Raw genomic sequence first — 143,539 nt, 5'->3', positions numbered from 1 at the left:
GAGAATGAGAAAATGACACCTCCCATAATAGTGACACGTGGCACGGTCACTGCCACGTGGCACGATGTCAGCTTAACATGTGGCAAAATTTTAATTTTTAAAAAAAATTTAAAAAAATAATTCAAAAATCAAAAAAAAATCAAAACAAAAATCAAAAAAAAAAATCCAGAAGCTGACATGTGGCACCCTATTTAACACCGTTACTACACCACTAACGGAAAGGATTTGATTGGATCAAATTTCCCAACATAGGGACCAGATTGAGATAAAAAACAATTGAGTAACCAAATTCAAATTTTGCTACGAAAATGAGGACTAAAAGTATAATTTAACCTTCATAATATGTTTGGATGAGGTAATTTATAAGAGTAATTCATTTATTTGAAGAATTTGAAATTAAAAAAAATGGATGAGGAGATAAAATTTTTTGAAAAGATAAAAAAATTTTGAAATTGAGAAATTTTATGAGGATATTTCAAATAAATAGAAAAAGTAGAATTTAAAAGTCACTCAAACAAAAAAGGAAATTGAAATTCCTCAAGTTGTAGAATTGTTTGTTGTTTAAGACAAAAAAGTCTACATGTCCAAAAACACCAGTCGAGTCGGGAAGAAGCTCAAGCCGAGTTGACTTAGGTCAAAGGTTGAGTCAAGTTGTCCCGTGTCGAGCCGAAAGTTGATTTGGGTTATGTCGGATCAAAGGTCAAGTTAGGCTGGATCGTAGGTCAAGTCGGGTCTATCCGGACCGAAGGTTGAGTCGGGTCAACCCGAATCGATAATTGAGTTGGACTGACTCGAGTTAAAGGTCGATCCTGACCGAAGGTCAATTCAAACCAAAAGTTAAGACAACGTAACGAATTGAAGGTGAAGGTAAATTAAGTTAGACTCAAAAATAGAGTTGAATTAAGTTAGACTAAAAAAATTAAAATTTAAAATATTTCAATTACTTCATTAAATTATTTATTTAAAAAATAATAATTACAAAATATTTCAATTTTTTTAAATGATCGAAATCCGTCCAAACACAATGTGAAGCTTTTGGTGTTTTGTTAGTGTATTTATTTGAGTTTGGCTGGTATATGAAGTCCTTGAATGTAGGAATCACAAATGGTTGAATTCATGCTTTAAATATTTTTAAATTAATGGCATGAAATAAATAAATAATTTAAAAATTTCTTTACGTGTTGTAAATCCACGCTTAGGCGGATATCTCATAGTGTCAGTCCATTCTTAATTGACAGTGATTAATAAAGCTTAATTATTATCCTCCTTTAAGTTAACATTGGTATTTTATTTAAACCTTTTTTAAGAAAAAAAATTCTTAAATAAAATAATCACTCAATACCCAGTTTTATTTGTTTAGGTAAATTTACTTTAAAAAGTAAAATAAAAGCTACTTTTTAAATTTAGACTGATGCTCGTTTCGGATGACTTATAATTTATCATATTTAAAGAATTGTGGGCATAAATTATGAATATTCTGAATGTGGAAAATCTTGGCCACTTACCTAATTTTGTTGTGGTTTTATTATTTCTGATTTCGTGCAGTGATTTCGGTAGCTTCGAATTTCACTATCTTCTAAAACCTTGTTTTTTCAGATATACTTTAGTTGGTGGTTGAATTTTACTTTGACTAATGTTTGGTTGTTTGTGTGTGTACAATATGCTTTGTTCCAGCATGTTGCCGTCCACGTTATCATAATTTAACACATACTACTGTTAGGGTTGTTAAAATTTAAAATAGACTTTATTCAAACAAGTTATTCAAAAAATTTCGGATTAGATTCAATAAAAAATCATGTCTTAAATTAAATCAAACTAGTTTTGGCTGATATGTTTATCATGTGACTTAAATGAATTTAGATTTAATTGATTAGTTAATTTCAAAAAGATATTTTTATAAAATAATAATTATATTTTTTTTTAAATAGTATTGTTGTTTTTAAATATATATTATGATTTATATTTGTTTATATATAAAATAATTTTTCTTAAAATTAAAATTAAAATACTGAAATTTTAAATATATATATATATATATATATATATATACACACACACATTTTTTTTTGTTTAATCTTTTTAATGTGAACTAAAATAACCTATTGGTGGAATAAGTCAAGAAATTACAGCACAATTAAAAAAAAAAAAGTGGAGCTGATGTTATATAAAATTTTTGAATGTTAGGTTAGACTGAACTGTTTGAAAACTACAACTACCGGTTTCTCCATAAAGAAAAAAATTAATGTATCAGTCATGATTTAAGGATAATAACTTGTTTTAAATCATCTATCAAGCAACACCATTATCATTTTCAAGTACCAATTTATATTTTCTTTTTTCAATTTTATATAATATTTGAGATATCATTCTCTTAAAATAGTGACAACAAATCACACTATCAATTAATATGAGCTTTTGCAATTTGTTGGCATAACTGAAAATTTAAGCTAAATTAGTTTTGGATCAAATGCCGAACCAAACCTTTGTGTTTTATATATATATATATATATATATATATATATATATATATATATATATATATATATATATATATATATATATATTTGCGTTTGTCTTTTGTAGTTTCATATTTGACTTTTATTTATCTAGAACGACGTATTATAATATTTTGTTCTCATCAGTCTAGATTTTTTATTGTTTTCTTTGTATTATTTGTTGCTGAGCATTAAAAATACACTGTATTAATATTTTTAAATATTTTTTTAATATATTTTAAAATGTTAAAATTAATGATAATTAATGTATTATAGAGACACAATATAAAGAATATAAAGAAGTAATACAGAAAAAAACTAGCAGAAAATCCAGAATCTGTTATCATACATGGACCTAATAATAAGTTATAAGGTTTTTAGAATAAAATTTAATGCAATTGTTGAAAATTAATTTACATTAATGTTCTCACCACATTGTGATTTTAGACGACATAGGCACAGACAAATATACCATGAAAACATTTTGACATATCATGAATAACTATCACGCTAAGTTAAGAGACAAGCGATTTGAATTAATCTCTTCGATCAATATTTAAATGTTTTTATTTATTTATTTTATTTAATGAAAATGAGGTGTGTATTTATTTAATAGCATGCATCATTTAAATAAAATTACGCAAAGAAAAAAAAATACATAATTAAAACTATAATAAATGAAAATTATCTTAGAGATTTTATTAAACTTTATAAATGTTGAACAAGTCGAACAACAATAGTTAAGAGAGAAAAAAAAAATGTATGACAAAAATAAATAAAGGTTTTCCAAATGAAATCAAATAAAATTAAGAAAAATATAGAATTATATAAGTTTGTTAGGTTGCTTAAAAAATGATGAGTGTTTTAATAATTTTAAAGAATAATGGATAGACGAGGACAATATATTATAGAGGTACGAGGTTTAAATTTATGGAAAGTATGGTGTTATTTCTTCATTTTCGTGTATATTTATGTGTCACTCGATTTTTTTTTTCTATTATCATTACTAGTGTTTTTTTCTCTCTACATTATTAAACTAGTTTGCAAAAATTAAATAAATTAAAATAAATAAGATGATTCAAACTTAGACAAGGTTAATATATAATAAATTAAATAAAATTGTTATTTTTACTTATTGCTTGAGGGATGAGAGTTTCATAGAGAGATTAGAACAATGATCCCTATCATGAGAAATCAATTAAATACAATAATGTTTGTTCTACGATAAATGCAATACTTTAAACATCACTAGAGCAACCAAGAAAAAACAACAAATAATTATGCATACTTATTACTTATTCAAAATATGCACCTTCAACACTTAAAAACATGCAAAATAACACAGTTTCTTAACTAAGATCGAACAAATCATAATGAGACCACATTCTCAATAGGAAAATTGTCCAAATTCAATAAACTAAGATTAAGATATTGTAATTTTGAAAATTAAAAGAATAGGAATTAGCTTCACTTACATGTTACTTGCTCAATTAGCAATATAATCCAAGATATAAAAATAGATGAAATAACACCAAAACATTTAGAGAGACCTAGAAAACCCCACCAAACAAACCAAAACCCTAATAAGAACTTTGACTAATTGATATAACAACTTTCTTTGTTGATTAAACCTACAAACTCTAAAACACATGCAAACAATGATAATCGAAAACACAGACTAAAAGTATAAGGCTTTTGAAAAGTTTTGTAAAAGTAGCTTACTCCAAATTAAATATGAGTTGAAAATGATATAGACTTAATAATTTCATAAGAAGGAATAAAATCTCCTTCAAATATTTAGAAAAAAGAAATTAAAAAAATATATTTTGGATGAATAGTAACTTTTAAAAGTAAGTGATTAATTAGTTAAAATTCTAATTTACATAACTAAAATTTTAATAATTTATTATTCAAATTTATCTCTTCTAAAACTGGTAATAAAAACGCATGTACTTTCACATGTTTTATTGTTTTATTCTTATGTGAAGAAATCAGTTAATTTACACCTTTATTAAGTGAGAATATTTGCAAAGAGGAGTGTGAAAAAATAAACCCACGTTAAAAAAAATCTTATTCATCATTTTCATTACTAAATTATTAATTACATTATATAAATTATTATATATAAATTCGAGTTCAAATTCTTTATTAACTTTTTGATGTTATTTTTTGTTAAACAGTAAAAAACAGTAAAAAAATTGATGAAAGAATCCAAATTCATAGAAATCTATAAGAGATGATATAAATCAAAATCAACCACATTACTATTTTTTGGAAGACATAATGAATTCATAATCCATTATATTTTTTTACACCAAATAACAATTTCAATATCCCATATATTTTTCTCTTTTATATTCAATCTTTTTTAACTTTTGAAACAAAGGTACTTTGATAATCAAGATTACCGTTTATGTTTTAATTTTTTAAATTAATCACGGCAAACACAATTTTTTTACTTTTATTTTATTTTTTCCTAAATTCAAAGAACATCGACTTTTTTAATTCTTCCACTTTTCACTTCCACTTTATGAAATAATAGTTTTCGAAAAGCATGAAGAAATATTAGTCATATATATATATATATATATTTTTTTTTTCTTCTAATGACATCATATATTTTATAAATTTAATATTTTTATTTTTAGTGAAAAGAGACATAAAGGTAGGTTAGATAAATGTAGTGGGACTTGGTATGGATGACCAAACAGTAAGTACGGAGTTCAAGAAAACAAACAACATCAAGCAACTGTCATTATTCTAACAATAATAATTGAAGGCCCCAAAACCTGCATAAATATTCTCCACTTGTCACGCTTTCAATTTTTTAAAAATTATTTTATTTTACTGCATTTTTAAAACAAATTTATATTGCTTTTTTAATTATTTAAATTCACTCCCAATTTTCAGCTTTCTAATTTTGTTCTAGTTGTTAATGCTTTATTAGATATTTTATTTCGTAAAAGTACATCTTAACTAGTTTTACGCGTTTCTATTTATCTAGAAAAGAAACTCACAAAAAATGGTAACTTTCGATTAATTATAATCAATAAAAGATTAAAAAATACCAAAAATATGAAGCTAGCATTCGTATAATATATCTGTAATTATTCCACTAAATAAGTTATTTTGAACTAGGCTGAAGAAAGAAAGAGAAAAAGAATAAAAAATTAAATCATTTAAATTAAAGAAAAATGAAAAGATTTCAATAAAAAATTTATACTAAATGTGATTGAAAAAAAAAATGTTTTTCACTTCTATCTTAGTAAGATTGTATGTTGAAGACATAATGTAATTAACAAAAAAATATTTATATTAAGAACATTATATACAAAGGCATATTATGTTATATGCAAATCTTGGTTATTATGCAAGGATGCTTTTTCTCTCTCTCTCTCTCGATTTATGGTTTTTGAATAGTTATAGGTGTTGATTTTTATTTTTTCTTTCTCTTTTTATGTGTTTATTCGAATCTATTAAATTAAAATTATCATATGCCTAACATAATTATAAAATGAAATTAGAAGATAGGAACATAAAACAAATCAATGAGCAGAAGGGTCCATCAATAATTGGTGCAAAAGAATCAGATTTAAAATGCAAAATCGAAGAGTACGCGGGATTGTCACTTGTAATAATGCATTGCCCCATTCAAATTTGATTCCATTTTCACAATCAATAAAAAAATCTATTTCTTTATTTATTTTGTAGAGAGTGTTGCACACGATGGATGCAATCTTTTTCCTTCTCCTATATTCTTCACCTTTCTTGGTTAAAAAAGGAAAAGAATTTTCTCTCCTTACACAAAACACAAAATGTTATGTTCTTCAAGGTAACCAAAAATTTGTATTATTTTAGTCAAACATGATTTTAATTTTTATACTTTTTAAATGTATAAAGTTAATCCTACAGGTTTTAAAAGTAAGTGAATTTGGATTCGTCACGGTTGAAAACTGTAACTAAATATGAAATTTTACCATGAAAAAGACACATTCGCATATTGTGACAGACTCAGAAAAAAAAAAACTACAATTTAATACCATTGATTTGAGACGGATGAGTCATAATTCCACGGATTTTCTAAATACCAAAACAAATACTAATATGAATTAAAAAAACAAAATTACATCCATATTGATATACTTGAAAAAGTAAATAATTATGTTGAATAAAGGAAATTAATAGTTTTTTTTTTCGCAAATTTTCCCAGTTTATTAGATTATAAAGTAATATGATAAAATTATATAGAATATTTAATTTTATATTTAAAGTAACATGATCAAAATTAGAATTATGGGATTGGTTATATTATCTATATATATTAAACTCTAAAAAAAGCATGATATTTATATGAGAGATTTGTAAGATGAAGTAAAAAAGATTGAATGTTTTGTACTAAGTTAAATTGTTCGTAATACATTTAATTAGGCAGGTGTTGGAGGCAACCATGGCTGACATGTTCATTCTTTGTTCCTTGAATTTGCCGTCCTTTCTCTCTCTACAATGCCTTTGACCTTTTGCCATATCGCACCCTTTCTCTCACCAACACGCTTCTTCCTCTGCAGCCACCACCACCGTCTCAAAAATTGCACCTTCGCCACCTTACCCTTTTCTCCTGACACCCTTTTCCACCCAACTCAAAAAAAACACCGCCACTCACCTATCAATTGCCACCACCTTCACTTATCTCTTCACATTTCCCACCATCTCTAGACACTTCTCGTCATTCCCATCTTTCTGGGCACCTTTTTTTCACAACGCTTTATATTCTGTTCCAAACTCGTGCGGTCCTTTTTCGTTGGGGTTCTTGGGGTTCTTGTTCTCTGACAATTCTGTTCTGGGAAATCTCAGACATACGTAAAATGTGATCAGGAGATTTCAACCGTGTTTTCGTCACGTTGTAAGGACTAAGGACTAATCTCTTATGCGTGAGTCAACAACTACACGAGGTCTTGGGAATTGTGTTGTTGGGTCTCATGTTTTCTTCTTCTCGGTGGTTTTTGGATCATGGGTTTTTGAGGTTTGTCACCTTCTGATCCCTTTTTCAATACCAACCCTTTACACTAGAGTTTCTGGAAGTTTGGAATTTCCCAAGATCTAAATGAGTTGAAAGTGTTATCTTTCAAGAAGCACTGTGATGGAACCGGGAACCCCATTAGAGAGTTCTTCCAATTTTGACTCTTTAATGTACAATTCATCATCACATAGAAGTACCGTGTCCATTCAGTCCAGGAGTTCTGGTGTTAACAACTCCACCAGGGAAGTGAGTTTTGGCCACTCGGGATCCAAGCCATCGAGATATGGGTCAAAGGGTGCTGATTCCGAGTCTCTCAGTATGTCTCAGAAGGAAATAAGTGATGAGGATGCAAGGGTGGTTTATGTTGATGATCCTGAGAAGACAAATGAAAAGCTTGAATTTGCAGGGAATTCGATTCTTACCGGAAAGTACTCCATCCTCACCTTTCTTCCAAGGAATTTGTTTGAACAGTTTCATAGAGTGGCTTATATTTACTTCCTTGCAATTGCCGTTCTTAATCAGCTCCCTCAATTAGCTGTTTTTGGGAGGGGTGTTTCCATTATGCCATTGGCCATTGTGCTTCTGGTTACTGCTGTGAAGGATGCATTTGAGGACTGGAGGAGGCACAAGTCAGACAAAATTGAGAACAACAGGTTTGGATTGGTTTTGGTTAAAGATCAGTTTGTGAAGAAGAAGTGGAAGCATATTAGGGTTGGGGAAGTTATTAAAATCAGAGCAAATGAAACCCTTCCTTGTGATGTTGTGCTGCTCTCGACTAGTGACCCCACTGGGGTTGCTTATGTGCAGACTCTTAATCTGGATGGAGAGTCTAATTTGAAGACTAGGTATGCAAAGCAAGAGACTCAATCTAAGTTACCAGAAAAGGAGAAGTTAAATCTGTTGATTAAGTGTGAGAAACCCAATAGGAATATATATGGGTTTCAGGGTAATATAGAAGTTGATGGAAAGAGGTTGTCTCTTGGATCCTCTAACATTGTCCTTAGAGGCTGTGAGCTCAAGAATACCAAATGGGCACTGGGAGTTGCCGTGTATTGCGGCCCTGAGACCAAAGCCATGCTCAACAGCTCAGGAGCTCCATCTAAAAGGAGTCTTCTTGAGACTCGCATGAACTCTGAGATCATTATGCTTTCTTTCTTTCTTATAGCTTTGTGTACGGTGACCTCAGTTTGTGCTGGTGTTTGGTTAAACCGCCACAAGGATGAGTTGAATCTCTCACCCTATTATAGGAAGCTGGATTTTTCAAAGGGGGGAGAGGACAACTATAAATATTATGGATGGGGATTGGAAATTGTTTTCACTTTCCTCATGTCAGTCATAGTGTACCAGGTTATGATCCCCATTTCCTTGTACATTTCGATGGAGCTTGTCCGTGTTGGTCAGGCCTACTTCATGATCGGGGATTCGAAAATGTATGATAAGGCAACAGAGTCAGGATTTCAGTGCAGAGCTTTGAATATTAACGAAGATTTAGGCCAAATAAAATATGTCTTTTCTGATAAAACTGGCACACTGACTGAGAACAAGATGGAGTTTCAATGCGCAAGCATCTTGGGGTTTGATTACAGTTCAACGGCCGCCAGTCTTGAGAATGAGCAAGTTGAATTCTCTGTTCAAGGTGCATTTCCATCTTCAAATGTTTGTCTGTTCAAGTACAATAATACATTAGTGCATTTATTTTTCTTTAAATAATTTAAAGGATATTTTATGTCATTTTTACTCCAGCGGATGGGACCGTCTTTAAGCCAAAGATGATGGTGAAAGTTAATCAAGAGCTTTTGCAATTATCAAAGAGTGGATTTACAAATGAAGAGGGGAAACAGATTTATGATTTCTTTCTAGCATTGGCAGCCTGCAATACCATTGTGCCTCTTGTTGTTGACACATCTGATCCTATGGTCAAGCTGGTAGATTACCAAGGGGAATCACCAGATGAGCAGGCATTGACTTATGCTGCCGCTGCGTATGGTTTTATGCTAATTGAACGAACCTCAGGTCACATAGTCCTTGATATTCGTGGGGAAAGGAAAAGGTAGATTTAATTGCTTTTTCTTTTATAATAATTACTATCTGATTCTTTTTCTTCTGCAGGCAAACATGTTTTACATTGACAATCTGAAATAATTTGGAGTTAATGGTTTAGTATTAATGTTGTTGTTTCTGCTTACAGAAAGATATTCTGAAACATTTATATTATTGGAGTCTCTTATGTCTGTCACTATGTCATCATCTATATAGTTGTCTTCTTTCATGTCTTCTTAGTGTTCCTTCCTCCCTGGATATGTAGTGATTTAGTGTACGATGTTTTCCTTAATTAGGTTCCATAGCTATCTACTTTTAGTGAATATTTCTATTATTGGTCATGCAGGTTCAATGTCTTAGGTTTGCATGAATTTGATAGTGATCGAAAAAGGATGTCAGTTATACTGGGGTACAGTGACAATTCTGTGAAACTTTTTGTTAAAGGGGCAGATACATCCATGCTTAGATTGATTGACAAATCAATGAACACAGACATCCTAGAAGCAACTGAAAACCATCTTCGTTCTTATTCCTCTGTGGGTTTGAGGACACTTGTTATTGGGATGCGGGACTTAGATGCTTCAGAATTTGAGCAATGGCACACTGCCTTTGAGGTTGCAAGTACTGCTTTGATGGGTAGGGCAGCTTTGCTTCGCAGGGTTGCTATCAATATAGAGAAGAATCTCTGCATATTGGGTGCAACTGCCATTGAAGATAAACTGCAGCAAGGTGTGCCGGAATCTATTGAGTCTCTAAGAACTGCAGGTATTAAAGTATGGGTTTTGACTGGGGACAAACAGGAAACTGCCATATCTATTGGATACTCCTCTAAGCTTCTAACGAGCAACATGATTCAAATTATAATTAATAGCAACAGTAAGGAGTCATGTAGAAGACGTTTACAAGATGCCCTTGTCATGTCTAGACAACACATGACTGTGCCTGGGGTTACTCACAATTCAGGAGGAAGTGCAGGATCTGTTTTAACTCTTGCCTTGATTATTGATGGTACCAGCCTTGTTTATATTCTTGACAGTGAGCTTGAAGAAGAGGTAAGTGCCATTAAGTTTGTAATGTGTTTAGAATGTATTCCTTGCTTATAGGTGCTGACTTAGCTCAATGCTCTTGACTCCAGTTCTTTCAACTTGCAATTAGATGTTCTGTTGTTCTCTGTTGTCGAGTGGCTCCTCTACAGAAAGCTGGGATTGTTGCCCTTGTGAAAAAGAGGACAGATGACATGACGCTAGCCATTGGAGATGGTATGAAATCTACCATATACTTGTTTCAAATTGTCATTTCCCTTCAAAAGAAAGAAAAAGAAAAGACACACTTTGGAAATGGAGATTAATTTTGCTTGGGGTGTTTTTCATGTTTATGTAAAATGATGTGAATTTGTTGTAGGTGCCAATGATGTATCGATGATCCAAATGGCTGATATTGGAGTTGGAATCAGTGGACAGGAAGGTCGGCAAGCTGTAATGGCTTCAGATTTTGCAATGGGGCAGTTTAGGTTTTTAGTTCCTCTCTTGTTGGTACATGGACATTGGAATTACCAGCGACTGGGTTACATGATAATATACAACTTTTACAGAAACGCTATCTTTGTTCTTGTCCTATTTTGGTAAGTTAAAATACAGAAAATGAATATAATTAATTACTTGATTTCATCAAATAACTTTATATTTGTGTATGCCACCAGTCACTTCCATTTTTTTTCTCTCTATAAAATGATTTCTTAGTATTTTGGCATCTTAATTTTGCTGTGTCCGTTTTCCAGGTATGTGCTCTTTACTGCCTTCACATTGACAACTGCTATAAATGAATGGAGCAGCATGCTGTACTCAATAATCTACACTGCATTGCCAACTATTGTTGTTGGTGTTCTCGACAAGGATCTTGGTAAAGGGACTCTCCTAAAGAATCCTCAGCTTTATGGCGCCGGGCTGAGAAATGAGGCCTACAACAAAAAGCTGTTTTGGTTGACAATGGTCGATACTTTGTGGCAAAGCATTGCTGTCTTCTTTGCTCCCCTTGTCGCATATTGGGGAACCACTGTAGATGTAGCAAGCATAGGTGATCTTTGGACTCTCGCAGTAGTTATTTTGGTTAATCTGCATCTGGCCATGGATGTCATCAGGTGGAATTGGATTATTCATGCAGCCATTTGGGGCTCTATTGTTGCAACTTTCATAAGTGTCATGGTTATTGATGCTATACCAGCCTTTCCTGGTTTCTGGTATGTGCTATCTTTTCCTGATCTCTCTCCCTTTGAATTTTTATACAAATAAACCTTTTAAGTAGCATCATATTTTCACAACATGCATGGAAAGGATAGACAGATTTACTAATGTCAGATGTTCAATAAAATGTGTTTATTCTTTTGTATACATTATTAGTTTTTTTTTTTTTTTCATTTGGGGTGTCACTTGCTTTTCTTTGGTGTTTCTGTACTGTATCTCCATTTTTCATGACTTACGGTCCATCTTAGAACCAAACCATTGTATGACTGCAGAGTGGAATGAAAAATGGAAACAAAAACATGTTTGACTCTAGACAAGTAGTAGTTTTTTGTAACTTTTAAGTCACAGGTAACTTAATCCACAGGTTATACCTTAACGTAATTTCACTTTTACCTTGGTAAGAACATATTTAAGTAGTGCTTGGGAATTGGGGTGGGTTATATTTCTGGCTATATCTATATGTAAGGGTATTGTGGAAAATAGCTTAAAAAACTAAAATGACAACTATTTTGGAACTTAAACAGAAAGACTATTATTTCATAATTAAGGGAGTTTGTTTTAAGAGGCAACACAGATTGTCATTAATTGAACTTATTAGAAACCTCAAAATTTTGTGGGTCTGTCTTCTTATTTAATGAGTGTCTACATATAGAATCTGATATTTAGGTGTGTTGAAAAACTTGTGCAGGGCTATCTTTGATGTTGGAGGCACTGCATTGTTCTGGTTATGTTTGGTTGGAATTATAATAGCCGCATTACTTCCGAGATTAGTTGTAAAATATGTTTACCAGTATTATTTTCCCAGTGATATTCAGATTTCAAGAGAAACTGAGAAGTTTGGGAATCCAAGAGACAATGGAGGAAGACAAATAGAAATGCTTCCTGTTTCAGATGTTTCAGTAAGATAGCACATGGTAGCTTGTTCCCTTTACACAATATCTTTTTCTTTTGTAAAGTTACATATTCTTTAGGCTAAGTCACAGTGTTTCAGTTGGTTGCCAGATTTCTTGTTTCTATCCGAAGGATGGAGTTTTTGTTGCTATTCCTTTGTGTTGATATATTAGCTTGTTGTAAATTAAAAATATTATAGCAGATAAAGTACAAAGGTTAATTAAATGTTACAGTTTGAATTTATACATCAAGAGTTTTATTCATTTCCTGCTTCATGATGTTTGTTTTCCCCCTTAAGCTTTTGCTTGGTTCAATTTTGTTTTTATGCAAGGCTTCATGTTCTCTTAAATTATTATACAGATATTATGACACTTATCTTGTTTTTATGTGTGTTGAGAAGGACTAGTTTGACATTTGGTCCTCCACCTAAAAGATAAAAAAGAAAAAAACAAGAAACACCACCAAAGTCACAAGTAGGTCCAAATCTATGGTTATACCAATAAATGGGGCAAAGAGTTCTCTTATAGAGACATAAAGAAGCATTGTCTTTTTTCTACTTTTTGTGGGGACCTTATCAGTTATTTAGATGACCTTTTGAAACAGACTTTTTCCAGTTTTCTTATGAGTTAAACAATCTTCATTGTCCAGATATAATAACTGGATAACCAATTGTTAGAAAGTGGGGAATTGGATCAAACTTTCATTCATTTCTAATTAATATTTATCACACCCATATATTTTTAACATACATATTTATCTGTTTTATATTTTTAATAAAATAATATTTATACTTTTTGAATAAATGACTCTTTTACTCCGCTTGTATTGTAATTAATAAGAGGAAAGATGTATTGACACCACTGTATAATAAGAGAAAAAGATGTATTGATATCATACTTGTTTTACATTCATATAACAACTCTAAATAATGATAATAATATATTATACTAAATTATTTAATTAAAATATAAATTAAATTATTGGATATAAAATTTAATAGAATGGGTTGTAGGTGAGAGTGAAAAATTCATAAGGTTCTTTTAATAAAATGAATTTTATTTTTTTCTATTTTTAAAATTACAAAATTTTTTAATAGCAATTTAATGATTTAGTTATTTTATATTGAAAGCATGGGTTCAATTATAATGTCACTAAACTATAGATTATCTCAAAAAATATTTTAATATAAGAATAAAAAAATAACTATAAAAATTAAATTTATTAACTTATTATTATATTATTTTAATATATATATATATATATATATATATATATATTTATAATATAATATAATATAATATAAAGTATGATTGTTATTCTATTAATAATATAAGGAGGGTAAATATTTATTTTAAAAATTAGAGAGTAATATCACTTTTTTTACTGGAACTCGTTTTCTGGTTACTAGGTTATGAAACAATCTCACTTGTCATAGCATAATTATTGTTGGTCAAAGAAGGTTTTGCACTTGATGAGTGTTGAACACGATTTTTTTTTGTTACAGGAATTATAGCCACAACAATGTCTAAAGTTCATTTAAAAAGATCTCAACAACGAAATAATTTCCAAATAATTAAATAATTTGACTTTTTATTAATAAAAAATGTTACTATTTATAAATTTAAATTTAAATTTTTAATTCTCATAAATTTCCATTTAAATTTTAGTGAATATATTATTTTTAAATAAAACAAAAGAGGTGTACTGTCCTATATTAAAATATACAGAAAATAAACGTTCTTTATTAAAAATAAAGCGTGATTGATTTTGTTTTACTAAAACCATATGGAAGATGTTCATTATTTTTAAAATAGAAAAGATTAAAAGAACCAGTGCACTAATAATATAAGATTACTGTGTAGTAAATCATATAAATTTATCTATTTTATTATGTTAAATAGTGTCTGCTACAAGAAGGAATTCGCTTGAATCATGTTTGAGTTATTTTGTGTGAAAACTTTTAGTTGATTTTGATTTTCAAATCAAAATAAAAGTTAATTTACTTTAGAATAAAAACTTTTTTATTGAAAATATTTTAAAATAAGTATTTCTTTCAACTTTTTTTAAACTTGAATATAAAAGAAATAATTAATTAATAACGAGGTTCATTAAAAATCTTAAATATTAACTAATTTTAGAAATCAAAATAAAAAATAATTAGTTACTATAACTAATTTACATATCAATTTATAAATTTAAAATTATTGATATTTAAAATAATTTTTATTATAAATAAAAATTTATAATTAATTTATAAATTAGATTTTAAATTAGTCACTGACATTAATTATCAAAATTTGATTATCAAATAATTTAATGTTTAAATTGGTCAATAAATAGATAAAGCATAAATTGTATAAAATGCTACCAGCTTCTCCTACCTATAGCAGACAACCTTGGATTAAAAATGGACTCCTAAAGCTCTACTCTTCCCAGATGCTCTAACTATACAAACGAAACTATCATTACGATCATAAATAAATAGTTACTCACTATTTTGAGACATATGATAGAACATAAAGCTACGTACACCATAAAACACTAAAATGACTCTAAAATAGAGAAAAAGTGAGCTATCCTATTTTCAACTTTGATAAGATAAACAATTAAAGTTCTTAGTTGTAACGTCCCATTTAATTATTGAACGAAATTAAAGGAAACGTCACGCGATAATAGTACTGCAGAGTAGTCTTGGGGTCCCTAACACAACCCCTACTAAACTAGGCACACCACGATGCCAACAAAAACAGGATAGCTGAATACGAATACAACGTAGAATGTAGCGTAGAAATACGGAAAGAAATACATGGGCCTTGGCCCTAAATAAACACAAGGAAGACTCCAGCCCGGATGGCTAAGCAGCGGAATCACCATTCGCTTGTTGACCCTGAGAACCTCGCCCAACTGCTCCCATCAACCAAGTTGATGATCATCGCAAGGAAAAACGGCCACATACAACACAAGCATACAACAAAACGGGTAAGCTAGAGCCAACAACATATATCATGCAATCAAGCATATTTCCATCATCTCATCCACATAGCAACCAAACATGTTATGACTCTTCATTCAATACACTACGACTCGACTCGACTCATCCGGATACGTATAACTTGGTCGGATTCAGCGGATGCTTGCACTTGTGTGGGTACCTCTGCTCGAACCTGAGCTGCTCGATCCCTGAGCTTTGTAATACCAGTGTTATAATGAATCAAATCTCTCCCACCACAAGGTTAGCCCTTAGTGAGTTTCAGGCCTCCTGCTACTCCCACCACAAGAGTCAGTCCGCTCTAAGTGAGACTAACTGACTCCTCGGAGCGTCAGGATGCAACCTTACCTTGAATCCTTACCTAGTTATACAGATGGGGCACCACCATGAACACCCACTAACAGGGGCCATGGAATTACGTCCCGACCACTGAAGCGCAACCCCGGAGGTCTCACCTAGAGACCCCAAGGAAATTACACGCTGACACGGACCAACATTCGTAAAATCAGCAATAAAAGAATATTAAATAATATTATCAATTCCTTATCAACCCTTGAAGTTTAATCCTCATATCAATCACATCCCAAATCCATACCTCTGATCATCACCACCCCAATGAGTCTGGGGTCTCATCTCATATTAATCATGTGTTCCTTTGGTTCCAACCCATTCATTCATTTCACATGCCAATATCATACTCGACCCGTCATACTCAACTCATGCATCATGCCAAACATACCTCATGCTCCATTATATACATATCACCCATCATACAATCATACTCAACCAAAATAGATCACTCGGGAAACATCAAACATCCAATACATAGCACAGTCTCGCCCAGCACCTCGCTCAGGCTGAGGGGTCTCGCTCAGGCGAGACGTGCTCGCTCAGGCGAGCCTCCCCCTCACCTAGGCGAGAGCGCCAAAAACTAGGGCATGGGCAACACGGGATCTCGCTTAAGCGAGATCCCTCTCGCTTGGGCGAGTTGCCTGCTCGCTCAAAAATTGAGCGAGCCGCCCGGGCGACTTTTCGCGCAAAAACCTTAGGCGAGCTCCCTGTTTCATCTCGCCTAGGCGAGATGGACTCGCTTGGGCGAGATTAACAGGTCTCGCCACTGTTCTTCGCTGTACCGCCATGTTTTCCGGCCAAAAAAACACATGCAAGCTGTTTTCACACATCACAACAACAGATCCAACCATGAAATCAACAACCAATGCAGAAACAGTTCTAAAAAGACTCGAAACTAGAACCCTAGCTTTCCGTACCTGGAAAAGGTTAACAGAACCTCGACACGGGACCTCGGAGCACAACAACTTGAAAGGCGTACTTGCAAAACTGGCGAAAACAGCGGAGGACACGATTATTTTCGTACTTTAATCGGTGGAAAACGAATGTAAACCTCATAAGGTAAGTACAGTAGGTTAGAGTTACTTACGTGGAGCAGAAATCACAAGTCGAGCTCTTGTGATGGACTGGTTCGAGAGGAAGAAACGAAACCCTAGCAGAGGGGTGGCGGCTGCTGGGTTCAAGGCAAGGGCAAAGTGTCTCTGAAATGTAGGGTACCCTAGGTTTAGGGCAGACCTAAGGGCATTTATGTTGGGCCGGCCTTAGGCCCAACTACAAGGGCGGCCCACTGACATTAGAGCTGAAACAAAAACAAATAATTGGGCCTCACATTAGTCATGGTTCTACCTGTAATTCATGATTGTTGAACAAATGAATGATTAAGTCATAAAACTTAAAAAGAAGGTAAAAAAAATTTAGAACATATTTTAGAATAATAATGATTTTTGTAAAATAAAATTTGATTAATAAAAGTTCTATTTATAATTTTACTTATTTTAATAAAATAATCAAATATTACCTTTAAACTCTCCAACTATTTTTTAAATCCTTACGATTTTTGCCTAATAAATTAAATTGTCTTTTATGATACCAGATAAAATTGTTAGATATAGAACTCAATCTGATAAAAGAAACATATAAAAATTGATAATTAATCCAAATTACGGTTTTTTTATTCACATGTCTAAAATTAAAAATCACTTATAAGAAATTAAAATAATTACAATTTAACGTAATATCATTATTTATGATGCAGCTGTAGTGTTTTTTTAAATAAAACTCACCTTAAATTATTACAAATAATTGTATGTTCAAATTAATTCTCAATGAATTATACTAATAACTCAAAAAGTTTCATAAAATTTCACAAACTCTTTATTTTATATTTTTTCAACAGCTTTTTTATAGAGAGTGGAAGATCCTAGAGAATGGTATTTTAGAAGTGATAGTGATTTAAAAATAGTGATACTCGATTATTTTAATATTAAAAAGGTTTTAGTATAAATAGAATTGATATAAACGAGTTTCATTATTTTAAAACACATCATCTCTCTAGAAATCACTTTTCTAGAGTTCTCTGACTTCTCTCTAAAAGTTTTGTTTTTTCGATCGTCTGATTGAAGAACCGAGATCGTAGGATTGATCCTCTCGTGAGCTCTTCTATTTGGACCGATTGGTTTCTCCGTTCGTGTAAGTTAAGTTTTTCGATGTCTTTTTTATTTTTTTTGTATTCTGTTTAGGGTTTTCCGCTGGGCGAGCCTATTTGCTGGACGAATAAGTTGATCTGCAGAATTATGCAGAACTCTGATATGTAGAATTATGCAGATTCGCATACTCGTTGGACTAGCATGGGCCAGTGGCTGGGCTAGTGCTACTCGCTGGGCTAATTTTCAAGTCAGGAACTTCCAGACCTGGACCAGTGACTGGGCGAGTGGTACTAGCTGGGCGAGCATGGGCCATTGGCTGGACGAGTGCTACTAGCTGGGCGAGTGAGTCAGAACTTGAAACTTGTATCTTTGAGTTAAATTGGGTGGTACTTTAGTTATCATAGAAGCTTTGTAATTTGTATGAATGATGAGTATATGATATGAGATTGTTTATATGAGACTGAGTTGAGATTGATTAATGTTAACCTAAGGAGGATTAGCAGTGATTGTGGTAGTGTATGCATTGAGGTAGGGATTGTCTTGGTAGTTATCCTGACGCTCTAATAACTATTCAAATTCTCAAGTAGAGATGAATGAGGTATGTGGTGAGAGGAGCATGAGGTCCTAGCCTAGGGGTTTTTCCTTGACCATAGGTGTTAACGGACTGACCTTCTATGTGGTAGAGTTTTGACTCTTAATCTGTCGCTCTGCAGAGCATGAGATGCCACTACAAGTGCATAACTGACTGGATCCGACCTCAATGCATGTATCCAGATTAGTTGAGTCGTAGTTTATAAATTTATGTATGTGAATATCTGCTTGTCTGTAGTTGTTAGATATATCAATATTATATGATTTACGAAAATTCTTTAAAAGTCATTAGCTTAGCCTTTTTCTGTGTTTTTTGTCTTGTGTTGTATGTTTTTCTTTTGCGATGATCACCTATTCGGTGGGAGCAGTGGTGGATGTTGTTTCAGAGGCACCTCTGGAGGTTGAGGAGCCATCTTTTAGGTCTGAAGGAGGTCTCAATGAGAAGCTGTTGTAAGTGGTTAGCTTGTGTTTATGGTTAGAAAGGTTTGGTATGTATAATTGATATATTTATATAGTCTGATAATTTGTAAGACTGTATTAATATACTTTATAAATTTTTTTAATTGTTTTGAATACTAAGGTGGAATATCTTATTTTATTAGTTTTAAGCTACTAAAATTGAAATGTTACGTAGAGACACCGTATACATTTTTAAAATAATTAAGAAAGGTTATTCTACCTGATAACAGTCAACTTATCATATTTTTTAAACACCGAAAAAGAATAAGAATGTATAAGTAGAATAAAAAAAATTTGGAGAGTTTCCCGATCACACGAGACGTTCTCTTCTTGTAATATAGGGAGAGTTGAATGAAGAAACATTTACTTTTCTTGATGACTTTTTGAAATTGAATTTGGATGATAAAGTCTCATAATTAGAGAAAGTTTAACCAGTAAAAATATCATATAATAACATCTACAACAAAATTTCAACATAAGCTCTTTGTACTCCAAAAGAGACCTTTACCAGATTGTCAACAAATTTATTTAAGTGTTGTGGATAAATTTATCCAAGAGACTTAATAGGTTGTCGCGAGAACTCTCAAATTTTTATATTACTTTCATACTTATATCTAAGATTTTGGTAAATATTCTTTGAGAACAAACATGTTGAGAAATGTGTATATTTCACACCTTCCCATTGCCTACACTTTTTAGTTTTGGTTTGAGCCAACTCCCCATGATGGTCCAATGCCATTCTTTCTCATGTGTTTCCTCATTTTGATGATTTTCTCTATGAAGATGTGCTTGGACCTGAAGCTTAAGCTTGTGCCATTGTCACGTGTAAGGTTAGGCAACAAACTATTGAAGAAAAAGTCTTATTAGCTTGAATTTCATTTCGTGTACGATTATAACTAAGTTATGATTTAATATCACAAGCTATACGACTGCGAAACTTTTGATGAATTTATGTAGAGACTATTTTTTCTTGTTTTACTTATTTTTTTTATTGACAACATATTTAGACAGTTAAATTTTGATAATTTTTTTTATAATTTAAAGTGTTTATCTTATAAATAGTGTTAAAATATAAAAAAAAATAAAAAATTTAATCAAAAAATATAATTTTAAATTATAAGAAAAAGTTGTCAAAATTTAGTTGTTAATGTGACATCCCATTTAAATAGATTAAATTTACTAAACAAGCATCACATAATTATGATAATAAGAAACAATCAGAGGAAACAGAACACGTACGAATTTACTATTAGAGTTATCCATAAGAATACTTAAAAGGAATTTAGGCATACCACCATGCCAAAAACAAAACAAAGACTAAACGTTAACTGTCTTGCAAAAGGGGTCACTTTCAGAGCAGGAAATCATAAAAGAGGGGCATTAAAGCTATAAAAACTACTAATAGGGCTATTAATGGCTGGTCCAAACTACACAACACCGCTACCACCAGCAGATCCACCTCCTGAGCTCTTTCCATCTGCTCCCACCGTAAGGTGATCATTGCAAAAGGAAAAGAATCACGGCAAAACATACACAATAAAGAAAGGGTAAGCTAGAGTAATTTAAAATTTACATGGCATAGCAGACTAGTACTTAAATAGTTCAAGCATGTCAACACAGTGAGCACATAGAATCATGTTATCACAGGCGGGCAGAACACTATGACTCAATTATCCGGATAAGTATACTAAGATCGGATTCATCGGACGCTTGCACTTGTGGTGGCCTCTGCAGAGCCATTGCCAATAGGTTTCACCCTACCACGCACAAGGTTAACCTTCAAGCATCTAAGGCCATTATCCTACCAAAGACTAAGGCCTCCCGCTACTCTCACCACTTGGGTCAGTTTGCTCTACCTGAGACTCACTGACCCTTTAGAGTTTCGGGATGCGATCCTTACTTGAATCCATATCTTAGTATATACACTACACACCACCATGAGGTCTCCCCACGAGACTCATGGAATTACGCCTATCACATACAAATTTCATTTCTCTCATACCACAACCAGCACATTCATCTCATACATCCAACTCTCCTTTCACCCAATCATCATGTACAATTCCATGCCATCACTCATACCAAACATACCGATTTCGTTCATAAAACCCAAATACTCAAGCATATTCACGTACATCATATTTAGAAAGAATAATCCAGACGATACATACAACAAATCATCCAAACATTAAATAAAACAGTGCACGCACTCACGAACTCGCTCAGGCGAGGGGCTGGCCTCACTCAAACAGCGGGCTCTCGCCCAGGCGAGACATGCAACAGTGGGGATTTCACGAACTCTCGCTCAGGCGAGGCCTTCTCGCCTGAGCGAGACAGGGCGTTGCTCAAAACACGAACTGGCCGCCTAGGCGAGTGCTCGAGGCAGAACCTTAGGCGAGCCTCTGATATTCTCGCCTAGGCGAGACGAGCTCGCTTGGGCGAGAATACCAGATCTCCCCCACTGTTCCACGCATGCAACCCCAGAAACAAATCACATCAATCATTTTAACTCCATCTCACACAAATACACGCATCCTCTAGTCATTTCATGCATAACAGTAGTGGAAACAAGCACATGCAGCAAAAAGAGACAAAAAACCTAGCTCCCCTTACCTCTGTTTTGGAGTACCAAAAGCAACTAACCCCAACTATGAGGTATCGCAGCTACAAGGACTAGAGTAGAGCTGAAACATGAAGATCCAGACCAAAACGGGGTTAGGAGATCGAACCCTAATATACCCAATGCGCTCAACAGCGAAGAAAAGGGGAAGAAATAAACTAAAGCTCTAGAGTTCGACTTACCAGGAGTACAAGATGGGTTATGCTAGCTTGGAGGTGGGAGATGATGCGTGTCCTAGCAGAGCTTTGTTTCGTAGAGGGAGACAGGAGGGAGCTCTCTTTCTGAAAAACCAGGCAAATGAGGAATGAGGAAGCAGAAAAGGTATGGGGTCCTACAGTTGGGCTGGCCTTGGGCCTACGAAAAGGCCATGCCCAATGAATTATAACTGTAAAAAGGGGTTTACAGTTAAAAAATAAATTTTTGTTATTTAAATATAGAGTTAATCGCACATAATCGATAAAAAGTAAATCATGCTCTCAAATTTATGAAAAACATGTGAAAGTAGTTAATTTTTTTGAGGCAGTCGCAAAGTTGTTCCTTTGTTGAGGAAATTTTTTCAGTAAACATTATAATTGAAAAAAGAAGTTTATATGCGTCTTGTAAAGCTCTGCCAATGTAAAACAGCGAAGGAATGATAGTTATTAGTGCCTTTAGGTGTAAAAGCAATTTATAAAAATAGTCAAACTTCAATGAATGATGTGCTATTTACTAAAAGACTTGATATAAAATATGAAAATTATGAAGTTTATATCACAAGAAAACAGGGCACACTAACTCTAATCAAGAAATAAAAAAAGAAAATTTTTTTCTTAAAAGAATTATATGAAAATATGTTAGGATGTGTCTTTTGAGCATGAATAAGAAAAAATCACTTTTTGTTCTTTAGGCAGGTTAGGATGTGTCTTTAAAAACTACCCTATGGCATAAAGGCATAACCATAGGCTAGAATCTTAAAAGGGTTAAATTCCAATATCCATTTAGTTCTTATTTTCTTGTTTTGGCAAGTAAAAGGGATTGGTTCCTATGGTTGTGGATTATATTGTCGGCTTGTTGCGCCATCTTAAGACACTTTTTGGGTCCTAAGGGAATGGGTTCCATACGAGGGAGGCATGTCCCAAGTTAGAGATTCTGCAATAAAGCTTTTTGGAGCAGATATTCATACTACACATTCTCCCATTAAGCCAACCACACCCTTCTCAGATTTACACTCATTGACTCAGATTCAGCCTCTGCCTCAACCCATCATCGTCATGGTCATGCCATTCAACCCTTCTTCTATACTCTTTCATTTTCCATCTCCTGATTCTTCTCACGTGCTGCTCTTTTCTTGTGAAAATTTTCAGTAAGGTTCATGCTAAAGTTTGCATTTTTAAACTCACAAAAAGGCTGGAGCTTTATTTGCCTTACTGAAATGGGTATACGAAAGCTGTACATGACTTGTTTTTGTTTGTTTAAGTGGTAGAAAACTCTTTTTCTTGCACCTAGATGTATTCTGCATAATGCAAGCTTAGATTTGTATAATGAATATTTGGATGTGGTGAGCATGCCCATTACCCCCCAAAATATTGTGAGACAGATTTTTGCTTTCTTTCTTTTTAAAAAAGAAGTTATTTAGTGAGATTAATGGATTGCATTGTTTTTAGCCATGTGAAAAAGGGTAGAGTGAAACCAAGAGAGACACTTAAGGAGATTTCTGAAAGGGATGGATGGTGAATAATATTCCTGAGACTTTGGTTTTTTTAGAGTCTACTAATACTGTGGGATCTGTGAATCTGACTCCACCTAATGGAATAAGACATTTGATGTTTATATAAAAGTGGTGAATGAGGCTGAAATTTCGTTAAAGGGAGCAACAAGGTAAATTAAAGAAAATCAGGTTGTGGTTTTCTGGTGCTACAGTAAATGTAATCGGTGGAATTTGATTTGAATTTTGTATTGGATTCAATTTTAATTTGGACTGTAATTAACATGATACTGTTTAAATGAGGCCAACTTTGTAGGTTGTGTTATAACAACTGTAGCAAAGGAAACTCTCATTCTTGTGTTGTTTAAGAAGTTGAAGGTTGCTGGCATTTTCATAGACCAATGTCCCATTTTTCATCTACTGTTTATCGCATTGCAGGAGCTTAACCATGAAATAAATACTGAGATGTTATTAATGTGTGGCAGTTTGTTGTATTATTTTCTGTATTGGAATGCATATTTTGTGCCAGCCCTTACATTCTGTAACAGAGTTAGTAGCAGCAACTTTGGTCTTAACTCTTAATGCAAGTTGCCTGTTTCATGCATTCCTAATTGACACAAAATGTTCCTAATTGCAGAATGGACTTGAAGAATCAACTAATGATGAAGTGGATGTTCCTTTGAATGAAGAAGTTTCTAGCAAACAGAAACTGGTGGGCAAAGTAGTTCATAGGACTAATGAGCACAAAAATGGTAAAAGAAATATTGATCAAGAAAAAGTTTTCAAGAAGCCAGACAAGGTCCTGCAATGTCCTCGCTGCAATAGTTTGGAAACAAAGTTTTGCTACTTCAACAATTACAATGTTAACCAACCTAGACATTTCTGTAAAAATTGCCAAAGGTATTGGACAGCTGGAGGGGCCATTAGAAATGTTCCTGTTGGGGCTGGTAAGCGTAAGAATAAGCACACACCTCTGCAGTATTATCAGAAACCTGTGACTCCTGATGGTGCATCTACGATGCAAACACATTCCAGTGCTTCTAGTGATGATATGATTCTCTCATCTAATGAACTTTCTGTAACTTCAAGATCTATCAGAGAAAGGGAGGAAAATCCTCTTAGTGAATCCTTAGAAACTGTGCTGAGTCTCAATGGCCAAAGAAAATTTGATGTGGACCTTTCCACTGTCAAAGATGATGGTGAGGACCCTTCAAGCTCCTCTATGAGATCTAATGAAATGGAGGCACAACACTTTGATGGTTTAATTCCCTTGCATTCATTTCATTATCATCATGTCCCTTCATGGTCTTATCAATGGAATCCATGTTGGAATGTCAAGGAGTTTAGGTCCAGTAACACTAGTTACACAGGTTCTCCAACCATGATACCAGTTTCTGGCTTCTCAATACCAACAGTAATGTCACCTGCAGCACCTTATTCTTATTCAGGTTTCATCTCAAACTTAGGTGGCCAAGAGGCAGAGTCTTCAATGATTGGATCTGCATTTAGTGGTATCTCATTGTCTTCATCTTCTGTCAGTAACAGTACTAGTTCTGGTAATAGATCTCCAACTTTGGGAAAACATTCTAGAGACGGAAGCACACAGAAGGAAGCTGCAATGAAACAGAACCTTTGGGTGCCTAAGACTGTTAGAATTAACTGTCCAGAAGAGGCTGCAAACAGTTCTATATGGACAACTTTAGGAACAAAATCTGAACAGAACAAAATCATTATAAAAGGAAGTGTTTTTAAATCATTTGAGTCCAAGACAAGTGCTGATGATAATCAAATTCGAAGGACAAACCCTGCAGCTTTCTCACGCTCTGAATCTTTTCAGGAAAGCATGTTCTAGTTGTATGTGGTGATCAGCTCAACCATGCCATAGAAGGTTTCTAAAATTCCTTTTCTCTACATGGGATGGTTCCATTTATTGATGTTCAAGAAGACAGCCATGGCAATAACCTTAAAGTTTAAGCTATGTGTTCAGCAGCAGTAATTAGTCAATAAGAGTCTGTCTCAAGCTTGTGTCACCATTTACTTCATGGCAAAATACGAGTCATGAACATGAAACCTGACTGAGGTATGATATTTAGGCTTCAAAATAGATGCAATCCAGACATTAGTTCTGTGAATTGATTCACAATCTTTTTTATCATTGTCTAGTCAATGTTCGGTTAGAAAATTTTGGTGTTATTGATATCTGTGTACTGTTTTTCAGACTTTTGAGGAATTTATTTTACTGTTTCTTTCCTATTTCTAACAGATTGGCCCTGTATTCTATCTTCAGAGTTGATTTTACCAAAAAGAAAAATGTTCAGGCTTATCTATATCTATATGTTATAAATATAAATATAGATATAGATAAAGTCAAAATCATGCAATTCATGAAATCGATTACACATGGTAAAACTCTGACAGTGGCTTCAAGACACAATGCATATTTTATAGCACAGTACTTTTTATTTTTTACTTTACTTCTGATTCTTGGTCTTTGTACAGAAGTTTATTTATTTGTATGTTTTTATTCATCATGTTTGCGTTGATAAATAATGTAGCTATTGTCATCTTTATTGTTTGTGATGATGACTATGTTCAAAAACATTTTGGTTTTCTTTCGACATTTACTGTAATAACTTAATGGTTTAATATAAAAGAATGTTTGGTTCAAGACAAGTTTTCATGTGGGGATTGTGTTTTCTGGAAATTACGAATCTTCTTAACGTCGCATTCTGAAAATGATTATTCCTGTTTAGTAATATATATGTTTGGCCGATGAAAATAATATATTTTTAAAAGTTTCACATCAGATAAATTACGAAGTGTATGTTAGTGGTTATATAATGAACTCTAAGTTTATGTCCTTATATTAAGTCAAAGACAATTTGAGTCTCAAGTCAAAGACACCGAGTAGTGTTTGACTTTTACGCTCAAAGACACTTTGAGGTGGTGTTTAGTAGGGTGTTGTAAGTGTAATTAAATTTTTGTTCTCGAGAGTGTGAGTGTAATTAAATTTTTGTTCTCGAGAGTGTGAGTGTACTTGGGATCAAAGATTAAGAGTATGTGTTATACAAATTTATACATAGTGATTATTTTCCTGCAGTCTATACATAATAATTATTCTTTGCGGTTGTAACATTCTTAATTGATAATGTGTTTTTTCTAACACATATATTCATGACGAAATATATGTAAGTTTCTCATAAATCAAATACTTTATAATTTTACTTAAAATTTTAATTAATAGTTGCATTTAGCAAAACCTTTTATATAATATGAGTTTGAAATGTAAATTAAAACTAACAACCTTCCATAAATAACTTATTTGAACCTTAATCTTTCCTTCAATCCAACATATCAAAACTTCAACATCATGTTGTAGTCATAATATTAGTTTGCTGATAAAAATGGAATGTAGGATAAAACAAGTGAGTTCAGATTTTCTATTAACATAATTCTAACTATTAACGTTTGTCAATAAAAAAAATCAAAATGTAAAAAATAATTGTCATATTCAATATCATATAAATAAACAACAAAATGAATTAGGATAATGATTTATCCTAAAGTAAGAAGAAATCTAGGAAGTGCACTAAGATTAATCTACCTTAATCTCAATATCTTTCAAAAGTTTATTCATGAATCAATTTGTATCCACAATATTTTTAGTTTATTGAATGTTGGAAGTTTTTTTGGGTATAATTCTGTATGACTTTGTTGACAAATAGATAATATGATCCTTATTTTTATTTATCCGTCTCTAACTTGGTTTAGGAGCAGATTAACCCGTGAATTTGAAAAGATAAAAATGAATATACAACTAATTTTCATATTATCCCAAACCATAAAATCAAGCAACACATTACTCAAATATATATATATATATATATATATAATATATATAACCAAACAATTTTTAATATAATGAATTAGGTAAAACTTAATTAAGTAATAAGTTAATATTATTTAATATCTTGAAATTGATTTTTTTTTTCAAAACTCATTATAAATTTCAAATTATTTTTATTCATATCATATACTTTTATATTAATCTAAAATTATTTTATCTCTCATTTAAACGATGTAATATATATTCTATAAAATATACTAAATATGAATTGTTTGATAATCTTATATCAATATTTAATTTCAACAAAATTTAACAAAAATTATTATATTGAAGTGAAATTATCATCTAAGCTTAAATTTACGAAATCCACATTTTATGGATAATACAATATTCAGTAAAAGTTACAAAATATAATTTAATTTTTCTTCTCTTCTGTTTTTCAAAAATCTATCTATTTACCTATATGGTCTATATAAAAAAGGTGGTGTTTCACGAGGAGTTATAAAAGATAATATATAAGCCACGCTTAAATAATACATATAAAACTGAAATTATTTAAGTTTGGTGAAAAGGTTCAGTATTAAAACCACGTAATAGGAAAAAAAAAAAACATTGATGCTAACGTCTCAGAGAAGCGGAGGTTATTTTTTTCCTAATCGTCTTCTTCGTATCAATTAATTCAACTATTACAACTATAAAAAATCGAAAATTATTATTTTTTTCTGTAATTATTGATTAATACAGTTATTTAAAGATGAATTTATATATTTACGATGTTGTGTAATTTATAATGGGCGAAAAGATTAAAAAGGAAATTTGTTGAATGTACTTGTGACCTTTATTATTTGATATTATATGCAAAACTCTTACATCTGTTCAAATGAACATCAAATTAAACCACTCCTCTGCACATCAAAATGTAGAGCAACCCAGAAAGAAGCAAAGGGAAAGAAACATGAGCAGCTCTGCATAATGAAATAGATTCTTGCATTTCCTCTTCCAAAATAGTTTCTAATTTCATAAACCTTGATGAACGTCTTCGATAATGAGAGTGTAGAATGATTGGTGCAACTTCACCAAAATAGGGCAACGATTTCGGTTTTCTCATTATCATTACAAAACAATGGTTGCAGAAGAAGCTAGTCAAATGATATTCAAGAGAGAACCGAGTCGGTTGAATATGCTTTTCAATTACCAAAATTCAAATATTTATAGGTTACACCGTTAATTCCACACAATCTAAATATAGTTTTTACACTGAAAAAAAGGAACATTGTTAAGGTCCAACCACAAAAAAAGTAACTTCCAGACAATCTTACTTTTTTTTCCACGACAACTAGATATTTGGGGGGTATTTGTTATTTTTAAGTGATATAATTTAGTTATTTTTAAAAACTAAACTTACATATTCTATAATTAAATGCACAATCGTTTATTATAGCTAACTGAACTTAAACATTTAAAGTCTAATATTCAGATTCAAAACTATTGTACATACAACATTCACTAATTTAATTCAAAAATATCGAAGTAAAATTTCAACGATCCATTATTAATCGTAATCCATTATCATAATCAAATTACACATCATTCAAAATAGTAATTAAGAAAGACAAAGGATTTATAAAACTCTTAAAAATATAGTAAAAGTCACCAATATAACAAAATTTAAGTCAAAGAATGAATTAGTTTGATCTTTTTTTTTTCTCAACTAATAAGAAACAAGAGAAAAACAATAAAAAAATAATATATATATATATATATATATATATATATATTTATATAAATATTACAAATATTTTTTTCCACAAATAAAAAGATGTTTGTTTTTAGACGGACGGATAGAAGATAGCAGTACGGTACCCGACCCGACCGTTGCCAGTGTTACCTCTTTCGTCTTTCGCGATTCTTGCTCTGTTGCTTCTGTTTCCCCTCCCTCAGTTAACTTCATCCTCTATCTCTCTCTGAGTCTGCACTGGAAGCTTCTCGCAACGATGAACGCACAAATAATAGGTTTTTTCTTCTTCCAATTTCTTTCTCTTACGCCCCTTTCCTTTCTTTCAGCAACCCAACATAATCATTTTAAACCTTTGTTTTTTGTTTATGTCCGTAACACTCAATTAGTTAACCTTTGACGAGTTTAAAAGTCATACTCACTAAAATAACGAAAAAGAAGTTACTTTTTTTACTTCCATTAATTGTTACCAACTAACATTGTGCTTATTTTTTGCAATATTGAAGACCCCTTGCAGGGAGATTTTCCTGAAGTGATAGAGGAGTATTTGGAACATGGGTGTATGAAATGTATTGCCTTCAATCGTCGTGGTACACTTCTTGCTGGTAATTCTCTCACTCTCCCTTTTAACAATTTTTTTTTCAGTTGTTTTAATAATTTTAATTTCAATTTTGTGGTATCATTCTTTGCCCTAAGACATATTCTTCACCCACCATACGTGGTATGATATGGATGGTGTGGTCTGGTTTGTTTATTGTTTTTAGAATGTCTTGATCATTGTATATATATGTATGTGTTAAGTTGTTATGTGCTTTAAGCAGTGTGTGATTTGGTTGAGTGGGGGGAATAGTCGTTTTTTTTTTTTTTTTTATTGAAAACCAGTATCTTGAATCATATATTCACATGAGTTGGATTAGTCCTTGTGAATGTACTAAAATGGCTTGCAAATTTGTTATTGAAACTTGTCCTGTGTAAAGCCAAATGTTTGGCCTTGTTGGTTAATGGAAAACATGTATAATGCAAAGTTACTTTGTGCAAACAGTCAATCCTTTGACAACAAGGCAGAATAGGTTCAGGATGGTGTTGTTGTAAACTTAAAGATATGCCTTGTGTGAGTTGATGATTTATGGATTATGGTGGCAGTTATCATATGTCTCCGGCCATTATGGTCTAGAAAGGAAGACATATTGTTTTTGGTAGTGCTAATTATCTGAAGAATTTTAGTCAGTGGGCATGCAGAATGTTGTTGGTTGGGACTAGACTGTACATATATGCTGAGTGTGTGGGGAGATCGTCTCATAAGTATTGGTACCCAATGGTGTCTGGTGGAACCATGGAAGGTTGCACAATAAGATCATCACCACATTCATACTGAGTATCTCTTTCGGATCTATGCAGTAGTTTCTTGTTTTGATGCATAAACTCATAGCATGTGCCAATTTTTATTTTGAATGTTTTGTATATAAATTTAATTAAAAAGATTAGTTTTATGAATTATTAATTGAAGCTATTATACATTATCAACTTTCTCACTCTTGCTTTGACTAATTAAATCAGTTGGGTGCAATGATGGAAGTTGTGTTATCTGGGATTTTGAAACGCGGGGCATTGCTAAAGAGCTCCGAGATAATGATTGTTCATCTCCAATAACCAGTGTCTGTTGGTCAAAGTGTGGTAACCGGATTCTTATATCTGCTGCTGACAAGTCACTTTTACTGTGGGATGTTATGAGTGGTAAGAGAATAACAAGAATAGTTTTACAACAAACGCCTCTGCATGCTCGTCTTCATCCGGGTTCTTCTAAACCATCTCTTTGCCTGGCATGCCCTCTCTCATGTGCTCCTATGATTGTTGACTTGAACACAGGAAATACAACTTCTCTTAAGGTTTCTGTCTTGGAAGTATCTAATAATGGAACAACCCCTGCCTCACGTAATAAGTGTGCTGATGGAATTACCTCCTTCTCACCAACTGCTGCATGTTTTAGTAAGAACGGAAACCTGGTTTATGTGGGAAACTCAAAGGGAGAAATTCTTATAATTAACTATAAAGATAACGAGGTGCGTGCCATGGTTCCTATTCCTGGTGGTTCTGTAGTGAAGAACATTGTGTTCAGCAGGAATGGAAAATATCTTTTAACAAACTCAAATGATCGAATAATCAGGATCTATGAAAATCTTCTACCTCTGAAAGATGAAGTTAGAGCACTTGATGATCTGAATGAGAACCTCAATGATCTAGATGGTGTTGAGAAGTTGAAGGGTGTAGGGTCAAAATGCTTAACTTTGTTCCGCGAGCTTCAAGATTTAATCACGAAGGTTCACTGGAAAGCACCTTGCTTCAGTGGCGATGGTGAGTGGGTTGTTGGTGGTTCTGCCAGTAAAGGAGAGCACAAGATTTACATATGGGATAGAGTTGGGCGTCTTGTCAAAATCCTTGAAGGACCTAAGGAGGCCATTATTGATTTAGCATGGCATCCTGTACGTCCTATTGTTGTATCTGTTTCTTTGAATGGCATAGTTTATATCTGGGCTAAAGATTATACAGAGAACTGGAGTGCCTTTGCTCCCGATTTTAAAGAGCTTGAGGAAAATGAGGAGTATGTGGAGCGAGAAGATGAATTTGATTTGATTCCTGAAACTGGGAAGGTAAGTTATGTTAGATAGTCATGCTGGTCTTCTTTTTACTTCCCTGTAAAATTTTAGTCTTAATTTCACATTCTTTCAGGTAAAAGAATCAGATGTTAATGAAGATGACGAAGTTGACATTGTAACCGTGGAGAAAGATCCTGGTTTCAGTGACTCTGATATGTCTGAAGAAGAGTTATGTTTCCTGCCAGCAACTCCCACTTGTGATGTTCCTGAACAAATGGACAAGTTCATAGAAAGTTCTTCCAAGTTGGTGGACAGCAACAACTCAGGATCCCCACTTTCGGAAGAGGCTGGACCAAATGAACATACCACGAATCATAACTCAAGTCCACTTGAAGGTAATGTCAAGCCTTACCCTATACTCTAGAAGTTAAGTATTTGGTTGGGTTCTTAAAAAATCTGGTTTTTCAAGTGAAGAAAATAAACTATTGAACCCCGAGTTTGTAACTCATGAAGCAAAATTATATCAAGGAACCTTTCAGTTTTGGTTTCTTCCTTGTGTTTCAGGCAAATTTACTGAGTTTCTCACCTGTCAACTAATACGTAGGGCATAATTGGTTTTCAATGTACATTATAAAATTGTTTGGTTTTCAATTGCATTTTATTGTAAACTGAGTTGTCTCAAATTTGCATTGAAAGTTAGTTTGAAATGGACTAAAATTAGAGTTACTTTTGCAAAATGAAGATAATTCAACCTTAATTGTGTGCAAACTTTTAGTTCAAAACATTCACATAGACTCTGATTGTCTGTTACTAAAGAAGGTTATGTTGTGTGTGCAATTGTTACATAGTCTTTAAAATTGCTTTGCAGATGATGCTTGGGGAACACGAGCTAAAAGAAAGCGGAAACCTTCAGAGAAGGTGTTGGAGTTGCAGGCTGAAAAATTAAAGAAACCCTCAAAATCTAGCAAAGCGTCAAAATTCAAAACTAAACCTGTGGTTGATGAGGATGGTAGTAATGGTTTTTATGGTGATGAGTTTTCTGATGAATAGTGGCCTATTGCAAATTCATGCATGTAAAAGCATATTTTACTGTAATTTCTTGTATTTTACTTTTGATATGAAAAATGATGCCTGGACACCTGTTACTGCTGAACATCTAGAAAAGAAGTGTAGATAGGATATGGAGAGAACTGAAACTTTATATGTTCCGTTAGATTAGATGTATCTGAAGGTTAAAATTAAAACCTTATAAAAGCAGCATTTTGAATCCAACTGAACTGAACCTTTCTCAAGTTCTGCATGGATTTATTCCTTGGCAAATGGAAGAGTAGATATAAAACTTTTCCTTTTCTTTTTTAGATTTTTTAAAAGAATGGTAAGTTAGAGAATTGATGAGTTTATTTAAGAAATAAAAACTAAAATGATCATGTGTAAATTGGTATTTTTCTTTATTTCATATAATTTGTCAAGACTGATTTTTTTAATTAAAATTCATAATAAATATTTTTAAATATATTGTATTGTAATTAAAATTAACTAGTAAAAGCTCGTGTATATGATGCATGTATATCCATTTTTTTATTATAATGAAAAAAAATCATTTTTATCATAATTATCTTAAAAAGTAAGATATAAAATATATAATTTTTACAATTTTATTATTAGAAGATAATTAGATTTCAAAAAATAATTATAAATTTTTAAGACTAAAATAATAAAATGATTTATGAGTAAAGGTAAAATAGATAAAAAAAAATGTGTATATTAAAAATATAATTATAACACGGTTACAAAATCTAATCCTTCTTATTAATAAATTAATATAATTAAATATATAATTATGTTTTTTAATTATGATAAATAATTTTTATTGTGTTCTAAAATTGTTTTTTAATAATAATAATAATAATTTCAACTATAAATGAATAAAATTTAATTTAGAAATAAAGATGAAAATGTAGGTTAAAAAAACACAAGTTACTACAAAGAGCAATGATATTGACACTCCAACAAATGTGAAAGTTCCGAGAGAAGTTATAAGGTGATTGTTTGAAGATCTCAAAAGATTATTTTCTCTAAAGGTACTAAAATTAGGATAAAGACAAATGAAGAGTATGAGTTCCGTTGATTGAGAAATAAATGAGAAAAAATATTTTTATAAAATATAAAAGTATGGCCACTTTTAAATGTTTGTTCTTTTTATATGATTAATTTATTATGTAGTATATTAATGAAATATTTATATCTTTTAGGCTTAAGCGTTTAAATCACTTATAAATTTAAGTATTTTTATTTATGTCTGTACTATTGTTTTATTTATTGAATACATACAAGTTTTATATTTTTTAATTGAGTGTCTATTATCTAATTGTATTATTTATGGGTGATACAATATTTTTTAATTAATATAAAATAATAAATTTTTATTATTTTTCATTAAAGAAATGTCAAAGATCATCATTTCCATCTAAATGGTAATGGTGAGATGAGATCATTGCGAACATGCCATGAAAATCACACTAATCTTGTTATTTAACAGGTTAAATTATGATTTTGATCATTATTTTCGTACAAAAATATTGATTTGATTCCTCTATTCTTTTTTATCTCAATTTGGTTTCTATTTTGAAAAATTTGATGCAATCAAGCCCTCTCTGTTAGTAGTGTAGTAAGTAACACACGTGTCAGTTTTCGAATTTTATGAATTTTTATTTTTGAATTTTTATTTTAATTTTTTTTTAAAAATTTTGAAAAATTACCATATGTTAAGTTAACGTCGTGCCACGTGGGACAGTGCCACATGTTACTATTATGTTAGGTGTCATTTCCTCATTCTAAATTTGTTCCCTATATTTTTATTTTGTTGGTATCGCGCAGCGGAATGTTTTGCGTGCGGACAAAAACCAAGAGGAGGGTGAATTGAGTTCTTAATAAAAATTGTGCTTTTAATTTTTTTCCCTTTTAATATCAAAGATCAATTAAAATTCTTTCCTTTGTTTTCTAATAAACACAATAAATTAAAGAGAGTAGAGAAGAAAAAATTGCACAAAGTATTTATACTGGTTCGGATCAAAAGACCTTACGTTCAGTTGTTAATCTTTCAAAACAGAGATTAACTAAATCACTAAAATAAACCAAACTTACAATCAATGATAAGAAAGATTAGGGTTTAGAAAACACCTCTCTTGAATCACACAAGAGATGAAGACACCTCCCTTGAAATCCACAAGGGATGAAAACACCTTCCTTTAATCACACAAGGAATGAACACCTCCTTTGAATCACACAAAGGATGATCGACTTCTCCTAGCAACAGCAGCAGCACTCAATCCCTCAAGATCCCACTTGATGAAAGTTATCGCTCTACCCACACTAGGTTTTTCAAAGCCTTCCCACAGAGAGTTCTCAAGTACTCAGACTTCTCTAACTTCTGTATGTTTATTGTGTTTATTAGAAAACAAAGGAAAGAATTTTAATTGATCTTTGATATTAAAAGGAAAAAAAAAGCACAATTTTTATTAAGAACCCAATTCACTCTCCTCTTGGTTTTTGTCCGCACGCTCAAACATTCCGCTGCGCGATACCAACAATTGGTATCAGAGCTTGCTTTGATAGTTATTCAAATTTTTCGAAAATGGTTGGACAAAATCAAACTTTTGCTGAGGGTGCATCTATTGACAAACCTCCACTTTTTACTGGTGAAAATTATCCTTTCTGGAAAATCAGGATGCAAATCTTTTTGGAGTCTATTGATAGAGGTATTTGGGATGCTATTTTAAATGGTCCTTTTTTTCCTACTATTACTGTTAATAATTTGCAGGAACCTAAGCCTTTTTCCCAGTGGACTACGGAAGAAAATATAAGGGCTCAATATGATGTTAGGGCCAGAAATATAATAACATCTGCACTAACTCTTAATGAATTTTATAGAATTTCAGTTTGTACAAGTGCCCAGGAAATGTGGGAGATTTTACGAGTAACCCATGAAGGAACAGATGATGTTAAACGTGCAAGGAAGAACTCATTAATTCAAGAATATGAGATGTTTCGAATGCAACAAGGAGAAACCATTTATGATGTGCAGAAGAGATTCACCCACATCGTTAATCATCTCTCTGGGTTAGGTAAATTTTTTGATATAGATGAATTAAATATTAAAATTTTGAAATCTTTGAACAGGACATGGCAGCCAAAGGTTACGGCAATCACTGAATCTCAAAATCTTACAACAATGTCCATGGCGGCTCTTTTTGGTAAATTGAGAGAGCATGAACTTGAGCTTGGGCGTTTAAATGAAGAAGAGGACCAAAGAAGGAAAAAGGACATAGCTTTCAAATATGAGATTGTAAAAAGCAAAAGCCTCAAAAAAGATGATGACTCTGATGATAAGAATATGAGTCTAATGATAAAGAAGTTCACAAGTTTATGAAGAGCAATGGCAAAGGTCATCACAAAAGGTATAAAAACGAAAACCAAAACTTTGTTTCAAATTTCAATTGCTATGGATGTGGTGAAACAGGTCACATAAAAGCGGACTGCCCAAATGCTAAAAAGGGTAAAGAAAAGAAGGGCAAAAAGGTTTTCAAGGAAAAGAAATGGGAGGATAACGATTCAAGTTCTTCTTCAAGTTCTTCTTCAAGCTCATCCAGCTTTAGTGAATCTGATGAGGAAGCAAATCTATGTTTGATTGTTGAACATGATTCTTCTGACAGTGAGGTAAGCTCTTGTAGTAATGACAATGATTATGATTTTTTGTATGATGCATTTCAACAACTACTTCATAAATCTAGTAAGTTAGATGCTGCTCACAAAAAATTAAAATATGATTTTAAGGAGTTACAAAGTAAGTTTGAAAAATCTCTTGAAGAAGAAGAAATTTTAAAAAATAAAATTTCAATTTTAGAAAATAAAGAGACTGAAATTATTGAATGTTCATCTTGTAAAAGCTATATGTTTGATTTAAATATTCTAGAAAAACAACTTGAAGATGCATTAGAAATTAAAAGTGTTAAAAAGCCTAATTTTAAGAAAAATGATTTAAGTAACAACAAGCAAGCTCCTGAGACTAAGAATAAAAGAGCCCATAGGGTATGGGTAGAAAAAGGTAAACCTTATTCTAGGAATATAAATTGTGTAACATGTTTTTATTGTATGCTAAAGGGGCACACTTCAAATAAATGTAGAATCAAACATTTTGATGTCCCTAATGGAAGATGTGCTTGGATTCCTATTATAAAGTAACATGTCTCTAACCTCAAAGGACCCAAAGAAGTTTATTGGGGACCAAAATTTTATTGTTCTCTATCTCACAGGTTATTTAAAAAAAAAAATCAAGAAAGTCCCTTTGGATGTTCAAAGATCTAGTATATTTATCAAACTTTTGGTATCCTGGTGAGTTATATGATTTTATAATGGGTTTGAGAATATTAGATATGTGAAAAAGTGGTAAAAATCATTAATTTCAGTGTTTTCCGAAAAACTCCGCTGTGATAATCGATTATCTCAGGTGATAATCGATTATTAGTAATCGATTATCAGTAAATCTGGAAATTTTTGTTCATGGGTATGAACCAATAATCGATTATCTTAAGCTGATAATAGATTATCTTGCATAGTAGGACATATATTTTCAAAATTTTTTACCGTTTGAGTGAGCTTTTCAAAAATTTAGACCATGAGCAACCACTAGGTACTTCATAAATGCAAATTAAACGTTGGAGTTCATTTTGTTAATATAACATTTCCTTCTTTAAACCCATATTTTTTAATCTTTAGAGTCTCTCTTTCATTTAGGGGGAGTCTTTGATTAAGGGGGAGTATTTGTTCTTGAAATGTTTGTATCAAAAAGGAGAAATATTACATGTAGGAAGAGTTTTTATATCTTAAACAATTTTTTAAGGGAACTTAAGTTATCTGATTTAGGGGGAGTTGTCTAAAGAATTCATTTTTGATTATGATAAAAAAGGGGGAGATATTTTTGTGTTATTATCTTGTGATAAGTGGTACCTATTTAAGGGGAAGATATGTGTTTATTGATATCTTGTAATACCTTATGTTTTAAAAGGAGAGAAAAATTAATTATCTTTTATTTTGATTAACTACTCTTTTCTCTTAAGTTGTTTATTAAGAACAGGACATATCACAAGTCTTCAGTAATTTTTGATCATCATCAAAAAGGGGGAGATTGTTGACAAAAAGAAGAAGATGAACATCTTCTTCCAATAAGGAATTTTGATGATGATGATGACTTATGAAGAAGTATGGAAGACTTGATGATGATGCATGGAAAAATGTTGAAGACTTAAAAGAATGCTTTGATTCAAGAGATGCATTGAAGACTTAAGGGTTTAGTTGTTTAAGTCTTGTAATTTGTGTTTATTATTTAAAATATTTAAATTAGCATGTCAAGAGTCAAAAGGCAAAATCCAAGTAGTAGAGCACCAAGAGAATTTTTTTTATCTGCAAAACTTACTGGAATAATCGATTATTCTTAGTGATAATCGATTATCTAAGTTAAAATTGTTTTTTGATGAAAGCCTCTGGAATAATCGATTATCACCTGCTGATAATAGATTATCCTGACTGATAATAGATTATCACAGCAAGAAAAATATTTTTAGAAAAGTTTTTGTGATAATCGATTATCACTTATGATAATCGATTATTTATGGCAGTTATGACTTAACTTTTCATATTCTTAACCTAATTCCTAAATAGGCTTCTATAAATAGAGTGATAGGCTTTCACTATCAAAAACATACAGAAGTTAGAGAAGTCTGAGTATTTGAGAACTCTCTGTGGGAAGGCTTTGAAAAACCTAGTGTGGGTAGAGCGATAACTTTCATCAAGTGGGATCTTGAGGGATTGAGTGCTGCTGCTGTTGCTAGGAGAAGTCGATCATCCTTTGTGTGATTCAAAGGAGGTGTTCATTCCTTGTGTGATTAAAGGAAGGTGTTTTCATCCCTTGTGGATTTCAAGGGAGGTGTCTTCATCTCTTGTGTGATTCAAGAGAGGTGTTTTCTAAACCCTAATCTTTCTTATCATTGATTGTAAGTTTGGTTTATTTTAGTGATTTAGTTAATCTCTGTTTTGAAAGATTAACAACTGAACGTAAGGTCTTTTGATCCGAACCAGTATAAATACTTTGTGCAATTTTTTCTTCTCTACTCTCTTTAATTTATTGTGTTTATTAGAAAACAAAGGAAAGAATTTTAATTGATCTTTGATATTAAAAGGGAAAAAAAATTGTGCAATTTCGTCACTCACCAAATTAAAACAAAAATTAATTCTTATATAAATTTTATACAAATATTTTTATTATATATTTTTAACAAAACTATGTTTATTTAAATTTGTGTTTCACATTCAACTTTACTTAAAATTGTTTTCAAATTTTAAATTTTAAATTTAAATTTATTTGTTTTGGATTGTTACTTAAACTAGTTAAAATTATTTTTAAAATTTATATAATTATTATTTTTACACCAACTCAAACATTTGTATAGCAATGATTGAACCTTACACTATTTAAAAATATACAATTATTTGAAATATATATTCAAATAAAAAAAATAATGTTAAAATATGATGTAATAAAATACCAATATAATTTATGAATATTTTTTCTATTAGCATTATTTTGTATTAACAACTTTAAAACATTTTAAAATAAAGTTCAATGTAAAATATAAATTTAAATAAACTTAATATTGTTAAAAATATTTACTAGAAATATCAATTTTGATAGAAATATTTATGTTCATCTATATAAAAATTAAATTTGATTTTAATATGGAGAGGGACAAATTTGCATACTTTTTACAAAAATTGGGACTAAATTGAGACAAAAATAAAAAATACCATAACCAAATTGAGAATAGAGAGTGACAGATGACATAATAGTGACACGTGGCATGGTCACTGCCACATCACACTGATACTGCCACGTGATACGCAATTTGACATGTGACAAATTTTTTAAATTTTTTTAAAATTAATATTAAAAAATAAATAAATTCAAAAATTCAGAAATTATCAGTTACATCTCCTATGACAATGTTATCGTATCACTAACGAAAATGATTTGATTACGACCAATTTCAAATTGTCCAAAATAAAAACTAAATTGAGAGAAAAAGAATAGAAGAGTAAAATCGATATTTTAGTGCGAAATGGGTGATAAAAAGATAATTTAACATAATTAATATAGGAAAGGAAGGAAAATAACTTCTGCATGTACAATGAGTGTAATATCATCTTATATTTTTTACATTTCTTTTAACGTATACAAACAATTGTGACAACAACATAATAAATTATTCACTTAACGAACTATTAATCGATAAATTTAGTTGAAAAGATATAAAAAAATTTAATACTCAAAAATAATTTAATAAGAACTCAATTAAAAATATTTAATTTTACGTGATATTTCAAATTTAAACAAATCTATTTTTTTTATAAAAATTAATATGTTTAGTAGACTATTAAAACATGATCAATTCAGAAATTATACTTTAAATTATGAACGTTGTTATTTAATATAACTATTATTTAAAATATTTGATTTGTAAATATTTTAACAATATTTACATTTTACATGTAACACAGTAAATTAACCGTGTTCTTGAGAGACCCTCATAACCCAAGGTTAAACCAAGAAGACTTTGAACTACGTTCTTGAGACAGTATTCTGTGGCGGTAACTCATTTTCTTTCATTCATTTGTATTCAGTGGCAGTAAGTGATGATGGAGTTTTGCTCTGAATATCTGATTTAACCATTCCGATGATACTGTGACATTAAGCGTGTTGTCATGATTATCTAGTGCGCTTTCTCACGCTTGCTCACCATTCGTTTGATAAAAATTGTTGCTGATTTTCCTAGTGTTGCTTTGCTATTATGCATGAAAGCCGTGATTTTTTTTCTTTCACAGGTTTTGCCTCACGTAAGTGAGTAAGAGACTGATGCGGTTATCTTTTTTCTTTTGTGTGTATTATGCATGGGCAATGTTAACTTCTTGGTTGAATTTTATGGAGTGTTGTTGGGAAGAAAAGAGTCTCATTTAACCTGAGATTTGTTGACCCTTTGCTTGCAATTCAAATTGTATGAGTAGATTGAGTGTGAAATTATGAATGGTGTAAGATGTCCGTCATTGTGAATCAAGACTTTAGTCTGATTTGGGTGCTAGTTTAATTAAATGCACTCAATATGTTTGAGAAAATGCAAACTCGGCTCTTTATATGTCATGATTAGTTTTCAAGTCTTGTAGCTTATAGGTGTATGAGCTGCTGTTATTTCCATGTGATTTTAAAGTGTCTGCCACCCCTAACGAATGTATCTATATATGTGTGGTTTAGTTTTATTTTGATGTTGAGCTTTGCTGGGTGTGATTGTTGTCTTTTTCTCTCTTATGCTGTCTCCTGCTCTTATTTCAGGTAACATGCCTGTGAATCCACTCTTGGCCCTGTTTCAAAACTTTGAGCAAGTCTCAAATTTTGTTCAGCATCATATCTCTAATTTCATAGGTCCTCATCTTCAGTCATCAGGGCTCCCTGGTAGTGGCTTTCTCTTGTCTGTATCCTCCTCCACTAAAGCTCCACTTGCGAAAACTACATCTTCTGTACAGCTTGGTGATACCGCTGTCAAGGTATCGATATCATGAATGTTAATCTTTATTGCGACTATTTTACCAGTGAGTGTAGTTTTGTTATTGGCTCTTTGTGGTTTTTTGAACTGGATCTGCTGTTCTCTTCTAGTTGAATTTGAATACTTTTTACTTTATTTTCTTAAAATGTTTTTTTTTTCTTTAATTCATGCTTTGATTTACTGTGTTAAAGTTTACACTTTGCTTTTTTGTTATTATCGTCGTATACTTTTTTAATTAGAATAATCGTCATATGATGACCGTACAATATGCAATAGATATGGTCATCTCCTTTCGCAAACTGGGAAAGACTGATCTAACAGCAATGTGAATGGTAAAATCGTCATCTTGGAATGTGTGTATATATATTGTTAGTGTGTATAAATATAATTTATTCTGTCTTTAATAGATTATTCTATACACGTAATACCTAGCTGTCAGGGATTCTCAATTACTTCATGTAAATAGTAAATCTCCTATAATCCCTCCCCTTTTATTGAATATTAATGTAAAAATATTCTACAGTGCCTATTTAAGAAAAGGGTGCTGCAAAATAAAAGCAAGTCATTCTAAAATACACTCTTCTTGAGTATTGGATTGAAGTATGTTTTCATATACTGTGATATTGTGACATGGTATCAGAGCTACAACTCTGAACCGTGGGTCACTCTTGTTCTCCATCCCGCTTCTTCTTCGATACGCTATTATCGAGCTCCGCTGCCTCCATCTTCGTCACGTTGTTCGGAATCCATTTTCCGCACGCTGTTCGCAGTCGCTGGTTTCGAACTTGTGATTGACGTTCGCAATCGGTGGGAGTTCTTCAACCTGTTCGCTTCTTGGTTGTTTGGGTTCGCGAGAAGTGGTGGTTCGTGAATCTATTCTTGTTCGTGATTTTGAGCTTCTTGGTCGTTTCGGTTCGCGGGCGGTGGTGGTTCGTGAATCTCGTTCTCGTTCGTATCACTGTGATTATCGTGTTCGCTTCGATTCACAGTTTGTTCTTGCTATTGCTCGCTTACGCTCTTCGATTCATTCTGGTTTGACGTTCGTCACACCCCTGTCTTTTCTGGTTTTGATTTCGAAAACCCATTCTCTGCATCCTTGTTCATCATGGCCTCAGATAAAGTCGACACTTTTCTGGTTAGATTTAATGGAAAGAATTATGCTGCTTGGGAGTTCCAATTTAAGCTCTTTGTCAAAGGCAAAGAATTATGGAGTCATATTGATGGCAAAATTCCTGCACCAACGGCTGAAGCAGATTTGGCGAAGTGGAAACGAAAGATGCCCAAATCATGACCTGGATTCTTAGCTCTGTTGAGCCTCATTTTATCCTGAATCTTCGGCCTTACAACACTGCTAAAGATATGTGGGATTATTTGAAAAAGGTTTATCATCAAGCCAATGCAGCTTGAAGGTTTCAATTGGAGTATGAGATGACTAATTTCACACAAGGAAGTCTATCGATTGAGGAATATTATTTTGGTTTTCAAAATCTTTGGGCTGAATACTCAAATATTATTTACGCGGGTATTTCTAGTGAAGCCCTATCAGCTGTCCAAACGGTGCACAAGACTAGTAAGCGAGATCAATTTTTGATGAAGCTACGATCTGATTTTGATGCTACTCGATCCAATCTGATGAATCGTGACCCTGTGCCTACGTTGGATGCTTGCTTGAGTGAGCTTCTCCGAGAAGAACAATGAATCAAAACGCACATAGTTATGGAACAAAATATGAATTCTTCTGCTCCAGTTAGTGTGGCCTATGCTGCCCAAGGAAAGAATAAGCCTAGAGATATGCCTTCTGTCCAATGCTATAGTTGTAAGGGATTTGGTCATCTTGCAAAGGATTGTTCACAAAAATTTTGTAAATATTGCAAGAAAAGGGGGCATATTATCTTCGCTTGTCCTATTCGCCCTGCAAAGAAACAAGACACTGCTTATCATGTCTCTGTTGGTGCTTTGAGTTCTACTGCTTTGCCTGCTCCAGCTTCTGTTCCTACACCTCCTGCCAACACTCTTACTCTAGAAATGGTACAACAAATGATTGTGTCAGCCTTTTCTGCCCTTGGTCTTTCAGGTAATACTCCTATTTGTTCTCAACCTTGGTATCTTGATTCTGGAGCGTCTAACCATATGACAAATTCTGTTGTGTCCCTATCCAATGTGAAACCTTATGATGGCAATCAACAAATTTACACAGCTAATGGAACTTCCTTACCTATTAGTGCTATTGGTGATATTTCTCCTTCTTTGCCTAATGTCTTTGTGTCTCCTAATCTTTCCACAAATCTCATATCCGTTGGCCAATTAGTTGATCATGATTATAATGTCCAATTTTCTCGTTCTGGTTGTGTTGTGCAGGATCAAGTGTCAGGGAAGATCATTTTGAAGGGACCTAAAGTAGGACGATTCTTTCCGCTATGCATCTCACCTTCCACATATTGTCCTGTTCTTTCTCTAGTTTGTGTTGATGATAGACAACTAAATAAAATGTGGCATAGTCGTTTAGGCTATCCAAATTCTCATGTACTTAGTACCTTGTTTAAATATGGTTCTTTGGGCAATAAAAACTCCCCTGCTTCATTTGATTGTACTACCTACAAACTTGGTAAAAGTAAAACTTTACCATTTCCTCATAATGCATCTCGGGCAAATCATTGTTTTGACATTATTCATAGTGATGTTTGGGGGATTTCTCCTATTGTATCTCATGCAGGTTATAAGTATTTTGTCACGTTCATAGATGACTACAGCCGATTTACTTGGGTATATTTTCTTCGGTCTAAAGCAGAAGTTTTCTCTGTTTTTCAACGTTTTGTTTCGTTCCTTAAGACTCAATTCTCTGCTCACCTAAAAATTTTAAGATCAGATTCTGGAGGTGAATATATGTCTAACGCATTTCAAAATTTTTTTCAAAATGAGGGAATTCTATCTCAGCGTTCTTGAATTGGATCTGCTGTTCTCTCTATGTTCTAGTTGAATTTGAATACTTTTTACTTTATTTTCTTAAAATGTTTTTTTTTTTCTTTAATTCATGCTTTGATTTATTGCGTTAAAGTTTACACTTTGCTTTTTTGTTATTATTGTCGTATACTTTTTTAATTAGAATAATCGTCATATGATGACTGTACAATATGCAATAGATCTGGTCATCTCCTTTCGCAAATTGGGAAAGACCGATCTAACAGCAATGTGAATGGTAAAATCGTCATCTTGGAATGTGTGTATATATATTGTTAGTGTGTATAAATATAATTTATTCTGTCTTTAATAGATTACTCTATACACGTAATACCTAGCTGTTAGGGATTCTCAATTACTCCATGTAAATAGAAAATCTCCTATAATCCCTCCCCTTTTATTGAATATTAATGTAAAGATATTCTACAATGCCTATTTAAGAAAAGGGTGCTGCAGAATAAAAGCAAGTTAATCTAAAATACATTCTTGAGTATTGGATTGAAGTATGTTTTCATATACCGTGATATTGTGACATATATATATATATATATATATATATATATATATGTGTGTATATGTATATATATACATATATATATATATATATGTATGTATGTACATATACATATATATATATATATATATGTGTATATGTATGTATGTATTTAAACATCGTAATTATTTGTAACCTTGTTAGATCGTTGATTGAGTTGAATACTATATTCATCAAGGATTCATATGTTCAGCGGGTATCTTTATGTATATGAAATTTTGTGAATTGCTTTACTTTTAATCATCATTTTGTTTCTATAGGTAAAATCTACAACCCCAGCGCCTAAGGAAGAGCTTGGAAGGGCTACTTGGACTTTACTTCACACTCTAGCAGCTCAGGTTTTGTCACTGCAATTTGTACTGATACTATTAATATTATCTAGTTATCTCGTGTATTATGCATTGAATTGTTGTTCCCTGTTCCATTTCTATCATTATCATGGTGTTCTACCTGCCACACTAAAATTTCAATTTGGTTATCTTCAACCTTTTGTTTCTTTGCATTCTGAAAGTCTGTTTCATGTGTTGCTACTTTTGAACTTCTCAACACTTCTTCAAATGCTGTTATTTTCATCTACAAACAAATTTATTGTTTTCTGTTAACGTTTTCATAACTAAGTTGAATCACACAGCACAACATTAGTTTTATAGTTTCACATTTTTTGTATCCGAGGATGTTAAAAAAGAAAAAGATAATGAATATTTTCTTATACATGCGGTAAACAGATTTAGTTTTGTTGTCTTATCAACCCAACTGAAAAAACAAAATGCATAACTTTAATCTTTTCCAATGAATGACTTTGTTCTCTTTTCAGTATCCAGATAAGCCTACAAGACAGCAAAAGAAGGATGTAAAAGAATTGGTATTTTCCTTGCTTCCTTTGTTTGTAGATATAAATGATAGACTTTCATCCCGAAGTCAGTAGTTAGAACATGATGTGGTTCTATTTGAGCCTTTGCTGTAATTGTTAGAAGGAATTCTTGCAGCCAAATTTATCGTGTGGTCTTAAGAAGTAGATTTTAAGTTTGACATAACCTTACATATCTTTAATATGTAAGCTGAAGTTTCCACAAATTATATAATGTAAATTTGCATCGTCTCTAGTCAATGTGGGATCTCCAAGATACTTTCTCACGTCGAGTTCATATACAATTTGAGTATGTGTCTAACATTAATAGGTGGTTTGATAGCAATGGCATGATAGACCAAACAAACAATAAATCTCGTTAGGATATACTTCGGATAACTCTGATATCATCTTAAAAAGTGAACTTTAAACCTAACTCAACCTTATAAAACAGACTTGTAAGGTGAAATTTGCATCTATTTATATACTATAAATTCATTTTATCTCTCTAGTTGATGTAGGATCTTTAACAATATTGTGTTACATAAACCATAGCGTTTGATTTATCATGTGAATATGACAATATATTATACTGAGAATAAGTGTGTGGGAGGAATGTTTGTGTGTTTTCTCCCTATCCTTAAAGTAAGTTGGAGTCTTGTTCTAACCTTATGATCCAACACATATTCTAACCAGGGATTAACCTTAAGGCAAACAATGTACTTCATCAAAATTTCCTTTTGTATGTTAGTAGGAAAATTTAGTTATGCTATTAAACTATAAAATTTTGTAAACGGATGTAATTATTGCACAGGTACATATCTTATCTCGAATGTATCCATGCAGAGAATGTGCAGATCATTTTAAAGAAATTCTTAGGTACATCAATCCTCACTCTTTATCCTACAATTGATCACATGTGATTATAATTGTTTATTTTAATTTTTCTCTCTCCCCCTTTTATTCATTTAAATTTTATTTTCTATTCAGATAGTTGTACTTTTTATAACTTCCTTTTATTATGGATATGGATCGACAAAGTAATGAATTTAGTTAAAATTGTAAATTCATGATGGATACCAAATAATCTACCAGAGTTTGACCATAGGCATTAATCAAAGGGTTTTCTTAAGTATAATGCCATTTTTGCCTCTCAATGATGAATGCAGACTTCAAGTCTGTGTTTTACCTTTTAAATTGAACTACATAGGCCATAAAGTTATTCTTATTTCATCCTTACTTTTCCATATTTTTTTCCAAAACAGCTATTTAGTCATTACATTTTGTGTTTTCTAACAAGGTTCTTTTGCAGCAAAACTAAGTATATAAGGTTACTTTCATTTAGTATACGCAAACTCATGCCGTATTTGCTGCAAAAGTACAGCCCATAATACCCATTCATCTGAAATTCGCAAATGTTGTCTCTATCTGCATCCTTATAGAGTAATTTTTTTTTTAACTATCCTACTATGATTTGACCTGACAACATAAAGGTCAAACTTTTCTACTACTATGCTTTGATCTTAATCATCTTCAACACTCCAACGTTGCTCTTATGGATGTTCATATCCTGTATCAAAGATTCATGTTGATGAATTATTTGATTTGCTCGAATTTTCACATGTTGCTTAATTGCATCAGCATGTCATTCTTCTAAAAGTTCTATTTTAGTTAACCTTTTACTTAAGTGCTTATTCACATGTTTGGCAGAGCAAATCCTGTACAGACTGGGTCACATGCTGAATTTTCTCAGTGGTTGTGTCATGTTCACAATGTTGTTAATAGAAGGTGAGTTCTGTTCGTTATGGTTATAAGATGTAATTATTGCCACTATATCATTTAACAAATGGCTCAAACCATCTTTTGTCTCATAGATTTTGTCAGTGTACGCCTCTATTGGTATGTTAATGGGTATGTCCTGTTAAAACTTTCGGCCTGATTTTCTGCTGTGTTGACAAATATGCTTTAAAAGTGGGAAGTCTAGAGTTAAGAAATTATCTAAATTTTTATTCCTTTAAAATTTATGTAGTACAGTTTGCTATTTAGTTAAGAAGACCTTGCTATGTTCATACCTGGAAAGAAAGAATCCCTTTTAAGTATAGCTAAAAAAACTGATAGGCTTAGTCAAAATTTTGACTTCATTTTCTGTTCTGCTTAAGTTGTTTGATCCTTGCCGCACCTTGTATATAGAGTTCAATATTGACATGGTAAAAATAGATTTGTTCATTGTCCATGCATTAAGCCCAAAAGGGCTGTGCTTAACCTTAGCAAAGCTAAGGTCATGATTGGATAAACTTTTCTGTAGACATTTGTAGTAAAGAAAATAAATTGAAGTAAATTGTGTACAAGTTAAAATTGGTTTATGTAAATTAGCTTTTGAAGAAGTTGAATGAAATACGTTTCTCATCTAAATTAATTTATACATAAATTAAGTGTCTTATGATGAAATTTATGCAAAGAGGACTTTCATGTGTAAGTGTCATAACTTCTGATTAGCATGACACTTTATGTTCTTTTTAACAGCCTTGGCAAACCAGTATTCCCCTGTGAACGAGTTGATGCAAGGTGGGGCAAACTAGAATGCGAACAGAAAGCCTGTGAAATTATTGGAAGTACATCATTTTTTGGGAAGATATAATAGGAATCTATTTGAAAATTATAACTTATATATACGAGGTATGTACTAAATTTGGCCTTTTGGGAGCATGTTTGTCAATGAATATTTTTTTATACGGCATTTATAGGTTGATTTTTCGTTATCCAAGAGTCTGATTTGTTCATATTTAAAGAGTCTTGTTCATAACTCAGTTCAATTTAATTTAATAACTGAAATTTTAAGCCTGAATATTGATTTTTTTTTAGTGTGCAATGTATGTGACTTCACTTGACTTACCAATTAAGAGTTTAATTGAACTACACCGACAATTTAAATACATTGCTGTTATTTTTTCTTATTGTTCTTCAATCATCTATTATCGTATAACAAACGAAATAGTTGTGGGCACAATATAGCATCTACACCTTTTAACTTTGACCAATGAGCCTCCTACGTAGCTTTTACAATTTATTTTTAAGCTCCATTTGTTCTTACTGAAGAGCTATGAACTTCCTTCATATCAATGGGGATGTCTCCTTCAATTCAGATTCGTAAAGTCCTAATTCATGCGTACGTAATGAAATATGAAACCGAAATTTTTCTTGCTTTCCATAACGCCTCTAACAGTTCCCTACCATGTCCCTGTATAGCTATAGCATATCCAACTTGCATTAAGCCTAAGATCTCAGTTACAGTTTGTTTGGATAAAAAAATTTAGAGGATAAATTATTTTTATAGAAAATAAAATATTTTATGGTAAAATACGATATTTAAGTAAGACATTCTGAAAATTTAAATTCTAGAAATTTATGAGAAAGAATTTAAAATTTCATCTAAAAACTAAAAATTTTATAACCAACATGTTATTAACTGATGTGATTAGATGATATCATTACGTCAACATTAAAACTTCTAAAATCTTTGATTAACTCTAATCCGTTAATCATCAAAGTTAACATTTGAATCTTTTTCTATTAAAGCATATGTTACAACAATATTATCGAGGATTGTACATCAAATACAAGTCATACTAATATGAGTTGACATTGCCAAACACGGATTAGGACATACTTGTATTTTAGAATTTATTTTTGATTATTGGTGCATTCGATGTAGTGGTGGAACTCGATGAAGTTTGTCACAGGACACAAGTTTTACCCGTGGAGGGTTATATAAGCGTGAAAGTGTTCTTCAAAGAGTGAAAGTGCAATAAATAAGAAATTATTATTTTGTCTCGCATTATTATCACGTTGGCTGTGGTCCCACCCTTTCTTCTTCGATATTATATATATATATATATATATATATATATATATATATATATATATATATATATATATATATATATATATAGTTTAAATTCATTTATATAAAATTTGATACGATTACAGTTAACACTTGGTTTTGCGTTCGTATAGAACATGAAATACGAAGAATCATAGATTGCATTCGCTCTTTATTCAAATGAATTTTGTTACAGTCCATCCATCATTCATGTACAAGTGTGAGAAAGCATACATTGATTAGAACATGTTTTAAGTTCAACTCAAGAGGTAAACCTGTAAGATAAATAATATCCCAATGCAGCAATGACCAGAACTGCAGCACCAATATTTGTTGCTATTTTTTTCTCTTCCTCATTCAATATCCCTTCAGCTACTTTTGAAAAAACATGGGAGACACCGCCAACCCTTTCCACTGCATTCTCTTCACTCTTCCCTTTTTTCTCCTTTTTCTTCTGAACTTTTGGAGCACAAGTTTCTGCTTCCTTTGCTACAAATTTTTCTTTCTCTTTAAAATCAGCTTCATCCTCATCTTTCGCGTGTCTTGACTCATAAGCTTCCTCTTTAACTTCATTCTTTGAGTCACTTTCCTTCTTAGCAGCATCAGAACTTGTTTCTTCTATCCTCTTTTCCTCCAATTGCTCTTTAACTGTTGACTTTCTGGAAATATTTGTTATTGCAGATCTTGGCTCACCTTCCTCTTGAACCTCTGGAAGTTGCTCATCTGTTTTGATTTTCTGTTCCATTGTTGGTGTTGATTTAGGTTCAATTTCCTCCTGACCCTTTTGACTTTTTTCAGCTGTTTTTACTTTGGTTAGCATTGGTGGTGTTGCTCTTGGTTCAAATTCCTCTTGACCCTGCTGGTACCTTTCAGCTGTTTTGACTTTGGTTAACGTTGTTGTTGTTGGTCTTGGTCCAAATTCCTCTTGACCCTTTTGTGGCTTTTCATCTCTTTGCATTGTGGCTGACCTTGGTGGTGCTGGTTTTTGTTCCAACTCCTTTTCACTCATTGGAGGCTCACCAATAGAACCAACTCTTTCTACAGCTTCCACTTGACCCTTTTGGTCCCTAATTGGTTCTGAAGGGGATTGAGATGGTGTGTCTTCCCTTTTTTGTGCCTCAAAGTCAGGGCTTGGTGGTGAAACACTTTTCTTGTCTTCTAGTGGTTCTTCTTCCACTTTAGTTGTTGTAGTCGTAGGTTGTGGCGGAGTAGCATCCTGAACCTTTTCATCAGGCTTTGATTCAGACACTGCACCTTTGTCTTGGGATGTTCCCACTTCTTGTTGTTTAGGAGCAGGTTGTGATTCGGTGGTCGTGGACTTCTTTGGTATTGTAAGGGTGAGAACTGGAGCTTCATACTTACCCTGAAGTGCCTCTGCATCACAGTGATCAGGAATGGGATATGATTGGTCAATTCGGTGCCATATTGTCCCTCGAACTTGTCTTTCTCCAGATATCCTCACCGTTCGTGAAGAGGCTACATAGGTTATCTTTACACTTTCCCTCGGAAAACCTGTAAAATTAGGTGAAAAAAATAGTTACACTCAAGAGTCAAGACAGAAGAGAACAAATTGAAAGACTAAACTAAACTCGATTTCTCTGTTTAAGATAAAGCTTCTTTTGGCTTAGACTCAGGTAAAGTTGATTTAAACGTGAACTGTATTCGTATTAATTGAATATTTCTGATTATTAAAGTTACAAATTTAAAATAGAGATGTGCATATAGTGTGTTTGGATAAGATGAAGATATGAAAATTCAGAAGCGATTAAACAATTATAACGAAAAATATAAACTAGGAAATTGCGTTATCAATTATGGTATATCACTTTAAAACATTCTTCGTTATTAAGTAAATCTACATGAAACTCAATCTGTATCATAGAAGTATCGAAAGAAAAGCATGGATTAAGAGAAAGTAAATGAACAAACCAGGAAGATAAACACGAAGAAGATAAGCTTCTGGGAGTTCTTTAGTCTCTGATTGAGGCTGCAAAGTCTCGTAGACGCGTCGAACAGAAAGTTGTGGACGGAAAGATGTTGTTCTCTGCCTGGAAGCCATAGCTGCACAGTGTTAGTCAAATTCTGTCACAAAATGCTTTGAATTGTATATGTTTTTTGTTTAAACTTTCGTTGTATATCCATGTTTATATACAAGGTGTTTGTGGATAGTGTTTTCTTGTCAAAGAAACAATTCCTTGTTTGTATGTGGGCATGTGTTTGGTTTGTTGACGTAAATGGGTTGGGTATTGCCTTTGGCTCTGCTGAACTTGAATAATATAAAAGGTATAACTTCTTTATGTAATTGTTCTTTGTTTTGCCCTCACACTTTACCTTACCATGCTACGTACTAGCCATGCAATATTATTCACGGGTCATTGTAATGTGAAATAGAGGCATAGGCAAATCACAATTTTGTTTCTCTACTTATCCTATATTTTCATTTCAATAGGTTTTGATGGCGATGGATTGACTTTAGTTTTGGTGTCAATCACATACACACCTAGATAAATAATCATTTAATATTAAGTGAATTTTTTAATTAAATTATATAATAACAACATTACATAAAACATTAATTATTTTAAACATGCAGCACAAGAGAATATGTAATTATTGATGGATAAAATTTATCCGTATCGAAATTTTGACGAATCACTGACAATCCTAAATTTTTTAATAAAATGATCGTAATTAGATTGGTAAATTTGTCAATAATTATTTATGTCTCAAATCCGTTAGAAATATCCATATGTACTAATAGATTTGGGTAGTTAGTAAATATTCGGATTGTGTTTTATTCTTTCTTTTCTTTTTCTTTTTCTTTTTCTTCTTTCTCCTCTCCTCTTCTTTTTCTTCTTTGACTTCCTCTTCCAACTTCGGTCATCATTGTTGTTGTCATCACACCTCTACACTAGTGCAGGTAAGAGTTTTGACACCGATTATATTAGGATTCTAATTTGATTCTTTAATCAAAGTATAGGATATTATTCACTTTATGCTTCTGCTCTTTTTGAACCGAAGTCTATTCCTATTTATTTATTTATTTTTAAATCTTGTTTCAACACCACTCCACTTCCCAGCACCACTACAAAACCACCAACATTGAATAAAAGACAATAAAAAAAATACTTGCATTAGTAAGAAATAATTATGAAATAGAAAAAAAAAACACAAGAGAAGAGACAAACCTCTCACCATTTTTGAAGTAGGAAGGAAAAGGAAGATTCACAATGGCAACACGACAAAATAGTTCACTTTAGTGAGGAGGAAGGGGGAGAAGGAAGGAGAGTGGAGAAGTGGCATCGACGAGGAAGGAGGGAAGGTGGAAAAGTGTAGTTACAATGAAGGAGGGAAGGTGGAAAAGTGTAGTTACAATGAAGCGACACAAATGAAAAAGCTTTGGTAGAAATATAAAATTTTAACAATAATAAACTAATAATCAAGATTTATAATTATAAAAAAAATACCAAAAACGGTGACATTTTTAAAATATTTTATACAATTATAAGTCTCGATTCTTTAAATAATCAAAGAATATATATATATATATATATATATATATATATATATATATATATATATATATATATATATATGCCTCGATTCATTTAAAATCGAGACATATAGTTATATGGAAAATTTTATATATGTCACCACGTTCTAAAACACTTCGTTTTTTTATGAAACGAGGTATATGAGGCGATTTTAAATTTTTTTTTTTTTTACAGTAGTGTTGTTGTCCTGAGTTTCTTCTCATCTTCCTTCTCTTTTTTTGTTCTTTATAAACTTATTGTTTATTTGACTGATGAATTTATCAATCGAAGAATACATCCATAATAAAAATTATAAACTTTCAATGAAAATGATCGATGAAATTAACTGTCATATCCTATCAATGAATTCTATCAATGGATTTTATCAATGGATTTACTATTAAGTAATTATGAAATTTTTTATTGTGATGAAATAGTTGATAGTACTTTATTTTATATTAAATTATTTTATTGCCTGTGTAGTCAATTTATTTTTTTAAGTAGTTTTTAATTTTCACTACCGAAATAAAAAAAATGTTACTTAAACAAGTAAATAATACAATTAAGTAAATTTTTCATTTTTTTAAATTTTTCATTTTTTTCTTAGCTTTTAATTCGCAATTACAACATTTCATTATTGAATTTTTAGATATTTTATTTTTGTTGTAATTATTTCTTATTTAGTTAATGCTATATATAATAAAATATTTCTGAATAATTTTTATTTTAATAAAAATGTTTAATTAACTTTGACATCCTCAAAACTAAAATATTTAGATGTGTATATTTTAATATTTTTATAACTTTTCATCATTATTAAAATAACTTTATGTTACTTAAATTATTTTTGAACAAAACAAGTTTAATTATATCAATATAATATTTCCCAAGCAATTATTCTAAAATAAATAATAACTTTTACCAAACAACTTTTAGTTTAAAAAAAAAAAACTTTAAAGCTAAAAGTTTAAAATAAAATCATCAAACAACTTCTAGTTTATTTTTAAAATTCTTATTTTAAACTTTAATCTTAAAGGTGTAAATGGACAAAAGTACCTTTGTGTACTTAAACATAAGCTCCAATGCAAAGTCTTATATTGATGTAAGCAAGAACCAGAAAAGTCTTGGAACATGAACAGGACAGAACAGCTTCTATTCAAAACACTGCATGATATTATTAAGGAAAATAGATACACGGAAGGCAAATAAATATTCTTCATAGAACATTCTAAGACTAATGAGTAATGACTAAAATATATCCTATTTATCACCAAACTCACAAACTGATAAACATCTTAGGATGTAGCCATACAAAAAGCATTTCAAGTTCAGATTCTGTTCATCAAGTGTAATTTTCTTTTCTCAACTCTCTTTAAACAGAACAACTCTAACCTACAAAGGAGGGAATGCTGTCTTGGTTGTGAAGATCCTGGAGTTCATACCTAACTGAGAATTTAAGCCATTCCCTTTCCTCCAGAATCTTGAGACAAGGTTGCATAACAAGGCCAATCACTACTGCAATGAGGCTTATAACAAGAACTTTGTTGGTGGATAAAGCCAGCACAACACAAATCAAAATTGTGGGAGGAATGCAGATAGCAACTGCTACACCAATTCCCCCAGGAATTTTGTAAGGTCTAGATGCATTGGGGTGCTTCATCCTCAACAATATGAATGCCACAAACTCCAAAATCATCCCAAAACAGTACAAGAAATTTTCAGCAGCCACAATCTCTTGAAAACTCAGCCATGAGAGTAAAATCACACCAGACGCAGAAAACAGTATTCCTACTATAGGAGTTCCGTAACGAGACCTCTTGCCAAAGAACTCAGGTAACATGCCCCTCTCAGCCATTCCTAGAAGCTGGAAAGAGTCACTACTCATTTCAGCAACAAACATTCCCATGTTTGACATTGCAGCAGCAGCCTGAAGCCACCACCTCAACCACACTCCTCCAACAATCTCAGCAATTTCTGAGAAGTACCCATCACTCCACAACTCCCTGTTGAGGGGAACAGCACCAGTGCCAATCAAAAGAGGGAAGAAATAGCCCACAACTACAAGGATCAAAGCATAAAATAGAGCCCTCGGAAGAGTTCTCCTTGGATTTTCCACTTCTCCAGCAAGAGTACTGATAGAGTCCCAATAATTGAGATTCCAAAACAAAGTATTCAAATACAGATTCCAATCAGTATCAGCAAGATTTGCCACACACCATCTTGAAGGTTTCAAGTCTGGAATTGACAAGAATCCCATGACCACAAAAGGAAGGAGTGAGAAAACACCTAAAAAAACAGCAACATTTCCCACAATGGTTAAACCCCTATAGTTCAAGCAAGTGAGAACCACAGTTAACGCCCAAGTTGAAATAGTTCTGGGAACCCCACCACCCAATGCAGGGATTCCAGATTTCAAATAGTCAAGAAATAGAACTGGGTACAGAGCATTATCAATCACCCCACTAAGCCATTTCATCCAACCTTGTTGAAAACCCCAAAAGGGACCCAGCGCAGAAGAGACCCAAACCACATATCCACTGTTCTCAGGGAACATTGTACCCATCTCTGCAGTGATTAGAGCCTCGGGAACACTCCATATGACTGCAAAAACCAAGAACCCCAAAAGGGCTAATAGAGGACCTGCTGCATGCACAGTGTCCTCAACCCCAAAGGGTCCCCCAGAAACCTCATAGAAGATGAGAAATACTAGAGGAAGAACAGAGACTTTCCTTGTGTGATTTTCCCTTGGGGAAGATAACTCCTCAATACGCGAATACTCAACACCATTGAACCACCCCATTAAACTCGAAGGTGACATAAACTTTGAAGGCAATCAAATAAAAAACCAGAAAAGACAATAGCTTGGAGAAATTTACCAGCAAAGTTTCCATTCACAAAATCGGAAAGTGAAGGGAAAACTTGAATCAGTTAGTCATTTTGTATTGCTACGCATAGGTGTCAAAGAAAATCAGCAGTTAAAGTAAGAGAGAGCAAAAGAGATAATACCAAGCAATAAATGAGAAGATGAGAATGAAAGAGGAAAAGACGAAAGAATCTAAATCCTTAGACGGTGCAAACTGTGATGATGACGTAGTTGTCGTTGGGGAATTTGGAATCCAACGATGAAGCTAGATAAACTTACCAAGTAAAACAACGTAGAATATAAAGGTTGTGTTCATGATAATGCATGCGGAAACGGACGAAATCAAAGTTTTCTTTCATTCTTTGTGTTGTACCATCACGTCACGGTTCATTTTTTATTTTAGCTTTTTTTTTATATTTATTTATTTATTTCCGTCTGCCCCTTCATCTTCCTTAATTAAACAAAGAAAGTATTATTTTTATATCTATCTTATTTTCTGTTGAAGTTCATTCAAAAAATTAATCTTACTTTTCTAATAAGTTTGTTTGAAATTTTACTAATTAAAAATTAAAATGTTACATAGCATGAGACCCATCACATGACATTTCCCTTTTATTATAAAAATAAGAGATTTGCAAGAGAAATAAAGATTACATAAATGATATGAAAAATAGGTAAGAGAGAATTTCAATTCATGAAATTAGTATTATCCTTGATTGCTCCTTGTCAACTCTCATCCTTATCCTTTAGGGAACTTTTCAAAAGACTTTTTCTTAGAGAAACCTAATAAAATATTTTTATGTTCTTGAAAATGCTCAAATTTCAAAAACTCATTTTGTTTTACTGGTCCTTATAATATCTTTCAAAGGAAGATATTTACTTTTACATCAATCACCATTCTTATTTTCAAACATGAGCATGATTACATCACTAACAAAAACTTCATTCACCTTGAAGAAGAAGACTCATGAACTTTTGAGCTTGGTTAGATAGCAGACTAATGAAAGACATTGATTTGTATAAAGTGATTGAAGAATTTTGTTGACGAATGAGTGGCACTTTAAAAGAATGAGTTTTGCAAATGAAGAAATTGTTTTTTCCTTAAAAGTATTTTCAGATGAAGAAGAATTTGAATCAATTCCTATCTTCTCAAATGAAGAATTGAACAACATCAACCTTGAGTTGAGGTCCAACCACTCCCTTCAAAATTTGAGAAATCCAAAAAGTCAATTGCTTATATTACACTGAAACAAAAAAAACCTTAATGAATCCCCATATTCTTTCAAAAAAATGTTGTAATTTAATGATTTTTTTTAGTGATGCAACTTAATATTTGTCCTGCATCATGCACAAGACAATGTTTATTTGTTTCTAACTTTGTGTTTATTCTATATTATCTATCCATCTACATTAGCTCTTTTTCCCAATTCGCTTTGTACAATTCTCTGTTCTGGATTTTAATCTGACTTTTGGTGGTAACAATAATTCTTGAATTACGTCTGATTCTCCTTTAAAAAAATTATTGTAATTAACATTAATTACAAAGTGAGTATTAAACTTTAAATGTACTAGATTATGTTAATTCACTTTGGAAACTCTTGTAAAATTTAACTTTAATTGTTTTTTCTCTTTATCAAGCGTAATTACAATCAAAATCACATGCAAGTTCCTTTAACATTTAATCTAGATACTATGCTTTTAAAATTTCATACTTTTTTCTTTTATTTCTTTTTTTGGGTTTGAAAGATGCGAGTAAATGATATTCATAATTGTGTGTTAGAGGAAACATAAACGTTATTATGTTTATATGTCCATATTTCTTTGATGATAATGAAAAATAGTGAATATAGTAAATTTTTTATATAATTATTATTGTTATGAAAATTAATTATCAAAATATAATAAGTAATTTTATATTAAAATGTGTATAACAAATACTTATACATTTGTTTAATTTGTATATATTCAATTTTTCATCACATCTCTTCTTTATTATGTTTTTTTTTTATCGTGAAAACAAAAAAAATTAATTAACAAATTTAAGTCGAAGGGTAAAAGAGATAAAATATACACAGAAACAATTATGACAACCAGTCTCTATTTTATTTTATTTTTAGGCTTAACTTTTTCGTCCTCATTTTCATAATGTATGTTGTGAATGGTCTTCATTTTGACAAAATGTTTAGAATGATCCTCATTTTTACCAAATGTTTAAAATGATTCTCATTTTCGTAATTCGTATTTTATTTGGTCCTTATCTGTGACGCCGTTTAAATCAGTAACAGAGTACTGTACAAGTGACACTGTTTGTATTACGTCGCATCGGGGTGTGTTATTGTACTATACAAATGACTAATTAACGTTAACTTTTCAATTTGGGGGAAATCTCGCAATTAGAGCTTGAGTTGGATTGCAGTTGCGCTCTTCATCGTTGGAGGCAATTTCTTCATCTTCGTCTTTCTTGAACTCGGATTTGCAAAGGAAGCAGCTAATATTTGTCATTTCATCGTTGGATTGCAGTCGCGCTCTTCATTTCAATTTTCCAATTAATCATCATCAACGAGGTAAGTGAGTTTAGGGTTTTCTGGATTGTGTTTACTAATGGGTTAGGGTTTTCATAATTCTATTTTGGGTTTGTTTGTGCTTGGATTGTTGTGATGTTCTGCATGGTTTCTAAATTACCACACATGTACAGTACACGTAACACACCCAAACGTAACATAATACAAACAGTGACACTTGTACAATGCTCTGTTACTAATTTAAACGGTGTCACAGAAAAGGATCAAATAAAACATGAATTGCGAAAATGAGAACCATTTTAAACATTCTGTCAAAATGATGACCATTTTAAACATTTTGTCAAAATGAGGACCATCTGCAACAAACACTACGAAAATGAGGACGAAAAAGGTATTTAAGCCTTATTTTTATTATCAGCAATACCAATCTCTATAATTAATTATTAGCAAAAAGGCATGTGTATTTACATTTTTATTACATTAAAATGAAGTTACAAAAGGGTATATTCTCTTTGGATAGATTATATGAGATAACATTTTACAAGGATGTGTAGTATTGAAATGTCAATTTTATAATCCATTAGTATTTGCTGTGATGCATAAATACGATACGTGTATCAGATACGATACATATTCAACACGTCGATACGTTTATTTTGAAAATAATAAGATACGATACGTGATAGATACACGATATATGAATATTGAGAAGTGTACAATAATTCTTAAAAATATAATAAATATATAATATATGTACTAAAGTTATCAACATAAAAAAATATAAATTATTATTATAGTAAAATTTTATTATAAGAAAACTCCCAAATAATGACCAATTTTAGTAACTAATGTTAGTGACCAATTTAGAAACCAATTAATAAAAAAAATTATTTTAATTATCAATTTAGAGACTAATTATAATGTTTTGTAATTGTTTTAGTTGCCAATAAATTTTAATTTTTAAATTGGTCTTTAATTGGTCACTATATAATGACTGATTATTTTTTGTCTCTAAAATTAATCATTATTCAAATATTTTGTTTACTATACTACGACCTTATAAATCATATACTTCATTGATAAGTATTGATAAAGTATCCTAAAGTATCGAACACGGATACGTGTCAGACACAGATACATAATCTAAGTTGAAGTATCGGTACATGTAATTGTTAATCTTTATGTCAATGAATTAAAGTGGTGTATTTTATATGAAAATTTGGTTCAACTAGTATAATGAATGATGAGGTCAGTCTCGCCATTTTGCATATTTTATGTTGGAAATCCCATTATATAGAAAATAATACGTAAAAGTATAAGTTTGCTTGTGTGGGTTAACCCTTTGAATTATAGGCCCATATAACAAGTTTAAGAATATGATTCGTTTATATTTAACAGAACTATTCCCTTGTTATCAATATAATAGATGTGAAATTATTTTTATAATAAATTTGACAGATCAGATGTGTAACCAGGGATGGCAACGGGGTGGGGCGGGGACGAGTTTCGCTATCCCATACTCATTCCCGCATAAAAAATTCATCATCATCCCCATACTCAAACCCAACGGGTATCAAACTTTTGTCTCATCCCCATCCCCACCGGGTAACGGGTATAATCTCGTACCCATACCCGTACCCGTGTTCTAACTACTTCAATATTAATTTTTATAAAATAAAAAAAATTACGGTAAAGAAAACATAATATTATCAAATATTCAATATTAGGAGGATGATGGTTTCTTTCATATCAAATACTTTGAAATAAATTATAATTGTCTACATTTTAGATTAGAATACTAAATAAAATTTCATTAGAACCAAAACATTTATTAAATTTGCAAACTACAACATTGATGAACTTAGTTGATAAAATTAAAAAATATTTCAAAAAAATATAAAAGGAAAACAAATATTCAAATTAAAATATATTTTAAATGTTTGTTTACTTCAATTTTTTAAATTCTAATGAATCTCTTTTTTATACACTAATAAAAGTTATAATACATCACTTGGTCAAAATGACACAAAGAACAAATAATAAACATAATAATAAAATTTTGATATAGATTTTGTATCTTTTGAACTTCAATATATGTTGGATAGTAACAAAAAAACATTCATAGCAATTACATTAAATTTTTATATTGAAGTAAATAAAAGTTATTTATACAATTAAAGTAAAAAAAAATTACAGTATGATTAATAATGAGTTATAAAATAACAAATAATTAGATAGAATATATCGAAATATTATTCTACATGATGAAAATAAACAATAAATAAAAATATTAAAAAATTAAATGTGTGTTTTAGAAATAATTTGAGAGACTATTGGAAGAAATCGCACAAAGAAAATCAAATGTATAATTAATGTATGATAGGATGAGAAATACCTTAGAGAACTGATTATTAAATTATGTTTGAAGTGGTTAAAATTAAATAGAAATATCATTAGTGACCACAAAATTTGTCATTAAATTACCAATAAATTAGTAATTAAATTGGTTACTAAATCAAGTACCGATTCGATCATTTAATCGATCACTAATTTAATCATTGATTCAGACAATAAATCAACTATTACCACCAATGACGAAAAATAGTGACTGATATGAGTTATTGACTAAATGAGTCACTATTTCATGTTTTTCTTGTAGTGAATTATCATATACTATTCCTAAATATCATTATATATATATATATATATATATATATATATATATATATATATATATAAAATTTTAACCACTTCAAACATAATTTAAAGTGAAAAAATTACAGTATGATTAATAATGAGTTATAAAATAAAAAATAATTAGATGAAATATATCGAAATATTATTCTACATGATGAAAATAAAAATAATAAATAAAAATATTAAAAAACTAACAAATGTGTGTTTTAGAAATAATTTGAGAGACTATCGAAAGAAATCACACAAAGGAAATCAAATGTCTAATTAAGGTATGATAAGATGAAAAATAGAGAACTAAGAAAACTTTTCAAATATCAACATATATACTCAATGGTTGAAAAATAGCGAAACTTATTTTAATGAAACAAAAGAGTTCTTCAAATTAAACAAAATTTAATAATAATAATAATAATAATAAGTAAAGAATTTTTTTATATTACCTTAAATTGAGAGTATAAACATTCTCATGTGAAAGGAAAATATATAATAAATAAAAATATTAAAAAATAATAAAAATATTCAAATGTGAGACATAATTTTTTTTTAATTAACATACATCATTTTAACATAATTACATAAAGGTTATGATAAGATAAAAAATATATTGGAGATGCGAATGAGTTTCATGACAAACCAATAATTAAAAGAAATAAAAAATAGAAAAAAAATTTATATATATATATATATATAGGGTTACTTAATTAATTGTGAATATTTTAATAATTTAAAGAGATATGGCGGGGACGAGTATTATGGCGGGGATATGTACATCCCCATACTCATCCCCATACCCAACTGAAAAAGTCGGAGATTCCCATACCCATATCCATACCCACCCAGTCAATGCGGGGATTCCTCGTCAAAATAGGGACGGGTTCAGACAATACTCATGGGGACGAGTTTATTTGTCATCTCTATATGTAACCTAATTTATTTGTTCAATGAGTTTGACATAAACATTGTCACATTCTAAATAATTTTATTGTATTCTATTATTATAATATAATTATTATTATTAATGATCGGATTATGCATTATTCTTTTAAATAGTTTGCTAATATTTTTATAATGTTATTATGCGTTTTGTCATTTACTCTTGTAATTGAATTATATAAATATATATTATATATTAGGTTTAATTATTCGATAGTTCCCATTTTGGCATAAGTCTGTCAATTTGGTTTTCATCTTTGAAAAAGTTTCACATTTAAATTTGTGAAAAAATATCTTAATTAGGTCATTTAAAATAAAAATATTAACGTGGTTAACAAAGTGTTAATATGTGGTCCTTAATATCATATGTGATACCGTCACTATCATATGATAAAACAATGTCATGTGATATATATATATATATATATATATATATATATATATATATATATATATATATTTATTTAATGTAATCTCTTCTTATTCTCTTTGATTTAATTTTGTTCCATTTTTTTTAATAATTGAAATATATATTTTTTACTCTGTTTTTTATAAGATTAAAACTAATTAAGTATAGTGATAAAAAAAATGCTATACTAATAAAATAATATAGTCACCCAAAATTTCTTTTTTAAAAGATTAATATTGTCTTTATTTAATTTTAGACCAAATTTATTATTTATATAAATGTTATACTAATATTTTTTTTTATTAAAAATGACTTTTTAACATATTACATTATTGTATATTATTAACTCATGTTTTGTTAATTATTACTGTTTCTTTCAAAATAGAACAATATCATCTCTCTGGTTTTTTACCAAATTCATTATTTGTATGAATGTTATACAAATATTTTTTTTTATTAAAAATGATTTAATAAAATGAGTATTACATTTGAGTATGGGGATGTTGATATATTTTTTCTCAAAATTAAGTAATGAAACCTGTCTCGTGCTCTTTGCCATCCCTAATTGATAGAATGTCTAGATTTTGAAACCAATGGAGATTTAAGTATTTTCTTTTAGTACCATTATAACATGTTTTGTCACGACAACTGTTAAATGTGAATCACATTAGTCGTAAGGCATAAAATATTTGTATAGAATAAATAAGCGTGGTAGAAGTGAGTCAAAACCGACTCACAGGTTGGCTCATCACAAATTAAGCTAAAAAATTATCAGTTTAATTTGTGGACAAAAAATTTTGTAACCCGATCGAGTTGGTGGGTTAGTAGAGGAATCAAAGTGTTCACCTAATTATCGAAATATTATTATAAAGATAACAATTAAAGAATAAAGTATCAACTTATATAACTTTGACAAACAAATTAACTAAACATATAAACTATTCAAATATTATTGAATCAAAGTGTTCACCTAATTCTCAAAATATTATTATAAAGATAACAGTTAAAGAATAAAGTATCAACTTATATTACTTGACAAACAAATTAATTAAACATAAAAACTATTCAAATAGTATTGAGCAATATGAAATTAGGTGAACCTATATAGTAGAAAATAATCAAAACAAAAAAATAAAATAAAAAAAATTGTAAAAAAATTTGGGTGGGTTAAGTGGGTCAACCCACCTTCAATCCGACTCAAACTCGTTTAATCTTTGAGGTAAGTGAATTAGGTTCAGTTCAACTTACTTTAAAAAAAAAAACTGATTTTTTTCAACCCAACCCGACTTGAATCTGTGATGTGAGCCGAATTAGTTCACGAATTTTAATCCATTTTGACATCTTTAAATAAAAGTATCACTTTAATTGTACACCAATCAGTTTAATATTTCTCAACCAATAAAATATTAAAACGTATATATATATATATATATATATATATATATATATATATATATATATATATATATATATATATATATATATATATATATATATATATATATATATATATTTACTTCTGTATAAGGAATTGTGAAAAGTTAAAAGTTAAAGAAAAAGGAGGGATACATTTTTTAATTTGATTAAAAGCTTCACATTTTGAAAAATATAAAATAAAAATTTATGTAAAATATGCTTAAAATTAAAACGAAGCTTTCCCTTTAATAATCACATGATACACACTAGTGTTAAAAATCGGTATTCATCACATAAGACAAAAATTTAAATCTGATTAAAATATACAATTAAGAATTCTCAGAAGATAATTCTTAAATTTTATCTCAAAATAAGTGGATACTTTTTTTACTTTATCATTTATAAAATAGTACACAATGATCAGTTACTGCATGATTTATGATGTCTCTATTTGAATGCGAAGCAAATTGATCGGGTCCGTTATTAAATGGATTGGGCTGGGCTGGCCCATCTGAGAAACCCTTCTAAAACATAACACTAATCCTTCTACTCTTTGCCTAGCGTCTCTCCACAGGTGCAGCCGCAGCTACACACAACAATCTCCTTCGGCGTTTCAACGGAAGACCAGGTTTTTACATGTTCATATCTGTGTTCCACTCTCTCTTTTCAATTTCTTTTGGTTTCGAAATATGTGAGTGTCGGAGATTCGTAGTTGTGTATACCACCTACACGAGTTTATGAGATTACATTTTTCAGGGAAATAGAGAATTAGGTATTTTTATTTGGTATCACTGTAGCATGGTATGCATATGAAGAATATCAAATGTGAATCATTTTAGTTGTAATGGCATAGTATGTTGATTGCAGTTTGGAGCTGATTTTCCATGTTTATATGATCTTTTTTGTTGACCCTGTTGTTTTCGTTGTTCTTTTATTTCTTTGTTGTTTGAAGGTAAGCAATGGTTAAGCATAACAACGTCATCCCAAGTGGACACTTTCGGAAACATTGGCAAAACTATGTGAAGACTTGGTTTAATCAACCAGCGAGGAAGACCAGAAGACGATTAGGTAATTTTTACCTAATTTCTTACTTGCTCTTTCGAACACTGTTGTCCTAATTAATCAGTTTGGCTTAATACTTATTATTCAATAAACAAGAATTAGTTTGAGTATGATGATTGCCGTGTTTGTCTTTTAATTTTGACATGTGTGTGACGCAATTTTTCAGCTCGTCAGAAGAAGGCTGTCAAAATTTTCCCCAGGCCAACTGCTGGACCTCTCAGGCCTGTTGTTCATGGTCAGACTTTGAAGTACAACATGAAAGTCAGAGCTGGGAGAGGATTTTCTCTTGAGGAATTGAAGGTAAAATGAATTATTCTTCCTCCATCCTCCCAAAAGCACCTTTTTATGAGTAATTTATGACTTGCAATAGATCCTTGATTGGTGGGGTGGTATTAATGTTATCAAATACTGATGGCTGTTTGAGCTGTCTGTATCCAAAGGTAACAGAGAGGGAGCCCTATGCATTATTTCTTTTGTCCCTTCTTTTAATGGAGAAGGTCTACCTATCCCACTGAACATGCTAATTGATAGTCAGCAAGTATGAAATTTTAATTCCTTGGAAAATTTTTAATTATCCCTGTTTCCATTCAAGTTTATATGATTAGTGTTGAAAGGACGAAAAGAAAATGGAAGCATGTAATTACGTAAAAACTGTGTGGAGCATTAGAAATTCTGCCTCTTTTCTTTCTTTCTAACAGAGCAATATTCATTTATATATCTTAGAGTGCTGGAATTCCCAAAAAACTTGCTCCAACTATTGGGATTGCTGTTGATCATCGGCGCAAGAACCGTTCTTTGGAGGGTCTGCAGGCTAATGTGCAGAGACTCAAAACATACAAGGCCAAGTTGGTTGTGTTCCCAAGACGGGCACGAAAGGTCAAGGTAATACTAAATATTCTTTGATAAATTTGGTAATTATGTGAACTCTTTATTTGTTTTTATGGTCATCATCATTCCCATGGAAGTAGGAAACTTACCAGAAGTTTGGGATTCTTACGACCCTTATATTTTGCAGACCGGTGATTCTAGTGCCGAGGAACTAGCTAATGCTACCCAAGTTCAGGGTCCATTCTTGCCCATTGTAAGGGAGAAGCCTACTGTTGAACTTGTTAAGGTAACAGATGAAATGAAGTCATTCAAAGCTTACTATAAGCTTCGTCTTGAACGCACCAACCAACGTCACCATGGTGCCCGTTTAAAGAAAGCTGCTGAAGCAGAAAAGGAAGACAAAAAATAGGGTCCTTGAGAAGCCAGTTTGTTATCCGTATTATAGTTTTGAGAAATTTTTGTTTGAGATTCTGCACGCTTGGTTTTGGAAGATCGTTAGTTTTAAAAACGTCAGTCAGTTTTTTCTGGTAAACTCAAGTTTGTTAATCGAATTAACACTCTGGTTTGTTATGTTTATTTATTTGATTTTGTCTTTCTGCAGCAGGCTACAATTATTCAATTATTCCTGATCCATTGTGGATGGCATAGTGTTTGTGCCCTCTATATTAACCCTTTATAAATTTTAATTTGATCATGGTTTTATTTTTTGTTTAAATTTTTTGGTAATAGTAATAAAATCCTATTTAAATTATTGTGACCGAAAGCTATTACAGTTAAATTGTAACAGAGCAACAACTCCTAACTGGTTACAATTACACAATCCAATATCTAACTATGCATACACACTATTATCGTAAGAATCGTATTTAAAGGTTACAATCTTCAAACTTCATCTCCGTTCCAATTATTCTTGACCATTGGACCTGTCGGTCCTTCCTCTCCAAGCACCTCATTTGGCAAACTCTTCAAAATCTTTTCCAGTGCAGATTTTAGATTCTTAGGCAAGAATTTCTCAATCTTCTTCAGCTCAACATCTATATTATAATCAATTTTAGGACCCCATTCCCTGAAATAGTTAAGCCAAGGAGGCTGTATGACTGCAGAACCTAAATATTCAGCAGAAACTAATTCAAATGCCCCCATATCCATAACATTGTTACTTTTATCAGTATCATTCCTTAAGCCTATGTTATCTTCCCCTTGAAGACTAAGTCCAGCATGTGGGTATGATGCATGACCATGCAAGGAAGAGTAGAATAGTGGTTTGTTGCCACCACTTTGGAACTCAATCTGAGAGGAATCAACCCATGTACCTTTGCTGTGTTGTGAGAAATAGACCTGCCATAGTTCACCACTAAAATTGCTTACCCTTAGTGTCACATGCTCCCAGTCCCCAACATGTTCACCGATTTTCCCCAATTGAAAAGAAATTAACTTAACTTTTGCTCTTGAAGGGCCATTGAATGGGTAGAAGACCCATATTGCAATGTCAGAGAAGGTTCCTCCAAGCATTGGTTTCACATGTACATAACTTTTGGCACTTTGCAAGTTTCCTTTCTTGACCCTCTCTTTGTTGGCTGCACCAGCAGGCAGGTCCAGCCAATAGGCACCATCATTGTTATGATCCTGAGGCAGGTTTGTGCCGTTTGGTGCTATTGGAACAGGATTTGACTCTTGCCCTTTCTTATATAGTAGAGCTCCATTGGAGAAAAACCAATCCACTGAAGACGGCATGTATTCTTCACTAGGATGCAAGTACATATTTGGAGAATAAACTTTGAGTAATGCATTGATTTGTTGTAGATTAGGCATGTATTTTGGGAGGGTGTTGGTGTTTTTCAAACAAGAAATAGATGGAGGGTTGGCACTCCCATTTTGAACAACAAAGGTGCCTACTCTAACACCAGGAGCTTCAATTCCCCTATTGCTTGGTCTAACATCATAAATACTGAAGCTGCCTGATTCCCAAATCAATGAATTTGTCTCACATTGGTCAGTGAGGTCTGATCTGACACACCTGATTTTGTCAAGGGAAGGCTTCTCTGGTGTGGTGGTGACAACATGGCCTAGAGCTTTATACCCATCAGGTGGTGTTGGAAGCCAAACATACACAGGATCATCTTGGCTAATCTTCATAGATGCATTGTTCCATACAAGTGTGAAATCAACTGGTTGTTTTAGAGCGGGGTTCCTTGTATTTTCGCAGCACACATCTTTTGCAACAAGAACCCATCCAAAAAGTGGCTTGTTGTTGGGTTGGCTGTAGCAACCCAACATGAAGAAACCTTGTGGTATTGATGGTTCAAACACGGTGAAACCTTGATTGTCAGGTCCACCGTCATGTGTGGTCCAAACTTTGTTGAATGCTGATATTTGAGACACTTGTAGTCCACCCAGGTCAATTATTCCAGTGGCAAAATCACCACCTACATGTCACAATTTCCCACTTGCAACGATCAACATGCATTTACTAGACTATATATCCAACAAGGAGATAACATATTAAGTAATGACCAATCAGTGAATCACATAATGGATACCTGGAGGCCAAGAAGAATTTGAAACAGGTACAGGAAGCTTGAATGTCGTATCAATGGGAAGAGATTGTTTTTTCTTGAAGAAATTCCCTGCACAACAATTATCCATTGTCGAAGAATGAGTGAGAATATGGCTACTATATGATATAGCTAGCGATTTTAGCAAGTGGTGTTGGTATATTCCTTGGAGGATAATTTTGAAGGTAGAGGTTTTCATATAAAGCAAAATACTATGTAGGATGTGTCGTACAAGGAAGATAACATTGCTACATAGACAACCGTCTAAACATTGTTCAACGTCACTTACACACCAAGTTGTTCATTAAACAAGTGACTTGCTTCTATTGTTTACCTTTACATCCCTTTTCGTAATGGCAATGTCAATTTGCATTTGTGAATGATGTGATCATTTATGATGGGAGGAACTTGTGCAAAACAGAGTACTGTGTTTGTCATGGATATATAAGTGTATAGTTATTTTGATTAAAGTAACAGTTAGTAAAGTAACCAAAACTTGTCCAATAATTCTGGAAAAAAATGAAGATATATTGAATTTATATAAAAATGGTTAATCGAGTTATAACTGCCAAACAGTTTTCTAATTAAATTAATGGTTTAATTACTCGTAAGGTACCCAGTTTGGGTCAAGGGTGTCAATTTGGTACCCGGCGAAAAAAAGATTTCAATTTAGTACCCAAGTTATTTTAAGTGCATCAATCAAGTACATTTTCATTGACGCCGTTAGAGTCATTAACGTTGACGAGTGAACAGGGTCTGTTGACACAAATATTTGACACGTGGTATGGCTTTTATTTCTGACGTGGTATTTTCAAAAAAAGTAATAAATGAATTTACGTTTGAATTAAAAAAAGAAAAGCATTAATAAATGAATTTACGTTTGGAAAGACGAAAATGTGAGTGAGAAGTGAGAAGCAGTGGAGGAAGAAGCGATCAGGGTTTTTGCAAAATCGAAGGGCGAATTGATCGGAGAAGGTGAAATCTTCGGAGAAGCTGAAATCGTTCGGAGCAGACGATCAAAGGTACGCTTTTTTGAGACCCCTGTTCTTCGTTCTCATGAGGGCATGGATTTAGGGTTTTTTATGCGATTGTGTTTGCTTTGAAATTGGTGTGTTGGTATGCTTTAGTGTGTTGTTTTTATACGCTTTTGTCGGTTGAATGTGCTTTTTCAGTAATGCGGTTGGGTGTGTATTTGTTTATTCCATTTTGTGGTCCACCGTTTGTGTGAAAGTGACGGTGTTTGTCGGTGTTTCAGTAATGTGGTCCCCCATTTTAAATTTTATGTCGGTGTGTATGTGGTATTGAATGTAAATTTGGTATTATTGTTTGGGCAATTTTATAGATTACAAATGGACGATCACTTTGAAGTTGTCTTCCACCATTGGGGAAAGTTTATAAATGATGGGTCACTAAAATACGTGGGTGAGAGCAATACCCTGACATGTGACTCGGATAGGTGGAGTTACTTCGAAATAATGTCCATTCTGAAGGAAATGGGGTATGTGAACGTCAAAGAGATGTGGTATTCAGTGGGCGAAGGTTCGGTGTTGGATGGAAGGTTAGAGTTGCTAAGTGATGATAAAGGGGCATGCCATATGGTTAATATTGCCATACTCAATGGCCAAGTGCATCTTTTTGTTGTACACATGGTATCTGAACCTCAGATAGTTCATATGTTGGAGTATGGTGGTAATGAGGTTGCAGCTGATGAAGGAGTTGCTGTGGAAGATGCTGTTGAGGTAGGAGAAGACTGTGGAATTGGAGGTGCTGCAGTGGTAGGAGATTGTGGAGTTGGAGCTGCTGCAGAGGTAGGAGAAGTTGTTGGAGTTGTACCTTCTGCAGAGGTAGATGGTGGTGTTGGGATTGGATCTGCTCTAGTAGAAGTTGGGTTGGATGGTGGTGCAGAGGTTGATGTTGAAGGTGAGGATAATTCTACTGTAGAAGTTGGGTTGGATGGTGGTGCAGAGGTTGAGGTAGAAGGTGAGGATAATTCTGGTGTAGAAGTTGGGTTGGATGGTGGTGCAGAGGTTGAGGTAGAAGGTGAGGATAATTCTGCTGGAGAAGTTGGGTTGGATGGTGGTGCAGAGGTGTCTGAGGAGGAATCATCTGAGGGTAGTAGTGAGAGCGATGAAGATTTTGAAGTTCATAGTTGGAATGAATCTGAGGAGGAATTATCTGCTGCTGAGGGAGATGATGGTCTGTTTGATGTACCTGTTGGAGGAGATGATGCATCTGAAGATGAACTTTTTGAAGTTAGAATTAAAGAAGGTAATGTTGGTGGAGTGAGAGGGTCATCATCCCAAAAGCTCACCCCTAAACATGCGGACCAAAGAGGATTCTCTGATACAGAATGGAAATCTGAAACATTAGATAGTGATACAAGTGATGAAGATAGAGATAGATATGGGAGTTTTAGTATATTTTGTCAACCAAAAAATATGGAGGATTATAACTGGGAGGTTGGGACTTACTTCACTGAAAAGGAACACTTCACTGATGCAATTAGAACTTATGGGGTGCACAGTGGGAGGAAGCTGAAAATATTTAGAAATGACAAAAGAAGAATTTGTGTTAAGTGTTTAGGTGCGAAGGGTAAGTGCAAGTGGTATGCCTACTGTGCTTTCAAGGCTGCCCAAAGCACTTGGCAATTGAGGAAAATAATAAACAAGCACACTTGTAGCCGTGAATTCAATGTGAGGCTAATGACTTCTAAATGGTTGAGTGGACGGTTGGAGAAGACATTAAGAGAGAATCCAGGTGTTAAATTAACTGCCTTGAAAAATAAGATTGGAAGGAAATGGAATATAGGTGTTTCTAGGTCTATGACCTTCAGGGCAAGGACAATGGCATACACAAACATAGATGGCTCATTTAGGGAACAATATAAACGCATTTATGATTATGCAAATGAACTTTTAAGGTCAAATCCGGGGTCAACTGTAAAAGTTCATGTTGAAGAGAATGAGGGGAACCCAATATTCAAAAGACTTTATGTTTGTCTGAAGGCCTGCAAAGACAGTTTTGTGTCTTGTAGGCCCATAATTGGTGTAGATGGCTGTTTTTTGAAGGGCAAATATGGTGGTGAGTTGTTGACAGCTGTAGGAAGAGATGGAAATGACCAGATGCTCCCTTTGGCATACGCAGTAGTTGAGGTTTAAAATAAGGAGACATGGAATTGGTTTTTGGATTTATTGATTGGAGACCTTGGTGGGCCTGAACTTTGCTGCACTTATACATTTATTTCAGATCAACAAAAAGTAAGTTTCTTAACCTTTTTTAGTCACTTTTCAGATTCTCATTCAACTGCTATTCTTTTAATAATGCATTACTTCACATTACTTTGACAGGGACTGCTCCCAGCATTGCAAGAATTGTTACCTGGTGTGGACCAAAGGTTTTGCGTGAGGCACATCTACTCTAATTTCAGGAAGAAATTTCCTGGGAAAAATCTGAAGTTGTTGTTATGGAAAGCAGCCTACTGCACACATCCTCAAGCATGGGAGGCAGTCATGAGGGAAATTAAAGAAGTTAATCTGGACGCATTCAAACACTTGTTAGCCATCCCCCCAAGGTATGTTCAAATAATTCCTGCACTGTATTGTATATAGTGTGAACTGCATGTGATAGGTTTTTTTTTTTTTTTGCAACCTAGGTTTTGGTCTAGGTCCAGATTTACAGCCACACCTGCATGTGATACACTGGTGAATAATATGTCTGAGGGGTTCAACAGTACAATTGTGGACGCAAGGAGCAAACCAATTATAAGTATGATGGAAGAAATTCAGATTTATCTCATGAAGATATGGGCAAGCAATAGAAAGAGGATTAGTACATTTGAAGGTACAATCTGCCCACGAATTAAGAAGAGGATGGAAGAGGAGGCAAAAAAGACTAAATATTGGCTCCCAAGGTAATACTCATTCATTATTCTGATAAAGTTACAATTCATTTTCAAATGTCAATTCACTTTATCTTTTTGCATTCATAACAGCTGGTCAGGACAAAGATTATTTGAGGTCAGTCATAGGTCAATGATTGGAGAACAATTTGTGGTTGACATTGACAAACATGAATGCAGCTGTAGAAAGTGGACCATAACAGCAATCCCATGCTGCCATGCGCTGACTGCTATTAGATTTTTAAATCTGAATGCTGAAGACTTCCTTCCACATTGGTTTCTTGCATCTACATATGAAGAGACTTATTTGTCACTCATATACCCTGTCAACGGGCCTCATCTGTGGGAGATCACTGCTGCAAATGATGTTTTGCCTCCAACAAAGAGGGTCCTTCCAGGAAGACCGAAAAAGAAAAGAAGATTGGAGGCTTGGGAATTGAGGAAAGATGACACTCAATTGAGACAAGGTGGTACCCGTAAAAAATGTGGGTTGTGTAGACAAATTGGCCACAAAAGAACAAGCTGCCCACATGCTCCTCCTGCACCAGCAGAAACTGGTCCATCTGGAACACAACAAAACACACCTGCAGACCCTACTCAACCAAGCCAGAGCACTCCACAAACTGACCATACTCAACCAAGTCAGCCTATTCCACCAACTCAGTGTACTCAACCAAGTCAGACTACAGAAGTCTCACAGCCACAGAATCATACTCTTCCAACACAAGCAAGTCAAACTCTACCAATACAAGCAAGTCAGACTACTGCAGTCCATCAGATGCAGTCTACTACAATAGCAGCCTACAGAGAAAAATTGTCCTTCAGGAGGGGCCCAATTTAAATTTTATTTGCTGTTGTGTTTTGGAACATGAAATTGGAAGAAACTTTTGTAATGTGGTGCTGTATTTTGGTTTCTATTTTGAAAAGCATTATGTATGTTGAACACAGTGGCTATGTATTTTGGTTTCTATTTTGGTTTCAATGAATGTGATATTGGGTTATTATGCACACAGTGGCTTATTACTAGATGGCAATGTTTTTGGCTTATTATGCACAGGTTGTGGCTTACTATTACAAGGCTATATATGATTGTTGGATGAATGTGATGCTCCAGTTTGTGTGCTTTCACTCAATAATCAAATATAGTTCAAATAAAGTGACAGGATAATTTACTTCAAAGCTAATTTCATTCCATAATCATAATTCATTACAATAACATGACGTAAATACAAACATTCCAACCCATGAAACTACATCCACACCTACTGTACTCCATCCAGGTTACAAAAAAAATCAAAAAAATTGGCTCAATTTACAAACCAAAATTACGTTAACCAGCCCCAGAAAACATATCACCCATGTTAAAAACTTAATCCTTTTTTCGAACACCATAACTGATTTTTCAAGAGCATATATTTTTCTCCTTTGTCTTCCTATGGTTGCATCTCTTTCATCCCCATTGTCTTCGTTGAACCACTTGAAAAAATTGCATCCTTTAGATTCTTCATTGGCACCACTTCGCTGGTCACATGAAATCAAACCCAAAAAAATGCTTACCACCACTTCGCTGGTCACATTATGGAAAGCAAAAATTTAAACAATAATTCATACCTTGTAGTTAGGGCACCCAAGAAATTGTTTTCCAAAATTCTTAACTGTTTTAGCAACTCTCAACGTTGCAACCTCCCCACAGTAGCACATTTGGGTTCCACCCGCACTCCTATATGAAACAGTAGGGGAGGAGACACTATTTTTTTGTGATGCCCACGAACACGCACAACCCTCACTGCGAGACATTGAACAATTGATTGGAAGAAGAAGACACACAACACGAACCCACCTTTTTGTGATGCCCACGAACACACACAACCGAATGGAGAGGAAGAAGAAGATGAGAATTGACGAATTGATTGGAAGAAGAAGACACAAATCGAGAAGCCACCTTTTCAACTCTGAACCTGCAACCGAATGGAGAGGAAGAAGAAGATGATATGATACATTTAAGAGTTAGGGCAAATTTAGACTTCACCTTTCATTAAACCACCACTGCACACTGTACAATTATTTTTTTTACACGTCTTCACCTCTCAATGACACGTATCCGTTATCCATTGCCACGTCACCAAGATTTTAACGCCGTTCCTGACAATCTAACGGGATGCACCTGATTGATGCACTTAAAATAACTTGGGTACTAAATTGAAACCTTTTTTTCGTCGGGTACCAAATTGACACCCTTGACCCAAACTGGGTACCTTACGAGTAATTAAACCTAAATTAATTGATGGGCTTAATAATTTTCTTACTAAAATAGCAATGTAATTACTGATACATTACCTAATTACAACCGTGGAAACTTATTTTGGCATCTTCTTCCTCCTTTGCTTTATTACCCAGTTTTCCTTCCAAATGCTATTTTCAAGAATTGTTCCAGCATTGAATTTTCCATTTGTTTTGTGTCATAAGAGCCCCTTCGAGATATATATATATATATATATATATATATATATATATATATATATATATATATATATATATATATATATATATATATATATATATATATATATATATATATATATATATTTACATACTAGAAAAAATAAAAAATTGGAATATAGAAATTCTTCAATAGTGACCTCCATGGACTTTCTTATAATTTGGATATGTTATTTAGGGATAAATCTTTTAGGAATAGGACTACATAGTTATGGTTCATTTACACCTAATTAATTCAAAAAAATTCACAAATATTGAGAACATTCTATAGAATAAGAAAAAAAACTCCCAATAAAATGATTAAGACCTCATTGAATCAAGTAATGTAATATTGATTCGATATATATATATATATATATATATATATATATATATATATATATATATATATATATATATATATATATATATATTTCTTTTTTTCATTTCTTGAGACACTATCCATTCAGAACCTTGTAACGCATTAACAAATCCTGCAATGATATTTTAGAAAAAAAAAAATCTTCTACAAAGGAATTTTTTAGTCAAACCTGGAAGATACACAAAAATGATCTCTACAACTCATTGGACTATAAATTGTTCACCAAGAAATTTAATTTCTGTAACCACCATAGACTGTGTTTCAAAAATATTTGGCTGATTCATTTTTTTCAGTTTATATCTTTAAACTCAATTTTCAAGTTCAAAACCTGTTCTTTTTTTTTTCTTGGATGTCCTTCTATATCTTATCACATGCATGCATCTTTTGTAGTTTTTAGAATCAAAATCTTGATAAGTACAATTTTTTTTTGGTATATTAACAAGTGTTTTTGCCTTCTTTGGCCACTTTATGATTATGACTTTGATTTGAGCTATTGTTAGGTCTTCCAATAATGGAGTTGAATTGTTTCCATCTGTCACTATATCTTAGATAAGCTCTAGTATATCTCCTTATTTTTTGTGTAGTTCACAAATGGTAGTTTTCACATCCAAAAATATAGGAGATGAAAGTAAATAATTGAAGTTGGAAATTATTTTTGCGTTTGAAGGGTTTTTGCTAGATTTTCTCACTGGTTTTTTACACTCTATTTCTCTGTTTTCTCTTCCTCATAAACCCTTTAAGATGAATGGAGTTTTTGTTAGAAAATGATTACTCAAATAATACTAATAATAATAACAAATATAAAATGATATAATAATAATTATTACATCAATAATAATACTAAGACAATATATAAAACAATGAATATTAATCAGAGATCAACAATTATTTTAACAATAATAAATAATAGATAAAATGTAAGAAGTAGAAATATCCTAGGTTGAGACATGCATACCGTTATCCTTAGAGAGAAAATGTCCCTACTGCACAGGACTAAACAAATATATCAATACACAATCATATATGTTTCTTATCATATGCGTTTCTCTCCCAAGATACAACAACCCCGTCAGATTGATCGAGTGCAGCGAAAGATCTCCGAACCTTATGAACACACCACTGTCTTAAAGATAATATAGAAAAGAAGAACACTTTTTAGAGAACTATAATGTTTATTGTTTCTGTTGTTCTATCTTTCCCAATGCACCTAGGTGGTATTTATAGGTAGAAAAAGAAGACAAAAAAGTAAATAGTAATAAGAATATAGCCGTTAGCCATAAAAACCATAAACCCATAAATTAAAGGTTTATAAAAACTTCAGTAACAGTAGAATTTTTATTTTTATTATTTATTTTTTAAATTATATTAAAATATTTCTAACAATCCCCACATAATTTAAAAAATAAAATAAAATAAAACAAAAAATATATTATCTTTTTAAACAAAATATTGTAGTTCAGTGTAAGGAACCTTCCGCGTCTGACCCTTACACCTAGTGCTTATAAACTTCCACCCGAGAAAATGCAGAGACTTGATTGTCTTGAACTACATCCCCTATGACCAGGTTTTAGTTAATAACACATACAATATCGGTGTTCATTATAGGTTCTAATCAGTGGGTGCACGTTACGACCTTGTGGCATGTATCTTGTTTCATGAGTGTCACTTAGAGACTTGCCCATGTCTCACAATGGCGGCCCCACTATCACACTCACTAGGTAAACCCTCAAATGGTGATTTGTGACTCACACCCCTACAATAATTGTCACTGAGTTTATTAAGAGGTATTTTATAAAATAATGCACATACCTCAACCATTAGGTTTATTAAGAGGTATTTTATAAAATAAGCATAATAAGGCACATACCTCAACCTAATTATTGCCACAATTTATAAACACCTCACCATAGGAATGCGATATAAAATTTAATCAAATTATTTGGTGTATTTTAGTCAACAACAACTTCGTTGTTACCCATTAAACTCCATTCCATGGGATCGCCATTCATGTGGAGATGAGTGTCAATTGTTGCAACTAATTTATGGGCTAGAGTCTCATTCCCCTCGACGACTTAAATTCTTATTGTTGATGCATCAACCCTTTGATAAGCAGATATGCAACATTTTGTTCTAACCTGACAAAGTCAAGAGAGATAATATCATGAGTAATTAAGTTTCTAATATATTTGTCTCTCATTCTCATATGTCAATTTTTCAATTTCGTTGACATTTTTACTAAAAACTTTAAATATAATAATTTGATTGTCAGGATGCACTGGAAAAAAGAATAATTTATGCTTGCACAGTAGATCATGACATAACAACAACTTTTTAACATATTTCCATGATAGGACACCTTCATCCAAGGTTAAAACATAACCATAGCCAATAGGTGATTTTGTGTCACAAAAATCAATATCCAAAATTACATTAACCTTCAATCATCTCAAGAAATTGGGCATATTGCCATAACTAGAAGAAACACAAATAATATTACACTAGATGGCAAAAATAGTTCCCGAGGTATCACAAACAAATTTAGATAATTTATCATTTGAAGGAAACATCTCTAGATATTTATAAATATAAATAACCATTTTTTTTATTAAAAGGTATATTAACCTTTACAAGACACCCCCACGCTTTGAAATATTTTAAATGTGGTTCTTTTTTCTTTCATAACTCATAACAAGTTTTATCATAATCTTTTGTGTTCAAAATATGGTAAGCTGAATATAAAGTTTCACCTTATATGATGTTAGGTAAGCTAGAACTTGAAGCATAACATTTACCATATCAAACAAAATCATTTTTTTTCTTTCTCTAATTAATTAATTTTGCACGTCAAAATTTTATAATTTGAATGGTCTCTAACCGAACTTCTCAACAATTATAATAATAGCATGTAATATATCAATACTTTCAACATATGTGATAATCAAAGAATAACTACTAAATATTTTATTATAAATGTACTTAATTCAAACAAATCATCACAAATATATCATTTACCAACCAAAACACATGTCTAGAAATAATAATCTTATTGCACTTGGAAACCACTTCATAACCTTGTTGAGCACAAGAAAGTTTCTAAATTCAGAAACATGAAAAACTCTTTAAAGAAATCTAGAAGACAAGTTTATTTTTTACTTGACTATCCCTTCAATTTTTGATATGAAGATTTCTTCTTTTATCAGCATTTACATGATCTTAAACATGATATCAATTAAAACAATTCATTTTAATTTCATGTCATAAACAATAATTTTGAATTCATAAATTTGATAAAGATTATATTCATTATCAGTCACTTTTTCTTTTCATATAAATATCAAGCTACTTTTTTTTTTCTCTTTGCAAATGCAAAGTTTAGTTCAAGTGTTTTCCATAACACAATAGTAGTTTTAGTAACACAAATTATTTTATAATTATTTTCATACAAACACTTAAAATATATACATGATATAGAACATCTTTATCAATGGTAAGAATAGACAATATTAAAGCATAAATTAATATAACAACATAAACATTAGCTATAGACATCACAACAAATTATTCAATGAGCAGGAATATCATTTATCCATAATTTCATTTATTGTTACCAATAGGAGTAGAACAACTATACACATAAACTTTTAGGCTTAGTTGAGGATGATTTAATTATAACCATAATAAACACATTAGTTCATAAAACGTGTTTTCAGTCTTCAGCTATATATTATTTTTAAATGAGTAATCAAAAATAGAAATAACAATAAAGGTTTTCTCTCAAAGAATGTTAGAAAAAATGATTACTCAAATAATACTAATAATAATAAAAAATATAAAATGATATAATAATAATTATTAAATCAATAATAATACTAAGACAATATATAAAACAATCAATATTAATCAGAGATCAACAATTATTTTAACAATAATAAATAATAGATAAAAGGTAAGAAGTAGAAATATTCTGGGTTGAGGCACGCATAGCGTTATCCTTAGAGAGAAAACGTCCCTACTGCACAGGGCTAAACAAATATATCAATACACAATCATATGTGTTTCTTATTATATGCGTTTCTCTCCCAAGATACAACAACTCATCATATCGATCGAGTGCAGCGAAAGATCTCCGAACCTTATGAACACCACTGTCTTCTTAAAGATAATATAGAAAAGAAGAACACTTTTTAGAGAACTCTAGTGTTTATTGTTTGTGTTGTTCTATCTTTCCCCATGCATCTAGGTGGTATTTATAGGTAGAAAAGGAACACAAAGAAGTAAATAGTGATAAGAATATAGCTGTTAGTCATAAAAACCATTAACCCATAAATTAAAAGTCTATAAAAACTTCAGTAACAGTAGAATTTTTATTTTAATTATTTATTTTTTAAATAATATTAAAATATTTCTAACAGTTTTAATATATTAATTTTGCACTCATATTCTACACAGTTTGTAATTTTACAACAAGAGCTTCAATAGAAAAATTATAAAACTCCCGACCAACAAACAACAAATTATGGCTAAACTAAAAGTAAAGAACAACACCTACAACTATAGCCTTTCTTTTAACACAAACAAAATTTAACTAAACTTACAAACAAAATATGTAACTAAACTTACAGAAGCATTAAATCGCAGCTGAAAAATCTCAATTCCCAACAATCTTGCATATCTTTGAAATAAAAATATAGAATAAACTAATCAAAGCTTCCCAGGTGCAAGTTTTAAGGTTGTAAAATGAGGTATTGGTTGTTGTTTCCCCGTGATTCTTGATGTCATGAAAATTTGTTGATGAAGGTGGTTGTATTGTGGTCGTGAAGACCCTGGAAAATACAATGTTACAGACCGTTTTCTAAAACACGGACAAGTGCCATCTTCACGACCTTGAGTTACATCATAGTAATGCTGCTTCTTCTTCTTCTCGTAATTGTGAGGTTGAATTTGATGTGACACTGAAGATCTCTTTTCCATGCTCGCAGCTTTTGCCAATGCCTTTTGGTAGGCTGTGATACTATATTTGGGGTTGTACAAAATGTTGGTCATGAAATAGTACATTGCAACCACAAAACCAGCTAAAACCATGCCAATTACAATCACTACATTCAATAAAGCCTTATAATTATTCGCCATTGATGTGGAAAATCAATTAAGGATGTTTGAATTGAGACCGAGTCTATAAACAAGAAACTAAAACCAGCTTGGCTCTTGTTTTATGACGGTGAATACAACAAACCCTTTTTATGATGTAAACTGGACTATATGTCCAATCGGTCAATCGGCCAATCGAACCAGATTTTATAAACTCCGAAAAGTAACGATAAGATCTGTCGGCCAAACGGTCTGGTAAACAAGGACCAATCGGTACATCGGTAAAACAGCAGCGATGGACCTTCTAACCTCAAGGGTTTAGGGTTCATCGGTAAAACAGCAGCGACGGACCTTCTAACCTCGAGGGCCCATCGGTTCATCGGTAAAACTGCAGCGATGGACCTTCTAACCTCGAGGGCCCATCGGTTCATCGGTAAAACAACAGAGATGGACCTTCTAACCTCAAGGGCCCATCGGTTCATCGGTGAAACAGCAGCGATGGACCTTCTAACCTCAAGGACCCATTGGTCCATCGGTAAAACAGCAACGATGGACCTTCTAACCTCAAGGACTCATCGGTTCATCGGTGAAACAGCAACGATGGACCTTCTAACGCACCTGTCGGCTGATCGGTAAAACACAGATTGTTAGCTTGTTAAAAACAAAATGTCATTAACCCAGTCAAGCGGCCATCGATCGCACGGTTAAATAACCTAAGTCAGATTAATTAACGTTAAACGAGTCAGTAATCTTCATTAGAAGGTCATTGGGCCGTGATTAAGAAACCCTAATTACAGACCCATGTCGAAAGCTATAAATAGGGCCCAAAGGTAGGTTGGTGAGGATCTTAATTTCGCATTTATTACAGCAGATATATTGATACACCGATCGGCCCTTTACTGACTTAAGCATCAGAGTACTTTAGACAGGTACCCCGATCGTCATCCCAGCCGATCGAGCTAAGGAGTGGATTTTGTTGAAGCTATTGGTGTGGAGAAGGATAACGCAGGTTGGAGAGGTTCTTTTAGTAGGCTTTCGGTCCCTACCCCGAAACATTTTGGCGCCCACCGTGGGGCCGAACAGTCTTCTTTGAGAATATACCCATATGGTGACCACGAGGAACCGAAACAACAACATAGACGGAGAAAGAACGGCAGATGATCAAGCGGACACTAGAGAGATGATAAGGGTGATGCAACAGAGGATGAATGAGATGCAGAGGAACTATGAAGTGCAGATGCAGATTTTGCGGGAGGAGAACGCCATCCTAAGGCGGAAGGAAGAGGGAATCCCGTCAACGCCTACTGTATCCGACCCTAACAGGTTGAGTCGGGTGCAGCAGCACCGGGATGCCGAGTGGGTGGAGAGTCGTCTTCCACCTACAGGACACGAGCAATCACAGCCAGCTCGGGTCGAAAAGACACAGGCTTCAAGGGGAAATCCGTCGCACACGGTGGCGGAGAGCTCGGGAGCAAACGATGGGGGTCGCCCATCGCGCCAACCGATCCCCGCGTCGGGATCCTCCCCCTTTACATCGTATATTCTGGAGACGCCGCTGCCAGAGAAGTGGAAAATGCCGACATTTGACAAGTATGATGGCACGACCAACCCAGACAATCACATGCGAGTCTTCATGCATCAGATGATGTTCCACGCAGTTAGTGACCCCATCTGGTGCCGTGTTTTCTCGACCTCTTTGACGGGGGAGGCGTTGGAGTGGTTTTCCGAGCTGCCGGCCGGCAGTATTGACTCTTTTGCCACTTTGAAGGCAAGGTTCGGCACACAGTTCGCGCCCCTGAAACCGGCGATTCTGACGGTCGACAATCTGGTGAACATCCGACAGGAAGACGGGGAATCGCTGAGAAGTTATCTCGATCGGTACAATCGGATGTCGGTCAAGATAAAGGATCTCAACGACGAAATCGCTCATCACCACTTCTCATATGGGCTCCAGCCGGGAGTTTTCGCGGACAAGATAAGTCGCAAGAAACCGAAGACGATGGAGGAGATGAGGGAGCGAGTGACCAAGTTCATACAGATGGAGGATATGCAGGAGTTCAGGGTGAAGAAGAGGGAAAAGGAAGATGCCGCACTCCCGAAGCCGACCGCACCTCGGCCGAACAAAGCCCCAGCCCGGCCCAGCGAAAGGAAGCCGCCTAAGTTCACGACGTATACTCCGCTGGTCGTTCCTAGGGTCAGGATTCTGCAAGAGGCCTTCAGCGCCGATTCACTTCTAGTAGTCAGGAAGAAGCCCCCTCCGCCCGATGCTGACGGTAGTAAACACTGCCAATACCACCGCACGATCGGGCATACCACCGAAGAGTGCCACACCCTCAGCGACAAAATCGAGGAGCTTATTCGGCAAGGACACTTGAAGAAATACATTCGACAAGATCGTCCCCCGCAGAGCCCGGTGAGGAATAGAAGCCCGGTGAGGAGAGCCCCCCCGACCCGATATGAGAAGTGAAGGGAGCCTGAGCGAGAGAAACGAAGGAGTCGATCCACTCGGTCACATCCGAGTCCCCGAAGGAGCCGCAGTCGGAGCAACGATAAACCCCTTAGAGGTTATATCAATACCATATCCAGAGGGTTCGCTGGAGGAGGATCAAGCTCAGCAGCTCGAAAGAGGCATGTGCGGGCGTTGAAGTCGGTTCATCTGGTCGAGAGGAAGATCCGGTCGATGCCCCCCATCACGTTTACGGATGGCGACTTCAAGGCGCCCGATCCCGATCACGATGACCCGATGGTTATCTCGATAGAGGTGGCCGAATATGGGATCGAGAAGGTGTTGGTTGACCAGGGAAGCTCCGTCAATATCTTGTACTGGAAGACCTTCAGGAGGATGAACCTCTCCGAGGACCTGATCGTCCCGTATAATGAGCAGATAGTCGGTTTTTCGGGCGAGCGGGTCGACACGAGGGGCTATGTGGACCTTCGTACGAGGATCGGTTCAAGGAAGGACGGCCGAGAGGTAAGGGTTAGATTCCTTTTGGTTGAAGCTAACACCTCGTACAATGTATTGCTAGGGAGACCTTGTTTGAACGCCTACGGAGCGATCGTATCTACCCTGCATCTGGCCATGAAGTTCCCGTCGGACAAGGGGACAATCTGCACGGTGCATGCAGATCAGCAAGTCGCCAGGCAATGCTACGCCGCAGGATTGAGGATTAGTCCTTATAGCCGCCCGCGAAAACAACACCGTTCGGAAGTAGCAATGACAGACCTGGATCCCCGAACAAACACAGAGGATCGGCTGCAACCAGAAGGAGAAACCAAGGAGATCTTGATCGGGAGCCAACCAGGACAGGTCACCAAAATCGGGGGAGCCCTGACCGCCGAAGAAGAAGGGCTTCTTAGGGCAGTGATCTTTGAGAACAAAGATCTCTTCGCATGGTCGAGCGCAGATATGCCCGGCGTCCATCCAGATGTGATGTCCCATAAGTTGGCCATCTTCCGTGAAGCTCGCCCGGTCGCTCAGAAGAAGAGAAAAATGGGAGAGGAGCGAAGGAGAGCGGTCGAGGAGGAAGTCAGGAAGCTTGAAGGAGCTGGTTTCATCAAAGAGATCAAATACACTACGTGGCTAGCAAACGTGGTCATGGTGAAGAAGACGAGCGGAAAGTGGAGGATGTGCACGAATTTCACCGATCTCAACAAGGCTTGCCCGAAGGACGCATACCCATTGCCCAGTATCGATCGGCTGGTAGATGGGGCCTCAGGGCACAACTTCCTGAGCTTCCTGGATGCCTACTCCGGATACAACCAAATCCCCATGTATGGCCCGGACAGATCTAAAACGGCGTTCATCACCGACCGAGCGAACTTCTGCTATGAGGTCATGCCGTTCGGTTTAAAAAACGCAGGGGCGACGTATCAGAGGCTGATGGACCGGGTCTTCAAGGAGCAAATCGGTCGGTCGATGGAGGTGTACGTTGACGACATGGTCGTAAAGTCGCAAAGAACCGACGACCATGCGCGCGATCTCAGGGAGGTCTTCCACCAGGTGCGCAAATACAATATGCATCTCAACCCTGAGAAGTGTGTCTTCGGGGTGCCAGCAGGGAAATTCCTGGGCTTCATGCTGACGGCCCGAGGCATAGAGGCAAACCCAGACAAGTGCGCCGCTATTGTCGAGATGAGAAGTCCAAAAAACCTGAAAGAGGTCCAGCGGTTGATGGGGTGGCTAACCTCTCTGGCACGCTTCTTACCCAGGCTGATGGAGAAGGTTAGGCCGATACTGAAGATCATGAAGAAGCAAACTGCAGTAAAATGGGACGATCAGTGTGAGGCGGCGTTTCAGAAGATAAAGGAGATGATCAGCAGCCCCCCATCATGTGCCGACCGGTAGAAGGATTGCCTCTGCAAGTGTACCTGTCAGTATCGGAAGACACGATCAGCGCAGCCTTAGTACATGAAGCCTCGGAGCAGCGGCCCGTTTACTTCATCAGTCGAGTATTGCAGAGCGCAGAAACGAGGTATCAGCTGATAGAAAAGATAGCCTTGGCATTGTTGACGGTCGCACGTCGTTTGCGCCAATACTTCCAGAGTCACCAGGTGATTGTCCGCACTGATTATCCCATCGCCAAGATACTCCGGAAGCCCGACTTAGCTGGCCGAATGATCGCCTGGTCGGTCGAGTTGTCCGAGTTTGGTCTCAAGTACGAACCTAGAGGATCCGTCAAAGGACAACATTTGGCCGACTTTGCAGCTGAGCTCCGAGGATCGATCTCCCCATCGGAACATATGTGGACTCTCTTCGTCGATGGGTCGTCGGATAAGCGTAACGCTGGAGCGGGGATCGTCATCGAAGGACCGAACGGGTTCATGGTAGAGCACTCCTTGCAGTTCAAATTTAAAGCCTCGAATAATCAAGCAGAGTATGAAGCGCTGATCGCCGGGCTAAGGCTAGCAAAAGACTTAGGTGCGGCGAAGTTAAAATGCAACACCGATTCGAAACTTGTGGTAGGACAGGTACTGGGAGAGTATCAGGTTAAGGATGATTTGTTACTCCAGTACTGTCATAAAGTAGTCGAAGCCATGAAGGAATTCGAAGAGGTTACCGTCCATCACATCCCCCGAGCGGAGAACGCCAGAGCCGATAGGCTATCTAAGCTGGCGGAAGGAAAAGAGAAGGGCCAATTGAAGACAATCATCCGGCAAACCCTGATGAGACCCTCAGCGGGGGAATGCGCAGCAACGGACCGATCGGCATATTGGATTGGGGAGGTGCGAGAACTCTTAAAGAGATCAGACCGACGAAGAGACGACGAGCACTCCGGTTCGTGATCATCGGAGAAGATTTATACAAGAGGTTTCACAGCGCCGCTCCTCAAGTGCCTGTCAGCAGACAAAGCTGGGTATGTTATGAATGAGGTCCACAACAGTATTTGTGGAATGCACACCGGTCGGAGGACGATGAAAGCGAGGATACTCCGAGCCGGCTATTTTTGTCCGACCATGGAACAGGACTGCGAAACCGTGATACGCAAGTGCGGAGGATGTCAAGCTCATGGAAATGATATAAAGAGGGCTCCGACCGAGCTGCATGCCCTAACATCCCCCTGGCCGTTCGCTCAATGGGGTATGGACATCGTCGGACCCTTCCCGGTTGGCCGAGCGCAGAAGAAATTCATACTTGTGGCGGTGGACTATTTCACCAAGTGGGTAAAAGCGGAGGCTCTGGCCAACATCACCGCTCAGCAAGTTCACTCCTTCGTCTGGCGTAACATCATATGCCGCTTTGGCCTCCCTCACATGATCATCACCGACAACGGCCGCCAGTTTATCGAAAAAAAGCTGAGGGACTTCTATAAGCAAGTAGGGATACGACACGTTACCAGCTCGGTCGAACATCTCCAGACCAACGGTCAGGCTGAGGCCATGAATAAGGTCATAGTGGCTGAGTTGAAGAAAATGTTGGGAGAAGCCAAAGGAGCATGGGTGGACGAGCTGCCGCAGGTCCTTTGGGCCTATCGGTGCACCCCACACGGAACGACGGGGGAGTCTCCTTTCAATCTGACGTATGGTACAGACGCTATGCTTCCGGTCGAAGTGGGGGAGCCAACTCTTCGGCGGGACAAGCAAGATCTCGAGGTAAACTGTGGAGTCATTTAATCAATAGAATTTACCCATTTTTAGACTATCATAGTACTCTTGGTATCAAAATAACAATTCTATTCATTTAGTTTCACAAACAAGGTAAATTATTTTTTGTCATTCTTATAAGTCTTTTAAAAAGTCTAGTATATGTGGAGTGTTTGAGGATTTCAAGAGGGGTTAAGGATTTAAGTTGAATTTATGTTTGGTTATAATTATTAAAGTGTGATCAAATTACGTGAGTTGTGTGTTTGCAAGACAACTCAAATATGATATATTGTATTATAAATCTAGGCTTACAAAAACTTCTTCGTAGAGATTAAAAAAGTAATTTAAAATTAATTTATGTTTAAGTTGATTATATCAAAATATTTGCAATTAAAAATAAAAAAAAATTAAGTCATCAAAAATTATCTTTTAATCTTTTAGCCATTCAATAAATATTCTATATTCTATAGAAAAAGAGGAATTATCTTTCGTTCTGTTTTTCTTTTTCTTACGAGACTCTAATCTAATCATATAAAAACAAGAAACCACCTAGAATTGACCTCTAAGCTATTCCATGTTTCTTTAAATTTTTTATTTTGTTTTTCCAATTAGCCGTAGCACTTCGTATACAGGGCCCTTCCACTCCACTATTATAAATCAAATCGAACTACGTTTTTACTAATCAGACCATGATGACGGCAAATTATTCAAAGAAAAGAGAGCTCAGAAAGCTATGACCAGAGAAAAAGAAAAAAAAAATCTATTATGACAACAAAATCTATTTTACAAAACTGTATCAGTATTACACAGCGACTGTATTTATAACACAACATGTGACAAAGTTAAATCACAGTAAAAGAGAGTAAAAATTCCTATTCAATCTAACTTACTCAATTGACCCAATGTAACGTTACTGTAAAATTTTCAAATTTCATCTCCACACCAATCATTCTTGACCTTTGGTCCGGTGGGGCTTTCCTCTCCCAGCACCTCACATGGCAAACTCCTCAAAATCTTCTCCAAAGCACAATTTTTATTCTTAGGAACGAACTTCTGAATCTTCTTCAGCTCAGCATTTTTGTTATAATCAATTTTAGGACCCCAGTCTCCGAAATAATTCAGCCATGGAGGCTCTATAACCGCAGAACCCAAATATTTAGCAGAAACTAATTCAAATGTCCCCATATCCATAAAAATGTTACCTTTAACAGTATCATCCCTTATGCCTATGTTATCTTCCCCTTGCAGATTAAGGCCAGCATGTGGGTATGTTGAATGGCCATGTAAGGAAGAGTAGAATAGTGGTTTGTTGCCACCACTCTGGAACTCAATCTGAGAGGAATCAACCCATGTACCTTTGCTGTGTTGTGAGAAATAGACCTGCCATAGTTCACCACTAAAGTTGCTTACCCTTAGTGTCACATGCTCCCAGTCCCCAACATGTTCACCGATTTTCCCCAATAGAAAAGAAATAAACTTAACTTTTGCTCTTGAAGAGCCATTGAATGGGTAGAAGACCCACATTGCAATGTCAGTGAAGGTTCCTCCCAGCATTGGTTTCACATGTACATAACTTTTGGCACTTTGCAAGTTTCCTGTCTTGACCCTCTCTTTGTTGGCTGCTCCAGCAGGCAGGTCTAGCCAATAGGCACCATCGTTGTTATGATCCTGAGGCAGGTTTGTGCCGTTTGGTGCTATTGGAACAGGATTTGACTCTTGCCCTTTCTTATATAGTAGAGCACCATTGGAGAAAAACCAATCCACTGAAGATGGCATGTATTCGTCGCTGGGATGCAAGAACATAGTTGGAGAGTAAACTTTGAGTAATGCTTTGATTTGTTGTAGATTAGGCATGTATTTTGAGATAGATTTGGTGTTTTTCAAACAAGAAATAGATGGAGATTTGGTACTCCCATTCTGAACAACAAAGGTGCCTACTCTAACACCAGGAGCTTCAATTCCCATGTTTCTTGGTCTAACATCATAAACTCTGACGCTGCGTGATTCCCAAATCAATGAATTTGTCTCACAATGGTCAGTGAGGTCTAATCTGACACACCTGATTTTGTCAAGGGAAGGCTTTCCTGGTGTGGTGGTCACAACATGGCCTACAGCTTCATACCCATCAGGTGGTGTTGGAAGCCAAACATAGACAGGACCATCTTGGGACATCCTCGTACGTGCACTGTTCCATGCAAGTGTGAAATCAAGTGGTTTCTTTAAAGTGGGGTTTCTTGTGTTTGCGCACGCATCTTTTGCCACAAGAACCCATCCAGAAAGTGGCTTGTTGTTGGGTTGGCTGTAACAGCCCAACATAAAGAAACCTTGAGGTATTCTTGATGGTTCAAATATGGTGAAACCTTGATCGTTCGGTCCTCCGCCATAAGTGCTCCAAACTTTGTTGAATGTTGATATTTGAGACACTTGTAGCCCACCAAGATCAATTATTTCACTGGCAAAATCACTACCTACATGCAACAATTGCAATAACCATCATGCATTTAGTAGAAAGTTTCACGAGAAATCTTTGTATCAGACAATCACAGAAAATTCACTTGGGACATATCAGAAGGAGAAAATGTGTTATATCATTAATTAATGACTGATGAGTGAATCATATGGATACCTGGAGGCCAAGAAGAATTTGCTATTGGTACAGGAAGCTTGAATATCGTGTCTATGGGAAGAGATTGTTTCTTCTTCAAGAAAATCGTTGCACAACATGTGGTAATACAATTACCCATTGTCGAGTTAGGAGTGTCGATGTACGTTGAATATGGCTATTATAGTATGATAATGGTGGTTCTTTGCAGAGGGTTTACACAAACAAAAACACATATATGTAAATGATGTCGGAGACATAAAGATCAATCCAATTTAATATATTAAGTTACCATAATAAAATAAAAGTTAAAACAAATAAAAGCGTTAAAAAGGGAAACTCGATAAACCTAAATTTTAATAGCTCTCTCTATATATATATTATTACAAAATCAAGCTATTTAAGAATAAAGTTATTATGAATAGTATCTGGAGAAATTGTTAGAAATTGTGTTACCTTGAAAAAAAATCTATAATCATGAAATTTTCATAATTTTAAGGTAAATGTTAATATATTAAGTTACCATAATATATTAACATAGATTAGGCATGTATTTTGAGATAGACTTCCTTATTTACTATCAAAATCTATGGAAAGAATGATTTTTTATAATTATTAAAGAATTAAAACAATAACAATTAAAAAAAATAACCTACATGTCTCAATCAAATTTTGAATCATTATGTCCTATGAAGATACTAAATGCTACATTTTCATATAATACAGTATACTAAATTCAATATGAATATCGTGTCTATGAGAAGAGATTGTTTCTTCTTCAAGAAAATCGATACACAACATGTCGTAATACAATTATTCATCGTCGGAGTTACCAGTGTCTATGAAGAATATGACTATTATTGTATGATAATGATAGTTCTTTGCAGAGGGTTTACACGAACAAAAACACACTCCTGTAAATGATGTTGGAGGCATAAAGATCGATTCAATTTATAACATTAAGTTACCGTAATAAAATAAAAGTTAAAAGGAAATAAAAAGATTAAAAAGGGAAAGTTGGTAAATCGAAATTTTAATATATATATATATATATATATATATATATATATATATATTAGTATCATAATTTTAATTGTATACGAATGTGATGCAAATCCACGTCCGTCGGTAACAGTTATGTAGTGTCCTCAGGGTTTAATATAATTTGCAAAAAAATTATTAAAATATCCTGCTATTTAAGAATAAAGTTATCATGAATAGTACGTGGAAAAAAATTGTTAGACATTGTGTTACCTTGAAAAACAATCTATAATCATGAAAATTTCATAATTTTAAGGTAAATGTTAATTTTTTTAATAGTAAGTGTTTTATTATGTAATCATTAACTAAAATACATATTATTATAAAATGCAACTCTAAAAAGCAATATTATTGATAATTATGCAATTGAAAATATTCGTACATGAAAGAGGTTGGTGATTATGAAGTAAGGATGAAAAGAATTTGTATTATTATTTTCATCAAAAACAGACTTTTCAGTTTGATCCGCAGTCTATGAATCCAGAAAATTTATGTTGGTGAGTTAAAGATTCAAGGGATAGATGTATGAAGAATATGGCTATTATAGTATTATAGTATGATAAGGGTACTTCTTTGCAGGGGGTTTAGACAGACGAAAACAATAAAGATCGATTCAATTTAAAATTTTGTGAAAATAAATAGAATTTGTAATATATCAAATAATGTCAAAGATATTTGTTTAAATTTCATATACTGTAGATATTATAACTAATTTTATTCTCAAATTACAAGTACAGTCTAACAATCGTTAAGTATAACAAATATAATTAATTAAATACACTAACAACCTTGCATTAGTGTTTTAAACAATTTTTTATTTGATTACAAACAAAATACTTTTCAATTATTAACGAGAGAGTAATTCAAGCAAACAAAATAAATTTTAATGCCTACTAAGCTGCTTTTTTAAAGGAAATAAATATGAAATAAATGTTATCTGCATTTCCAGTTTTTATATTATCAGACGTAAGATATTTGTTTGAATTTCATATATTATAAATAATTTTATTTTCAAATTACAATTAACAACTCGTCCCGATTAGTCAAATGCAAAACAACTTTGACTATTAAAATAACTAAAACGAAAACTTCTATAAATTTACAAAAAGGTAAACGAATAAAATATTACTCGTATTCGTTATTAAAAAGACCCGTAGTAAGAGTTTATTTTAGTTTTTCCATTAAAAAAAATACTAAAATAAAAACATAGCAATATATATATATATATATATATATATATAATAAATATATATATATATATGTTAAAAAATTATTTGAAAAAGAAAGCTAGTATAAATCATATAACAGAAGAAAAACAGAAAGAAAAATTATTGAAGGTACATGTTTATATTAGGCTTAAATGGTCTTTTTGGTCCTAGTTTAGGACGACTTTTTTCACTTTGGTCCTACCTTTGAAAATGTTTTCAGTTTGGTCCTACTTTTGGTAATTTGTTTTCAATCAACTCCTTTTCGTTAACTCCGTCAAAATCGTTAACGGAACAGTGCCAGCGTGGTGATTTTGTGTGATGTGGATACTGTTCATTGACATGTCTGTTTGCACTGTCATTGCCCAGATTTTAAATTGAATTTTAGGGTTTGTGTGTTCATTGTAGTTTAGGGTTCCATTTCAGCTGAAAACCAATGTCTCGTGGGACATCTTCATCTTCTTGCAACAGTGGGGTTAATCGGACTTGCAATTCCTGCCATGGTGGTTCTAGGGTTTCAGGGTCACCCCCAATTTGCAATTGCGGAGACATTGCAGTGGTGCGCACAGCTAGAACTACAAAGAATTTGGGTAAACAATTTTGGGGCTGTGCGAACTTTAAGGTTTGTTTTCCACTGTTCGAGGGTTTGGGTGTTTCTATCACTTTCAGTCTTTCAGTTTCATGTTCATGGTTTTTTTGTGTTGCAGAGATGTGGTGAAGATGTGTTGGGATGCAACTTTTTCAAGTGGTGTTACGAAGAGGGTGCTGATGAGCGAGATGCCATTATCGCTAGGCAAAGGCAGAAGATTGCTTATATTGAAAATGCATTGACTGTTTGGAAAAAACGGATGCAAATGTTATTAGCTGTGATAGGTGTTCTTATTGTAATGATTGTAGTTGGTTTTATGGATTGTAATTGTCGTTGACTATGTTGAATAATTACTTCAATGAATGAATGATATTCCTTTATCTTTAATTACATATTCTGAGCTATTTAAAATAGTTTAATTTGAATGAACTGAGGAACGAACAATTCTGAAAAGTGGAAATGAAGAAGGCAGATAAAATTCTGAAAAGTGTAAATGATAATGCATTACTAATTAAGGCTTTTAAGCATTCCATCAAAATATCAGTGATTAAAATCCAGAAATTGTTAAAGTACATCATGATTTCCAATTGACAATACATAACAAAATATTCCCTCCCCCAAAATACATAACAAAATATTCCCTCCCCCAAAATACATTCATTAATCTGCTGATGGACGTGGTGGCCTTCTTATTTGCATTTTTGGCCTCATCTTTCTAATTCCATAAGATGGTTGGCTTGGCTGTTGTACTGCAGTATTGGGTGGTGGTCCTGGTGCTGGTGGGGTTGGTGCTGCAACTGGTGGGGTTGGTGCTGTAGGTGGAGTGGGTGTTGCAGGTGGTTGACTTGGTGGTGGTTCACTTTGTGTGGGTTGAGTTGTTTGTGGTTCACTTTGTGTGGGTTGAGTTGGTTGTGTTGATGCAGCTTCAGTGGGACGTTCTGCACAGCCATGGACAGGAAGTGCTGGACAATTGTTCCTCTTGTGCCCAAGTGCGCGACAAACTGAACATCTCTTTCTATGACCACCTGGCCTCATTTGGCTGTTATCTTTTGTAAGTTCCCAAGCTTCCAGCCTTCTCTTCTTCTTTGGTCTCCCTGGCAGCCTTCTTTTAAGTGGTGGTAGAACATCAGGAAAGGCAGTTGTTTCCCAGAAAAGTTGGCCATTGGCAGGAAGAACTATGGAGTTGTATATCTCTTCATATGTTGTACGTCTGAACCAATGTGGAATGTAATCTTATGCCTTCAAGTTGAGGAAGTTCAGTGCAGCAATTGCATGGCAGCATGGGATCCCACTAATGAGCCATTTCCTGCAGTTGCATTCCTGGCTTTCTATGTTGACAGTGAACTTGTCTCCAATTAATGAGACATGCCTAACTTCAAACAACTTCTGACCTGACCAACTGCAAGAGGATCAAAGTGAAATATTTTAAACCTAAAGTAGGACTATATTGAAAAGAACTTAACCCTAAACTAGGACCAAAGTGAAATATTTTAAACCTAAAGTAGGACCATATTGAAAAGAACTTAACCCTAAACTAGGACCAAATTGAAATTTTTTAAACCTAAAGTAGGACCAGATTCGAAAGTACCTTGGTATCCAATACTTAGTTTGGTCAGACTCTTTTGACAATCTGGCGCGAATCTTAGGGCATATATCTCCCTCGTACTTCTGCACCTTGGATCTATTCTTGGACCACCTTTTCATAATATACAAACGGATGTCTTCCAGCATTGAGATGATTGGCTTGGATCTTGCATCCACAATTACGTTGTTGAAGGCTTCACTCATGTTGTTTACCAACGTGTCACATTTGGCTTGCATGGTAAACCTAGACCTGGACCAATATCTGCCAATACAAATTTGTTAATCCATTGTTAATCTGGAGAATCATTGATATTGATAACTAACCTTGGTGGTATTGCTATTAGGTATTTGAAGGCGTCCTCGTTCACTTCTTTAATGTTATGCATTTCTCTTTCCCATGCTCTTGGGTGCGTGCAGGTTGCAGCCTTCCACATCAAGCTTTTTAGTTGCTTGCTTCCAAACTTCTTTCTGAAATTGCTGTACAAATGGCGCATACAAAACCTTTGCTCAGCGCCAGGCAGTAGGTCTTGTATGGCAGGAAGCAAACCTTGTGTATATACTAGTCAGTTAGTTTTCATATTACAGAAATAGAAGAACAATGAACACAAAAAAATATGGAAACATATAACCTTTTGCTGGTCGGACATGAATGTGCAGAACCTACATACATCATCACCTCTCAAGTCCTCAATCAGCAACTCCAGAAACCAGGTCCATGTGTCTTTGTTCTCAACTTCAACTACTGCGTAGGCTATAGGAAGCATTTGGTCATTTGCGTCACGACCTACAGCAGTGAGTAGCTCACCCCCATATTGTCCTTTCAAAAAACAACCATCAAGGCCTATGATGGGTCGACAGCTGACAAAGCTGTCCTTGCATGCCTTTAGACATGTGTAAATTCGCATGAAAATCTTCTCATCATTAACATCTTCCACTTTAACTTTAACTGTAGATCCGGGATTTGATCTGATTATCTCATGAGCATAATCATAAATCCTTCTATACTGATCTTTAAAAGATCCTTCAACCACCTTCGCTGCTAGTTGCTTTGCCCTATGAGCCATTGAAACTGACACCTTTGTATTCCATTTCCTTACAGCTTTATTACGTATATCAACCAGCTTCAAATTAGGATTCTCTATTAATGTGTTGTTTAAGGTTTTACTCAACCATTTTGAATTCATCAAATTTATACTAAATTCTCTGCTGCACTTATGACGATTTTGAACTTTCCTAAGCTGCCATGTTTGACAAGAAACCAGAAATCCACAATAAAGGGACCAGTCGCACTTTCCTTGCGCCCCTAAACATCTCACCCGCACTCTTTCCTTGTCATTTTTGTCAAACTTCAAGTTCCTACCAGCATGAACAGCATACGTTCGTACCCCATCAACAAATTGTTCCTTGTCCACAAAGGTTGTCCCCACCTCCCATTTGTAATCAGCCATGGACTTAAGCTTCTTAAATGTACCAAAATAACCACTCATCCCATCATGTTCTGTCTCACTACCACTGCCATCAATGCTACATAACTCTTCTGACTCCCAACTATTATCAGACAGTCCTCTATCTCTACTCCTACCATCATTTTCTGATTCACTTGCACTGTCTTCACTATCATGGTTTTGTGAACTAGGACCAACTTCGCCTTACCATAATCAACATCTATTTCTACATCAACTACGCCTTCAGTACCTCCATTACCACAACCCCATTTGTCTCCATCACTATCTCCTATACAGTCTGCATCAGAATCAATCCAACTATCAACCTCAACCCTTTCATCATCACAATCCCTTTCATTATCCAGCCCTTTATCAACTCCAACTTCTGCTTCAACTGTACCCAAATTCTCAACTCCAACTTCTACTTCACCTGTACCCACATTCTCAACTCCAACTTCTGCTTCACCTGTACCCAGATTCTCACCTCCAACTTCTGCTTCATCTGTACCCAGATTCTCACCTCCAACTTCTGCTTCATCTGTACCCAGATTCTCACCTCCAACTTCTTCTTCACCTGTGCCCACATTCTCACCTCCAACTTCTTCTTCACCTGTGCCCACATTCTTAACTCCCACTTCTTCTTCACCACACCTCCTTAAACTGTCAACCACTTCACCTTCATCTGATCCAATTTCAGTGTCCTCGTTCCTAGCATCATCAACTGGAGCAGAAGTTACATCTTCAGGTGGAGCAGACCAGACTACAATCTCAGTTCGTAGTACCTCAAATTCACTAACAGCATGATTGTTTTCTCCACTCTCTACAGGTCTCCCATCATCTCCTTCAGGTTCCACTATATTATCATCTACCTGGGCCTCATCAACTCCATGCACAACAAACATATGCACTTCACCGTAATGTCTTGCGATATGAAGCATATTAAGTGCACCCCTGTCATCATTCAAAGGGTGCAACAACATCTCCACACAATAACATAATCCCTTTACGCTATGATACCCCATTTCCTTAAGAGACCCCAATATTTCGAAATAACTCCAGTGGTCAGGATCGCATGACCAATGAGTAGTTTTTCCACCAACATACTTACACCACTCATTTTTAGCAAATTCACCACGGTGGTGGACCACAACCTCAAACCTTTCATCAGACATTGGAAACACAAAAAAACACACAAAAAAACCTACAAATGGTAAACAATGTTTAAATGGGGGGAACAAATACGCTTTTTATAACCGACAAACCGACAAGTAACCATGAAACCCACCCACCACAGATAGCGACAACAGAAGCAATTAAAAATGGTGGGTCACCAGCGAAAACAATAAACAATGCAACACCGATTATACAAAACCCTAATCATTAACACTAAACCCAATCAATTCTGACAATCAGTAATAACCTAAAGCACGACATACCTTCACGATGAGATCGCTTTTCCCTCCGTAGCGATTGAGCAAAGATGAGCTACGAAATTGGATGCCAGAATCCCTAATGCGAGCCCCAAATCCACAAGTTCAAAGAGCGAGGACGAAATCCCTAATTTGACCCCCAAATTCACAATTTCAAAGTGCCACGACGAAATCCCTAAACCTAAACCCAATTTAATCAGAGATTAAGCCTAAACAAATCCACATTTTCAATTAAATGGTCAGCATAGTGCAAACGGACACGTCACTGAACAGTATCCACGTCACACATAATCACTACGCTGGCACTGTTCCGTTAACTATTTAGACGGAGTTAACGAAAAGGAGTTCATTGAAACAAAATTACGAAAAGTAGGACCAAATTAAAAATATTTTCAAAAATAGGACCAAAGTGAAAAAAGTCGTCCTTAACTAGAATCAAAAGACCATTTAAGCCTTTATATTATGGCTCAATCAATGACTAGAAACCTGTGCAAAAATAAATTAGACGATACATCTTATATTTATTTCTTATTTATTAAAAATAGAATAAGGAAGGAACTGCAAAAAAAAAAAAATGTTACCCATCAGCTAATCCCTAACTTTTGAAGCTGTCGCACACTCTCTCGCCTCCTTCTCGTCGGCGATTTTCTCTGCTCCGGCACCGGAATCCACCGGCTATCACTTCGACTGCAGCTTCCGTTCGCATTCTCCATCCCTCCTTCCCTCTTTCTTCATCTTGTCAATTTCTTCGTTTCCCTCATTAACTTTATGTGCATCTCGCTCCGCTAAAAACCCTCACGCTCCCGGGTAACAAAACTCCTCTCCCACTTTTCTTTTTTTTATTATTTATTTATTTATTTATTTATTTTGTATCTTTTTAATACTATCAGAGTTTAATCAAACGAGTCTTCATTCAATTTTAAGTTATTTATTTAGTCATAAGAGTCTTCATTCAATTTCTCGTGAAGATTATCTCACGGCTTTATATCCCTCCATTTGGAAAGCAGTGTGATGATCGGTTTGGACCATGAAGTGTAGTGCTCAGAATATTTTCCAAGTTCATTTTTTATGAGAAATGATTACCATAAAATCGATTTTATGTAATGGCTAGCTTATAAATGGAGGATTTTGTGAATTATCATTTGCTGGCTCCTGTCACCACTTGGTCGCTGTGTGTTGTTTTTTTACATTTTCTGTACATTATTCGTTGAAAAATGAAGATCATACATTCGATCTTTCGGAAAGGAAAATGACCTATTCTATGTTCTTGATTATATAGTTTGTCTTCTAAGCTTGTCCTTGCCTTGATTATGTCTGTGTGACAATCTCCTCCTCTTGGATTGGAGCAACAAGGTTATTTTAGACTACTGTTGTTGTTAGCATTAACCGATCAAAGACATTGTAGAAGGAGCACCCTGAAACTTCTGTTGGGGGTTGTGAATTCTGAAATATGAACATTTGACATGAAGTAAAACAGTTTAGGCTCTAAATAACTTTCCCTTAACATGTGTAGGAGGATTCTTTCATTCGAGCTGCCTATATCCGAAGATCTCGTGGTGAAACTGCAAAGAAGCCGAACAGAAAATCATGGAAACAGAAGACAGATATGTACATGAGACCATTCATTTCTTAATTCACTGTCCTAGAGATCCCACGTTGTTTGCAATGCCTTGATGTTGGAGAAGTTATCAAACCAAACCAAACCCTAGGATGCCATGTGGTTGCTTCTTCTCGTTTGCCATGATCATAACCCACATTAGTTTATGCCATATTCCCCATTCTCTTCTATCCCCACACAACTCCTTTTGTCTCGTATTCAGAAGTGCATCCCAAAATCATGGAAACAGACCCCGCAAGGACCACTGTTCAATCCCCTCTTGTGTAGCAATGCATCCATGGTTGGTGTTCTCATTGCATCCCTCAAGGACTTTGTGATCAATGGCCACCTACCAAATGCTTTCAAAACCTTCGTTCAAATCCAGCACCATGCTTCTCCTTCTTCTTCTTCACACCTTCTCTTGCACCCCATTAGCTCTCTTCTCTTTGCTTGCGCCGATTTTAAGTCATTGTCACAGGGTAAGCAGCTTCATGCGCAGATCATCTCACTGGGTCTTCAGCAAAATCCTGTCTTGGTTGCAAGGCTTATTGGTTTTTACACAAATGTTAGTCTCATTGGCGATGCCCAATTTGTCACTGAGAGCTCTTGTACTTTGGATCCTTTGCATTGGAATATGCTTATATCGTCGTATGTTAGAAATGGGCTCTGTTGGGAGGCTCTTTCTGTGTATAAGAAAATGTTGAGTAAGCAGATTGAACCGGATGAATACACTTATCCTTCTGTTCTCAAGGCTTGTGGGGGATTGTTGGATATCAATACCGGGGTGGAGGTTCACAGGTCTATTGAGGCTAGCTCCATGAAGTGGTGTTTGTTTGTGCACAATGCTTTGGTCTCCATGTATGGTAGGTTTGGGAATCTGGAAGTTGCGCGTCACTTGTTTGACAATATGCCAGTTAGAGATGTTGTTTCGTGGAACACTATAATCAGCTGTTATGCCTGTAGGGGTATGTGGGAGGAAGCGTTTCAGCTGTTTGGAACTTTGCAGGATGAGGGTGTTGAAAGGAATGTGATTATATGGAACACCATTGCCGGAGGGTGCTTGCATTTGGGCAATTTCGGAGTGGCACTTAAGCTGATTTCCCAGATGAGAACATCCGTTCATCTGGACACAGTTGCATTGGTCATTGGATTAAATGCGTGTTCCCACGTTGGAGCCCTTAAATTGGGAAAGGAGATGCACGGTCATGCGGTGCGAACTTGCTTTGACGTGTTTGAGAATGTGAAGAATGCATTGATTACAATGTATTCCAGGTGTAGAGATCTTGGGCATGCATTTATGGTGTTTCATAGAATGGAAGAGAAAGGTTTGATATCATGGAATGCCATTCTTTCTGGATATGCACATGTGGATCGAACTGAGGAAGTATCGTTTCTTTTCAGAGAGATGTTACAGAAGGGTGTTGAACCTAATTATGTGACCATTGCAAGCGTTCTTCCCCTATGTGCTCGCATAGCGAACCTGCAGCATGGCAGAGAATTTCACTGCTACATTATGAAGCGTGAACATTTTAAGGACTATTTATTACTGTGGAATGCCCTAGTGGACATGTATGCAAGGTCTGGCAAGGTTTTAGAAGCCAGAAAAGTGTTCGATTTATTGAGCACAAGAGATAAAGTTACATACACTTCCATGATTTTGGGATATGGTATGAAGGGTGATGGAGGAACAGCTCTAAAACTGTTTGAACAGATGTGTGAGTTGGAGATTAAGCCAGATATAGTAACTATGGTTGCAGTTCTCACAGCTTGTAGTCATTCTGGTCTAGTAGCACAGGGGCAGTTTCTGTTTAAAAAGATGATAGATGTTTATGGGATAGTTCCACGCCTTGAGCACTATGCGTGCATGGCTGATCTCTTTGGGAGGGCTGGTCTTCTGAACAAAGCAAAGGAGGTTATCACAGGGATGCCATACAAGGCAACATTGTCAATGTGGGCTACTCTGATAGGGGCTTGTCGAATCCATGGAAACACAGTGATGGGGGAATGGGCAGCAGGAAAATTGCTAGAGATGAAACCTGATCATTCAGGTTATTATGTGTTGATTGCCAACATGTATGCTGCTGCTGGTTGTTGGAGCAAACTAGCAGAGGTGAGGACTTATATGAGGAATTTGGGTGTGAGAAAGGCTCCTGGTTGTGCTTGGGTTGATGTTGGCACTGAGTTCTCTCCCTTTTTGGTGGGGGACACTTCTAACCCTCATTCATATGAGATCTACCCTTTGATGGATGGATTGAATGAGCTAATGAAAGATGTTGGTTATGTCCGCAGAGAGGAGTTTGTTTCATCCGAGGAAGAATTTGAGGAGATGAATATAGTAGGGAATGTATATTAAGTAGAAGTTAGAATATGTTTTATTTATACATGAATACTGCAGTTTCAACCTGGAGCAGTTTGTTACCTATAAAACAGAAACTTGCTTGATGAAGCAGAAAAAAAAAATTGAACTCTGCACAGTATAATTATCGTGGTCATTTTACTTTTGCAGATGGGATCTCAGTGCCAGCCATTTCATTTACCAGCTACCTTTTTTGTGTTATTCCTTATATGACAGCTCCACATTCTACAGCGAGGAGCTTTACTTAAATATGTGGGTAATATATTTACAGCTATCAAATTAATATCGGTGATGTGATGATTTAAAATAATAAATTTTAAATTATATTTTCACTTTTTTTCAATTTAAAATTTAATTTTATTAAAATGGATTATAAAGTGAGTATAATTTTTAAGGGTTGTCAAAATATTAGTTAGTTATTAAATTGTTGATTTTAGTAATAATTAATTTAAAAGCTAACTTTTTATCATCTAAATTAATTTTCAGCCAATAATTGTATCCATACTGATTATAGTAATTAATAACGAGCCCTTTTAAAAAAAACACAACATAGATGCAATGTGAAATAATTTTGTAAACAATCATACTTCCACTACTATCTGATTAAGTGTTTAAAGTTTATTGAATTCGAATTGTCACTTAGTCGGTGGGCGTTGAGGAACGGAAGCGAAAGCAGAATCGTGTTGAGTTTGCTGTTGTGAAGGCTGCTCCGTTGCATTTTCTGGAAGCGAAGCCATACGAGAGGAAGAAGAATCCATAACTCTCCGTCTTCCTATGTCGATCCCCAATGTTCAATCACACTTTCGCAGAATCAGACTAGAACTAACTGAATTGTAAATAAAAACTTATATCTGAATTGAAAAAAAATATTTTCATAAAAAAATCTAAAGAACAAGAAAGCAAAATATATTAACGAGAATTGGTCAGTGAAGTGAATACACTCGATGAACAAGAAAGCGACACAGTTTTGTCGAATCGCGGTGCACTTTCTGTATGCAATATGATGCTTTTAGTTCTTGAATGATGACGCGTTGTGATAAAAACTCTCGGATCGTATTAAAGAAATTAAAGAAAATGAATACAATATAATGAGTTCTAACCCAATTTCAAGCACTGTTTTGAACCTGGTTAATTTTTATTATAACTAAAATATTAAATTAGAAGTATAAAAATCTAAAATTGAAAGCACCGAAGGATGATCTAGAATTAAAAATCACCGTGGTGTTTTTACCTTTTGTGCGGGGAGTGCAAATGATATATGTACACTCTGTTTTGCTTTACAAAAAAAGTGCGGTGACAATGTTCAAGAAGGGTGATGAAATAAAGAGTAAGCAATAGATTATAAATAGAAAAAATCCAAATGTGTAAAGACGGTTTCTCACGGTGGGAGCCTTGATAGAGTATCCCACGGTAGCCTCCTCCACCACCCAGTCGGAAACGAAACAATGGCATTGTTGCTTCAAACTCGTTACTCTCTCTCTATATGTTCACCGCGCTACCCTTATCACTTCCCAAATCCTTATTATCATAATCCCTTTCTCATAATCCCCGCCACATCCACCAAATCCCTATCCTCATTCCATGCACCACCAATTGCATTCTCCGCTCACCCAACTCCCTCACGCGGTTCGCCGCCCTCACCCACCGCCTCCGCTCTCCACCGCCAGCCACCTCCACAAACGCCACCTATCAAGGCTGTGGCGGGCCTCGCCGCCTCCGCCGTGCTGTTTCTCTGCATCGGCGTTCGCTTGTGTTTGGCCTCTTCGCCGCCGTCGCCTCTACCTGCCGGACCTCTTGTCGTTCAAGAGGACCAAACTTTTCAAGGTTTCTAAGAAGCTCGACACTCTCTATTCTCTGATATGTTATTGTTTGATTCGGTGGTTACTGCTTTCTCGGGTTTTCTTAGCTTTCTCTCTAATCTCTTGAAAGTTGAATGCCTTTTCTTTTTCAGTTTTTTCCAAATATTGTGAAAAATATCCCCTGATAGTGTGATTTGGTTTTGTATATTTTTTTAGATATTCATGAGGGCAACAAAAAAAATATAGAGGATAACTCTTTGGTTGCTTGATCTTGGCTGGGATTATAACTTTTTAGGTGAATCTGGATATCTACTAGCTTCTAGTTAAAGGTGAATCCTTTGAGACTCGGAAGTTTATTACAGAAGTTGCTTTTCTCCCAACATATGTTCTTCTATACCCATGGACTCAAAATTTTGCCCTGGATTACATGTTTAAGGGACATTTTAACGGCCAAGCGCACGGAACTGGAGCTTGGTGTTGGTTGAAATCTTGTATATATATTAAACTTGAATATGAAACTATTTTACTTTCTTATCTGCCATCCATACTGCACTGGCGCTCCATGCTGGTAGCATTGAGCTTGAATAAGGAACAATTTCACAGAAACATAAACACGGGGTTTCTTATCACTTGATTGTGTATACAAAACTTTTGACATGGACTACTTGAATAAGTTTTATTGTTTGGTTTTGATTGAGCATACAAATGTTGTTTACACGAAGGGGAAAAAATCCATTATTTCTTTAAAGCAAATAAGCTACCTCGGGATGGACACTAGGAACACGGAGTATAAATGAAAATTGAACAAAAGATGGGAATTCTTTTTTGGTGTTTTGTTTCTTGAAGTTCTTCTCTGTCCATGCTGCTACATTTTCATATTGAGATTCTATTATTTATTTTGCATTTTAAAATTTGTATTAGCTTCTACCACTAAAAGGAAGTTGATTTTACAAAATTTATTACAGTTTTCCTTAATTCTATCTGTATTAAATTCAAATAGCACTTGCTACCTATCAGTTGTCTTAACTGTTTGTCATAGGTTGAGAAGAGTCATAATGATAACCTCTTACGTTGGATATGGGTATATACTCACATAATTATCCTCTTTTCTTGGTGTGTGAGGTTTCTGCTGGAGGATGAACACCATGAGGTTTTATCAAAAGAAAATCAACCTCTCTAAATGGGTTGGCTGATGTTGTGATTTGTTGTTTAATGTTCACAGATGATCTTGATGGAAGAAAACAAGATGACAAAGAAACTATAGTAGATAAAGAATTAGAAGAAGCTTTTAATACCTGGAAATCTAAATCATTTGCATTGACTGTTCCCCTGAAAGTTGTTGCTCTACGTGGTTCTTTACCTCCTTCGTGGATCAAGGTTTGTGACACATATTTCCTTGTTTTCTGTTTAACCTGTTATAGTATTGATTACACTTTATTTTCTTGCCTTGCTGGTTCTTGGGAATTGTCTTTCTGTATTCTTTCCCATCTGAATGTGTATTGTTTCCTTAAAAGTTCTCTGAAATCCTAATATCATGTCTTGTTATGAACTCTCCTCTAGCATCGATTAATACTTTATTTGGTGAGATAATTGTAATCAGAATTGTGTTCGAACTTAAAATCAATCTCAGGTTTGCTGTAGAGTTCGTCCATGCTCAGAATAGCTGCTTAGCAGAATCAGTAGACTCACCATGTTGAATTGTAAAAGTGGTGGAATTGCAGAGTATTCCGAGTTGTGTGGATCATGTTTTGTGTGCCAACCTTTTGTGCTGTGTGAAGTTCGTTTCTTTTTTCTTTGTTTTGTGCTTTTGTAAACCTAGGCCCAAAGCACCCAAGCCCCGAAACCTACTTTTTTGTAAACGCAACACTAATAACAGAGGAAAACACCTTTGCTGACCTGTCATCGTTGCATCTTCTTGAACCTCTAGCACAAAATCTGCCTCCTATCTTACAGAAGCCCCAAAAGTGTTGAATGAACCACTGCAACTAGAGCTCTTCTCTGCCATTCTTGAGGTTGTATGAATCTCTGTTCGGTTCATATGCTTCTACTACTCTGTTTATGTGGTTGAATGGTTGGTTCTCTTTCAGTGGAAGAAATGAGGATCTCTTGAGTGATTATGATTTTAATTTGGGTGATCTATTTTAGAGGTCTAGTCTAGGTGTTCAAGTGTTGTGTTTTTGTACTAGGAGTAGTCACTTGGCACTACTACAATATTTTAAGTTTCTTTGTTTTTCATTCATTATTTGTGAGTTGTGTTTGTTATTGTATGGGGTTTAGTCATTGTCTTTCATATGCTTATTGATCTACGATTATAACTTTAAGCTTAATTAACTATTTGGTGCATTACATGTGTTTTTTCTATGTTGTAATGTCCTGTCGAATTTTACGCTCTGTTATGACTCCATGATCTATGATTTTGTATCCCCTTTTTGAGTCTTAGTAGAATCTTGAGTTTAACTACATTGGGTGAAAATATACGCTGTTTCATGTTGTAGGTCCTTTGAATCTACCATGTTATTTTAAGTAAGTTATAGGTTTTAGATTAATTTAATATATATCTGCTTTAACTTATTTAATAGTATGTCATGTTAATTTTTTCTTTAATTTTAGGACTTTATAAATTGTCAAGGGAGGAGAATGAAGTTTAACGTGAAGTATTATGCAAGTCTTGAGAGCATCTTTTCTGACCTAACAATTCCCTTTACTAAAGGAAAAATTGGTCCAGCATCTGCTTTGGCAGCAGATATTGTTGGTATTGGCGATTCATGGCTCAAATATGCTATTGAGAAAGCTATAATTGAGCCAATAAGAGATGTAGAAGATCAGGAGTGGTTTAAAAGCTTAAATGACAAGTGGAAGGTAACACTATATTTTGTATCTTTCTTTACCTTCGAGCTTGTCTCTCAAGATTGGTCTTATGTTTGTTTTATGACAAAAACATTATTTTTTTGAACTTATTTCATCTTAAATTTGATGTTTCTGCATACTTCATTGAACATGTATGAAATATGAATATCTTTATTTTAAAAGCCATATAGGTGCAAACCAAGACGACGAACTTGTCTGAATACTTTGTGTACACTTGGTAATGTGACATATTTTTAGTATGCTTATTTTTGTCTGCATACTTCTATGCTTGTGCTAAACTGACAGAATTTGTATCACAGTAGATTATTTATGAGTTTCTTTCATAGCAGGGAGAGCACCTATATACCTTATTTTGAGAAAGAGACTGTAGGGGTACGTGTAAAATGTAGTTATCCCAAAATAAAGGGGAGTTATGAAACTGTAGGAAAAAAGGATGCAAAACACTACCACAGAGGATCGTTGTTGGGAATGAAGTTAAATGGGAATGTGGGGAAAGAAAATGGAAGTTTGGACAGTAAGTTTTGCCAGGGCCTAGTCCTGTGACAGTTGTTACCCTCGCTACTTTTGTGGTTATTCCTCTGTTTTCTGTTGCTCGTCCTTTCAGCCAACTGTTCCTTTCTTCAATTTGAATTCCATAAAATTCTGTGGCCTTTCGATCTTATAATAATATGTTTCTTCTATTTAATGATCTAACAGGGTGGAGTGAAAGATCTTGACCAAATAATTGTAACTCTAGACTCTAAAAGGGGGACAAGGCTTTGTTATTGCTATGGCATTTTTTTTTTATTTCATTTTTTTAAAAATAAAAAAAAAATATTTGGGGCAAAAGGTAGAAGCCTGAATGTGAAATAGGGTTAATAGAAAACATTTGATGTTCTTAGAAAGTATAAAATGGATAAGCTATCACAAATAAAAGTTGTGAAACGGAGTACGGGTAGTCTTGGACAGAGAAGTATCACTATTATTTTTAGTGCTATACATATTGACACACCTATTTGTTCTGAACCTCAGTAGACTAGCCATTGTATTTTGTGATAGCTACCTGGATATTTTGCAAAATGAGCTCTTATGCGGTGCAGAGACATCACTACACTGATTTTATAATAAACATAAATATATCACCTCAACTCATTACTTGTCCTTTTTGGAATGTATCTTAGATGGTCATGATAGTAAGAACCTGGTCTATATCTTTGATTCATGTTGATTATCCCTGAGGTTAATTCTACCTACACAATATTTGTTGGTTACTATTCTGTTGGAGTGTATCTTTGTAGTCATCAAGTGTATTATATATCTTCTTGATTTTTAATGCATTTGCCTAGGTTTATAGCATATACAATGTTAAGTCAGTTGTTTTCCTTTTGGGTTGTAACTTGATAGCATACGTTACACTATCTAACAAAGTTCCAGGTATACCTACGCAGGAACTCTGAGGGAGAAATAGATCCTAAAGGTGATATATGGGCTGCTCCATATCGATGGGGCTGCATGGTAATAGCATACAAGACAAATAAATTTCAAGAGCATAACTTGGCTCCTGTAGAGGTAGGTTGTTTTTAGTGGACAATGTGAAATCCTTGTAGAGTGTTATGTGAGTATATCAACTGAAATTGCAGGACTGGGTGGATCTTTGGCGTCCTGATCTAGCCGGAAGGATTTCAATGGTTGATTCTCCTAGAGAAGTTGTTGGTGCAGTTTTGAAGTATATGGGGACTTCCTATAATACAGTTGACATCAATGCTGAAGTCAAGGGTGGGAGAGACGCTGTTAAACATAATTTGGCTTTGCTCGCAAAACAGGTATTGTTACTGGCTGATCTCTCTACTGATGCTGTTGTTTTCTTATTGGAACAGTGGTGGAAAGCTTTACAAAACAATACATGACAGAATACTTTTCTTTTTTCTTTTCCAAACAATAATTTAAGTTTCTATCCTTTTTATATATTTCTGTAGGTTCGACTGTTTGATAGTTCAAACTATCTAAAAGCTTTTGGAGTTGGAGACGTGTGGGTAGCTGTTGGATGGAGTAGTGATATTATTCCTGCTGCTAAACGCCTGTCTAATGTTGCTGTTGTTGTTCCAAAGTCTGGAGCGAGCTTATGGGCAGATCTTTGGGTATTTCTCTTACTGTGTCTTGCATTTTAGGTTTCGTATCTGATAGATTAATGGTTTTAAGAAATTATGTGGAATGGGAAACTGGTAGTGGCACCCTCGCAGTACTTCGGAAGGAAATTGTTGACCGTGGAATGGGGATTCAGATATATACCTATTCAATGGCACTGTGTGACAAGAATTTAATTTGTTTTCCCAGGCAATTCCGGCTGCATCTAGAATTGAAACAAATCGGATTGGTGGACGTGTGAGGGGACCATCACCATTAATCCATCAGTGGATTGAGTTTTGTCTGCAATCTGCAAGAGCTCTTCCCTTCAAGCAAGAGGTGATCCCAGGTGCCTCACCCTCACATCTTCAAGGTCATTCGGCCAATGTGCCGGTCGAGTTAACCAATGGTAGACCAAAGCTAAAGGGTAACCTAGTTGATGGAGCACCTCCACCAGACATCTTAGAAAGGTGTGAGTTTCTAGAGCCATTATCTAATTCGACATTGTCAGATTACCATTGGTTGATTACCTCCATCCAGGAACCTAGCCATGGATTGATACACAAAATCTATCGTAATATCATATCACTGGCTAAATTTTCTGGACGGTTTAATTCAAAACTTACTTGAATGATGTTACTGAGCTGTGTAATACTTGTCAAGGATCCGTGCTGATAATTTGAATGACCACAAACTTGAAAAAATTTACTGATTACAAACACTGCCGGAGCTACATGGGAGCAGTGCTGATGCTGCTCTCCACATTGTTCATAAGCAACGGTTTTTGTGTAAAATTCACGTACAAGTACATAAAGTTTATTCATTTTTTAAAACTTAAGTTGTCTTTTTTAAGGGAATTGTTAGCACTAAGCAACTGTTGTACTTGAGTGGGCACGACCTTAATATTATAATAACTTATGTATTGAAATAAATAAATAAATATTATCATAATTTCGGAATGATTTTAGACAAATCTGGTCTCTTAAATAAAAAGGTGAATGGATTTAATGCCTTAAAAATAGAAACATATTTATTATATTTAATTGTGAATTCTGTTATTATATCTCTTCTACTTCCTTTACATGATAAGTATTGGATATTATTTATAATTTAAGGACATTAAATGTGCTTATTTTTATTAAATAAGGTTGTATAAAGATTATTACTGTTTTTCATGTTTGAATTTCTTATTGTTTACATTTAATTGTCGTTTTTTAAGTTAAAAGTAAGATTATTTGCTCTTTTTGTTAATTATATTTATTCTATTCACCTAATTTTAATTAATATACTTATATACCTATAGTTTAATATAACTACGAAAAAGATAAAAAAAAAAGTGTATAACTATTTTATGAGGATCATTGTTTTTTTACTTATTTTTTGTACATTAAAATTTAAAAATACATAAAAAATAATGGAAGAAGTATGATATAACAATAAGTAAATACTTTTATTATAGAACTCAATTCTAAGAAAACAACAAATCTTATATTCTTCCATCTTTTATAATAATGACTAACTTCGATCTGTTTTATTTTATATTTTTTAATTAATGAAATAAGGAGATTAATTCTGATTTCCAACCCATTTTGTTAAGAAGCAAATTTTATGTGCATTTCGCATACGTGATTTTTCAAAGGTTACGTGTTCTCAGTCCATGTAAAATTTGTAAGTTTTAAAAACTTCTTTGTTTTTTATCTCTGTAAAATGTAAAATCACTTTTTTAAATTCTTTTAAAGTATGTAAATTTTTTATTTTAATCCCTTTAAATACTTTTTCCGATTTTCATCTCTTTATAATTTTTAATCATTACTTTTAGTTCATAATATCTATTTTTAGATAAATAAATAATATTTATCTTTTTGTATATGAATAGTTGCTTTTAGGTGATACATCTTGGCATTGTATTAGTATTAGTCATTTGAAATTATAATTTAATTTCTGTTTAACACAGACATAGTAAACAAATACCATATAAACAGTACAGTTAAAAAATAATTTTTTATTTTATTTTACAGGAATTAGAAACAAATAAAAAATTAAATTTGTTTATTGTACACAAATTAAAATTCTCTCGTAGATTAAAATCATATTTAAGTTTTTTTAAAGACTACTTATGTAAGAAATACTTGTTTTAAGTTTAACCAAAAAATACGCTTCCTTTAACTAAAAATATACTTTCAATAAATATTTCTGTAGTTATATCAAGTTGAAATACTTAAATAAAAATGTTTATTGCTAAACATGATTACTAGAATTAAAGAATATTACTTAACTTTTTAACTAGTGTTAAAATAATTAATTTTGTTGCTTATATTCCAAAAATATTTCAACTGTCACTATCCACAACTGTCTCATTTAAATAAATTCTTACACCCAAAACCCTTAAACCTAATCCTAAACAAACATTTAATAGATTAAATTCTACGACTTGGCCACCAACATCAAAATCGCCCATTCTTTCAATCCATTTATAACATAAATGATTTAGAAGATTTCTACTTATCTTGATCGAATCATTTAACATGATCAACCACCAAAAAGGAGTGTATACAATATACTCCTTCTGTTGCCACTTAATCTATCATTGACAACACCGATAAACTTCACTTTGTAGCAATGACGAAATAACATCTAATGACGAAATAACATCTATAAAATAAACAAACAAGTAAACATCATTCATTAAAATTGAAGAAAGATCAATACATCAATCCAAATTAACACACATTCTTCTCCTCAGTGCAATCAACATATCCATCAAGTTTGTTGTCCATTTTGTACTCCTACACGACCATACATATCAAACAAACCACCTGCATCATACAAAATCACATGTAAAGGCAACAATACATTAAGCCCACAATAACCTTTACACATACCAGACAACCACCAAAAGTTAAGCAAACACAAAGAAAAAATGTTCATTAACCAAGCATATCATACAAACAACACACATCACCAACAACCACATGGAAAGCCAACAATACATTGACCACATATCAATAAATTTTACACACACACACGCCAAAGAAATTAAACTCCCCAAATGAGTCAAACTTTTAAAATTAAATTAAATCATTCTCTACCCATTCCAATCCATTATACCACCGAAATATGTAACCTTTGGGTTAAATAAATGAAATGCTGCAACCTTTATGTTCAATGTCATGAAAAACAAACTTAAGCTTGTTCAACTTTCAGCTACTCTATACATTTTCGAACAAAATAAGGGTTTTGGAGGGAGGAACACCTTTCGACGAATACGCAAGGGGGTAAGAGGTGTAATGGGCTCACAGAAGGGTTCAATGATACGGTGGGCACAATGAAATGGTTGTCTTCGACGACTTCCGGTACCTACTGTCTCCGATAACCCACCCACACGGTTACAATGCATCGAACTTTCCACCACTAGTCTGCAGTGCTTCACTTTTCTCACTCTCTCGCTCTCTGCAATGGTTGTTCCTCTCTTACACTCGTTCTCTCTCTATCTTTGTCTCTACCACTGCTCGAAACTCTCTTTGTATTTCGCTCTCTATCTCTCTCTCTCACACACACACACACACACACACTTTGTGCCCCGCACTACTCCAAACGTTTACTGTCTTTCGCTCTCTCTGTCTCGTGTTACTCGAGGGAGAAGTTAGAAACATTTGGTTTTCTCTCTCTTTCACTTCTCTGTTTTGCCCTTTCTCTCTCTAATTAAGTTCTCTCTTTCAGTTTGCAAATAAATCAAGCCCGCACGTGTAACTGTTGCCGTATTAAACCATTTTGTAATAAAAATTTTAAAACTGTTGCCGTATTAAACCATTTTGTAATAAAAATTTTAAAAGTCAGTTGTCACAAGATTTGTGAAAATCATGTAAAAAAGTGTTGTCCAAATATCCTTTTCGAAATTCTTATTATTCATCTTTAAAAATCAGAAGTCGTCGTGTTCGGTCTATTCAATCTTTTTCTTTTCCTATGTAATCACTATTTCTCTCAAGAAATAGAACAATTTAATGCACCACGATCAATCATATATTTATACATAGTATTATTTATGTATGATGAAAAAAAAAATATGATGAAGAAAGTAAATACAATGTAAAACATTTACTTCAACTGTAAAGACAAAGAAACACGAAACAAGAACAATTCCTCGTGTTCACCGTTACCATTCATAAAACAAAAGGATTGTATAAGCCATTGTTATTTCTTAGGCCGGCTTTTTATTTTATAATATTTATTCTCTGATCACAGAAGCTTTTCCACATACATTTGACCGAAAAAGAAAAATCTGCATAAATTAAAATCAGTTTATTTACGTGCTAATTAAAAATATAAATTCAGAGAACTTAGCCTATAAGCAAGCATTTATTCATGGAAAAACTAACTTCTTTTTATTCCTTACATTTTTTTTTTCTCTCATTGGAAAAAGGTTATATATATATATATATATATATATATATATATATATATATATATATATATATATATATATATATGTTGAGTTTAAGCTATGGAGACATTTGTGTGTGACAGTGATCAATGGGTAATGAGGAACCTGTGTTCGACGGCAAAGTGGGAAGCATATTAGTCGCCATGGGCTCAGCCAGTTTCATCATCACAGTTTTCCATCTCATTGTCCTTTGTCGCGCTCATCATCGTGCTCGTGTCACCAACCAGAATCCACAACAACAACAACCACGCAGCGTTAACGTTTCGGTGCCGCCACACCTCATTCCGATTCACACGTACCGAAAGAAGAAGAAAAGCGTTGATGAGGTGGCGGCGGAGGGCGACGACGACGAAGATCACACGTGCGCCGTGTGCTTGGGAGAGTTCGAAGACGGTGAAGAGTTGAGGACGCTGCCGGAGTGCTTGCACTCTTTCCACGTCGCCTGCATTGATCCGTGGCTCTCTTCCCGCTCCAGTTGCCCCGTTTGCCGCGCTCATGCCACGCCCTCGCCGGCGGTGGAGCACCCTGCGCCGGAGTTCAGTGCGCATCACATCATAGATATAGATATCACGCAAATTGTTCGCTTTCAAAATGGTTCAGCGCTACTCTGAAACATTCATTCCTCTTTCCTTTTCTTAGTACAGCACAGTGTAAATGCTAGAAGGGTTTGAGCCTGAACCTTGAGTTGACTTAAAAAAATAATTGTGAATTTTGTTACGCGCCGCAAACGAGCCCCGTTGAATCTTTAACTCACCAACATAAATTTTCTGGATGGATAATGATACAATGCCCCGTTTTTTTGACCCCCAAAATTACCCTCCTTCGTGGCAGTTAATATTTTAATATTTTTAAAGCAGACGGGAAATGGAGCCAGCGGTTTGGGAAAGTTAGCGTGAAGTGCACGCGCTTTGATTGGACAAACTTTTTAAAAAAACACATTGGGCATTCTATTTTCCCTCGTTTCTTCCCCTCAACTTTCTTCTTCCCGTCAACTTTCTTCTTCTCCTCAACTTTCTTCTTCGAGCAGAGACGCAGAAAGGCATTTCAATCGCAAGGCTTTGTCTTCCCAAAAAAGCTATCGTTCCATAAAGGTTGGTGTTGTGGGTCACAGTGGAAGCGGATAGCGGAGGTGTGGAGAGTGGTTTGGGTTGTTGGAGGCGGCGGCTTCCGCGAAAAGTGGTGGGTACCGTTCGATTCATTGGTTGGGCGCTCTCTTGTTGGCGTATTTGTTGGTTGATTAAGATCATTGACGGAACGAAGATTTCTCCGGTAGGTTATCGTGGAAAACCCCTTTTCGAAGATTTAATGTGGTTTTTTTTACTTAGCATGTTGTGCCATTTTGCCATTAGAATTGATAACTGCAGTGAAACCCCAAAATGTGCGTATAGGGTTCTTTTGGTTTATCTACTCGTCCATTGTTAATATTGATGGTTTTGTCAGGGTTGGGATGATCCATATGTCCCTCGCACACATGAAGGTGTTCTGAAGTGGAAATACCCTATAATGCACTCTGTTCATTTCGTCTGTGAGGTTGTTCAAGTATTTGTTCCGAAGTTCAAAATTTAAATTAGTTGATTTGGTGTTATATTCTTTTGTAATATGACAATTTGTTGATGATGCCTTTGTTGGATTGTTGATTCCCGTCATATGAAGTAATTAGCCATATGAAGTAATTTCTCCAATTGGACATGTGAAGTTTATTTTTGATTCCCGTCATAATAGGTTGTTGTATTTGTGAAGTAATTTATGATTCCTTGATTTGTGAAGTGTATTTTTTGTTGAATTTGTTTTGTTGTGATTCCTTATTGTATTATTATTAAATTTTTATAGGTTGTTGATGAATCATGGCTGGAAAGAGTAGGAAAGATAAAGTTTTAGAACAGGAACGAGTAAGTGTTTTGGGTATGTTATTAAATTGTGAATCGGACAAGAAGCCATCTTTTGAAGTCCAGTGTGTGGACACTCCAATTCAACCTAATGGGTAACTTCTAACATTTTGTGTGTTCAATGAGTGTAATTTAGCACTGCTTAATGATGTCTGAATATTGTGTTGTATTTCATTTCGCAGTCATGACTGTGGGGTCCTAGTATTGAAATTCATAGAGATGTGGGATGGTGTTAGTCAATTTAATGGCAAAGCCCTGCCTGACTACACTATTGTAAGTTGACCGTTATAATATGTTTTATTATTTATTGTTTTTCTTTGAAGATTACAGTTGGTAACATTGTGTTGATGTTGTTTTTAGGAGGAGCTGCAATTAATTAGGCAGAAATTCGTTTGTGATTGGGTTTTAAATGAAGATAATGTCCTTCGCGATGAAGTTATTCAGCACTACGATCTGCTGTTGAAGAAATAGCTACTGTGAATGTAGAAATTATAATTCCATCACAAGATTTTTGAGACAATTTTACATAGGGATAGTTAGATTGAGGTAGACAAAGTCAATTATGTTGCCACAATTGTATATATTGTTTAATCATTTGTTGGAGTTAATATGTAGTTTGTACATTGACAGATACATTCATGATGACATGGTAATATAAACATCAATATACTTTAATTTGGGAAGGCAATTGTGCTATTTTCGATTGTATTAGTAAACTTCCAGTACAGCTTGTACAAAAACACAAATTATGTAATGATAGACTAGAAAAACAGTTGCAATAGTTCCTGTACAAAAACTACAACGTAAAAAGGCACTTATGGAGTCAGAAAAGGACACTTAAATCTCCAACCAGAAAACTTTATTTTTAATTCAATCTTCAATTTGAAATACTTAAAGAAGTTTTATGGTGATGGTTGATGGTGATGGAGATATTTATATGGCCTTTGGATTGTGTCCAAAACACAAATTATGTAATGATAGACTAGAAAAACAGTTGCAGTACTTCCTGTACAGAAACTACAACGTAAAAAGGCACTTATGGAGTCAAGAAAGGACACTTAAATCTCTAACAAGAAAACTTTATTTTTAATTCAATGTTAAATTTCAAATACTTAAAGAAGTTTTATGGTCATGGTTGATGGTGATGGAGATATTTATATGGCCTTTGGATTGTGTCCAAAACACAAATTATGTAATGATAGACTAGAAAAACAGTTGCAGTAGTTCCTGTACAAAAACTACAACGTAAAAAGGTACTTATGGAGTCAGAAAAGGACACCTAAATCTCCAACCAGAAAACTTTATTTTTAATTCAATCTTCAATTTGAAATACTTAAAGAAGTTTTATGGTGATGGTTAATGGTGATGAAGATATTTATATGGCCTTTGGATTGTGTCCAAAACACAAATTATGTAATGATAGACTAGAAAAACAGTTGCAGTACTTCTTGTACAGAAACTACAACGTAAAAAGGCACTTATGAAGTCAGAAAATGACACTTAAATCTCCAACCAGAAAACTTTATTTTTAATTCAATGTTAAATTTCAAATACTTAAAGAAGTTTTATGGTGATGGAGTATTTATATGGCCTTTGGATTGTGTCCAAAACACAAATTATGTAATGATAGACTAGAAAAACAGTTGCAGTACTTCCTGTACAGAAACTACAACGTAAAAAGGCACTTATGAAGTCAGAAAAGGACACTTAAATCTCCAAACAGAAAACTTTATTTTTAATTCAATGTTAAATTTCAAATACTTAAAGAAGTTTTATGGTGATGGAGATATTTATATGGCCTTTGGATTGTGTCCAAAACACAAATTATGTAATGATAGACTAGAAAAACAGTTGCAGTACTTCCTGTACAGAAACTACAACGTAAAAAGGCACTTATGAAATCAGAAAAGGACACTTAAATCTCCAAACAGAAAACTTTATTTTTAATTCAATGTTAAATTTCAAATACTTAAAGAAGTTTTATGGTGATGGTTGATGGTGATGGAGATATTTATATGGCCTTTGGATTGTGTCCAAAACACAAATTATGTAATGATAGACTAGAAAAACAGTTGCAGTAGTTCCTGTACAAAAACTACAACGTAAAAAGGTACTTATGGAGTCAGAAAAGGACACCTAAATCTCCAACCAGAAAACTTTATTTTTAATTCAATCTTCAATTTGAAATACTTAAAGAAGTTTTATGGTGATGGTTAATGGTGATGAAGATATTTATATGGCCTTTGGATTGTGTCCAAAACACAAATTATGTAATGATAGACTAGAAAAACAGTTGCAGTACTTCCTGTACAGAAACTACAACGTAAAAAGGCACGTATGAAGTCAGAAAAGGACACTTAAATCTCCAACCAGAAAACTTTATTTTTAATTCAATGTTAAATTTCAAATACTTAAAGAAGTTTTATGGTGATGGAGATATTTATATGGCCTTTGGATTGTGTCCAAAACACAAATTATGTAATGATAGACTAGAAAAACAGTTGCAGTACTTCCTGTACAGAAACTACAACGTAAAAAGGCACTTATGAAGTCAGAAAAGGACACTTAAATCTCCAAACAGAAAACTTTATTTTTAATTCAATGTTAAATTTCAAATACTTAAAGAAGTTTTATGGTAATGGAGATATTTATATGGCCTTTGGATTGTGTCTAAAACACAAATTATGTAATGATAGACTAGAAAAACAGTTGCAGTACTTCCTGTACAGAAACTACAACGTAAAAAGGCACTTATGAAATCAGAAAAGGACACTTAAATCTCCAAACAGAAAACTTTATTTTTAATTCAATGTTAAATTTCAAATACTTAAAGAAGTTTTATGGTGATGGTTGATGGTGATGGAGATATTTATATGGCCTTTGGATTGTGTCCAAAACACAAATTATGTAATGATAGACTAGAAAAACAGTTGCAGTAGTTCCTGTACAAAAACTACAACGTAAAAAGGTACTTATGGAGTCAGAAAAGGACACCTAAATCTCCAACCAGAAAACTTTATTTTTAATTCAATCTTCAATTTGAAATACTTAAAGAAGTTTTATGGTGATGGTTGATGGTGATGGAGATATTTATATGGCCTTTGGATTGTGTCCAAAACACAAATTATGTAATGATAGACTAGAAAAACAGTTGCAGTACTTCCTGTACAGAAACTACAACGTAAAAAGGCACTTATGAAGTCAGAAAAGGACACTTAAATCTCCAACCAGAAAACTTTATTTTTAATTCAATGTTAAATTTCAAATACTTAAAGAAGTTTTATGGTGATGGAGATATTTATATGGCCTTTGGATTGTGTCCAAAACACAAATTATGTAATGATAGACTAGAAAAACAGTTGCAGTACTTCCTGTACAGAAACTACAACGTAAAAAGGCACTTATGAAATCAGAAAAGGACACTTAAATCTCCAACCAGAAAACTTTATTTTTAATTCAATGTTAAATTTCAAATACTTAAAGAAGTTTTATGGTGATGGTTGATGGTGATGGAGATATTTGTATGGCCTTTGGATTGTGTCCAAAACACAAATTATGTAATGATAGACTAGAAAAACAGTTGCAGTACTTCCTGTACAGAAACTACAACGTAAAAAGGCACTTATGAAGTCAGAAAAGGACACTTAAATCTCCAACCAGAAAACTTTATTTTTAATTCAATGTTAAATTTCAAATACTTAAAGAAGTTTTATGGTGATGGAGATATTTATATGGCCTTTGGATTGTGTCCAAAACACAAATTATGTAATGATAGACTAGAAAAACAGTTGCAGTACTTCCTGTACAGAAACTACAACGTAAAAAGGCACTTATGAAATCAGAAAAGGACACTTAAATCTCCAAACAGAAAACTTTATTTTTAATTCAATGTTAAATTTCAAATACTTAAAGAAGTTTTATGGTGATGGTTGATGGTGATGGAGATATTTATATGGCCTTTGGATTGTGTCCAAAACACAAATTATGTAATGATAGACTAGAAAAACAGTTGCAGTAGTTCCTGTACAAAAACTACAACGTAAAAAGGTACTTATGGAGTCAGAAAAGGACACCTAAATCTCCAACCAGAAAACTTTATTTTTAATTCAATCTTCAATTTGAAATACTTAAAGAAGTTTTATGGTGATGGTTAATGGTGATGAAGATATTTATATGGCCTTTGGATTGTGTCCAAAACACAAATTATGTAATGATAGACTAGAAAAACAGTTGCAGTACTTCCTGTACAGAAACTACAACGTAAAAAGGCACGTATGAAGTCAGAAAAGGACACTTAAATCTCCAACCAGAAAACTTTATTTTTAATTCAATGTTAAATTTCAAATACTTAAAGAAGTTTTATGGTGATGGAGATATTTATATGGCCTTTGGATTGTGTCCAAAACACAAATTATGTAATGATAGACTAGAAAAACAGTTGCAGTACTTCCTGTACAGAAACTACAACGTAAAAAGGCACTTATGAAGTCAGAAAAGGACACTTAAATCTCCAAACAGAAAACTTTATTTTTAATTCAATGTTAAATTTCAAATACTTAAAGAAGTTTTATGGTAATGGAGATATTTATATGGCCTTTGGATTGTGTCTAAAACACAAATTATGTAATGATAGACTAGAAAAACAGTTGCAGTACTTCCTGTACAGAAACTACAACGTAAAAAGGCACTTATGAAATCAGAAAAGGACACTTAAATCTCCAAACAGAAAACTTTATTTTTAATTCAATGTTAAATTTCAAATACTTAAAGAAGTTTTATGGTGATGGTTGATGGTGATGGAGATATTTATATGGCCTTTGGATTGTGTCCAAAACACAAATTATGTAATGATAGACTAGAAAAACAGTTGCAGTAGTTCCTGTACAAAAACTACAACGTAAAAAGGTACTTATGGAGTCAGAAAAGGACACCTAAATCTCCAACCAGAAAACTTTATTTTTAATTCAATCTTCAATTTGAAATACTTAAAGAAGTTTTATGGTGATGGTTGATGGTGATGGAGATATTTATATGGCCTTTGGATTGTGTCCAAAACACAAATTATGTAATGATAGACTAGAAAAACAGTTGCAGTACTTCCTGTACAGAAACTACAACGTAAAAAGGCACTTATGAAGTCAGAAAAGGACACTTAAATCTCCAACCAGAAAACTTTATTTTTAATTCAATGTTAAATTTCAAATACTTAAAGAAGTTTTATGGTGATGGAGATATTTATATGGCCTTTGGATTGTGTCCAAAACACAAATTATGTAATGATAGACTAGAAAAACAGTTGCAGTACTTCCTGTACAGAAACTACAACGTAAAAAGGCACTTATGAAATCAGAAAAGGACACTTAAATCTCCAACCAGAAAACTTTATTTTTAATTCAATGTTAAATTTCAAATACTTAAAGAAGTTTTATGGTGATGGTTGATGGTGATGGAGATATTTGTATGGCCTTTGGATTGTGTCCAAAACACAAATTATGTAATGATAGACTAGAAAAACAGTTGCAGTACTTCCTGTACAAAAACTACAACGGAAAAAGGCACTTATGGAGTCAAAAAAGGACACCTAAATCTCCAACCAGAAAACTTTATTTTTAATTCAATGTTAAATTTCAAATACTTATTGAAGTTGTTTGTTGATGATTGATGGTGATGGAGTTATTTATATGGCCTTTGGATTGTGTCCAAATCACAAATTATGTAATGATAGACTAGAAAAACAGTTGCAGTACTTCCTGTACTGAAACTACAACGTAAAAAGGCACTTATGAAATCAGAAAAGGACACTTAAATCTCCAACCAGAAAACTTTATTTTTAATTCAATGTTAAATTTCAAATACTTAAAGAAGTTTTATGGTGATGGTTGATGGTGATGGAGATATTTATATGGCCTTTGGATTGTGTCCAAAACACAAATTATGTAATGATAGACTAGAAAAACAGTTGCAGTAGTTCCTGTACAAAAACTACAACGTAAAAAGGTACTTATGGAGTCAGAAAAGGACACCTAAATCTCCAACCAGAAAACTTTATTTTTAATTCAATCTTCAATTTGAAATACTTAAAGAAGTTTTATGGTGATGGTTAATGGTGATGGAGATATTTATATGGCCTTTGGATTGTGTCCAAAACACAAATTATGTAATGATAGACTAGAAAAACAGTTGCAGTACTTCCTGTACAGAAACTACAACGTAAAAAGGCACTTATGAAGTCAGAAAAGGACACTTAAATCTCCAACCAGAAAACTTTATTTTTAATTCAATGTTAAATTTCAAATACTTAAAGATGTTTTATGGTGATGGTTGATGGTGATGGAGATATTTGTATGGCCTTTGGATTGTGTCCAAAACACAAATTATGTAATGATAGACTAGAAAAACAGTTGCAGTACTTCCTGTACAAAAACTACAACGTAAAAAGGCACTTATGGAGTCAAGAAAGGACACCTAAATCTCCAACCAGAAAACTTTATTTTTAATTCAATGTTAAATTTCAAATACTTATTGAAGTTGTTTGTTGATGATTGATGGTGATGGAATTATTTATATGGCCTTTGGATTGTGTCCAAAACACAAATTATGTAATGATAGACTAGAAAAACAGTTGCAGTACTTCCTATACAGAAACTACAACGTAAAAAGGCACTTATGAAGTCAGAAAAGGACACTTAAATCTCCAACCAGAAAACTTTATTTTTAATTCAATGTTAAATTTCAAATACTTAAAGAAGTTTTATGGTGATGGTTGATGGTGATGGAGATATTTATATGGCCTTTGGATTGTGTCCAAAACACAAATTATGTAATGATAGACTAGAAAAACAGTTGCAGTACTTCCTGTACAGAAACTACAACGTAAAAAGGCACTTATGAAATCAGAAAAGGACACTTAAATCTCCAACCAGAAAACTTTATTTTTAATTCAATGTTAAATTTCAAATACTTAAAGAAGTTTTATGGTGATGGTTGATGGTGATGGAGATATTTGTATGGCCTTTGGATTGTGTCCAAAACACAAATTATGTAATGATAGACTAGAAAAACAGTTGCAGTACTTCCTGTACAAAAACTACAACGTAAAAAGGCACTTATGGAGTCAAGAAAGGACACCTAAATCTCCAACCAGAAAACTTTATTTTTAATTCAATGTTAAATTTCAAATACTTATTGAAGTTGTTTGTTGATGATTGATGGTGATGGAATTATTTATATGGCCTTTGGATTGTGTCCAAATCACAAATTATGTAATGATAGACTAGAAAAACAGTTGCAGTACTTCCTGTACAGAAACTACAACGTAAAAAGGCACTTATGAAATCAGAAAAGGACACTTAAATCTCCAACCAGAAAACTTTATTTTTAATTCAATGTTAAATTTCAAATACTTAAAGAAGTTTTATGGTGATGGTTGATGGTGATGGAGATATTTATATGGCCTTTGGATTGTGTCCAAAACACAAATTATGTAATGATAGACTAGAAAAACAGTTGCAGTAGTTCCTGTACAAAAACTACAACGTAAAAAGGTACTTATGGAGTCAGAAAAGGACACCTAAATCTCCAACCAGAAAACTTTATTTTTAATTCAATCTTCAATTTGAAATACTTAAAGAAGTTTTATGGTGATGGTTAATGGTGATGAAGATATTTATATGGCCTTTGGATTGTGTCCAAAACACAAATTATGTAATGATAGACTAGAAAAACAGTTGCAGTACTTCCTGTACAGAAACTACAACGTAAAAAGGCATTTATGAAGTCAGAAAAGGACACTTAAATCTCCAACCAGAAAACTTTATTTTTAATTCAATGTTAAATTTCAAATACTTAAAGAAGTTTTATGGTGATGGTTGATGGTGATGGAGATATTTGTATGGCCTTTGGATTGTGTCCAAAACACAAATTATGTAATGATAGACTAGAAAAACAGTTGCAGTACTTCCTGTACAAAAACTACAACGTAAAAAGGCACTTATGGAGTCAAGAAAGGACACCTAAATCTCCAACCAGAAAACTTTGTTTTTAATTCAATGTTAAATTTCAAATACTTATTGAAGTTGTTTGTTGATGATTGATGGTGATGGAATTATTTTGACGGCCTTTGGATTATGTCCAAACCATATTTCACGATATTATACAGTTTTAAACCAGTTGCAGTGCTTGGTGTACAAAAACGGAAACGTAAAAAGGCACTTATGGAGTCAGACAAGGACACTTAAATCTCCAACCAGAAAACTTTATTTTTAATTCAATGTTCAATTTGAAATACTTAATGAAGTTTTATGATGATTGATGGTGATGGAAATACTTGTATGGCCTTTGGATTGTGTACAAATTTATCATTATGTAATGATAGACTAGAAAAACAGTTGCAGTACTTCCTGTACAAAAATTACAGCATAAAAAGGCACTTATGGAGTCACAAGAGGACACTTAAATTTCGAACCAGAAAACTTTATTTTTAATCCAATCTTCAATTTCAAATACTTATTGAAGTTTTTTGCTGATGATTGATGGTGATGGAATTATTTGGACGGCCTTTGGATTATGTCCAAACCATATTTCACGTAATTATACAGTTTAAAAGCAGTTGCAGTACTGCGTGTACAAAACATAAAACGTAAAAAGGCACTTATGGACTAACAAAAGGACACTTGATTATCGAACTCGAAAAGTTGGTTTTTAAAAAAATGTTGATGAACAACAAACATATTGAATCCAATATAGGCAAATCCTACACGAATTACACAATTCTGGTTTTGTTGCTCATTGCAAAAAACATCAAATGTCATTCACAAACAACAACCACAAAGCTGAGAATGTGTTTGTCAATGTCATCGGAGTTGAATGTGGAGTGTCATATCCACCAAAAAATGTGATATTCATTAAACTTACAACCTGCAAAAAAATAGATTTTGTTAAGTTGACGAACAATTTGGGGAACAACTCATCAAAATGCAATTTCAATCATCGAACAAGAAAATACGATAATGAGGTTTCATTTCCGGAAAAACATCACAAAAATAGTGGTTTCGTTTGGGGAAGAACATCATAAAAATAGGGGTTTGTAATCGGATAGTAAAACATACCAGAGCACCCTTTGATTTGCAAAACAAGAACACTTCAAAGTAGGGCTTCCAATTCGACGCACGAAGCTATGGCAGCAATCCGCACTCTCGCCGCACTCAAGCCGCACTCTCGCCTTTAGTTTAAACTGCAAGTGAAAGTTCTGTTTTTCTAACTTTTCCTTTTTCCTCTCTTGCGCGTGTATCACAACCTCACAATTCACTCCAACTTCTCTCACGCGTTTCTGGTCCCATTTCCTTAAAAATTATTAAAATATTAAGTGTCACGTAGGCGGGTAACTTTGGGGGTCAAAAAAAAGGGGCATTCCGCGGCGGATCAAACTTAAAAGTCTGTTTTTGATCAAAATAATAATACAAATTCTTTTAATCCTTACTTCATAATTATATTTGAATTATACTTAGATCACGAACCTCTTTCATGTACGAATATTTTCAATTGCATGATTATCAATAATATTGTTTGTTAGGGTTGCATTTTATAATAATATGTATTTTAGTTAATGATTACATAATAAAACACCTACATTTTATAAAAAAAAAAATTAATAAAATTTTGCAAATCATATTAAACCCCGGGGATACTACATAACGGTTAGCATGGAAGATTTACATCACATTTCGTATACAATTAAAATTATGGATACTAATATATATATATATATATATATATATATATATATATATATATATATATATATATATATATATATATATATATATATAGGAATTAAAATTTAGATTTACCGAGTTTCCTTTTTTAACATTTTTATTTGTTTTAACTTTTATTTTATTATGGTAACTTAATATATTAACATTTACCTTAAAATTATGAAAATTTCATGATTATAGATTTTTTTTCAAGGTAACACAATTTCTAACAATTTCTCCAGATACTATTCATAATAACTTTATTCTTAAATAGCTTGATTTTGTAATAATATATATATAGAGAGAGCTATTAAAATTTAGGTTTATCGAGTTTCCCTTTTTAACGCTTTTATTTGTTTTAACTTTTATTTTATTATGGTAACTTAATATATTAAATTGGATTGATCTTTATGTCTCCGACATCATTTACATATATGTGTTTTTGTTTGTGTAAACCCTCTGCAAAGAACCACCATTATCATACTATAATAGCCATATTCAACGTACATCGACACTCCTAACTCGACAATGGGTAATTGTATTACCACATGTTGTGCAACGATTTTCTTGAAGAAGAAACAATCTCTTCCCATAGACACGATATTCAAGCTTCCTGTACCAATAGCAAATTCTTCTTGGCCTCCAGGTATCCATATGATTCACTCATCAGTCATTAATTAATGATATAACACATTTTCTCCTTCTGATATGTCCCAAGTGAATTTTCTGTGATTGTCTGATACAAAGATTTCTCGTGAAACTTTCTACTAAATGCATGATGGTTATTGCAATTGTTGCATGTAGGTAGTGATTTTGCCAGTGAAATAATTGATCTTGGTGGGCTACAAGTGTCTCAAATATCAACATTCAACAAAGTTTGGAGCACTTATGGCGGAGGACCGAACGATCAAGGTTTCACCATATTTGAACCATCAAGAATACCTCAAGGTTTCTTTATGTTGGGCTGTTACAGCCAACCCAACAACAAGCCACTTTCTGGATGGGTTCTTGTGGCAAAAGATGCGTGCGCAAACACAAGAAACCCCACTTTAAAGAAACCACTTGATTTCACACTTGCATGGAACAGTGCACGTACGAGGATGTCCCAAGATGGTCCTGTCTATGTTTGGCTTCCAACACCACCTGATGGGTATGAAGCTGTAGGCCATGTTGTGACCACCACACCAGGAAAGCCTTCCCTTGACAAAATCAGGTGTGTCAGATTAGACCTCACTGACCATTGTGAGACAAATTCATTGATTTGGGAATCACGCAGCGTCAGAGTTTATGATGTTAGACCAAGAAACATGGGAATTGAAGCTCCTGGTGTTAGAGTAGGCACCTTTGTTGTTCAGAATGGGAGTACCAAATCTCCATCTATTTCTTGTTTGAAAAACACCAAATCTATCTCAAAATACATGCCTAATCTACAACAAATCAAAGCATTACTCAAAGTTTACTCTCCAACTATGTTCTTGCATCCCAGCGACGAATACATGCCATCTTCAGTGGATTGGTTTTTCTCCAATGGTGCTCTACTATATAAGAAAGGGCAAGAGTCAAATCCTGTTCCAATAGCACCAAACGGCACAAACCTGCCTCAGGATCATAACAACGATGGTGCCTATTGGCTAGACCTGCCTGCTGGAGCAGCCAACAAAGAGAGGGTCAAGACAGGAAACTTGCAAAGTGCCAAAAGTTATGTACATGTGAAACCAATGCTGGGAGGAACCTTCACTGACATTGCAATGTGGGTCTTCTACCCATTCAATGGCTCTTCAAGAGCAAAAGTTAAGTTTATTTCTTTTCTATTGGGGAAAATCGGTGAACATGTTGGGGACTGGGAGCATGTGACACTAAGGGTAAGCAACTTTAGTGGTGAACTATGGCAGGTCTATTTCTCACAACACAGCAAAGGTACATGGGTTGATTCCTCTCAGATTGAGTTCCAGAGTGGTGGCAACAAACCACTATTCTACTCTTCCTTACATGGCCATTCAACATACCCACATGCTGGCCTTAATCTGCAAGGGGAAGATAACATAGGCATAAGGGATGATACTGTTAAAGGTAACATTTTTATGGATATGGGGACATTTGAATTAGTTTCTGCTAAATATTTGGGTTCTGCGGTTATAGAGCCTCCATGGCTGAATTATTTCGGAGACTGGGGTCCTAAAATTGATTATAACAAAAATGCTGAGCTGAAGAAGATTCAGAAGTTCGTTCCTAAGAATAAAAATTGTGCTTTGGAGAAGATTTTGAGGAGTTTGCCATGTGAGGTGCTGGGAGAGGAAAGCCCCACCGGACCAAAGGTCAAGAATGATTGGTGTGGAGATGAAATTTGAAAATTTTACAGTAACGTTACATTGGGTCAATTGAGTAAGTTAGATTGAATAGGAATTTTTACTCTCTTTTACTGTGATTTAACTTTGTCACATGTTGTGTTATAAATACAGTCGCTGTGTAATACTGATACAGTTTTGTAAAATAGATTTTGTTGTCATAATAGATTTTTTTTTTCTTTTTCTCTGGTCATAGCTTTCTGAGCTCTCTTTTCTTTGAATAATTTGCCGTCATCATGGTCTGATTAGTAAAAACGTAGTTCGATTTGATTTATAATAGTGGAGTGGAAGGGCCCTGTATACGAAGTGCTACGGCTAATTGGAAAAACAAAATAAAAAATTTAAAGAAACATGGAATAGCTTAGAGGTCAATTCTAGGTGGTTTCTCGTTTTCATATATGATTAGATTTTAGAGTCTCGTAAGAAAAAAAAAAGAACGAAAGATAATTTTTTTTATAGAATATATATATATATATATATATATATATATATATATATATATATATATATATATATATATATATATATATAATATTTATAGAACGGCTAAAAGATTAAAAGATATTTTTTGTTGACTTAGTTTTTTATTTTTAATTACAACTATTTTGACATGAATCAACTTAAATATAAATTAATTTTAAATTACTTTTTTGATCTCAAGTTTTTGTACACCTAGACTTATAATACAATATATCATATTTGAGTTGTCTTGCAAACACACAACTCACTTAAACAATTTGATCACACTTTAATAATTATAACCAAACATAAATTCAACTTAAATCCTTAAACACCTCTTGAAATCCTCAAACACTCCACATATACCAGATTTTTTAAAAGACCTAAAAGAATGACAAATGATGAATTTACCTTGTTTGTGAAACTAAGTGAATAGGATTATTACTTTGATGCCAAGAGTACTATGAATGTCTAATAATGGGTAAATTTGTTAGAATCTTAAAACGAAGTAAAAAAAATGATTAGTTTTATAGAGATTATGATCTTTATACGACAAATTTTAATTAAATGACTCTACTTATAAACTTGATTTTTTTAATAAACATAAATAATCAAACTCTATTTTAAAAACCACTTTTATCCTTTAGATATTTTCTAGGTCCTTACATTATTAAGCATTTATCTCTTCATCTTATCCATTTAATTTTTATTTATTCAATCATTTAGGCTTAAACTTTTATAAGAATTATTTAATTATTATATAGTAAAAGTTTGTCCATTTTCAGGTTAAACTAATTTCTTGTAATTACCTTTTGCTTACTAAAAGAAACAATTTTTGTATGTTCATGTAAGAAATGAAAGTAAACTAATTTGTTTTGATTACTTTCGATAGAAAGCACACAAAAGGAATATGGAAAAGAAACCCACTTAATTTGATTTGGAATGAATATATTGGACGTGATTTTGAGTCCTACAGCAGGTACTATAACCACACATCATCATCTTATGTATGCGAAGCAGAGTGCATCATCACCACAGTTGCCATAACATAATATTCATCACAACTTAATGTTATAGAGAATTAGTATTCACCTTTATCATATTTCTATTATTTATTCTTACTACCTAACAATTCCTAAATTACTTTTCATGAACAAAAAGAAAAAAAAACGAAAAAGTTTACAAAATGGTATTAACGACGTCTAATGAAAATCTATGAAAACGATTCTCTCACCGTTGTTGATCAGACCGTCGTTAAAAGTAATCTATAATGACAACGATTACTAAACCTGTCGTCAATATTACACAATACCATGACGTTTGAGAAGTCGTATTTGAACTCACTATGTGCTTGAAATTGAAATAGAACTCCTATCCACGAACGATGACGATTTTACCCTGATTGTTGTGGATGTTGTCAATTTAACGACGGTTTGGGTCATAATGATGTTGTCAATTGTAGCTTTCTTTTTACGGGTAACTTTGTTTTATCTCTTAACCTGAACCTATAATTCAAAAAACATCCAACAGAATTCGAATCTAAACAAACAGTGACAACAAAGTTCCAATCCAAACAGTTCCAACAAAGTTACAAATAACTTATATGATAAAATAAGTCTAAACTTCTAAGTCTCACTAAACCTAACTCTCACTAACTCTAGATAAAAAGTACTTCGCCCACACTTTTTGAACATAAGCTATTGTTCCTGAATCCATTGGATTTGGGTCATTAAATTTCTGCAAAAGTGTAGAAAAAGTTAATAGCAATACATATGTAAATAAGTTCAAGTTAAAATTAGTACATGAAATAAGTTAGTATATTATCGCATCCCAACCACTTTGATAAATGTCTTGAACAATTATTGTCATCCACTGCATCACATAATAGCCCTACTCAAAGCTCTCAGTTTGTTTATTACACTACACTTAGTTATAAATACACATGACAATACTAAAGTCAATGAATGACATATAACATATAAGTACCCGGAGGGAAATCCAAGTGACCCTTTAGTATTGGCAGTCGATCTACCACTCAATATACTTTGTCCATTAAAAACACTAAAGTTAAAATTATCAATTTTAGAAAACATGACATTATATATTCAAGATTAAAGTATAAATGAAGGAATTTATTGAAAAAGACTTACATATCAATTATACTCTTCAAATAGCAGTATGCTCTGGCACTGATACAACAAGTAGTTGCCAGTGACAACTGCAATGAAAATTAGTTTAAATACCTCAAAATTTAATATTACAAAATTTAGACCTTATGAAATGAAAAATAAGGATATAATTACATATATATATATATATATATATATATATATATATATATATATATATATATATATATATATATATATATATATATTCAAAACCTATATATGTAGCTAATTTAGAGATTAATATAGAAACTAATTCATTTTTGTAACCAAAATCTAGATATCTAAATTTTAGTAACTAATTTATTTTGGTAGCTAATTTAAAAAAGACTAATTTAGTAACCAATTATAATTTTTTATTCATAATAGTGATTATTTTAATAACCAATAATTTTTATTTTTTGTTAATTGGTATTTAAATTGATCACTATAATTATTAATATTTATTGGTCACTATAAGAAGTTTTTCTTTGTAGTGATAGTATAATCAAACCAAAAAAAAATCTATAAAAAAAAACTCAAATTATAACCATAATTTTTAAAAGAAAGTAATATCTAATTTAATATTAAGTTGGTTCTTAAAATTATATTTTTATAAATTTAAAAGTAGATAAAGCATGATTTTTTACGCATTATTCAAAAATAAAAAGAAACATTTCGTTAGTATTTCACACTTTGAAGAATAAAATTTTTAATTTTTTTTCTATTTTCTTTTTATCATGTATGGAATGATACGTTGCTAAAGTTCAATAGGATAAATGAATTTGGAAATACCTTAACACTTAACCATTTATAGTATTTTTATCTTCGTATTTGGAAATACATATATGGCAGAGATATTCTTTATATTATTTTCTCAGCCAAAATATGCTTTAATTTTACAAAGTCAGAGTCACCAAATTCAACACTACTATGGCCCTTTTGGGATTCCAATCTCCTTAATTGTCTTTATAAATTCAGCAGCAAGAGAAGCACAATTTGATCCACCACAGTACTTTACTTCGCCGAAGATGGGTATCAGCCCCAAATCAAAACCCCTTTACTTTGCCCTAACTCTCTTAGGAACCCTTGATTTCTTAATCTTATCTCAAGCCACTACTAATTTTCTCATTCACCGTGATTCTCCTTTATCTCCCTTATACGACCCTTCGATCACCCACTTTGATCGCTTGCACAGTGCTTTCCAACGCTCATTCAAACGCATCAACCATCTCAAAGCTGCTGGTGATAACCTTAGCCATGGCAGCAACCTACAGGCCCCAATGAGACCTGGTGGAGGAGAGTATCTCATGAAGATTCTAATCGGAACACCACCTGTTGAAGTAATTGGCATTGCTGACACAGGCAGTGACCTCATATGGACACAATGTTTGCCATGCATAGAGTGCTACAATCAAACTATCCCTCTCTTTAACCCTAGTCGCTCCAAATCATACCGGACAATGCCATGTCTACCTAGACTTTGTAGCAAAGTACTAGGTTTAGAAAATACACTATGTCCCAATAACAGAACATGTGGATACAGTTATGCTTATGCAGATGGTTCTCACACTGCGGGAGCCCTTGCTTTTGAGACAGTAACCTTAGGCATCAGCAACCCAATTTCTCTTCCGAATGTTGCATTTGGTTGTGCACACGATACCGGTGGCATATTTGATGCGTCAGGGTCAGGCATAATTGGTCTTAGTGGTGGCAACCTTTCACTGATTTCTCAATTGGGTCCCTATTCATCTGGTGGGAAGAAATTCTCCTATTGTCTGATTCCCAATACCATGACGAACGAGAACTCCACCAGCAAGATTAATTTTGGAAACGGCTCTTTGGTTTCTGGTCGTGGAGTCGTTACAACTCCTCTTATTAATGCAGTTCCTGGTGGGTTTTTGGTCACATTGAAGGCCTTGAGTGTAGGAAAAGAGAGGATTGAATTTGCAAGAAAGGGTGATGTTACCAGAGGAAATATGATCATTGATACTGGGACAACGTTTACTCTTTTACCATCTGGTGTTTATAGTGGTTTGGTACGTGCTTTGCGCAAAGTAATTAGGGCTAAAAGGGTGCGTGACCCTAAGGGTGTTTTTGACCTTTGTTATGAAGGCAGTGAGAAAATTATGAAACTCCCCATTATCACATTACACTTTGAGGGAGGGGATGTGAATTTGCAGGCAGTGAATACATTCTCTTGGGTGAGGAAAGATGTTGTATGTTTAACAATGGTTCCAGGGGACCAAGTTGTGTTAGGAAACTTGGCTCAGACCAATTTCTTAGTAGGATATGACCTTCACTCTCTCAATTTGTCCTTTAAGCCCACTGATTGTAGCAAGTTATAAGAAACACTTATTTATGTTTCTTCAACGGGAAATAAATCATATATAATGAATAGTATTATTACAGAACTGACTGTTGGTTTTATGTGATGGGTTGTTTAAAGGGTTTTTAATGAGCATATATTGAAATTAATTTGTATTTAATTTATTTTACTATTCGTTAAAGTTTATACTATCGTTACATTACGTTTCTTTTTTTTTTTTTGAATAACTTTCGGCTAACATAATTCTAATATGTTATGATGTATTTCGAGAAATTTAATAAACATGATTAAATTGTATATATTTTTTAAAAAATAGAATTAAAGAAAAATTAAAGAAAAAAAATTGGAGGACCAAATTGATATTTAGAAAAAAAAAATAGGAATCAAATGGACAATTAAACCTAAAATATAAAAGAAAATAATTAAAGAAATTAGATGAGTTATATGTGATTATATAAAGGATTTCTTTGACAAATTTTGTTTATAAGTTAGGTATTAGATGATGAGCTTCTAGTTTATAAGATTTTGGTTGATAATCTAACTTGTTGGAAAATGTCAAATGATATAGAAGGATATAATTACATAAATTTTATTAATAAATGAAATTTGTGTTTATATAGACGAAAAGATTATTATGTAACTATAATAGTTTATCTTTAAAATCTTTAAATTCTTATTAAACTTTAAGTACTTTTATTTACTTTTTAGAAGTTATATAGACTTTTTTTTATCTGAACAAGTAATTTTGTTTAGATGAATTGTGAAATAAGTATTAAGGAAAATTAATTTTTATTTATTTAAAAAATATTATTTATCAATTTGAACTATTGTTAGATTTATTTATTTTCTTACAATTTTAATCCTGTATAACTTTCATCATGTAATGAACATTAATAACTTTAATTTATAATATTAAATAATTTTAATTTGGATTATATAGAATTTAAAAGTAACTCATATAAATATTAATATTAAAAGTAGTATAATAATTTCTTGTCTCTATAAAATTAGAAATAAAAATAAAGAGCAATAAGATAATGTATTAAAATAAAAAGATACTAATAGAAAAAAACTAAATGGGTTTGTAGTCCTACATGAAATTGGAATTCATCATTGTCCAACCTATCATATATTTTGGTTCCTAAATTTATAAATAGAACACCATTTGCCAAGTTAAAAATTTTAACTCAGAGAACGATATAATATTTATTTTTAAATATTTTTCTATCAAATATTATTGTAATAAAAATCAATTTCAATTTCGCATCGATGTTTAAAAAATAAAAAATATGTTTAATCTTTAAATAAATTGTAAACAAAGTAGTTTATAATTTATAAGTTACAAACTTCTAAAGTAAAAAATCTATTCCAAAATATGTACTAAATATTATATATTGGTCAAATTAACTTATAAATTTGTATAATAAGCTAATAACTAATTTATTAATTTTAACAAATGCACTCAAAGTAATTTATAATTTATAAGCCAGTTAAAGTAGTTTATAAATTAAAACATTTAAATAAGTTTTTCAAGTATTTTACTTCATAATTTCGTATTGGTCAAACTATATATATATATATATATATATATATATATATAAAAGTTATTCAAATAATAACTAATTTATTAATCTTGTATAAGGCGCTCAAAATAGTTGGATTGATAAATTAGTTAAAGTAATTTCTAGCTGAAAAGCTAACTAAAGTAGCTTAGTCTACAAACTATAAGTTTATAAAATAAGTTACTTATTACTTAATCAAACATGTATTGGATTGATCAAAGTATTTTTGTAGTCAAATAAGTTAATAAATAATTTATTAGTATTACCGAATACACTCTGAGTTATAATTCATATTAAATGAAAAACTTGCTAATTTTATTATATATAACATGACATTTTATTTAATAAATTAAATATGAATTTCATTTCTCTATTATTTTTAAATTTTCTTACAATTTTTCAATTTTGATTCAATTTTTTTATTTGGATCATTTTTTAATCAATTAAATTATTTTTATAGTACTTAAATTAATAAGTTAAGACTTTAATATTTAATTGAATTAATAAAAATGAACATAAAATATGAATTTCATTTCTCTATTATTTTTAAATTTTTTTACAATTTTTAAATTTTGATTCAATGTTTTTATTTGAATCATTTTTAATTAATTAAATTATTTTTATAGTACTTAAATTAATATGTTAATATTTTAATATTTAATTGAATTAATAAAAATGAACATATATCCAATCAAGTATTATATTTAAATTATGAAAATTTAAGAAAGAAAGTATAAATATTTATCATAAACTGAACGTTATATATCAAGTAATAAATATGAACATTGATTAACATAACTTTTATTAATTAGTACCCGTATGTGCCCAACATTAAAAATAACATGTTTTATACACTTTCTGGTTTTAACCGTTTAAAGAGAGAAAAACCTCATCTACAAAAATATGTTTCATGAAAATACGTTAAAGGATACTTAATTTATTTTAAAAATAAATATTTACTTTTTTGTATTTAAATAGATTTTTATGTTTATAAAAAATGATACTCATTCTTTATAGTAAATGATATTCTTTTCTCTTAGTATTTAAGAAGAATATATTGACTGATTCTTTATAGTAAAATGATTTTCTTTTCTCTTAGTTATTTAAAAATAATATATTGACTAAATTATGCAACTAAAATTTTGAATATAAAAAATAATTTTTTTATAAAATACCGTAAGCATTTCATTGTTACAAGATTAAAAATTGTCTTGTAAAAATTATATTTTAAAATAAAATAAAATAATTATAAAATATATATGATCAAATTTATTAATTTATTTCTCTTTACACATGATTTTAATATAAATATAATCATAAATAAATTAAAAAATATATAATTATTACTTTCTCTATACGCTCCTGTTTAAAAATTATAGTTTGATATCTTTTATATGACGATTTTTCATTTTAATTAAGTCCAAACTTAAATCTAAGATTATATTCACCTGCCTCTTTCGGTTTATTCTCTCTATTTCAACGCTTGTTTTTGCTTTTATGTCTTCTCCTCCAGGAACATCTCATTTTCATTCTCCATTATTGCAAAGTTGCTGATTGTGTCTTGCTCTTACCTGTTAATGTTTGTCTTTAAGACTCTCTATATACCTTTGTTGTTTGTGACGACAACCTCAAATGGTAACTCTTTCCGCATCGAATAATCATCTTTGCCTCAAAACTATCGCGAATCCTTTACCATTTCAATAAAAAGAAGTTAGTTTTGTAATATTTGGTGAGTTCCGTTCAAATTGTTTTGTTTAAACAGGTATCCAGCTGTTCTTTGGTAAATTTTAACTCAAATTATTTTGTTTAAGCAGGTATCCTTCTGATCATTAGTATGTCCTGGTTCAAATTATTTTGTTCAAGCATGTATCCTTATACTCTTTGTGAGTCCTAGCTTAAATTATTTTGTTTATGGACAAAAATAATACCAATATTATAATTTTATGGCTTAAATACATTTTTCGTCCTCATTTTCGTAGTGTTTGTTGCGGATAGTTCTCATTTTGACAGAATGTTTAAAATGGTCCTCATTTTTACAGAATGTTTAAAATGATCCTCATTTTCGCAATTCGTGTTTTATTTGATCATTTTTTGTGACGCAATTTAAATCACTAACGGAGCACTGTACAGGTGACACTGTTTGTATTACGTTGCATTGGGGTGTGTTACGTGTATTGTACAGTGCTCCGTTACTGATTTTAATGGGCTCGTCGGGCTCGTCCGAGTCGTCGGGCTCATTCGGGTCGTCGGGCCCGTCCATGTCGTCGGGCCCGTTCGTGTTGTCGGGTTTGTCCTGGTTGTCGAGTCCATCCGGGTCGTCGGGCCCGTTCGGGTTGTTGAGACTGTTTGGATCATCGAGCCCGTTCGACCTATTCGGATCGTCGTGCTTATTCGGTTCGTTGGACCTGTCCCACATATAGTAATATATTTTAAAAAATAATATATTTTTCATGTAGAAGATGAAAGCTCATGGGTTGACCCTGACTCACAAGGTTTTGTAGGGCTTTTGGCCCAATAGACTTATTTGTTGGAGACTTTTTTTTGAATGTAGACTTTTTTAGTCCTAACCGGCCAGGACCAAACCCTGGGACGGACCAAATTGACACATATGTGTGAAGTGAGAGTTTAATTAAGATGTCAATGTATATGAGGTTATTTTGAACTGAGTTTGTCGTAACTCTTGGACTTGATCGTTGTTGACATACATATGATTGATAAAAGTTCTTAAAGAATATTACTTACCTGGACAAATCTTGATGTACATGTTGAGTAAGCTAATTCAATAGTAACATGAATGCGAAATTATTATCTGATATAAAAAAAGATAGGGATGAACTGCTTCAAATTTAAGTGCCGGCATGGGGCAATTTGGTTGACCAAGTGAGAACGAAGAACAGAGGTTTCTGATTGCCATAACATGGGTCTCTGTTTCTCCGGTGATCCGTCACTTCACTACTCTCAACTTAAACGCCCTCACAATTCAGGCAAGTTATCATATTTCCGGTGCCCTTTGTAAATTCATATCTCTGTTTTCAGGTTCATCATACGATCACGGCAGCAAGGCGGAGTTATCTCGTCCTCTTCCTTTTTCCGGTGGCCAAATTCCGAAATGGCCTGAATTGAACGTATTCAGTTTTGAGGAGCTCAAATCTGCTACAAGTAATTTCAGGTCCGACAGTTTGGTCGGTGAAGGTGGGTTTGGCAGAATTTACAAGGGATGGTTGGATGAAAACACCCTCACCCCCGCCAAACCAGGCTCTGGAGTGGCAGTTGCCATCAAAATGTTAAACCCGGGAAGTCTTCAAGGGTTTCATGAGTGGCAGGTCGCTTTATTTTCATCTCTTTCACTTGCATATTTTAAACTTTGACTTTAAAACACTTGCATGTTGTGATTTTACTTGTTATTTTGCATTTAATTTTATAGTGTAACCAGCAACACGATTAGAGTACTTTCCATGTCATAATTCTTACTTTTTGCACAACTGGAGTAGCTATTGAAAGATGATTTTGTGTTGGTTGGAAAATGCAGTCTGAGGTAAACATTTTAGGAAGGCTTTCTCACCCGAACTTGGTGAGGTTATTGGGTTACTGTTGGGACGAGAATCAGTTTCTTCTCGTGTATGAGTTCATGCCAAAGGGAAGCTTAGACCGTCATCTATACAAAAGTATGAATTGAAGACAATTAAAACAGGTTCAAGAAAGAAAACTTCTCATGACTTTGAGTTTAATTCATATTATTTGTGTTGTTTCTGAGCAGGAGATCATAGGACGGAACCACTTTCTTGGAACACCCGGCTTAAAATAGCTATCGGTGCAGCTCGGGGATTAGTTTTCTTGCACGCTAACGAAAATAATGTCATATTCAGAGATTTCAAGACCTCAAATATACTTCTAGATGGGGTCAGTTATTTTTTGTTAGTTGATTCTGTCGTATGTCGTATTAGAAGCCAAAGCAAATACAGTATCAAGTTGGGATGAATTGGCAGTTATGAATTTGGACCCATGATATCTTTTACTAGCCAAACTCGTTTTTGAGAAAGTTTAACTCCATCTGTTAACATATAACCTGAAAAATGCAATATCTTGATTCTGATTGTCTCTTTCTTAGTGGTGTCAATACTATAGACCCGTTAACTAGTTGAAGAATATTACATGATGTTATGAAATTTGAGTGCTAAATTCCTCATATAACTTTGATAAGCGATTACTTTGTATCGTACAGAATTACAATGCAAAGATATCAGATTTTGGCTTGGCTAAAGTGTGGCCTCCTGAGAAACAATTACATGTAACTACCACGGTCGTCGGCACCCCTGGTTATCTCGATCCAGAATATTTCTTAACAGGTAACTATATCAATGGATTTGTGGAAGATGAAGTTGGGAAGGTAGACTAAAAATAAGGAATAAGCAGAAACTAACAGATGTTTGGATTGTATAACTATTTGAACAGGCCTCGTGGATGGGAAGAGTGATGTGTATGGATTTGGTGTAGTGCTTCTTCAAATATTCACAGGCATGACTGCAATTTGGCCAACAGGGGAGAGCCTGGTACTATGGGCCAAGCCTTATCTCTCTTCCACAGAAAAGTTGAAAAGCATAATAGATGGTGGAATGGAGGGTCAATATTCAGAAAACGAAGCATTAGAAGCAGCACAACTTATTCTAAAATGCATAGACGATGACCCTAAACAACGTCCATCAATGAGACAAGTACTTGAGGGATTAGAAGTCATTGAAACCATCCATGAAAATTTTATATGAACGTTTTCAACACTTTTTCTCTCAATGGAAAGTTGATCAGCTTATGCACATCATGAATACTAATCATATGAGTATTGTTATTTATCATACACTATAAAATTGTGAATTTTTATTGTTATTCTCAAAGGAAAAATATGTTGTTTGACTCCATATGACCCCGTTTGACGATAATTTGACGACTAGTATAAAGATAAAATAATATTAATAAAAATTAACTTTTATATTTATAGAAGAAAAAAAATAATAATAGTGAGGGGTTGTCCAAATACCAGCTTCCTTGTTATCTATTATTTCTTTTTACACCTGGTTTACAAATCCTATCCCGTATTCTCGCCTGCTTTAACTATGAGAGCACACCAGCCCAAACTGTTTTGGGGCCTTCTCCCTGCACTTCCAAGAGTTCTTCTGTACCCCCAAAATTGACGCCTATATCCTGGGTGAAAGTGGGTAGGGACACAGTAAATTTCATTTATTGCGTCAACGTCCCTGCACCCCCAAACTTTTACCAAACGGAATACAAAAGCTGTTGCACGATAAAAGTCAAGATGTATAGGAAATGGAATACAAATTCCATTTCAAAACGTTATGAAACGGATTCTGTAACCCGTTTCATTAAAAAAATTGCAATGAGAAAAGTCAACACCCTAATATACTCTAACTAGTGCCCACGACCCCACCACAATCATAAATTTTGTATGACCTTTATTTATTGTCTAAAGGTCTTGATGCATGGCTCACCAAAGAAGAAAAAAAGGAATGCGTAAAAATAACAAACTTTTTCTGAAATTGCAAGTTGATTATAGATGGCAGTTATCATCTTTAAATTCTGAACCCCTTTCAGTAGTTGATGTAGAAGTTTTCCATTTTTGATCATTCAGTGGGAAAATGGTGAAGGAGGCATGTCGTCCTCCGCTTCTGCGGACCTCACGTGGACGCCTTCAGAAGCTTCCGTTGAGATTCAATGACTCGGTTCTAGAGGCGGACAAAGGAATCTAGCTTTTCTTTTAAGATGATGCAACGGAGCCAGGTAAGGTTGCCGCTCACAAAGGCGGCGAAGGTGACTGCGGGGTTGACGTAGCCACCGAAAACGTTTGTGCTGACAGAGACGGCGACGACGAGGGCGAAGGCGTTGGCAACGGCGACGGTGAGGAGAGCGGTGGGCGCGTTGATGGTGAGGGTTTTTACGGTGGAGTCGGAGGCAGCGAAGACGAAGATGAGTGTCGAGATGAAAGAGTTACAGAGGCGCGGGGAATAAGAAGGGGATTCGCGAAATTGAAACCCTAAATAAACCCTATGGCTTCGGTTCCTTTAACAACCGAAGCCATATACCCCTTTTTGGCACCGGGTCTTGTTGGACCGAGGCATATAGTTCTCTTTGGCACCAGTTTTGGGCGAACCGAGGCCTATAGCTCTCTTTGGCTTTGGGTGTTAGCTGAACCGAGGCATAAAACTTGGCTGAAATTGCAAAAACGCCACCGCGCCATTATATGCTTCGGTTCCTGGCTAACCGAGGCATATAAGGCGAGGTAAAAAGGAAATTCTGCACTAGTGATGGACTCAAAGAAAATGAATTGAGATATAATAAAATTAAAAGAACATTTATTTCAAGATTGAATTGTAATAAACTGGAATTGTCCTATAACTTACTAACTTATATGGAATATTTAACACTCTCACAAAACTATAGAACCTTTTAAAATACAAATTAAACAAATAAAAAAATATATGTATATAAATTCAAATGTTTAAAAAAATTAATAAACCTCAATATTTTGAATATGTTAGCACCTTTATCTGTTAAGATATCTCAAATATTCTATTAGCAAATATTATGTAATCAAATATTGTATTAATTATAATTTAGGATTATTACCTTTATGAGCAAATGTGTGCAAGTGTCATTCATTTAATACATGAGAAATTATAACACTCTTATATATATATATATATATATATATATATATATATATATATATATATAGTACACTATTCTTTGAAATAATACATCAGAATTATTCTTTAAATCATTTTTATATGGTATCAGAGCCAAACACCGACATCCCTTGCTAATTTAGGATATTAAATAATTTAGGATTATTACCTTTACGATGCTTTTTTATTTTAATATTTCGGATGGCTCCTTTCGATAAAAATCAATCAGAGAAACATGATTTTGGGACTTCCATTGCTACCTACTCCCAAGAGTCATAGTTCGACTGTTGTCGGATTTGTGACCAAGTCAGGTATATCTAACTCTGCTCTTAATCTTTCAGTTGTTACCAGGGGTGGTGATTGGATAATTTATTCAAGTGCTACTGATCATATGACTTGTGATCCACATAAATTTATTAATTTTTACCCTAATTGTTCTAAAACTGCTATTGTTAATGCTAACGGGGTCTCATCTCCTATTGAAAGTGTAGGTACTATATCCCTCTCACCCTCCTTATCAATTCCTTGTGTTGCCTTATTTTACCCAACCCATTCTTTATTTCATATTCATTCTAAGGAGAAGATTGGCAGTGGTAGAGAGAGAAGGACGATATTATCTTGAAAATGTCTCACAACAAACCCATAAAGGAATATTCATTGGCTTGTCTTGCAAATGAATACATACAAGATAAAAACAAAAAGGAAATTTGGTTATGGCATAGAAGATTGGGGCATCTCTCTTTTGGTTATCTAAAAAAATTATTTCCATCACTATTTCATAAATGCAATATCTTTGATTTTATTTGTGAAACTTGTGTAATGGCAAAAATTCATTATGATGTGTTTCCTTTAAGCAAAAAAAAAAAAAAAAGACAGATTCCTTTTTCATTAATCCACACAGATGTTTGGGCCCTACCCCACAATCTACACATAATGGAAAAACATGGTTTATCAGTGTTGTTGATGATTGTACTCGGGTAACTTGAGTGTATTTGCTTAAACATAAAAGTGATGTGTATAATGTGTTTCGTTCCTTTCATCATATGATAGTTACTCAATTTAACATACATATTAAGGTCGTTCGATCAGACAATGGAGGGGAATATTTTTAAGACTGATCAGTTAATCGAGTTCATAAACTCCAAAGGCATCTTACATCAAACTATATGTCCTTATTCACCACAACAAAATGGGGGTGGATGAGAGAAAAAATAGACATATATTATAGGTGACAGTATCACTTTTGATAGATGGTAATGTCTCATCTCATTTATGGGGTGAGGCTATGAGATCGGCTGTTTATTTGATTAATTAAACATATTCTAATGTGCTTAACTTTTGAAGGCCTTTAGATATGTTGTCTGATCATTGTATCCTTCCTTCTATGGTCTTTTTACCACCTCATATTTTTGGATGTGTTATATATGTTCACTTACACCCACATCAACACACAAAACTTAAAGAACGAGCTTTAAAATGTGTTTTTGTTGGGTATGGATCAACTCAAAAAGGTTATCGTGCTTACCATCCACAATCAAAGAAATTTTATATCTCTATGGATGTGACATTTAATGAGTATAGTTTTTTTATGATGATTTTACACTTCAGGGCGACAATGAAAGTGAAGTGCATAATCACGATGTTAGTATGTTTGATATCCCATATATAAAAGGAAAATGATTTTTTGACTACTAAATTTTGACAACTTTCTCTTACAACCTTAGGTGTCATTTTCTGATTGGTTTCCATTTTTCCATTTTCTCTTTCTCAATATTCCAAAACTACTTAAGAGATACACCTCATGTTGTAAGAGAAAGTTGTCAAAATTTGGTAGTCAAAATATGATTGTCCTATATAAAATTACACTATAAAGATAAATTATCATGTGATGATCATTCTCCAGGAAAAAATGAGTAGTTAATATATTAATAGTGACAGAATTTGGACAAAAATTTTAGGAGGACAAATTATATTTTTGATATATAATATTATTTTTTCTAATTAAAAAAATCCTTTAATCATTTTCTCTACTCAAAACTAGCACAAATCCAAAAAAATATGACAATAATATATATATATATATATATATATATATATATATATATATATATATATATATGAAAGTGAAATATAATGTAATTAAAAGTAATATATTAAAAAAATAAATATTACCTTTAGTAAGAGTATGCATGTTGAATGACTTAAAATATTCAACAATTGAATCAGAAGGGATAATTTTCTAGATACATTTGATATGAACCTCATTTTAGATAAACCCTTCATACCTCATCATTCTCCTAATATTGAATATTTGATAATATTATGCATCATTTATCGTAATTTTTTATTATTTTATAAAATTAATTAAAATTAATATTAAAGTAGTAAGAAGATGCACTAGTGCAGAATTTTCTTTTTACCTCGCCTTATATGCCTCGGTTGGCCAGGAACCGAAGCATATAATGGCGCGGTGGCATTTTTGCAATTTCAGCCAAGTTTTATGCCTCGGTTCAGCTAACACCCGAAGCCAAAGACAGCTATAGGCCTCGGTTCGCGTAAAACCGGTGCCAAAGAGTGTTATAGGCCTCGGTCCAACAAGACCCGAAGCCAAAAAGGGTCTGCATTTTAAAAAAACTGAAGTAGTCATTAGGTGTTTGGCCTCGGTCCAACAAGACCCGGTGCCAAAAAGGGGTATATGGCTTCGGTTGTTAGAGGAACCGAAGCCATAGAGTTTATTTAGGGTTTCAATTTCGCCAACCCTTCTACTTCCCCGCGCCGCGAATCTGCAACTCCTTCCTCCCTCTCTTCCCGCAACTCCTTCCTCCCTCTCTTCCCGCAACTGAACCTCGACGAGAGATTTCTTGGAGGCGCACAATGAGGCGAGGGCGGCGGTGGGCATTGAGCCGCTGCAGTGGAGCGAGCAGGTGGTGCAGTGGAGCCGCTGCAGTGGAGCGAGCAAACCAGCTTTGGGCGCACGGCGGTGATGGCGCGCATGGTGGTGGAGGAGTGGGTGAAGCAGAAGCGACGTGCGTGAAAGCGATTGCGAAACCTGCGACCACCTCTACCAGATCTGTGATTCTAAAACCTGCAAATCAAAAAACCAAATCTGTAAACATTGTCGCGACCCCTGCAGATTCACAAACCACCATTGACAATCGCTGTTGCGGACGAGAACACCTCCATTGCGCGGCTGAGCCACCGTTGACACAATGGCTTCGGTTCACAGTAGAAACGAGGTAGAAGAGTAGTTCTATGGCTTCGGTTCACACCCGAGGCCAAAAGCCATCCCTTTTGGCCTCACCCTAATATGCCTCGGTTCTAGAACCGGGGCAGAATATCAAAAACAACCGGGGCCAAAAGCCCTTCCTGCACTGGTGATGGATGGTACAAGATTATAACTGTTACCTGGTGGGATGGGATGGGGATGAGACAAAAGTTTTATATCCGTTGGATTTAGATATGGGTATGAGGATGAATTTTTTCTACGGGAATGAGTATGGATAGCGAAACCCGCCCTGTCTCGTCCCGTTGTCATCCCTTATTATGATTGTATGATCTTTAACAGATAGAGATATGATAGAGATATGCCTATAACATAAAAGTTACATACAAAAGGAAAACATCTTACTTCGGAAAAAATGGGTAAAAAATCAACTTAGTCAAAAGAAGAAATTATTTTGTTCAAAATGTTCATTAGCTCGTCAATATCGCCTTAGTGAAATTTGATTTAAAAAATAATAAGAGATTGACGGTAAAAATTGAAATATAAAGAAGAGGTAAGAAAGTGATAAAGGTAGAGAAAAGAGAAACCAAATAAAGAAAAACAAAAAAATAACAAAAGAGGATGAAAACCTGATCTTCAAATTTGAAAAAAATGGTTTTTTAAACTAAATTAATTTAAATAATAAAATAATATATAAATATATTTTTAAAATATATATAAAAAATTCCCTCTGTCCTTTAAAAGGATAGTCTCTTATATTAACTTATGTATTTAGTATGATTTAAAATTGGCTTAATTATGTTTTAAGTCATTAACAAATTTTGGAACTTTCAATTGAGTTCTTGATAAACTTTTGTGATCTAGTGAGTATTCAATAAATTTATTCTTTTTTTCAATTAAGTGGAGGATGTGTTATTATTTTTTCAAGTTATCTTCATTAGTAGTCGCCACATGTTATATTTTTATAATTTTACATTTTTATGAAATTATGAAGATACTGAAAAAATTATCAAATTGTAAATGTTTTAATTTTAATTTTTTGTGTAATTTTATAATTTTATATTTCATAATTGTGTACTTAAATGTTTAATATTTTTATAATTTACATTTATTTATTTTGAAATTTATAATTTTAATTATCATGTTTAATTTCTTTAAATAATATTTATGAAGAAATAACAATTTTTTAAATAGTGATCCTTAGACAATTATACTTTTATTATTTTAATTTAAAATTATAATTTTATTATTTGAATAAAAGTTAAAAATATATTATTATTTTTTATTTCACAAAATCATTATTTTATAATTATATAATTTTAAATTAAAATATTAAAATTATGAAATTATAGAAATATGACATGTAACGACAAATCAGTAAGGTTACTCGATAAGATAATAACCACGTCACCTATCTAACCTCCACATTACCAGTAAACATAAAAAAGTTAATAACAGGAACTTAATTGACGAAAATAAAAAAGATTTACTGAGTACTCAATAGATTATAGAAATTTATCAGAGATTTCCAAATTTATTATTCTCTAATTGTAGTTTATAGAGTAGATGTATATTCACCATCATTAATATGGATTCACATCAACTTTAACTTTTAATTTTAATAAAAAAAATAATTTTGTGAATTGTCGATGAATTTATAATTAATAACTTTGTAACAGCATTAAGGAAATTACAATAGTCATTAATGACATTGTCTTTATAAATTGAGCTTTCAAGTTATCCCATTTCATCTG

General features: G+C 33.5%; 14 protein-coding genes, 1 long non-coding RNA gene and 4 pseudogenes across 23 annotated transcripts; 12 read left to right on the top strand and 7 right to left on the bottom strand.

Annotated features, from left to right (window-relative positions):
- Positions 1–6,937: 6,937 nt before the first annotated feature.
- LOC114176888 (phospholipid-transporting ATPase 1-like) lies at positions 6,938–12,958 on the top strand. The gene is made up of 7 exons (XM_028062077.2): positions 6,938–9,148; positions 9,256–9,562; positions 9,899–10,604; positions 10,688–10,811; positions 10,954–11,173; positions 11,330–11,788; positions 12,481–12,958. Exons 1-7 carry the CDS (start codon positions 7,633–7,635, stop codon positions 12,698–12,700), a joined length of 3,552 nt encoding a protein of 1,183 aa, XP_027917878.2. The 5' UTR covers positions 6,938–7,632; the 3' UTR covers positions 12,701–12,958.
- A 7,501-nt stretch (positions 12,959–20,459) lies between these two features.
- On the bottom strand, positions 20,460–22,121 carry LOC114176379 (uncharacterized). Its single transcript, XR_003602995.2, has 3 exons — positions 22,020–22,121; positions 21,831–21,901; positions 20,460–20,694 (listed from the first exon to the last, which is right to left on the bottom strand). It is a non-coding gene; the product is annotated as an uncharacterized LOC114176379 (long non-coding RNA).
- Positions 22,122–22,769: 648 nt separating this feature from the next.
- Positions 22,770–25,781, top strand: LOC114177215 (cyclic dof factor 1-like). 2 transcript variants are annotated; one of them, XM_028062481.2, is made up of 2 exons: positions 22,770–23,090; positions 24,159–25,781. In XM_028062481.2, exons 1-2 carry the CDS (start codon positions 22,947–22,949, stop codon positions 25,371–25,373), a joined length of 1,359 nt encoding a protein of 452 aa, XP_027918282.2. In that variant the 5' UTR covers positions 22,770–22,946; the 3' UTR covers positions 25,374–25,781. The 2 variants fall into 2 exon arrangements, with proteins under 2 accessions (XP_027918282.2, XP_085526972.1); XM_085670846.1 differs by having other exon boundaries at positions 22,948–24,070.
- A 3,410-nt stretch (positions 25,782–29,191) lies between these two features.
- LOC114179178 (protein RBL-like) lies at positions 29,192–32,969 on the top strand. Its single transcript, XM_028065417.2, has 5 exons — positions 29,192–29,381; positions 29,610–29,708; positions 30,661–31,751; positions 31,831–32,092; positions 32,566–32,969. Exons 1-5 carry the CDS (start codon positions 29,363–29,365, stop codon positions 32,745–32,747), a joined length of 1,653 nt encoding a protein of 550 aa, XP_027921218.1. The 5' UTR covers positions 29,192–29,362; the 3' UTR covers positions 32,748–32,969.
- Positions 32,970–40,310: 7,341 nt separating this feature from the next.
- Positions 40,311–48,547, top strand: ERV1 (Erv1/Alr family protein). Of its 6 annotated transcripts, none has more exons than XM_028062344.2 (7): positions 40,311–40,397; positions 41,134–41,345; positions 45,116–45,193; positions 45,670–45,717; positions 46,517–46,581; positions 47,413–47,490; positions 48,226–48,547. In XM_028062344.2, the coding sequence occupies exons 2-7, from the start codon at positions 41,139–41,141 to the stop codon at positions 48,338–48,340; spliced, it is 591 nt and encodes a 196-aa protein (XP_027918145.2). In that variant the 5' UTR covers positions 40,311–40,397; positions 41,134–41,138; the 3' UTR covers positions 48,341–48,547. The 6 variants fall into 6 exon arrangements, with proteins under 6 accessions (XP_027918145.2, XP_027918144.2, XP_027918146.2 ...); XM_028062343.2 differs by having other exon boundaries at positions 40,323–40,435; XM_028062345.2 differs by having other exon boundaries at positions 40,380–40,522.
- A 1,178-nt stretch (positions 48,548–49,725) lies between these two features.
- On the bottom strand, positions 49,726–51,709 carry LOC114176294 (uncharacterized). The gene is made up of 2 exons (XM_028061280.2): positions 51,512–51,709; positions 49,726–51,094 (listed from the first exon to the last, which is right to left on the bottom strand). Exons 1-2 carry the CDS (start codon positions 51,639–51,641, stop codon positions 49,845–49,847), a joined length of 1,380 nt encoding a protein of 459 aa, XP_027917081.2. The 5' UTR covers positions 51,642–51,709; the 3' UTR covers positions 49,726–49,844.
- Positions 51,710–54,265: 2,556 nt separating this feature from the next.
- Positions 54,266–56,233, bottom strand: LOC114176449 (putative polyamine transporter At1g31830 pseudogene; annotated as a pseudogene).
- An 8,193-nt stretch (positions 56,234–64,426) lies between these two features.
- Positions 64,427–66,445, top strand: LOC114178639 (large ribosomal subunit protein eL13z-like). The gene is made up of 5 exons (XM_028064655.2): positions 64,427–64,583; positions 64,908–65,023; positions 65,184–65,317; positions 65,741–65,899; positions 66,033–66,445. Exons 2-5 carry the CDS (start codon positions 64,915–64,917, stop codon positions 66,252–66,254), a joined length of 624 nt encoding a protein of 207 aa, XP_027920456.1. The 5' UTR covers positions 64,427–64,583; positions 64,908–64,914; the 3' UTR covers positions 66,255–66,445.
- Positions 66,446–66,544: 99 nt separating this feature from the next.
- On the bottom strand, positions 66,545–68,625 carry LOC114178638 (hypothetical protein At1g04090-like). The gene is made up of 2 exons (XM_028064653.2): positions 68,386–68,625; positions 66,545–68,271 (listed from the first exon to the last, which is right to left on the bottom strand). Exons 1-2 carry the CDS (start codon positions 68,597–68,599, stop codon positions 66,728–66,730), a joined length of 1,758 nt encoding a protein of 585 aa, XP_027920454.2. The 5' UTR covers positions 68,600–68,625; the 3' UTR covers positions 66,545–66,727.
- A 3,439-nt stretch (positions 68,626–72,064) lies between these two features.
- LOC146887899 (uncharacterized) lies at positions 72,065–73,244 on the top strand. Its single transcript, XM_085670604.1, has 2 exons — positions 72,065–72,310; positions 72,392–73,244. The coding sequence occupies exons 1-2, from the start codon at positions 72,111–72,113 to the stop codon at positions 73,137–73,139; spliced, it is 948 nt and encodes a 315-aa protein (XP_085526730.1). The 5' UTR covers positions 72,065–72,110; the 3' UTR covers positions 73,140–73,244.
- A 14,007-nt stretch (positions 73,245–87,251) lies between these two features.
- On the bottom strand, positions 87,252–89,074 carry LOC114175452 (hypothetical protein At1g04090-like). The gene is made up of 2 exons (XM_028060210.2): positions 88,954–89,074; positions 87,252–88,795 (listed from the first exon to the last, which is right to left on the bottom strand). The coding sequence occupies exons 1-2, from the start codon at positions 89,069–89,071 to the stop codon at positions 87,252–87,254; spliced, it is 1,662 nt and encodes a 553-aa protein (XP_027916011.2). The 5' UTR covers positions 89,072–89,074.
- Positions 89,075–92,358: 3,284 nt separating this feature from the next.
- LOC114179883 (uncharacterized) lies at positions 92,359–93,867 on the bottom strand. Its single transcript, XM_028066373.2, has 3 exons — positions 93,673–93,867; positions 93,353–93,610; positions 92,359–93,163 (listed from the first exon to the last, which is right to left on the bottom strand). The coding sequence occupies exons 1-3, from the start codon at positions 93,840–93,842 to the stop codon at positions 92,998–93,000; spliced, it is 594 nt and encodes a 197-aa protein (XP_027922174.2). The 5' UTR covers positions 93,843–93,867; the 3' UTR covers positions 92,359–92,997.
- A 44-nt stretch (positions 93,868–93,911) lies between these two features.
- On the bottom strand, positions 93,912–94,796 carry LOC114175451 (uncharacterized). The gene has a single exon (XM_028060209.2). The coding sequence runs from the start codon at positions 94,794–94,796 to the stop codon at positions 93,912–93,914; it is 885 nt and encodes a 294-aa protein (XP_027916010.2).
- Positions 94,797–96,771: 1,975 nt separating this feature from the next.
- LOC114178015 (pentatricopeptide repeat-containing protein At1g71490 pseudogene) lies at positions 96,772–100,325 on the top strand (annotated as a pseudogene). Its single transcript, XR_014993598.1, has 2 exons — positions 96,772–97,030; positions 97,737–100,325. The product of XR_014993598.1 is annotated as a pentatricopeptide repeat-containing protein At1g71490 pseudogene (transcript).
- A 1,129-nt stretch (positions 100,326–101,454) lies between these two features.
- Positions 101,455–107,779, top strand: LOC114174930 (putrescine-binding periplasmic protein-like protein). The gene is made up of 7 exons (XM_028059661.2): positions 101,455–102,000; positions 103,198–103,352; positions 104,586–104,834; positions 106,257–106,391; positions 106,463–106,645; positions 106,799–106,960; positions 107,157–107,779. Exons 1-7 carry the CDS (start codon positions 101,622–101,624, stop codon positions 107,574–107,576), a joined length of 1,683 nt encoding a protein of 560 aa, XP_027915462.2. The 5' UTR covers positions 101,455–101,621; the 3' UTR covers positions 107,577–107,779.
- A 3,697-nt stretch (positions 107,780–111,476) lies between these two features.
- Positions 111,477–111,998, top strand: LOC114175450 (putative E3 ubiquitin-protein ligase ATL45). The gene has a single exon (XM_028060208.1). It carries the CDS (start codon positions 111,477–111,479, stop codon positions 111,996–111,998), a length of 522 nt encoding a protein of 173 aa, XP_027916009.1.
- An 11,552-nt stretch (positions 111,999–123,550) lies between these two features.
- LOC114175449 (hypothetical protein At1g04090-like) lies at positions 123,551–125,373 on the top strand. Its single transcript, XM_028060207.2, has 2 exons — positions 123,551–123,671; positions 123,830–125,373. Exons 1-2 carry the CDS (start codon positions 123,554–123,556, stop codon positions 125,371–125,373), a joined length of 1,662 nt encoding a protein of 553 aa, XP_027916008.2. The 5' UTR covers positions 123,551–123,553.
- A 3,621-nt stretch (positions 125,374–128,994) lies between these two features.
- LOC114175008 (aspartic proteinase CDR1 pseudogene) lies at positions 128,995–130,348 on the top strand (annotated as a pseudogene).
- Positions 130,349–134,638: 4,290 nt separating this feature from the next.
- Positions 134,639–136,680, top strand: LOC114179289 (putative serine/threonine-protein kinase PIX13; annotated as a pseudogene). Its single transcript, XR_014993609.1, has 5 exons — positions 134,639–135,190; positions 135,397–135,532; positions 135,625–135,767; positions 136,090–136,213; positions 136,320–136,680. The product of XR_014993609.1 is annotated as a putative serine/threonine-protein kinase PIX13 (transcript).
- Positions 136,681–143,539: the final 6,859 nt, after the last annotated feature.

Source organism: Vigna unguiculata, chromosome 3, assembly GCF_037176805.1.
Source record: "Vigna unguiculata cultivar grain cowpea cultivar isolate G323 ecotype 2 chromosome 3, ASM3717680v1, whole genome shotgun sequence".
NCBI lineage: Eukaryota > Viridiplantae > Streptophyta > Magnoliopsida > Fabales > Fabaceae > Vigna > Vigna unguiculata.
This window is presented reverse-complemented; position numbering and strand designations above follow the sequence as displayed.

What these genes read in the sequence shown, in the direction of transcription:
- LOC114176888 (XM_028062077.2), top strand. Translation starts at nt 7,633, where the DNA reads ATGGAACCGGGAACCCCATTAGAGAGTTCTTCCAATTTTGACTCTTTA. An exon ending in ACAGTGAGCTTGAAGAAGAG is followed by an intron (nt 10,605 to 10,687) that starts GTAAGTGCCATT and finishes TCTTGACTCCAG; the next exon opens with TTCTTTCAACTTGCAATTAG. An exon ending in CCAGCCTTTCCTGGTTTCTG is followed by an intron (nt 11,789 to 12,480) that starts GTATGTGCTATC and finishes AAACTTGTGCAG; the next exon opens with GGCTATCTTTGATGTTGGAG.
- LOC114177215 (XM_028062481.2), top strand. Translation starts at nt 22,947, where the DNA reads ATGTCCCAAGTTAGAGATTCTGCAATAAAGCTTTTTGGAGCAGATATT. An exon ending in CTCAACCCATCATCGTCATG is followed by an intron (nt 23,091 to 24,158) that starts GTCATGCCATTC and finishes TCCTAATTGCAG; the next exon opens with AATGGACTTGAAGAATCAAC.
- LOC114179178 (XM_028065417.2), top strand. An exon ending in TCGTGGTACACTTCTTGCTG is followed by an intron (nt 29,709 to 30,660) that starts GTAATTCTCTCA and finishes TAATTAAATCAG; the next exon opens with TTGGGTGCAATGATGGAAGT. An exon ending in TAACTCAAGTCCACTTGAAG is followed by an intron (nt 32,093 to 32,565) that starts GTAATGTCAAGC and finishes ATTGCTTTGCAG; the next exon opens with ATGATGCTTGGGGAACACGA.
- ERV1 (XM_085671047.1), top strand. Translation starts at nt 43,061, where the DNA reads ATGGAACAAAATATGAATTCTTCTGCTCCAGTTAGTGTGGCCTATGCT. An exon ending in TCATTTTGAAGGGACCTAAA is followed by an intron (nt 43,742 to 45,115) that starts GTAGGACGATTC and finishes TTGTTTCTATAG; the next exon opens with GTAAAATCTACAACCCCAGC. An exon ending in AGAAGGATGTAAAAGAATTG is followed by an intron (nt 45,718 to 46,516) that starts GTATTTTCCTTG and finishes ATTATTGCACAG; the next exon opens with GTACATATCTTATCTCGAAT.
- LOC114176294 (XM_028061280.2), bottom strand. Translation starts at nt 51,641, where the DNA reads ATGGCTTCCAGGCAGAGAACAACATCTTTCCGTCCACAACTTTCTGTT. An exon ending in TCTTCGTGTTTATCTTCCTG is followed by an intron (nt 51,095 to 51,511) that starts GTTTGTTCATTT and finishes CTAATTTTACAG; the next exon opens with GTTTTCCGAGGGAAAGTGTA.
- LOC114178639 (XM_028064655.2), top strand. Translation starts at nt 64,915, where the DNA reads ATGGTTAAGCATAACAACGTCATCCCAAGTGGACACTTTCGGAAACAT. An exon ending in TTTCTCTTGAGGAATTGAAG is followed by an intron (nt 65,318 to 65,740) that starts GTAAAATGAATT and finishes TATATATCTTAG; the next exon opens with AGTGCTGGAATTCCCAAAAA. An exon ending in GACGGGCACGAAAGGTCAAG is followed by an intron (nt 65,900 to 66,032) that starts GTAATACTAAAT and finishes TATATTTTGCAG; the next exon opens with ACCGGTGATTCTAGTGCCGA.
- LOC114178638 (XM_028064653.2), bottom strand. Translation starts at nt 68,599, where the DNA reads ATGAAAACCTCTACCTTCAAAATTATCCTCCAAGGAATATACCAACAC. An exon ending in AAATTCTTCTTGGCCTCCAG is followed by an intron (nt 68,272 to 68,385) that starts GTATCCATTATG and finishes TGTGACATGTAG; the next exon opens with GTGGTGATTTTGCCACTGGA.
- LOC146887899 (XM_085670604.1), top strand. Translation starts at nt 72,111, where the DNA reads ATGTCTGAGGGGTTCAACAGTACAATTGTGGACGCAAGGAGCAAACCA. An exon ending in ACTAAATATTGGCTCCCAAG is followed by an intron (nt 72,311 to 72,391) that starts GTAATACTCATT and finishes CATTCATAACAG; the next exon opens with CTGGTCAGGACAAAGATTAT.
- LOC114175452 (XM_028060210.2), bottom strand. Translation starts at nt 89,071, where the DNA reads ATGGGTAATTGTATTACCACATGTTGTGCAACGATTTTCTTGAAGAAG. An exon ending in AAATTCTTCTTGGCCTCCAG is followed by an intron (nt 88,796 to 88,953) that starts GTATCCATATGA and finishes TGTTGCATGTAG; the next exon opens with GTAGTGATTTTGCCAGTGAA.
- LOC114179883 (XM_028066373.2), bottom strand. Translation starts at nt 93,842, where the DNA reads ATGCGCCATTTGTACAGCAATTTCAGAAAGAAGTTTGGAAGCAAGCAA. An exon ending in CTAATAGCAATACCACCAAG is followed by an intron (nt 93,611 to 93,672) that starts GTTAGTTATCAA and finishes TTGTATTGGCAG; the next exon opens with ATATTGGTCCAGGTCTAGGT. An exon ending in ACTAAGTATTGGATACCAAG is followed by an intron (nt 93,164 to 93,352) that starts GTACTTTCGAAT and finishes ATCCTCTTGCAG; the next exon opens with TTGGTCAGGTCAGAAGTTGT.
- LOC114175451 (XM_028060209.2), bottom strand. Translation starts at nt 94,796, where the DNA reads ATGGCTGATTACAAATGGGAGGTGGGGACAACCTTTGTGGACAAGGAA.
- LOC114174930 (XM_028059661.2), top strand. Translation starts at nt 101,622, where the DNA reads ATGGCATTGTTGCTTCAAACTCGTTACTCTCTCTCTATATGTTCACCG. An exon ending in ATAACTTGGCTCCTGTAGAG is followed by an intron (nt 106,392 to 106,462) that starts GTAGGTTGTTTT and finishes CTGAAATTGCAG; the next exon opens with GACTGGGTGGATCTTTGGCG. An exon ending in GCTTATGGGCAGATCTTTGG is followed by an intron (nt 106,961 to 107,156) that starts GTATTTCTCTTA and finishes TTGTTTTCCCAG; the next exon opens with GCAATTCCGGCTGCATCTAG.
- LOC114175450 (XM_028060208.1), top strand. Translation starts at nt 111,477, where the DNA reads ATGGGTAATGAGGAACCTGTGTTCGACGGCAAAGTGGGAAGCATATTA.
- LOC114175449 (XM_028060207.2), top strand. Translation starts at nt 123,554, where the DNA reads ATGGGTAATTGTATTACCACATGTTGTGCAACGATTTTCTTGAAGAAG. An exon ending in AAATTCTTCTTGGCCTCCAG is followed by an intron (nt 123,672 to 123,829) that starts GTATCCATATGA and finishes TGTTGCATGTAG; the next exon opens with GTAGTGATTTTGCCAGTGAA.